Source organism: Megascapheus bottae, chromosome 12 (genome assembly GCF_031878675.1).
Source record: "Megascapheus bottae isolate mThoBot1 chromosome 12, mThoBot2.hap1, whole genome shotgun sequence".
NCBI classification, from domain to species: Eukaryota; Metazoa; Chordata; class Mammalia; order Rodentia; family Geomyidae; genus Megascapheus; species Megascapheus bottae.
Genome location: NC_143520.1, coordinates 18,863,577 through 18,972,922, shown reverse-complemented (window position 1 = coordinate 18,972,922; position 109,346 = coordinate 18,863,577). Strand labels below are relative to the sequence as shown.

Genomic DNA, 109,346 nt, shown 5'->3' with positions numbered 1-109,346 from the left:
ATGTGTTATGCTACTATTTTTCGCATATTGTTGCTATAAAAAAACAAACCATATGTCATTACATTTATCCAACCTCTTGCTCATCTGGAAAGACTTTTTTTATTCAAGCTTCTAAGAGTCCTTAATGTGAGCCAATTAAAATGTTGCAATTTTCAAAGTTTTCTCTGAAAGGAAATAACTAGCTATTAGGAAATTTAAACTTTGGAATCTGGATATCAAAAGATGCAAAAATTTTTCTTTGCATTTTGCCTCTAGGCAGAGGCCTGTGCCTGAAACTTGTTTTCTGTTTCCAAATCTTATTTAATCAGATGTATTGTGAAGATTCACTCATTCTTTTGGTGACATGGAAATGTTATAGCCATTGAGGATAATTCATCTAGCACAGCTTTATTTAATCTCATATGCTGTTGATTTTTTATTCTTCAAACATAGAAATTAAGTTTTCATATTTGAAATTTTTAATAATTTACCAAATTAATTTCTGAAGTCAACACCATTTTAGAGGTATTATTTTGTTCTAGTCCTGACTTTTCAGCACTAAATGTTAAATCACTTCCTGGATGCTATGTGGTCAGAGGACATAAAGATTAAAATAACTTCTTATTCCAATTTTATTGAAAATCCTTTTCTTTTCATAAAGGATAGATGGTAAAGTGGTTTCTATAATCTCCTTTTTTTCCCCCCAATCCTGGGGCTTGAACTCAGGGCCTGGGCACTGTCCTTGAATACTTTTTGCTCAAGGCTAGCACTCTTGCCACTTGAGCCACAGCTCCACTTTCAGCTTTTTCTGTGTATGTGGTTTGGGGGAATCTAACCTAGGGCTTTATGCATACTAGGTGAACATGCTATCTCTAGGCCACACTCTCAGCCCTGTAATCTTTTGTTAAGTCTGAAAAAATAGTCTCTCTCACCTGCCTCTCTCTGTCTTTCACTATGTACTATCTCTTTACAAGTATAAATCTATATACTCTGTTTATATCTTCACTCTTTTGCATAGTTAATATGAATAGAACTTCTCAATATGTTACCTTTTGTGTCTCAATGTTTTCAAGACTCATCCACAGGAGCCAGTAGTTCATTGCTTTTTTTCTTTTTAATAATTGCATAATATTCCAGGGCAGGTACATACCATACTTACTTCAACTGTTTATCAGCTGATGAACTTTTGAGTTACTCCCACACTTTGGCTACCATAATTATGCCACTATGCACATATTTGGACAATATTTTGTCTAGATCCCATTTCAATAGGTTTGTGTATAATACCTAGGAGCAGAATTTCTGGGTCATAAATTTAACTTGCTGAGAAACTACCAACTCCTTTCAAAAATGACAGTGGAAATATCTTCCTTTTTTTTTTTTTTAAGAGTCAGAGCCATGAGTTTTGGACAAATCACAACTGACTTTTCACTCTTCTGACAGATGCAGATTTTGCACAGGGCATTCCAAGAATATAGGCTTCAGAGCCCAGTGGCAGGAAGGTCTTGGCAAGGAGAAGTCCATTCTAATTGTTTTTTTTTCCTGTTTTTTTTTTTTTTTTTTTTTTTTTTTTTTTTTTTTAGAAGACAGAGTGACAACAAGAAGGCGGGTGAGGCTGGGCTTTTGAACAGGTCTCACTGGAAGAGCTTTTCTGTCAAGTTCAGTAGAGCAGGAAGCAGGAAATGGCAGTGAAATGGTGAGAGAAGGAAGTTTTCTATATTTGAGAGACTAAAGCATTTCAGTTAAGACATGGATTTGGGGTTGCTGAGAAACTTTGGGTCACCTCTGATTAGAATGGAAGTACGATGATCTGAAAGGCAACTAGTTAAATAAGTACATTTTAAATTGTTTTCTTAATTGAGAATGAAAGCACTTCTTTTATTGGCATGAATGGAAATAGATATTTCTAAAACACTAAAAACAATATCCCAGATATACTATTCTTTTATATTTGCAACTCAACTGTATTGATTCTATAGTAATTTTTTTTTTTTGCCAGTCCTGGGCTTGAGCTCAGGGCCTGAGCGCTGTCCTTGGACTTTCTCAAGGCTGGAGCTCTACCACTTGAGCCTCAGCACCATTTCCGGCTTTTCTGTATATATGTGGTACCAAGGAATTGAACCCGGGTCTTTGTACATGCTAGGCAAGCACTTTAACCACTAGGCCAAACTCCCGGCCCTCTATAGTAATTCTTATGGATTAGTTATACCGAAGATTATTACAAATGTAAAATTTACACAATAAACTGTGTTAATAATAACAGCTCAGTGGCATTTATTACATTCATAATATTATGGAACCCTTCCGTCTGTAAGGTAGTAAGACTATTTATATTACTTCAAAATAAAAAGCCCTATTTATGTATTAAGTGACTTTTCATCTCTTTGTTGCTTGCCTTTTCTTTTGCCCTCTTTTGTCTTTTGGCAACCACTAATCTGAATTTTCTCTCCATGAATTTGCCTTTTTTTATATTTCAACAAAGAAAAATATACAACAGCTGATGTGTCTGGCTTCTTTCACTTTCCTTAGCAATATTTCACTTTAATCTACTCTGTATTATGTATTACTACATTAATACAAATATTTATGAATATACCTTTATTCAAGAGACATACAAAATATATGTACAATAAACATTAAGAGCATTACCAGCCAGGAGTCAGTGGTTCACATCTGTAATGTTAACTACACAGGAGGCTGATATTCAGAGGATCAGGGTTCAAAGCCATTCAGTGCATGAATTCCATAAGACTCTTATTTTTCATATTACTTTTTTCATATATTTTTATTGTAATTAATAGAAGGGTTACATGATATTTACCAGATAGAAGGTGCATTAATTCACATACATTGATACCCTTTCACATGTCTTAGTCCCCATTTCCCTCCCCCCACCCTCACCCCTCATCTTGTTCCCCCCCCATCCCTATCCAATTTCAAATAACCAAATACAAATATATCCGATATATCAGATAAAACTCTTATTTTTAAGAATAATCTTGACTCAGGTGTGGCACAGATGGTGCCACCCTTGAGCACACAAGCCTAGCTAGAGGATGAAGCTTTGAGTTCAGTCTTAGATGCTGGCACAAACGAAATAAAAATCTACGTAGGTGATGGTGGCTCACTGTCTATAATCCTAGCCACTCAGTAGTCTGAGATCTCAGGTTTGTGGTTTGAAGCTAGCCCAGGCAGAAAAGTCCCCATGAGACCCTTACCTCCTATTAATCACTCAAAAACCAGAAGTGACCCTGTGGCTCAAGTGGCAGAGCACTAGCCAATAGCATAGAGAGGCTCAGGGTCAGCATTCAAGCCCTGAGTTTAAGCCCAACAAATGCCCAAAATAAATAAGTAAATAAAAATATTTTCCAAAAATGAATAAAAATTCATAAACAAAATTACACATTTTAATTAATTACGCATTTTAACAATTACATTTATAGTTTCCTGGCATTATTTTTTCTGGCAAACATGACAAAAGGTTGATGTAAGTATTGAGCTGCTATTTATAAGATGTTATTATAAATCTTAACATTTGAATAAATTCCTGATTTTGCTAAGAGGAAACACCACATAAAAAACTCTAAATATATCCCAAATTTAATAGGAATTCCTGCAATAGGTTTCATTGACATGTCTTTCTCATTGAAGAAGATTATATAAAGGATTCTTTATATAATGCCATAGATTGAAAAAGTAAATAGTGCATGTATTCTGATCTATTTAAGTTGCTTTGGCAGCTTGGGGGCACATAGTGACTTCTTAAACACATAAGTCGATGGCCACAAACTGAAAATGGGAGAGACACAAAAGAATTATTTTACATGGAATCTTCTGCATTTTACTTTTGTTCTGAATATCTAATCTGGAGGAGAGTAAAAAAGAACTACTTGTTTACACATTCATTGTTCTTTTCTATCTGGAGCCTCTTCTTTGGCAGTGTGAGTGTTGCTAGCATGATGCACGGATGCCAATTTGGGGACCATTCTTGTGTGATATCTTGAGAATTTCCCCCCACCCTTCCCTTCCCCCATATTTCTTTGAGTGTGGCTGGGAGTTGGCAGGAGAGCACGTGTGGGAAGTCTCAGTGCAGGGGTAACAAAAGAGTGAAGACATCAAGAAGAAACTGACAAGTAGAAGAGAAGTGATGGGAAGATTGGAAGCCAGGATCATTTTTAGGCCAGGCATGAGCAATATTAACATACTGGGTGGCTTGCTTTTACATACATAACATTTTGCTGCTGCCAGGACCAAGGTGTAGACCCTGTTGTAGCCACTAATTTGTAGAGGCACAAAACTCCATTTTCAAGTCAACTTATAAATGCTTACTAAGAATCATTTAAAGATATGTTGACATCTTTACTTAATTTTAATGATGAATGGTAATGGGCTACTGCTGGAACTGTTTTTATTTATACTTTATTTTTTCCAGGGTGATGTATAGAACAGTTACAGTTACATTCATCAGGTAATGGGTACATTACTTCTTAAACACTGGTACACTTTCCTATGCTTTTCTCCCACTTTTTCTTCCTCCATCTTCTCTATTATTTATACTTTATATTCATCCTTTGATTCATGATAATAATATATAACAAAACCATCTGTGAAGCAATGCACATTTTTCCCAAAATACTTGACCAGAAACACTATCAATACTATAGAGATCATGTTTCAGTAGATCTGAATGGCTGGAATCTTAAACAAGACTCATAGTACACACACACACACACACACACACACACACACACACACACATAATATGCATATATGTACACATACATATATGTATGTACTTTTTTCTAATTCACCAAATTAATAATCACATACATGGAATACCTGGTATATAATTCACATTCAAAAAAGCAAAAATATTATTAGTATAAATAGAAATCTATACCAAAGGCTAAATCAAGCACATATGAGAATTTCTTGTTATTTCTTCATATAAAATTGAGACTAGAAACCTAATTTTGACAAAAATAAGAAGGTCTGGCAACACAGGCCTTTACATATAGCATTTTAAGCCACTAGTTCTTGGTCCTCTGGATCAACCCTCAGTTTACAGGAGACCTTGCTGAAACTATCATTAGATTGCTTTATTCATTTCAATTGTCTGCTGGGTTGGTTCTGGGCATGTTATTTTAGATTGCAAACTCCACACCAAGATGTGGGTTATACCATCCAACAAAAGATTTTTCAATTATCTTATTTAAGTAATATAAAAGAAGTCTGATGGAGGAGAGTGGAAGATGATGATGGTGACAGAAAGCCCTTAAGAATATTTCCACCTCAGTGCCATGAGAGATGCTGATGTTCACACTTTACTTCATAACTGAGAGGAGCCGTTGCTCTCTGTGTCTCCAGAATCTCAATGGTTTCTAGTTGTTAAGTGTTTCCTATCCCCTCCTATAAAGAGAACTTCAGAAATACTCAGTAGAATTCTGAATTCAGAGGGAAAAGTGCAATCTCTGTGATCTCAGAAGATGCTCAGATCCAGGAGGAAGAGAAGAGTACATTCGGTGAGCTTGATTCATGTGTACACAGTCCCTCAGAATTTGAAACATGATTTAGGGTGAAGAATTGCAATTAACTGATGAGCACCAGTGCCTCACACCTGTAATCCTAGCTACTCAGCAGGTTGAGATCTGAGGATAACTGTTCAAAGCCAGGCTGGGCAGCCTGAGACTCTTATCTCCAAATAACCACCAGAAAACCAGAAATGGAATTGTGGCTCAACTGGTAGAGCCTTGAGCTGGATGCTCAGGGACAACTCCCAGATCCAGAGTTCAAGCTTGCAAAGTGAACTTTCTCGTACTGTCCCAGCGGTACACATAGATGACAACCAAGCCTCAGAAGGAGAAGGAATTTGTCCATATAACAAAAACTAGAGCTCACTTGTCTTGATTTTGTCAGGAATTTTTATAGAAATGTAAGCTTGCATTTAACTATCAGTAAGATTCTGTACAGTTCATTTGTTCCCAAATCATTAGCTACCGAAGCATGGAAAACGTACAACATGGGTCCAGGAGGACTTAGTGGTAGAGTGCTTGCCTAGCATGCACGAACCCCTTGGTACCACATACACATACAAAAAGCTGGAATTGGTGCTGTGGCTCAAGTGGTATAGTGCTAGACTTGAGAATACTCAAGGACAGTGCCCAGGTCCTTAGTTCAAGCCACATCCAGGACTGGCAAAAAAAAAAATCACAACATTTAGAAGGTACATTTCACTGTTTGGAAGGTATATTGCCTTTCATGTCTTCAACTGATCATCTGAATTTAAAAGCACCACCAATCAAACTTCATGGTTTGAATTTATGACCTGATCAGAAGCAAGAGACATATAAGCATTAGGATTCTTATTTTGCAATGCAAAATAAACAAGATGCTTTAAATATGTTTATTATATCAGTCCATTTCAAAATACTATTTTTAAAAGGTTAGATATTTATATGATCTGAAGCGAAACAAGAGTAAAGATGTGCTTTTAAAAGATTAAAATCCCTTAGAGTACCCAATAGCATTTCAGATATTTATTTGACTTCTTCCAGACTGGAGATTTTGTGCCAAACTTCCATGGTTTGCTGTATCCCTTTGGTGATTCATCAAGAGGCAGCAAGTAGCTAAGTTGGGACAGTGCAGTAGGCTGTGTTTCCATTTCCTAATCCAAATTATTTTTGTTTCAAAGACAAATCTATTTTACATCTGTCATAGGATTCATGTCTTCCTTAACCCTGTTTTCTTGACAGGGCCAGCTGCTTCTATCTGATTTTATTTCCCCTTTTTTCTTTCCTTTGCAGAGGATAATAACCCATTCCCCTTAGGTTTCTAAGTGCCAGGAAGGGGAAAGATGTGTTTCTGCTGGGAGATTGTATATAAGAATTCTAGGTGCAGGAGCCTTCCTACCCACGGAGCTCAAGGACACATTTAGTGAGTAGAGTAGGTATTGAACAGTGCTTGCCCCACATTGGATACTGTCTCAGTCCTAAAGGCATAGAGGTAGAGGATAGATGGAGTCTCTGCTGATAGGGGCCTATCACTGATGGGAGGAATAGAGGACAGCTTTATGCATGGTAATAACTTGTGATGATTCTACATACTATCAAGCAAACAAAATTTGAGCCGGTATGGTAGTTATTGTGATATATTGTCTTAGAAAATCCAAACCAACAAATAAAACTTAGGTGATGTGATAGGAAGTGTCTGGCTGTGAGGAGAAGCAACATTTAAAACCATGGCCAGGAGGCAACAACTGAGCTGAGACATAGATAATAAGGATGCAACCAACAGCCAAAGCAAGATGACCTAGGTCTTCAAAAAGCAGAAAGAAGTTCAACCTGCAAACAAACCACAAAGAAGACTAGAGTTGCTGAGGTTTGATAAGTCCTATGCGACAGCCATAGAGGCTGGACCCTAGTGGAAGATCTCTGACTATATTACAGCTAACACATCACGATCGACATATGTAGCAACTATATCCCTCCCCCACACATTGGTCTGGAGATTTGTTCTTCCTAAAGGTGATTCAGTCACTGGTCTCCACCAGTAAGATTCTTAGGTAAATGTTGAGAAACAAAGATGAATGACTTATTCTCAATAAGCATCAGGGAAGATGAGCTGTCATGAAACTTATCATTTCAATAGTAATTATTTCTCAAAAGCCACATTGTTTTTGAGGTAAATTGTCCTTTACAAGTGATTGAAGATTCTGGCACTTGTATTCAATTCAGTGATATGAGAAAGAAACTTTCAGAATTAGATTCAGGCTGTTAATTTCTTTGGAATTACTTTTGCTGGAAATGACAACTAGAAAGTGGGTTATTTTAAAGCTGGGTGCCTATAAGCCTAGCAACTTGGAAACCTGATATCTGAGGATTGTGGTTCAAAATCAGCCCAGGCAGAAATCACGCATGAGGTTCTTATATCAAATTAGCTACTGAAAAGCCAGAAGTGGCTCTGGTTCAAATAGTAGACTGCTAGCCTTAAGCTGAAATGCTAACACAGCAGCCAGAATGTAAGTTCAAGCCTCAGGACCAGCACCAAAACATCTAACTAAATAAGAATGGCCCATCTTATGTATTGAACAAACATCTATGAAATACCACGTGTCAGATATTGTGAACCCTATAAATAATGACTCTTAAGCATCCAGTCAAATTCATGGGATAGGAACAAAGTTGCAACCTTGAAAAGTATTGCTTTAATCTTCTGATGGATAAAGATAATATCATTGCTTGTCATAGGTACATGAAGTATTGGTGTATATTAAGACATCACTATGTAATCACTTTTTTTTTTGCCACACCTGAGGCTTGAACTCAGGGCCTGGATGCTGTTTGTGGGCTTTTTCAAGGCCAGTAGTGCTCTACTGCTTGAGCCACAGCAACACTTCTGGCTTTTTTCCATGTATGTGGTACTGAAGAATCAAACCGAGGGCTTTGTGTATGCTAGGCGAGCACTCTATCACAAGGCTACACTTCCCGGCCCCTGTTATCAATCCATAATCATCTTTTCTTGAAGTTGGAAGTCCAGCTTGCTATCTATGTCATGTAGCAAATGTTATAAAATATTTAAATTTTTCTGTTGTGTCCTTGAATATCTGAAAGGATGGTTCAATAATAACCTAAAGCACATGCAAATGTTTCATTAAGATATATTTATATATTTGTAAATTTCCATCTAAAGCAGTGAGAAAAATTCCTAACAATGGTTAGCATAGACAATCCTATCTGTGCAGGCCATTGCACAGATAGTAGAAGATTGTCAGGCCATGGCCTTGACTTCATCTCTCTTTCATTCACAGAACACAAAGTCAAAGGTATCTACAACCTCCAGGCGAAATATGGCATGCTCTACCAAAAGATATCTGTTAAAATGTACACTGTCAAAACACTTTTCAAAGTAAGTATAGTTAATAATGTAATATTAATTAGAAACCAATAAACTAAAATCATATTGCTCTTGCTTGCCAAACACATTACCTGTATGTCAAAAGAAGTGTTCAGGACCAGCATGTTAGTATTTCATGCCAACAACCTGAGCAGGTGGTCATTAGAGCCATGTGCTAGAAAACAAATTATGTTCTTCCTGAATAGCCTGATAAGGTTCAGGCACTTACTTCTCCCTGTATTAGAAATTATTCCACTTCAAATTGCCAAATTACCTGTCCATAGTGCCAAGGAAATATTTTAACACTTCTTTCACAGACTGTGAATGATTTACCACATTCAGAATTTTTCAATATGTTTTATTGGATAAACTCAGTATATCTATTTTATTGAATACATTCAAAATCTCTATTAGATGGCCTTCTTTCTTCTTTATAACTAGCATAATTGAAAGCATTGTTTTGGTAGAATCTTCTCAGAAACCACATAATCACCATTTAAATTAGCCCTAATTCATTTTACATTTGCTTATTTTACTGTTAACTTTCCCAGAACTATTTCTTTTTACAATTAGAACATCTGAATTTTAATTACATTACAATCAAGAAGCTCATTAAAGTCACTTAATTGGCAACATTTCCAAAAAAACCTTAGCTGGGTTTAATATATTTTAAAGAGTTACTGTCAAAGTATAATTTCACCATTACAAACAGCTTGGCAACAAAATTTGCATAAAGATCTGTCAGTTTCTGAAAAATGCTCAAATGTTGGGAAAATCAGATTCGTTAAGTCGTTTCTACTGGAACAGCATAGAAATGAAGAAATTGTCCTGTACATTCATTCCTGTATCCCCCACAATACTTTAGGCCATGCCAGCATAGAGATTAAATAAATGTTTCCTGAAAAACATCAATAGCATATCTTACATTTTCTTGTCGATGTCTTTAAAAGAGTAAAACGAAATCCTCAATAGAAGTTCTTTCATTTATAGTAAATTTAACCAGATACTCAGGTACTTGCTGTTTTCATTTCACACTGTGTAAGAAATATTGCATTTCATTTAAAATTTGGAAAACTTTATAAATACTGTAGAGGCAGTATTATGAGTCTAAAATTGAAATAATTTTTATTATGGATATATAATTTTTTGTTGTTATTAAGGTATTTTACAAGAGGATTGCCATTTCATAATGTAATGAATGCTTTCTTTTTGGACAATGTTAGCCCTCCTTTGCTTTCCCTCAGTTTCCATCTCCCTTCCATCTCTGCCCACAAGTTACATATGTAATTTTCCAAATAGTATATGCTGAACAGCTTGACTGCATTTATTCACTCTTAGAAACTGATTCATGTCTTCTCTCTTACACATACTAGGATTTTTTTGTTACCTATAGTATGTAAAATAGTGACTTAAAAATGAATGAATTAATGAAAACTTCTAATATGTGATAGATGAAGTTTTATTATATTTGACGGCATTGATAACAGTATTGATCACCCTCCTCAAAATATAATCCGCAAGAATGAAATGTGGTTAAAATATAATTATTATTATATGTTAGATTTTTAAAACAGAAAAAAATGTTTTTGAAATATCCCTCTTACTTTGGTGTTTTCTTCTTAAGATGTGTCCACTTCATACTTTGCCTACATTTTTTCCAAGCATAAAGAAAACTCAAGTAAAGCTGTTTAAAATGTAAGCATTAAGGGCCAGGAGTTTAGCCTAGTGGTAGAGTGCTTGCCTAGCATGCACAAAGACCCGAGTTCGATTCCTCAGTACCACATACATAGAAAAAAGCCAGAAGTGGTGCTGTGGCTCAAGTAGTAGAGTACAAGGACAGTGCTCAGGCCCTGAGCCCAAGCACAGGACTGGCTAAATAAATAAATGAATAAATAAAATGTAAGCATTAAAACAATTGCCACACAAAATTTTGTTTTGCTCTCTCCCCAGAAAATTATTGCAGTTTGGAATATAAAATCACACTCAGCAGGCCTCAGGTAAATAAATAGAAAGGATAAATTGCCTTGAGAAAGGACCAGATGACTCTTTTTAGCAAGATAGTGAAGACTTTATGATGAGTTACATAGAAAACTTGGAATTCCTATGAAAATAGACACACCATTTATTCAACCTTTAGTGAGTCTCACTGATCTGCTCTGATCTATGGTGTGGGCCAAAAAGGTTTCTTCAAGAGAATGCAGTTTTCACTGTCTGCATGTTTCCTAGTTATATTGTTTCATATGGTAGCTACTAGGTACACATAGCTAGTGTGGCCAGTTTATCACATTTAAACTGATTTAGATTTAAGTCACTACATGTTGACTATTAAGGAAAGTATCCCCTCTTCCCATTAGAATTTCCCATTATGTAACCACATGGAAGAATGTGTCCTATTTAAGAAAAGCTAATGTCCCGTGAAGGATTCAAATCTATATGAGCACATTTGCCAAAGACTCTATAGCTGACTTGAAATATTTACGGCATTGGAGAATCCTTGGGCTGGATTCGATTTGACTTTTAGAAGTTGTGGGAACAACCTTTATGGGAGAGCAAAAAGAACAGAGGCTTGTGGTGGAGATCACATGCTATATAGTTGATACTAGTGGCTGACTTGGTAAATCCCACAAAGAATATCAAATGTAAAATCCAATTTTTGTCTTTAACCTTATTTGTGCTCCCTAGCCATGTAGCTGCACAGAAAAATATGGAAAAATCTGAAGACTCTTTGGCAGCTCCAAAGGTTGCTGGGTAAAGGAGAGAAAGAGAAGGTAGAAGCTGCATCAGGGCATAAGACACTGTAGGGAAGAAAAGAAGAAGGGCTGCAGTGAGCCCCAAATCTGTAACGATTCTGTTTTGACTCCTCAACCTCTACAAAACACCCTTTCTGCTGTGTAAGGTGGTCTGGCAGAAAGGCCTGTTTTAGAAGGCAGTAATAGAAAGAATGAAGAACAAATATCTGAAAATTCTGGAAGAGATTAGACTATGAGCTTTACAGATCCCTCACCCTATCTGTTCCATGTAAAGTTCCATATCTGATGAGTTCTTGTGGCTATAGAAATGAGAAGGCTCAAGGGTATTATGCTTGCAAGTGGTGAGAAAGAAAGGAGTGAGGGAAGACTAGTGCACGGAAGCACAATAATACAACATCCCCTAGATGGTAGTTTGGTGGATATATGAACTCTAGGTGACCTGGTGTGGTTTTTTCTAGTTCTGTGGCAATCACAGGGATGGCAGGCCCTGCATAGTTTCTGGTGGATGATGGTGACAGTTACTGGAAGAACATTACTTTGAAGATTAAATGCCTTACACCTTTTATTTTTTAATTTGAAATGAACATAATGTAGAAGTAAAACCTCAGAAAAATTTCACAGATATAAAAATTGCTCCTTAGCTATTAGTATAGTCCATTTTACTTGTTCATTCAGATTACTTTAGCTATGGTATAGTAATTTGAAAGCAATTTTCATTACTAATTTTATCAAAAGAAATAAAAAGTAGGAATATTTCCAAATTTGAAACATTTTTAACAGGATCCTTGATTCAAAAGTATGATTTTATCCTTATCCAATGCTTTTGGCAATGTTGAAGAAATCTTCTGGGAGAAATTTAATAAACATTTCTTGGAGGACAGCATAGAGTGCAAACATCTCAGATTTGATTCATTGCATTTTCTGAACCTGGCTTTTCTCTACATTGAGCTATTTGTTTTAGCATTTGAAGTTCTTAAAATAAAAATTACAAAATACATTTAAATTCTTGTCTTTTTATCACTACCATAATACTATTCAGGTACTCGCTCCGCAAAAATACTTATTTCTATGATAGAACCCAGGACATGAAAACAATGAACACAGGTAACCCAGTAACATTTGAACATTTCATTTTATTTTTTCCTCCATATGACAGGAGATAAAATATTACTTGTGTCCAAAGCAAAATGTATGGATTTCTCTTCTCTTATTTCACAGAGAACCAGAAAATGTAAACAGTATTAAACTTGAATTGCTAAGCCCTTCTAAAGTTTCAGCAGTTCTTAGAACAATATTTATTTGTTTGCTTATACCAGTACTTCTCAACATGCAAGCAAAACAAGAAAATGGTCCGAGGCATCCATAGAAAGTTTTTGAATTGTGATACAAGTTTGCATCTGCATCAATTTCAGTCTGATGAAGAAAAACATTGCTTTAGAAAGTGGGTCATATGGGTGTACAAGTGGTTTGTGGACAGGCCAGACAGGCCATGGTTCTGGTCAGAGTACCACTGAAATACAAAAAAAACAGTAAATACGCCTGATTTAATCCTGAAGCCACAAGATGCATCAAATTTTGGTTTTCTTTGTGTTAAGACCTGATCATTTTTTCTCATATTATGCATAGATTTGCCCTAAGAACACTGGGATAAGTAAAATTGTTTACATGTAAACATTTAGAGCTGTAAGACAGGAACAACTTTTGTTAAACTCCATTAGTGTTTTAGCTCTAATAAGGTGACTTATCCCAGGGGCTCCATTCTTGAGGAATAAGGGCAAGGGGCATGGATGTTCTAGACTGGAGCATTAGGTTTGGCACTTTGCATCCCTGAACTTGATTTCTTTATTTGAAAAACAAAAATGTTGGATTCCCACTTTTCCCAACACTATCTGTAGCTCAAAAATGCCATGAGGCTTGTAGCTTGTGAATTGTGGAGGTAGAAAAATCTACAGTGTAATGTGTCACATATAATTATGAACTCTTTATGTGAATTAAAACAGCATTGTAAAAAATTGAGGGAAAAATGACAACATAACTTTAAATTTCATTGTTGGAGGGATGCCAGTAAGATTATGTTTTCACTGTAGTGTCATGCTGTAATCTTATCTTGAGCTGAATTTCCTTTAGGGGTCACAGTTAAAAACAACCCAAACAAACAAACAACAAACAGGTCAGAAAATTCTCATGTCACTTTTTGCAAGTGTTTTTTTTTTTTTTAATTAAACTTTCAAAAGATGAAGGAACTCACTTCCCTGATTCTTGTTTAATATAAGCAACCAAAGGAGAATTTATGCTCATTGAAGTAGGGACAAACAATTTCTTTCTGATTCTGTTTCCTATTCTTTATGCAACCTGGATTTTGCCTTTAGCCCATTCATTCATGAGCCCAGGAGAAATCTGTGTGTATGCCATGGGACCAGGGCTAGGTAACTTTCAGGTGCTAAGCATGCATAGTGAAAAGACTCACTGAATCAAATTGCATGACTTTGAGGAGACTTTGAGGTCTGCATAACATTTTGCAGTTGCTTCTTACTAAACAAACAGTGTCTTCTAGCTTCTTTAGGACTTATGTTTTGAAGGAATTCTAAGCATGCAGCTCCACTTACACACATAGGATTGCAAAACTATTAAATAGTTGAACTTGAAGATCCTTTCATCTGAGAAAGTCCCTGGTTTAATAAGACTTAAATAGGGAATCTCAGAGGTGAGCTGGCTTGCCTAGAGCCCTGCAGGGAGTTCATGAAAGATCCAAGATTCATTTGCTCATGTTCTGCTTATCCTAATCATCAGCCTCTTTGTCCTGTTTGAGTCTAATTGAAAACAAATACCTTCTTCTTTTAGGCTAAGGGTGTAAGGGCATGAACACAAGTAAAACAAAATTATGTACCATTGCCTGGAAATCCACTTGTGCATTAACGAGAGCTTTAGCAATCTGTGCTGAGTTTTGAAAGTGCACATTATCTGCAACAAAGAGAGAAAGAAAGGGGAAAAAAGAGAGACAAGGAATTAAAGTGCTGCTAAATCCCAGAAAGCATAGAGTGACAAAGTACTGCCTGGAAATGAACACCAACAATTATCTAGTCATACATTTGACATTGTCAGCAGTGAGTAATCACACTGAGATATGGAAATGTCCCTGACTCTTAGGTACTGACCCTGAGCATAGGCATAGGAGGATGCTTAAGGTTTCTTAAACAAAGTGATGCTGGCTCAGTATTTTTATGTGTAAGAGTCTTGCTTAAACCTCACCATCTGCTGTTCCGTGGATGAGAAGATAGTCTACATTTCTGAAATATTCTGCTCTTGCCATCACAGTTGAATTCTGGAAAAGAGGAAAAATTAACATTTTAGTTGCTGCAAGTTCTAATAGAAAACTAGCTAAATCATTGTGCAATGGACTTAGCACCAATACTGAAATTATGTATTGCTTTGCTTGATAAATATTTAAGAGTCAGAGCAACACATTTTCATCATCATTTGCATTACTTCCATCTGATTCTTAGTTTGAAAAACCCGAAAGTTTATGTGTCATATGTTACATATGAGTGAGACCTTAGGCATAAATGATGCCCGCTCAAGCTGTGTCGTGTTGGGGGTGGGGAGGGGATTGGGAAAAGGGAGGTTAGGGAAAGGAGGATGGGAAGAAAAAAGAATAGAATTGAAAAGGAGTCAAATCCTCAGTAAGGATGGGTTCTACAATGAACAAAAGATCATTTTGCCTGGTGACCCACAATCAAAATTATTAACTCTGAATAATTGCTTTAAAGTTATTTAACATATTTGAAATAAGTTAATGATGTATATAACATTAAAAATACTCACTTTATAGTGTTCCAGATTATCCTCCTTTGTTGGGAGACCCATGAATCTCTCAGTATAGATGGACGCTGTAAAAGATATAAGAATATGTTTTTTGCAGATCATGCAAGCCATTTTATCACTATTTTGGAGGTGGGATGGGGGTTTGAATGCTGGGACTGGATGCTGTACCTGAGCTCTTCAGTTCAAGGCTACTACCCTACCCCTGAGCCTGAGCATTGTCCCTGAGCTCTTCAGCTCAAGGCTACCACCCTACCCCTTAAGGCACAGCCCCACTTCCCATTTTCTAGTGGTTATTTGGAGATAAGTGGTTAACTGGAGATAGTGCCCAGGCTGGCTTTGAACTGTGAGCCTCAGATCTCAGCCTCCTGAGTAGCTAGGATTACAGGTGTGAACCACCACACCAGATCACCTTATCACTTCTAAAGGCTGTGTTGTTTAGTAAAAAGTTCCTCAGTTCTCTCATGTGGAGATCTTGAGGCTGAATTCTTGTTTGGACTTTTATAATAGTTAGCCTCAATGAAGGTGTGTCACCTGCAATTTACATCAATAAGACTGGACAATAAGGGAGGAAAATAGTATGAAAAGAAAAGGACTCTATGCATTGCTTTTATACAGTGGCTTTTAGGCTTTTTCATTTATCCTACAGGAAGATGTTGAGGTGGGAAAGATCTGTAAGAATGACCTTATCCTATTTTAGAAAAAAAAAGTGGCCAGATTTTGGTATCATGTTTCCTTACTTTACCTTGAATAATAATAATAATAATAATAATAATAATAATAATAATAGATAGATAGATAGATAGATAGATAGATCTCCCAGGCCCAGTATTGTTAACCCTAGAAACACATGTATAAACATCCATATAAGCATATAAAGATTTTCATTTTAGAATACAGGGACAATTATTAGAGTTACTCTCAACTAATCATTCTGCATGAATTTATTCAATAAATTATCACATACAGGAAAAGGTATACTCAAAACACATTTTTATTCATTTCTCTGATTTCTGGAGCAAAGACATTGCACATTGCAAACTATGTGTGAAGGTAGACTGGTTGGCCCTTGGCCTGACTTTGTGCAAAATGTGTCAAAGTCAGCTGTGTTGAGGCAGTATGACTGTTTTCTAAAACCACAATATTAGCTCTGATTTTTAAGATTTGTTTCAGGAGGGTTTCAAGGCTTCAGAGAGAAAACAAATTATTTCTGAGATTTCTGAAATTATTTCAAGGATTTCTGAAGACTCTTTCTTATTCCTAACATTTCTTTGATTAGAATGAATTCTATAAATTGCTTCATTTATAGATTATCGGTTTCTCAGGGGTGAATTTTACTGCATGCCTTGTTTTCTTAGCAAAATCAAACATGTTAAATATTTTCATGATAACATTTATGAAGCATTTTCATACCATAATATTCCCAACTGGAGACAGGAGCTACTGCGATTCCACATTTGAAAAGACCAGTTCCTGATGCCAGAGCCAAGGATGAAATGTAACCTCCATAGGACTGTGGAAAGAGACACTGGTATGAGTCAGGCCAGATGGATCTTCCGAAGCACCTTCCTGTTTTATCCTATAATAGCATATTTACAGCTATTCAAATATAGGCCTGGGGGGAGGTGGACATGTAAGAGAATATCAAAAGGCAGAGACAAGATATATTCTCTTTGGAAAAATTCTGATATGGTACCTTTAGCAAGGTTACATTTTTATTCACACAGATTTAGTAGAAAAGCAAAGAACAATGGAAGGAGATATAGCATCACAAGGAAAGTTGGCTCACATAGCATTCTTTCCCAGAGTAATCAGTGGGTGATTCAGAAATGTGACTCTAATAACAGATTTTCTGCATCACATTTTTCTAAATATGAATAAATGAACAGGAAAGCCCAAATGCCTTTCTGGAAAGTATCTTTAGTCTCCCCAGATGTGCTGGGGAGAGATGCTGCTGCTAGAAATATGGATTGAGTCTTTTGGAACTTGGAGACCAGGACCAACCAACATGTGTAGTGGCAGAGAAGGCAATACTCAGTGTTTATGTTTACTCTCCTTCCTCTCCTCCTCCTCCTCCTCCTCCTCCTCCTCTTCCTCCTCCTCCTCCTCCTCCTCCTCCTCCTCCTCCTCCTCCTCCTCCTCCTCCTTTCTTCTTCTTCTTCACCAGTCCTGGGCTTGAGCTCAGGGCCTGTGCACTGTCCATTACCACTTGAGTCACAGCACCACTTCTGGCTTTTCGTCTATGTATGTGGTACTAAGGAATAGAACTTGGGTCTTCCTTTGTGTCCTAGGCAAGCACTCTGCCGTGAGGCCAAACCAGCCGCAGTGTTTAATACAGAGGCATATGTGGATGTCTTCAGTGAATAGCATGACTCTTACAGCCATTAGGTCCTAACACACATTTTTCAGGTCATAACAGATCTTGTCACTCAACACAGAAGATAGACAGACGAGAGAGAGAGAGAGAGAGAGAGAGAGAGAGAGAGAGAGAGAGAGAGAGAGAGAGAGAGAGAGAGAGAGAGAGAGAGACCCAGATAGTGAAAGTGATAAGTGATGGCATCAGGACAGTGTCAGGGATCTATTCTTCTATTCCTAATATACCAAAAAAAAAAAAACAGAAAATGGGAGATGAACCAAGAAATCTTGTTGAATTCAACAGTTAAATGGAGAATCCTTTAAGTAGTTTATAATTTTATGTTTGCAGCTCTGAGGAATTTTATTGAGGGCCGTTGGCTGTGAAACACAGAATAAAAGAGGCCGCTCCAATTATACCATGGCCTCTTTTTATTATACTTGGAGAAGAACTAAGCTGTGTTTTAATAGGGGAAAATATATTTAAAAAACAGAAGGAACATTTGGGTTTGAAAATCATTTTAGTAAGTAAAAATTCTCTGATTCAAAGTTTCATATAAAAATAATTTGCTTTGATTAGTAGGATGGGAATAAGCCTTCCTAAAATGGATGGGTTTTCCTTATCTTAAAATGTTATGCTTGATGAGAACAGCGTAATTCTGTGACTTTTAGAAAGGATTACTTATGGATATATTAGAAAAGAGTACTTAGCAAAATAAGAACACTGGATCCTGCTTCTCCTTCACTCTGCCCCAAAGGAGGAAATAGCATGAATTGAGATTTGAGCAGTGGCTCAAGTGGCAGAGTATTAGCCTTGAACAAAAAAGCCAAGCAACAGAGCACAGACCTTGAGTGCAAGCCCCATTACTGGCACCTGATATATTATATGTTTATTTCTTTATTTGAAATAGGGAAGGAAAGGGGGAAAAAAAGTTGATTGGGAGGGGGCTGAAGGGGGGAAGGAGGCCAAAAACATGAGAAGGGATATCAAAGTTCAAAAAATAATGCACCCATTAACTGACGAATGTCATTGTAACCCCTATACATATTACCCAGGCAATAAAATACAATTTAAAAAAGCAAGCAAGAAAGAAAAAATGGAAGGAAGGAATGAAGAGAAGAGAGAGAAAGACAGGAAGGAAGGAAGGAAGGAAGGAAGGAAGATAGAGAAGAGAAAGAGAGGGCAAGATAGACAGAAAGAAGGGAGGAAAGAGGCAGACAATAGGAAAGGGAAGGGGGAAAACAAGATGATTGGGAAGGGATAGGGGAGGAAAATGGGGACAAATATATGAGAATGAGTATCAAAGTGTGAGAAGTAATGTACCTACTATTTGGCAAATGTAACTGTAACCCCTCTATACAATATCCTGCCAATAAAAAATAAAAAAAATAAAAAGAAAGGCAGACAAACAAAAAGGAAAAGATGGAAAGAAGGAAGGGAGGAAGGGAGGAAGGAAGGAAGGAAGGAAGGAAGGAAGGAAGGAAGGAAGGAAGGAAATGAAGGGAAGGAAGAAAGAGAGAAAGGGAAATAAAGGAAGGAAGAAAGGAATGAAAGAATGAAAGGAGGGAGTAGGGGAAGGCAATCTTAGTGAAAAGCTTCTTGAAATTTTCTGTTCAAAATATTAGGAATTATTTATATGTATGAGCTGAGAGATTAGGTGATAGTGGTCTATTTCAATACGTGTTTCCTACTTTCAGAATAAATACAATTTTTTAGGATTTTTTCAGAGAAAAGCAACTGGAATTCATGGCACAACAAAAGAAGGTTATGCTTTAAATTCCCAGGCAGCTTGGGAAATCTATTCCTATTGTAGCAATGAAGAGGGGGAGAAAAACCTGCATTGACTTTTTTCTGCTCCTTTATGAGTAGTGCTCCAGGAGGAGTGGGTGGCTGCTGTAAGAAAAGAACCCACAGAGCAGATTGGCCACAAAAATTCTAGAATTATGTCCTTTGCACTTAGATGACTTGCCATTTTGTTTAAATGAAAGATGTCTTTTACAACACTCTTTAAAAAATTTCTTAGAAGGGCACAGAATTTTTGAAGAGGGCTCTTGGGACACTCCTCCTTGAACCACAATGTACAGTGGGATATTTTACCTACAAGCATTGTGGTAACTAGCCAAAATGTGTCTGATCAGGCTCACCTCAGTAGTCTTTGCTTCCCTACCAGTCCTGTCTCCTTCTTCTACTTCATATCCTCATCTTTTTTTTTCTCCCTTGCTCCTAGACTCCAATCATGGCCTAGTTTCAGGATGCTTGCAATTGCCATGGCCTTCTGACTATAATGTTCTTTCTTCAGAAATTATTTTGCTGCCCTTCCTGTCTTTCAAATCTTAGGCAAATGTCACCTCAAAAGAGACTTCCCTGACCTTTTACTTGAGCATTCGACCAACCAATAGAATGCCATCCTCTCCTCTCACATTGTTTTGCATTTCTCCCTCGAGCTCATCATCATTCTGGAGGCTATTTTGTCTTCCTGATTGTTGCTATCCACAACCACTGTGAAATCTATAACAGAGATCTCTTCCTAACTTAACAACGAGCAGCTCACCAGCACTGATGCAGAGTAAGGATACAGTAATATTTGTCAAATAGATGACTTATTAATTTTTGCCATCCTGGGACTTGAACTCAGAGCCTAGACACTGTCCTTGGACAATTTTTGCTCAAGACTAGCAATCTGCCACTTGAGCCACAGCACCACTTCCCACTTTTTTGTGTATGTGGTTCCAGAGAATAGAACCCAGGGCTTTGTCATGCTCCCAGCCCTATGGATTCACTCCTCAGGTAATCCTCACAGGAACTTGGTGAAGAAATTATAGAAGCATGTCACAGTCAGAAAGCAGGCTCAAAATGAGCTTTCCATAGCTATGGAGTTAGTGAACAGCAGAACTGTGACTCAAATTTAGGACATCAGACTGCATAACCCATGTCACTTCTTCTGCACTTTACACTAAAACATTTTTACTTTTCTTTTAAACAGGAGAAATAGTTTAATATAGTCTCATTAGAAGTGCATTTGTCCTACTTTTACATAGTGTATCACACGTAGCAATTCAAATCGTTTATAATTACTCACTGAAAAAGAAAGGAACTAAGATTAAATAATGAACTAATGCTTATTCAACACCACCTGGCTAGGTGTATCTTAACAAAGAAAAACCCATAAATGAGGCTGTTATTTTAAAGGCTCTGGAAAAACCTTTACTGTTTTTTTTTTCAATTTTCAGAATAATTACATCAATTTTAAATTCCATCCAAGATTTTAATACTATTAACGTTTTAAGTTGCGTAATTTTTTTGTTCCAGAGGACTTAGGCATTGTGTGTATATTTAATAATATCTCTGGCCACTAACTTCTACATGTCAATAGTCGCCTCACAGTTAGACAAACAAAATGTCTGGAGACATTGCCAAATATCCAGAGGGCAAAATCATCTTGGTGTAGAAAGCACTGTAATAAACAGATACATCTTAGGAACCATGTTGAGCACATGGTAGATTTTAGCCATCAGCTTAGAAGAGCAAGAAAAAACTTAAAAGGAGAGTTAAAGTTATTTCTTCTCCTTTATTTGGATATGAAAGGGAAATGTAAAACATGCCACCTATGAACCAACAGACTAAAATGATTTGTTTGATGAAGAATCAAGTATTACACAGACTATAAAAAAATTAACACTGTGGAACAAAATTCTCTTCTCTTATATGGAATAACTGCACAGCTAAGTAGCCCTCACGGCCATGTTCAGTGTCTCCCTTCGTACCATTTGGAACCATTCCAGGTTCCAAAACTTTGGCTTCTAGCTCTAAATACTCAAAAACAATAACCAGAGATATGGTCTCTATCCAATCCCTATTTCACTGACTAACCCCAGGACTTTAGTATTTGTCCCCAGTATTAATGTACTTTAATCTCCTTGGTGCAATCTGCATCTCTTTCTTGGGACCCCTCAACTCTGCTGGTAGGACACAAAAGGCAATCCTTACTGGATTCAGCAACACATCTCATGGAGAGGTCAATGGAAATACTGTTGCCACTAAGTGTTTGGGGATGGAGAAAAAAATAAAGAAATGTGGAATCACATATTTGTTGGCAACATTGTGTTAAACAAGGTTTAACAAGTTCTTTCACTAGATCTTCTAGACAGATAAGTAGATAGGTGATAGATAGATAGATAGATAGATAGATAGATAGATAGATAGATAAGCCTATATATGCCATATAAGCCTATATATACTCCTTTATATAGGAACTTATATACTACTACTACAAATAATGATTTCCAAAATTATTACTCCCCATAATATCTTTTCCTGAAAAATTTCCTACTAGCAGTGAAATGCAGTTTGGAATAGTATCAACCTGCAAGAAAAATTCTGTTTTAACATAGAAGCTTAACATCATAGATGCTTAACCTGGCCAAACATTGTGCTAAATATTTGACAAACAAAGCTAAAATGGGATACTGTTCATTACTTTGATAAGCCTACATTCTTGTGAAAGAAGGTAACAGACAGTTACGGTATAATAATTATTATGAGAAAAGGATAAAGAGCTGATGAAAAATAATAAAAGTTGTATAAAAATCCAGGGTTCTCATCCCCAGAGCATCAGAATTACCTGGAATCTTGTCCAAATTGCAAACACCAGAATGCCTCCCTAGAATACTACACAGCTGAATGTCTTGGGTCTAGAAGTTGTACATGAACAAGTGTTCATGGTGTTGGGTGTTGCACATGCATCTAAAGTTGAAGAAATACTCATCTGAACATTGTATAGAGGAACTCAAACTAAACAATACTAATGGGGGATGGTGAGAACTTATTTAGAAGTCTTATGGCAGAAAAAAATTTATTAACAAACATAATTTGTAGTTAAGGGAGAAATGGGGGTAGAAAATAAGTTTTGAATTGTCTTATTTAGATGACTGTGTTTGTACGCATGTGTGTTTGTGTGTGTGTGTGTGTGTGTGTGTGTGTGTGTGTGTGCGCTGAGGTATCTGATAAAGATGAAGACTTGTTTTAAATTAGAATATGGAGCAAATTAGACTTGAGGCCATTGAAAACATTAAGAGAGATAATAAGTAAGCATTTGAAATATAGAGGTCAGAAGACTACACGGTTTTGCCCAAGAGAACAGAGAGATCCATGTGCACTCTAATATTTAAATGTATGATGGAATTCAATGACTTGAGAGATGCTATGAAAAGAGAATGGTGCCATAGAGCTGTTCAAGGCTCATTTTGTCTTATGTGGCCTCCAAGGCCTGTTTCCTCTGATCATCTACTTCCTACTCTACATCTTCTTCATGATTCTTTAGGTGGAAGTTTTCTATGTTCTTGAGTAACTTGCTCATGCTATGTGTTCTTTGCTGCCTCAGGAACTGGGTCTGGAATGCTTGAAACTACCTTGCTTCTGTCAAGTGCTGATTCATGCTTTAAATCCTCCTTTAGCTCTCATAGACACATTATATCCCCCTCTAACAGTTGGAATATTGATAGGCCAACAATTTTCTATTTTTCCCCACAAGCAGGTGAAGCTTATTGTCTATTCAACCAAAGACCTAGCTGAGATTCAATAAGAAATTTATAAGAATGAAAAATAATAAATAAATCACAGACCATACAGATGGCCATAAATGTGGACTGGTACAGAAACCCCAAACTCATAGTGACAGAACTCATTTATTTCTTTTCATTCCTTACTGTTTCATCTTAGTGATTTGGGGTCTGCTAAGGTTTTGTATTCATTGCCAGTCCACTGATTGCTTTCCTCTCTCAAATATGTTGTGAAGCCTGTTTTGTGAATTTTGCCACATTGAAAAGCAATTTAAGAAGCCATTATACTGTTTCCTTTGGTGGCATTTACACAATTAGATGTAGTAGGAACCTCTTATTGAAGAATTGCAGGTTGATAGAAGATACTTCCAGGTGGCCAGTTGGACCTTTAAGTAATGTCTGTCTATGGCACTAATGCCTAGGGTGTTCTATAAATGCAATTAAAAGTTCTACTTTATGTTTATTTCAAACCCTTAAGTAAAAGCAAAGCACAGTTCTAAGAGAAATGTTAAGTGTTCAGCGTGAAATAAAAATCCTTTCAAAGAGTGACTTTCAAAAATTTCATGAAAGCGGATGGTAGAAAAGGTCTTATCTGAAATATTCTACTATAAAATATTTCATTTATTTCTACCCATTTAAATTCCATTCTGTTTAGATAGCTAACATTTGATGGGTTTAAGACCAAATGGCTTGAAATAACAACTTTCTCCAAATTCCTAACAGCCCTTCATCTGGTCACCACTGAGCTGAGAGTTGAGCTGAATCCTGCAGATTCCCTTCAATATTGGGTTTGGTTCCCTCCATCTTGTGCAGGCCGCTCTCAGAGAAAACAGCCAAGAAAAACAACCCAAGCACAACAGGCTGCAAATTGACTTGCAAATGTACAAATTCAGACCAAAAAGTGAAGCAGGAAATCATCTTTGAAGAGTAATCATAATTTATAATGGGCAAGCCTAAACTGTTTCCAGTATTTCCCTAAACTATCCAGTGATTTTATTGCCCATGATTGATAAGTTTTGTCACTTCCTTTTATACTCAAGCAGTTCCTCAAACATGGGAAACTTCCTGCACCATCCATATCTTGTAAATCAAATAACATTTATTTCCAGTGACTATGAATAACATTAGGTCAAGTAAGAGAATTTGACTGCTGAAAGGGAGAAAGAAGTTAAATAGCCTAGGTATGACAGTATTAGGCTAGGTACTAAGGAATTCATATTCTAAACTTTCTTATTATTTCAAATTTCTACTAAGCTTTTTAGAACAATGAAATACAAAATAGAAGCTATATTTGTAAATAACAAAATAAATTGAATCTCTGATGAGTATAGTTCAGTTCAATGTACTATAATTTTTAAAATAATTTTTTATTGTGATTAATAAAGCATTACATTATACTCACCAGATAGAAGGTGCATAACTTCACAAACATTGATACCCTTTCTCATGACATGGTCCCCATGTCCCTCCTCCCCTCCGCCCGCTTATCTTGATTTCCCCCTTTCCCTATCCAATTTCAAATAACCAATTAAGCAATGTACTATAATTTTATACCCATAATTAAATAAGAAATGTATCCATTATGATTTAATTTGCTATAGGAAGAGTTAACTAAATAATGAGGCAAAAAAGAAACAAATACTTAAACCAAACATTTATGAAGCTCATATTATCCAAATTGACTGTTTCCATTGACAGATTAAATTATGTTACAACATTAACATTTCATGAGAAACCTTATAAGCGAACACTTTAGAAAATGATGATTGCTGAACTAAATAACAGGCACAAAACAGATAAAACAACTTACCCAGCCCCATATGGCTATTCTTTTTTCATCAATGAAACCCATTTCTATGAATTTTCTAAAGTAAAAGAAACAAATTTTTAGAATTTTAAATGTGTACACATGACATTTCCTTCATTACACAACCATATTTAATCCAAAGATTTAATAGAAACGCTGCAGTTTCTTTGTTTAAACACATGTATAATAAGGTTGCATTTACAAATAATTAAAATGATATTATTATGTCTTCTGTAAAGAATCCTCTTAGATATAATACATTTATAAAGTTGTGATCTCAACACTGTAACACTGAGTATGTTAATCACGTGGCTGAGTTGTCCAACAGTTGCTAGGTGAAGAGATAGACTCAAAGAAGCACAAATGATAGCTGTATTGTGTTCTACCAAATTGGAAAGAAAAGTTTTCCTGTTGCTGTCTTACCTTTTATTGATTTCTTATCATCTTTTTTGTTTAGTTGCCAAAACCTAGGTTTTCATTTTAGGCCATACTTAGGGAAAATATCCATTCTTTAAACATTTGTTGCTTAGACATATGACTTACCATGGTATGGATATTAATGCTTCATAAAATCTGGAAACGATTAGTTTTAGCTCTTTCACAGAAAAACCTAGATTTGAAAATCATTTTGTAACTAAATTGCTTTCGTAGGATGAAGGGATCACAAGTAAAACAACCTTTATAAATAAAGTCTTGGGTATAGGTGGCTGAAAGTCTTGGGTGTAGATGGCTAATGTCTGTAATTCTAACTACTCAGGAAGCTGAGATCTGAGGATAAGGTTTGAAATCAACCTTGGCAGGAAAATATGAGACCCTTGTTTCCAATAAGAGCTGTGGTTCAAGGGGTACAGTGTTGGTTTCGAGTGCAAAAATGCTTAGGAGTTCAAGCTTCAACGTATGTGTGTGTGTACACGCACACGCGCGCGCGCACACACACACACACACACACACACAGAGTCAGTCTTGGGAAATCTTCATAATTGATACAAACACATGTTTCAGGTTAATTTGTACCATGATCCTCTTATGACTGATTTTCTAGACCCAATATGATTCACTTGGAAAATGGAGTAATACAACTCAAGAAAAAAAGCTCAGGGAATCAGAGTAGTGATTCCCTGCAGCAAGTGGCAAAAGAAGTGGGTGGGTTGCTACCAAAACACTGTGTGCCATAGGAGAAAGGGACAAAGCCTCCAGAAAAAAGCACTGTTTTGTTATGTCTCTGCTCTTTGTCATTAGTTTCTTCCTACAGATAGATTTGAGTGATTTTTCATTATGTAAACAATGGAGTTTCCTTTGTTGTTGCCTTCTTGCAGCTCTGGCTGATGCTTGAACCCAGGGCCTTTTACATGGTGGAAGTAGAGAGCCGTACTTTATCCCTATGGAGTTTCTTAAATGGATTTTATAGCAATCATTATACTCACTGCATGAATTCAACTGCACGTTTCAGATGCAGAGAGAAGTTGGGCAAATGCCCGGGACAAACAGATGGGAAGAGGCCCCGTTAGTCACAGCTTACCCGACACTGATTCTGAAGGACATTGAGGAGTGTACAGGAAGAAATGCAGTAGCAAATGGAAAGATGCTACCTGTGCGATGCCGCTCATGTGATCGCAAAGTCAATAAATACACAGCAAATTGTGGCCCTTCGGCCAGGTTTCCTTAAACTTCAGAAATCTAATAAAGAAGAGAAGACTCAATTTCTGGCTTAAAAAATAGTCTTCTTTCTAGTGCTGGAAGACAGTTCTGAACCATAAAAATCAATCGTGATTTTATGATCTCCCAGAAGCTAGCAATCAAACTGCTTTGCATCTGGGTTAAAAAGCAAATAACAGGTGATTGCTGGGAACAGGAAATTCTTAACAGCTCTCTTCCTAGGTTTATTCTGAAAGGATGACATTTACAGGAAATGATAGTGCAATAGTTAACATGGAAATGAAACATTAACACTTAATGTGGCAGGCCTAGGTTAAAGGTTAGCTAGATAATCTGAGCACTTGGAGATCAACAAGGCTCTATAAAATTTACCTTCAAATTTAGAAAAGCTTTCAGGAAGGTTACCACAAATGCTATTGATAATATGGTTAAATCAACACAATATCAGTAACCAATGAATAGGATGCTCCCCTAATCTTAAAGGGTACATCGTATATTTTCCCCCATTGGTTATCCAAGACCAATGTGGAATCTCAGTGATCAACTATTACAAGTTTTGAATGTTATTTCATTGATATCATCCATTACAGAAATCTCTTTCTGTCTCATATAATTCTTCACCATTAACTCACAAGTTGTTTGAAAATTTAAAACTATGAGAATGTCAAAAATATCAAATATATGCCACTTGAATAAGTTTGACCATAGGACCATTATTTTTTTTTATTCTCCTCTATATGCCATTTTTAGAGAAGTACGAGGGAAGCAGGGAAGCCTACTTCCCCTAATTCTGGTGACCTTGCCAGAATCTCCATATGTACAATCTCTTACACAACTGGGAGGTTATATTGCTTTTCTGTTTTCTCCCCTGATTTGCTGTGTTTCTATGGGTTTCATTTGACAAATGTGTGCTGGTGTTTTCAAATGCATACATATGAGTTTCATTTGGTATGTAGAAAATTTAGCTAGATATTGTTTTATGAGACCCCAAGGGGTCAATGATTTTCTTGGGAGATGTTTAAGGGTTACAAAGGAAATACTACAATCCCAGTTGCCCAGATAAGTATTCAGAGATAAATGATGGAATCATTCCCGGATTACCATTGCAACTTTATGCTTTTAGCATTTGTTTTCCCAAAGCATAGCATAATAGTGACTTCAAGCAAAGGCAAGCTAGCCCTGGAATTATTTTCTCTGTTTCATGTGTACCATGAATGGGCCAGCAGCCTCTTATGTTCACCAAGTGTTAGCTAAAAGTTCTCTTGAACAGCAATGCCATCCCTTGAGAATGCAGATGGTCTAGCACTTTTATAAGATTGTAAGTACATTGGAACAGATATTGCAAATTGCATAATGCCATATAGAAACTACTACAATGGCATGTATTAACGTGGGTTGGCTGTTGAATGTTTGAGAAAATGAGCTAATATATGTTTTGTCTACTATAAAAACACTTTCTTTCGATTCTATCCTAAAAATGACACAAGGAAGGCCATGATATTTAATTTCAATGTCTGGTGTACCTTCAATTCAAATGCCAAAGACAAACTGGTATTATTGTAATGAATCCATTGAAAGTAGAATTTGTGGTTCTGTGTCTTATGTATTGAGCCACAGAAATGTCAATCATTAAGGTCACTACGTAGTTCTCACGTTTAAAATTTTACCGAAGGAAGGAATTAGGAAGTTAATTCTTAAGTGGAGTACTGCACTTGTGGTTGTAAATCAATACACAAAAAATATGACATATTTTGTTGTTACTGGTGGAATCTGTGGTGATGGTAAGATGCTGATAATAAAGCAGTGAGGCCAAACAAACCATGTTCTAGCTCTATTAATTCTGGAAATGACATAATTTAATTAGAAATAAAGCATCATTTATATCTCTATATTTTCATGTACTTTCATTTCCTTGTCTGATGGTTTAAATGAATGTGACCCAAAACATACCCACACCAAACAAATTGTCTAAGGAATTAGGGTAAAATGCTGAAAATAATGTATTCTTCTTAGAAGGCACTACAGTCTTTATGTAAGAATGTGGGCTGGTGACATAGCTTGGTGGTAGATTGCTTGCCTAGTGCATTCAAAATGCTTGATTCAATCACCAGCACAACGACAAAAATAATTTCTTCTTTTTTTTCTTTTTTTCTTTGCCAGTCCTGGGGTTTGAACTCAAGGCATGAGCATTGTCCATTAGCTTCTTTGGTTCAAGGCTAGCACTCTACACTTGAGCACAGTGCCACTTCTGGCTTTTTCTGTTTATGTGGTGCTGAGGAGTCAAACCCAGGACTTCATGCATGCTAAGTAAGCACTTTCCCATGAAGCCAAATTCCCAGGCCTCAAGAAAAGGAATAATAAAAAAAAAACAACAGAGAAACATCTGTGTTGATGGGGTCTTTTGCTGTCTCATAGGAAAATTTCTGGAAACCAAAACAATAAATGCAACAGTAACAGATAAAGCAGGGAAAACTACAAAACTCTTGAGCAATAAGAATTATAATGTTAAGAATGTCTGTAGATTTCATATTGTATTAAAAAAGATTATAAATAAACATTTTATATATGTAGGTAAGTATTCACAATATTGAAGAAACATTAAGTACATGACTTATGATACATTTCTATTTTAAATAATTATTGTGAACCTAAACTCTTCTGCTTTCATCAGAGACAAAAAAGACAGAAAAATGTTATCTGCACCTGTATCCTAGCTGTTAAATAATATCATTGTTTTTTGTGGTACATTGAAATAAAAAATAATAATGGCATTGATATGTTAAAAGAAATGCATTATGAGTTTTTGAAATGCTCTTTATGCTGGATCAACATACAATCATCAATTGTTACCACATAATGTAATCAAGGACTGAAACAAAGCCTGTAGCTTTTAGATTTGTAAACTTGTATTCTCTAACTTTACCTCTCATACTGTATTCATAGAAATCCAATAACTCAAAATAAATAGCTAGAAGAATCCCACTCTATATTTCCAGTGTAGCAACAATTTTGATGACAATACTCTGTCTCAGGAAAGGTCATTGGACTATGAACGGCAGTTGAAAATAAAGCTTAGAAGGAAAAAACCATATATGTCATGCTTTTAAGTTTGTTCATAATATGGTATCAATTATGTAAAATAAATCTGTTTCTGTCCATTGAAAACAGGAAGACTCTTGTGTTCTAGCATAGTTGAACTTGACACAAAATTAACCACATGTGAATGTACAACACCTGAAATATGTAGTGTTGATGAAAGTTTAGTCTACTTCTAAACCTAAAGAGAGAGAATCCAGAATGTTTGAACAAATTCTGATGTGTGGTTTATTATTATTGCCCATCACAGGAATTCTTCTACCAATTGTGTGCTTTAAACAAAAGGATGTTGGAAGGTCTAGCATGGCTTTAAAAAAAAGGTATTATCATTTAGCATTTTTCCTATATATTTACTAGCTTTCTTGAGTATTTTCTCATACTGTGCAAACATTTTTTGTAAGATTAATGAACATTTTATACAAAATTAGAGAAATAGACACACAAGTATTAAATTATTAAGAATAGAGAGATAGGCCTGGAAGTGTAGCTTAGTGTTGAAGCACACGTTAATGTCTGAGGCTTTAGGTTTTGTCTCCAGAACTATGGAAAACAAAACAAAAGCAATACAACACAACTAAAGAACAAGAAAAAGATAAGCGAAACAGGAGTGATTACATGTTGTTCCCTGCATGTGGACAGTAGAATGCAGAGATACTCACCTGACAGCTGTTATCTGGTCTTCAACTTCATATACCCCCAGCTTTCGATACACTGCATACAGGAGTTTATCACCTTGGAAACCTGTGCCTCGGCCATCCACCAAAGCAATGACCATGCCTTCCTTACTTGCAAGGTAAGATATCCAACTAATAGCAAATACAGATCTTACACTCTGACTGCAGGGACCACCGTACCTAGAAAATAAATATAAACAATTATAAAAAAGAACCTCTGATTCCTTTATAAAACTTGGCTTCCCCTATTGGCATCACCTTGACTTCAGTAATTCCCAGTACAATTTTGTAATCAAATTTCAATAACAATAGCATTAGAACTGGCTCAAAATCAAAAGGAGACCAGGCTTTTTCCAGAGGTTTGTTACAAGGAAGTTGTTTTGGGACACAGTCGATCCTCTTCCCCAAAACGGATACATCTAGGGTTGGCATTTCAAGGAATATGTGTGGGTTTTTCGTCATTTCTGCCACCTGCCACTTGCTAAAAGCAGACATAAGATATACTAAAAAAAATTCATGGTGTTTAAAGCAAATTGTGTGTAGGTCAGCACTGATTTTGGGTGTGATTCCACTAAATGTATTCCATTCCTTTATTTCATTTCGAACTCAATTACATAAGATGTTAAGAAGATTTACAACATTTTTTGGCTGCAATTTCTCTATCTCAAAGGTATTCTGACACATTAGGCAATTTGCCACACAAAGGAAATTCAACATAGCAAATGTAAGTCCATCTAAAAAATCTCAAAACTTCCTTCATCTATTTTAAATAGCCATATTTTATTTACTCTGATTAGTTGAGGAATATATAAAAACAGTATCAATAGGAACTGTTACCAAGGAGAATGGTTCATTCTATTTCATAAATGTGTATTTCATCCAACATATTTTCAGTAAATAGTTTTTACACCAAAGAAAATATTACATACACTTGAATTAGCAAAGGATACTTCTTTGCTCTGTCAAATTGAGGGGGAAGAATCATCTTGTACCATAAAGCTTCAGAAAAAGAAAGAAACACAAAAAAGAATCTTTACTCCACAACACTCATAATATCTCTTATTTTCTTTTATAACACTCTACACCATAAAAACAATCCATGCCTAGTAATTTAAACATTGACTATATTTTAAATTGGTTTTAATATAAATTTTATATTTAATTTTCAAGTGGCTGGAAATCTTGAATTACTGTTTGTTCTACAGGCACATATTCTGAAATTAAAATTAGACAAGATCTTTTTTAAAATGTCAGTGTTAAAAGAAAGCTATGAAAAAGTTTAAGCTCAACCATATTCACAATCATATTAAAATGTTTAGCTAAATTAAATATTGTTGCAGTAAGAATATTTTAAATAAGAGTCTGTAATATATCACAAGGTTTGAACTATAACATTTACTCTTTCATTTTTTAAAGCAAAAGAAGTGCTCAGCTTCACACTTATAACTGAGAAGGTTTTAAAAAGATCTTACTAATTTCATCCACTTCAAGTTTCTTAATTTCTTCTGTAGGCAGCTGGACATTTTTCAAAGCATTTTCCAATTCCTTGTTGTTTTCCAGGATCTTAATTTCTTAAACAAAAATAAAAGATTCATTTTAATTAATAATATTCCTATAAAGAATTTCTCTCTAAAAGTCTTGGCATTAATATGGAGGGCTCTGAGACTGCCTAAGGCCTCCCTGAAGTATTTCATATTAACCAACAGTTTCAACCCAGCCCTTAGCACCAATAAACATTCGTTATGGACATCACATTTCAATCAGTCTCCTAAACAGATACTTTAGGTGTTAAACATTTCTGATGTTTTGAGCAGAATCCCAGAAGCAAGACTGCTAATATGATCACACTTTCTGGTCTCCAACAATTTTTATTCTTTCTTTGGTTTTCTTTGTTGTTGTTTTGTTTTCAATTTAAAGCCATGATCTAAAGAGTAACATTTTTTATTACATATCAAAAAACAAGTAGCAGATAGGAAATCTAGATTACTGAGCACTCAATTTTATGTTAATCATTGTTTAGTTATAACACTTTTACAACTTCCATCTGTGAAGTGAAGTATTATTTCTGGGATATTATATCCAATTCTTAACCTTTGATTGTTGTAGCTGATTAATATAGGCAATTGTAGTTTCTTCAGTTCAATAACTGGGCACATAACTCTTACAAATCATTTATCACAAAATTGTTATGTATGCCAGTAAGACAATGACAAATGCATGTGTGTATGCAAGTGTGTGTGTGTGTGTGTGTGTGTGTGTGTGTATGTGCATTTACCTACTTGTATATACCATATTATTTTTCTGTATTATGCCTTACTAAATCTTCTAAAAACTGATGTTTATACTTGAACTCAGTTTCTCATTTTTCATATTTGAAGTAAAACAATCCATTGACTTCCTGAATTCTCTAGATTGTTAATATTTGCAAATAGGTTTTTAACAACAGAAGAGTTTCTTTTGATAAGCTTTATTTTGAACTGATACTTTTATTAGGATCTTTAAGTGAAAAGTTAGTCTTCCATATAACATAAAATAATAAAGAGTCAAGGCTTTGTTTTGTTAAAGATTGCTTGTGAGATATGGTGATTGCCACAAAAAATTCTGAGATCTTCATGTTTATTCATCTTTCTGAAAGAGAGTGGTCCTTGGATGCAGTGAACTGGAGACTTGCAACTACACTAAGTTTGCCAAGCCACATCTCTTATGACTCTCAGTTTTCATCTATCCATGTATTTTGCTCCAGCGTGTTATATTTAATGTGAGCACAATATGGATGTTTGGAGTATGATTTATATATGATACATAATAAATTTAATGTTAGGTTTGGGTGATCTATCAAGAAAGAAGTATCTGCAACACCTTAGGAATTTAAAAACTTCAAGTCAAACATATATAAAATGAATCGACAATTCTAAGTAGAGCCAATTGTTTGCTTTCCTCGTATAAATTCTATGTGGAGTTGCCATAAGGGAAATTATGTGTGAAGTCATCACTTAGAATCTTTAATTAATTGCCATTGTTTTTATCTGAATTCAGAAACTGGAAATAGAAGGTATCATCACATTGGCATGAATTTGATTCTTTCTCCTTTGTGTTTCTAACTATTGAGATTTATAAAAATTCATGACCTAACAAAATACTCAATTTAACTAAAACTAACTAATTGAAGTTTCCATTTTATGGACCATGAATGGGAAATTTATTTTCCTGTTCAAGCCTCAGTGGGATTTTGTGTGTATAGAGAGAGAGTGAGAGGTCACAATTGTCCTTCCCTATTAAATGCCTATGACCTGTGAAGTATAATATAACCGAGACTAGATTCTTCACTTTTTCTAACTCATTGTTCACTAGGACCCAGCCCTTCTATCTAGTATGCAGTACATGACACAAATGTATTTGTAGACTCTATTAAAATGAAGTTAAGTTGTATGTATGAAAGATCTTATATTTGATCTTAGTTTAATTCTATTTTGCTCATTAGCTACACTATGTAAAGAATTTTTGGGAAAGCTCACAAATGAGGTCATTCATTCAGTAAATTAATTTTAATGAGAACCTGCAGTTGCCAAAGCAACTCAACCTCAACTGAACTCTCCATGTCAATTGAAGACTCTTCTGGATTTCCACAGAATCTAGTTGAAGAACAGCTCTGATTTCCAAATGCCCCCATGTTTGCAAGAAAGTAAAAATCATAGTACTGCCTGTCATTTTCATGTGAATATCTGTATACTTTTTCAATCTGTCCCATCATACTTAGTCTCTTTGCATCTCCATCCTCTCCCAATGTTTCAGGCATCTCCTTCCTTGACTTTTATCTACTAAGTTTTTTCAATTTAACTGTATCTAAATATTTACCATTTTTCAAAGAGAAAAGAAACCCCCATTAATCAATCACAGCCATCATCATCTTATCTCTCCCTCTTTTTCTGTCATAGTCTCACTGAAAAACCATGTAGTGATAAGTAAAAATACTTTTCCCTTATTGTATGTGAGTGCCTAACCTCGCTTCAATTTATCTTGGGCCTCTTCTCCTCCACTGAAACTTCTACCAAAGAAGGTTAATCTAGTTCTTGTTAAAGCCACTGTTTTCAAGCAGGTCTTTCTTCACTTCCTATAGCATTGAATGGAGCTGTATAATCCTGGTTCTTGAGGTCCCTTCCTCTCTGCTTTTCACTTTACCATATTGTTCCTTCTTGTTTTTTTCTAATAGACTCAGTGTGTGTGTGTGTGTGTGTGTGTGTGTGTGTATGTGTGTGTGTGTGTGTATTTCTTTAATGTTAATGGTTCACAGCATTTTGCTATAATCTTCCTTCCCACTAACTCATTTACCTTCATTATTCCCATTGCTCTTTTCACTATTTCAAAACCTTAGACATCATCTATCCCATAAACCAAAGACCTTTTGATGATTATCTTCAGTACAAAGTGCTGCTTTGACATCTTACCTGAAGCTCATATCATTGCAAGAAATCTCAACATTAAAAAAACAAAAACATCAGTTTCTCCTTGAAGGCTTTCTGTTCACAGTAAGTCATCCTCTCTTTTGGTAAAACCACTGCCTATTTCAATTTACTTGAACCATTCAAACAATAGCAATCTCTTTTTTTTTAATATTTAAGAATCTTGGATTTGATATAGCTAACATTTCCTAACTCAAAATAAAAAACACATGAGGTTATCTGCTTATGTGCTCTCAAGTTTTCTGTATTTCCTCATCTTAGAAATTTATCAACTCTTGCTCATTATTTCATAGCTGAGCCATAATCTCAAGGAAGATTAACTCATTATCTATTATTTTATATATCTAAAACATATCATAGTATTTGGCTTGACTTGGTAAGCACCCAATGAATATTTGTTGAATGAAAATTGCTGGTTTCAAATGCAATGTGAAGTAGATAGATAAACCATAAATAAATAGAAGACACAGCATTTGCTATAAACAGCAGTTGGACACTTATATAAAGTACAGATGGTTCAGACCTAATGGCTTGGAATACCTGGCCTGAGAATCTTTATTTGTGATCATTGTATCTGAAGAATTTCACCATTAGGCAAGTTTGCAAAACTCTGCTCTAGAAGAATTTGAATTATGTTTCTTGAATTAGAAAATATAAAAATACATCTGATGTACATGAAAGTGGCATAATAAAGCTTCAGAAGCTGTACAGAGATTAGAAACTGCCAGGAATAGAACAAGGACATTAAGGAAACTGCTATGACTTAGAAACATTTCCTAATTTTGTTAGGGGTAAAAAGGAAGCTGACTTCTTTATCAGTCATGATAAAATGGAAATTATATTTATAGTGATGTCTGCTAAAACAAGCTTGAAAGTAGTATAGCTTTAAGACTCTTCTCAGTGAAGGTTGGGATGAGACAAGTGAAGATATTATAACCTGTTATGCTTTGAATTATTAGACACAAAATGAAGCTACTTTAAAATAAATGCTAAATTCAAAGCCCTATACTAAGAGCTGCACAGAGCTCCCCGATAAATTTTTTTCCCTCAACTTTCTTTTCATCTATTTTTGAGCCATTGAGCTGACACCAAAATTAATCCCATAGCAGAATCCCAATTTGTCACCAAAGCTGCCCACAATTGCAGGCAAGAGTGCTGAAGGAAGTGGCATCTGCTTGTTCTACAGTATCTTTGTTCTTCAACAACTCAAGTCTTCTAGTTCTGCTTAGGAATAAATCAGGAGATACTGGAGAACCATCAGAAAGAACAGGAGAGCAATTATGCTCTGTTGAGACCAGAAAGGGTTATCTTTAACTTGTGAATTATTTTCAACCTATATCACAAATTCAGGGTAGAGGAGGATATCCATCATAGCAGTTGAAAATGGAAAGAGCCTCCATATTTCAGAACTTCCACAGGTGACAATAATGTGACATAGTGTTGAAACAAAGAAGCTGGCATGATAGTCAACTGCTTCTCTGATCTGAACTGTAAAGTTATACTTTGAATTTGTCCTCAGTTTATGATGTTATAACACAATCGCCAAAATAAATTAACAGAAGATTTCTTCCAAAATAGAATTTGGGGAGGGGGAGAGTGGGGATGTATCAAATATGCCATTTCTTATATTCTATGAATTTTCTTAAGGCAAGTTGGAAAAATTAGAATTAATACCCCTATAATTTAATCATCTGTGTTAGATAGGATTTTTGACTGCAAATAATCCTTAGATTTTTATATGATCAGGTTTGATATCCAAATCTGTGTCATCATCATCATCCTAGATGATAACAGGACTGGATCACAGTTCTTGTTTTCATTGTAGGACAATTGTCCTATCATTTCTGGTGGAGCATTACAGAACATGTAAGGTGTTTTAAGACAATAGAACCGTGCAATAGAGAATACCTTGATCCGTACAGCCATCATGGAGTGTGGAAATGGGGAGACCTGGGCCTGTGCACAAGATGAAAGCAAAGACATAGCTTGGGGTTAAAAAGTTTCAACAAGGATTGTCACTAGTCTTGACAGTATCAAATTCAAGTACATCTTTAATTCTGTATTATTATTTTCCCATACAGAAGTAACCACCATTATTTAATTTACACTTAAAAAACACAGGAGATCTGATTACAATCAAAGCACAGACATGAGAGGTTCCCTTTACACTTTGCTATGAGGACAATGAATGGTCTATTTACACCAAAAATTCTCAGAAGCTGCTCTGGCAAATGGCCTTCTAACAGGATGTCACACTATACTGGGACTAATGTAGGTGTGTTTTTATGATCAAATAACCTACACAGATTGTCTTTTCATTCTGGCTTCTTGGTTTAATATTTTTGGTTTAATATTTTGCTGAGTAAAATCTAGCATCTTTCTTTTTTTCTATGTATTGTGCACAGCAATAAATTGATATGGAATTATCTTGAAATGTTCTGGTTAGGGTCATGTTCCTTAAAAAACAGACAGGAGGTTTGTGGAACAGGAGTTTGTAGGAGGAAGGGTTGGTACTGAGGCTCATATTTGTTGGGTTAGGGGATGAAGAATGGGCAAAAAAGAAGGTGGGTTTTCAGTGCTGTCACACCATGCAGTCAACCACTCAGGGGGGCTCTGAAGCTAAACAGGCTACAAGATTGTGCCAATGGTGCAACAGAAAAGCTTTCACTTCCCAACATGTGACATAGACACTGGATGTGGATGAGGTTTTGAATAATCTCCAGAAGGGGACACAATTCTCAGCAGCCAGGTGCCTGAACCATCAATCTTTGAAATAATGAATCAGTCCTAGAGATAGCAGTCTGGCTCTCACATCTATGTCCCCTGTGTATTCCATCACGGAATTCAGCTTCTCTGTGCATAGATTTACAATAAGTAACACACATTACTACTTTTTTGAACATATTAAACAATAGCCTTGATAAGGCAATCAACAGGTTGACAAGCAGTGCATATGGGGGATTTGTTTGCTTTTAGCACCACAATATTTCCTTCTTTGTGGAGGGAGAGCCTAGCATAGAGCTTTTGGCCCAAAGCAAATCAGAGGAGGGATGCTTTTTCTGATACATTTTCAGAAGAAATAGTTCCTTCTGGCTTGCTCCTGGCAGCTTCCTGCTTGCAGAGAACATACTTTGGATTTATTCCTCAGAGCTGGAAGCACAGTGGTGCCAAGCCCCGTGGGGGAGCCCTGTAGCCCCAGAATTGTACCCAAATTTGTAATTTCAGGGGACATTGTGAGGGATTCAGACACCTCAATCAAATTTTTCAGCTGGCCTTTTAAATAATAAAGCTAATGCTTTGATTTCTCACCCAAATCTCCATCTAACTTGGAAATGAAAAAAGAGGATATTATTGGGTTCTTACAAAAATTAACAGTTCTAAACCAGGCGCAGTGACTCTAGCCTGTAATCCTACATACTCAGGAGGCTGAGATCTGAGGATCAAGGTTCAAAGCCAGCCCTGGCACAAAAGAACCTCAGACTTATCTCCATTTAAGTGAGAAGTGGGGCTTGGCTCAAGGGTAGGGTGGTAGCCTTGAGCTGAAGAGCTCAGGGATAGCGCCCAGGGTGAGTTCAAGCCCCATGACCCACCTCCAAAGGGGAAAAAAAACAAAACAGCTCTTTGGAGTCTAAGAATGCTAGGGGATGGAATTTTAGAAATTTTCATTTGAGTCAATATTTTTTCAATATTATTAAAAGGTACAGAATAGAAGGAATGAGGTATGGATCAAAATCTCCAGACTTCACTCCATCAGCATTTCTCCTGTGGAATGTTTATGGCTATCTGGATTTTTAAAATAAAGACATGCATGTCTATTGTTGCTTAAGCTTGAACACACAAATGACTAAAGACATTGACATAGTCTTGACATGGTCACTGGAAGATATGTTTCTTGACAATCCCCCTTAAGCCTAGAATCCCTACTTTGCCTTCAACCATCAGTTTGATTACCTTCCTGACTCCTGTCACCAAAGATTTAGTATCTCTTTGGAGAGTTTGAAGTTACGTAATATGATTTTACTCTTTCTTCATCCTGAAGGGAAAGATTTCAAGGTTTTTCCTATGATGGTGCAGTGACTCATTTTACTGGAGCTTCAAAAACACCAGACGATGTGATGCTTCCCACACAGTATATTTTTTGCTAAATGGGAAATTACCATACTGCCAAGAAAGAGTGAGTGGTGGAAAAGTCAGGCGATTCAAATTCTAGAAAGGACTCTTCCACCAACTTTTGATGAGAACTTAGTCTTTGATTCCTTACATCTTCGGTGGGCTAGTAGTCTCATGTAGATTTTAGGACAATGTGATAAGAAATGTGGCAATGTTTTCTCAAATGGTTAAAGTGTTGTTCAAATGCAGCTTGCATTTCACTATAGAGGCATATATGTTAGCTTGGTGACACTGATGTCTTTATCAGTAGAAATATCAACAGAGTACACATTTCTTAGAAGATTTTGCCAAAGTTCAGCACTGCTTTGATATCATTTAACAACTACATTTATTCTGTAGACAGTAAAAAGCTATAATATATTAGATATTTCACTTGGTTTATGAATATAAACAGCAGGAGAAATCAGCCCATACCTTCTAGGAGAGAAAAATTAACAGATGACATGGTTTGATAATTTCAATGATGCAATGTGCCTGGTATGTCAGCTTTCAATACATGTTGCATAAATACAGAGTTTGGGTTGGAAATGTGGCGTGCAACTTGAGAGGGACATTTAATGTATATCTTAAATGCCATAATCACAATTAGCACATATGGCCATGTACAACAATCTCTTGACATTTCAAAGATGCCACTGACCAAACATTTTTATGGAAATGTTATTTCAAACTGATGTCTTGTGCCATCTTGAAGGAAGTATTTGGGTTACAATGCTTATTCATGTCCATATAGTGAAACAGCATGAATCTCAGGCCAGGTGGCTGGATTGAAGGAGGTGGCATGCAAGGTTGCTTTACATGCTGAGGCCTCTGCAATGAAGTGGGGATATATCAAAGATTTTATTTGTTCTGGAAGTCATCTACCTGGTGAATGCAACTGAAATTAGAAACATGAGGGTGACTTGCATTTTGTCATATACCCTGCAAGTGCTCCACCCTAAACCCTAAATTGGCTATGGGGAAGAGGCAAAAATCATGGAATTAGAGATTTTATTTTACTTTTCTTTGATCAGTTATGGGGCTTGAACTCAGCAGCCTGGGCATTGTACTTAGCTCTTTAACTCAAGGCTAGTGCTCTGCTACTTTGAGTCACAGCACCACTTCAGTTTTCTTATGGTAACTGGAGATGAGTCACACATTTTCCTGCTACATCTGGCTTCAAACCACAGTCATCAGATTTCAGACTTCTTAGTAGCTAGCATTACAGTATGAGCAACCCATACCCATCTAGAAGTTATTTTAATTTGACTTTTCAAATCCCTGTGATGAACTAAGTACCTAAGATATTTCTTTAATCTATAGTTTGCTATTAGCCTGTTGATTCCTTGGCAAGTATTAAAGATAACATGTTATACATTCAATAACATTATTTGTATAGCAAATATTCATAAACTGTGCACATGCCTAAGCTACTTGAAAAAGAAATGTCTTACATATTTTACTACTTACCTGGTTTTGAAAACGAATTAGTTAAGATATCTTCCAAATTCACAAGGACACATGGAATGGCAAAGGCTTATTTTCTATCCCCATTTACACTAGCTTTGGAGCAAAGATTTGGCTTCAAAGGAGATACTTCAGGTTTCTAAGCTATTGTTCTTTCCACTGGCTTTAGGAAAGTGACATTTCTCTATCAAACAAAGCCAAAGTCCAACTGTTTTAACAGGGAAAGTGATTGTGTTTATGATATTACCTTACTCTACACAGCTGGTCGACTGCATCTGTACACCCTGCCATGGGGCTATGGAACATGGTAGTTCAGAACATGAATTTAAAGGCAACAGACTTGGGCTTAAGGCAGAGATAATTATCTGCTCTACACACCTTTGGTAAGTCATTCTCTCTTTCCTACAAGGCAAAGAAATGGGGTAATTCCTTCCTTTTCCTGTCATTAGTTTCCTCTTAAATGTGAGATAAAGATCCTCACAGTAGAGAATGTTCAATCACATACACCTAAGAACCGGTGAGATGATAGCGATGCAAATAATGACAATGTAAGTGGGGAAGGCAATGTGTACATTAGGTCCATCACCTACCATAGCAGATGAGTGCATAGTATTTGGCGAAGTCACTGAAACTTGCTGTGTAATATTGGCACCTTTCTTTCCTTAGATGGCAAGTAACACACTTCTTGCTCGGAGGAGAGCTTCCAATGCTAATTCTAGAGGGAAATGAAAATAAAACTAAGCTGAAATTTTGAGATTGTATTTATCAAAATGTACTACTCCATGTAAAGTGACTAATTTACATATTGACATCAAACCCACTCTATTTTTCTGTTGCCAATATCATTTAAAGTAAAGAGGAATCACTGTATTTTGATGTAGCTTGATTTTTTGATCCTTTTTTCCCTTTTTGCCTGAGGAGGCATAAGCTTCTAGGGAGAAGCCCTCTGTGGTTTTCCTGAAATGGGAGATGTATCTAAGGCTTCCAACAGCAATGAGGTAGTTACTTTTCATAATCATTAATTGCTTACATTTTATAAAAGCATTCCAATCCATAGATCGTCATCTCCTGGTCTTTCTTTCTCTATGTCATAGCAAAACAAATAAGGAAAAATCTGGCTATATTGCCAAGAAAGAAGTCCCTGGTCTTATTCATATCTAGAGGGGGTTCAGCACTGAGCAAAATGGAAATAAGAAGCCACATTCTATCTGCTTCCTATACTTTCCATTCTTTTCCTGTGGGCTCAAGGGACCTGAGTCTTGAAATGCTGTTTCCTCACTTACCTGTACAGGCCAACCTGCACATTTCTCTGTTTCCAAACTCACTCCAGCAACATCCTTTGCATCATGCCTTTTGCTGAGGCTGTTAGAATCAGAATCCCAACTCCTGAAGCCTATATGGTGTTGTGTAAGGGTGGTACAGGCAGGGTCAGAACTCCTGGTGGCTGTCAGGTTGCCTGTTCCACCTTTGAGTTCCTTTTGCTAAGTGTCCCAGATAAATAAAGAGCATGATCCTAGGGGAACAAGGAATATGGCAGAGGGAAAATTTCTTCTTTCTTCTGTGATGATTGACTTTAATGTGGTCTTGGAAGATATTAGAAAAGGAGTTGACAGTAAGGACTCAGGTCAGCAAGTTCACATATTGATTATGACTGCAACTATATTACCTGATTCATGGAGTTGTGGAGACTAAACGAAATTATAGATTGCATTCTAAGTCCTTGGCATATAGTATACTATTAGCTCCTGGTATCAGATAGTATCAGTCCATGTTTCTATTTTCACATCCAGCAAGGAGTGTGGAGGGCACCACCCTAACCATCAAGAGGTTGGCCAGAATGAATTTACACATTAACAAAAGTAGAGCTGGCTTATGCCAAAGTAATCCATAGCCAAAGAAATCACACTATATGGGAATGAAAACAGTTATGGGAGTAAGAACAATGCTTTGTTTAAGTAAGTATTCAATTACCCTAAACTTTTGTTGGAGCGGTTAGTAGCATACAAATAATATTTTGTATTTAAATCAACATAAAATGTTTTAATTTGCCTTTGAAAAAAACTACTTTGGATAAGTTAAAGATGGAATAGTATTTTTCTTGTTGTTGTTTGTTTTTTGGCCAGTCATGGAGCTTGAATGCACGACCTTGGCACTGTCCTCAAGGCTAGTACTCTACCACTTCAGCGATAGCACCACTTCTGGCTTTTTCTATGATGTAGTACCAAAGAATAAATGCTTCATGCATTCTAGGCAAGAACTCTACTAGGAAGTCACATTCCTGGCATATTATGTTGTTGGTCTTGTTTTTTTTTTTTTTGCTTTGTTATTTTTGGTCAGACATGGGGCTTGAACTCTGGGCGTGGGCAATATCCCTGAGTTCTTCAGTTAAAGGCTATCACTCTACCACTTGAGTTACAACACCACTTCCCATATTATGGTTTTAATACTGTTTTGTATACAATCCACAATAGCCCCTGGATGTTTTCTCTTAATTTATAAATTTATAAATTATAAATTTGTAATTTATAAATTTATTTTGCACCTTTAAAATCATTCCACATATACCATTGTCTGTTGTAATTTTGCTCAAATTATCTTCCAGCTCTCAATACTAAAATGCATTGATATCATTACCTATAGATATTTCTTCTTCCAGGATAACCTTCAAATTCATTGCTTGAATAGAACCTGAAAATACATTCAGACATTATTCAGTATTGATGATTCAGTTGATAGTATTATTGAAAGTATCAATATTGTAAGTAGTACAGTAATTATGTGATGAAACAATTAACTGGCACTTGTATACACATGTCATTGTCAATAACTTCATCGTGGGTATTTACTTTGGCTTTCAAGTCATCAGTGAAGGGGCAAATTATTCTGAGTACCATCAAAATTTGATTCATTAAATATGACTCACCTCATATAAACTATGATTTTAATTAATATCATGCCTTTCCTTCTCCATGATTAATCAGTGAGAAATTGGTTTCTCTGTGTTATATTATAATTATGTCTAAGATTGCAAACATATTCTGAATTTATTTTGTAAGCCCAGGTAGTAGCTAAGCTTGCTGTAAGTCAGAGAAACTCTTCCAGTCTGGGACACCATACACCTTGGGTCATGTTAATTCACCCAGATAGAAACAATTCACAGGAGGACATACTTGCTATTTTAGGAGCCAGGTGCACAGGTGCAGTTCTGTCCTGACTTAATAAAGCTATGAAGTGGAAATCTGGTTTAGTGACATTATTTTTATTCCTCTGTGAGTTCTTCTGACTGTCACAAAGTAACTGTCACTTTCTCCTCCCTCCCCCCTAGAAAGAGCAAACAGAGTGTGAAAAGTTTGGAATAAACAAGGTTTGGTTTACTTCTCAGGAGGATTTAGCAGTCCTGATTAGTTTATCTCCTAGGCGCCATAAAATAAAACATCCTTAGTCCCAAGGAAAAAGGAAAGGCAACAGAATACAGCTCCTTCATAGTATGAAATTTATATTCTGAGCTTGTGTGTGTGTCTGGTTTATTTATGTCTTCACTAATGTCACAAGACTCCCGTCATTACTCTCACGTGCCTTTTCCACATCATCTCAAACAACCTGTGAATAAACTGCTCAGTCTCTTTCCCAAATGGCTCCCTGAAACTTCACTGGCCTGTCAGAGTTGTCTATTGTCTTTCAGGGACAAGAGACATGGGCAACACCTACTTTCCTCCCCCTACTTCCTCACAGCTAGAATTACTGATGATCCTAATCCATCACCATCTCTTTTAACCATCTACCCTATCTCCTCATTCACTTAACAAATATTTACTGTGGTCCTACTCTGCTACAGGCAGAGTCTTAGGTGCTAATGGCACACAGAGTATTCATGGTTCTGTTCTTCAAGCCCACATTGTATTCCCATTATGCCCTTCTGGTGTCTGTCACCATGGGCCAATATTATAGCTATTATAACAATAGCTAGATGTTTTGCCTTCTCTTTCTCTACCTATTATGCCAGCAACCCATCTCCCATCTGATATTCTCTTGTTTCTCTTCTGGGTCAAACTCCTTTGATCAGTGTTGGAATAATTTCATCATTGGGAAGAAGTTTCTGATGGTTATCAGTTCAGTGAGCTTGGCCTAGTGATCTTGTTCTCTTGCTCTTCACAATTAATCTAATGACAAGAAGATTATAAGCATGAAGGAATACCACTGGATTTAGAATGCATTAGAAGTGATTGATAGGAAATATATACTGCTGATTAGAAAAGATTTACCATAAATGATCATTTCAAGATGGCTTATTCACACATTATATATTATGAATTGAGAAGGCTAGAACTTAAAGAAATTACTCACATGTTGAGGTTAACAAAAAGAACCTTAGAATGAATATATTTTAAGCTTGAATACTCACCACCACAAACAAAAGTGGCCTTTAACCAAGTCAATTAAATGATCTGAGTTTTCTCATTTCTAAACTTGAAAATCAATTCCACTTTATGTTTTCTGCTACTCAATAAAGACCTCTAACAGAGAGCTATTATAGTTATAATATTAAACCTAGAAAATGTTGATCTCCTATAGAAGATTCTCTATATCTATGGGATATCATCCATGAAAATTTGAAGTTTTCTGGTTGCTTCAAGTGTTGAGGATTAACATTTGCCTTTTGAACCAGTTGCTATTTTAATTTTTTTAATACTATTTTTGGTAAATTATTTAAGAATCTACTGAAGGTTTGTCCCAAAAGTAAATCACATGGCTAGTTAGTAAAGAATGGGCAATGCAACTCTGGTTGTCTGAACTACAGAGTAACAAGAATGTTTGGTTATGAGGCCAAAAGAGATACTACAGTGTCTTTTGCATGTCCATCCGTTGGTGCCAATTAAAACCTGAATGGTGCCTTGTGGATCACGTAATACTTACAGTGAGTCCTGTGTTACTCTGAATATATTTATGGCCTCCCACTTGCCACTTGTAATTTGAATAGCATTTTCCTAAAAAAAGACAAACATTATGTTGTGTGAAGCTGAGCGTTATTTGAGCAACCTCAAGTGGATGATCTCTGAGGAGATAAATCTTGGAAGGAACGTACCACAGAGTCTTTGATATAGTGAATATGTTTGTAGCCATCCTTGTCACTAAATATTTTGTAGTATGAAGTGGCATCATGGCTGAAAACTGGTGTTGAAAGAAAGAACTGAAAGAAATGAACACAGGTTATGTTCAAAAGCAAACCAAAGAAAAACCTCAGCTTCTGTTTAAAGCCATGTGTGGCCACATCCACAGGAACCATGGTGCCTTGTCTCTCTGCCTTCTATCACTCACATTTAAAATTCTAGTTTTTCACATGATGGCACTTGCACAATCCAACTACTATGTGGTTGCCAATGCATACCCATACCTTCACAAAATTTCATCTGATTTCATTTCCAGATATTTGAGGTTGAGTGGTTTGAAACAGAATTTCAGGAATAACAAACAGGTATTGGGGGTGAGATTGTCTGACCAAAGTTTGACTTTAAATAGCTAACTTTTTTTTTTTTGCCAGTCCTGGGCTTTGGCTCAGGGCCTGAGCACTGTCCTTGGACTTTCTCAAGGCTAGAGCTCTACCACTTGAGCCTCAGCACCACTTCCGGCTTTTTTCTATGTATGTGGTACCGAGGAATCGATCCCTGGTATTCGTGCATGCTAGGCAAGCACTTTAACCACTAGGCCAAACTCCCGGCCCCGTAAATAGCTAACTTTTTTAATTCATCTAATATCAAGCACCCAAAGCCAATGATTCAAGAAAGCATTGAAGATATTTTAAGGATGAAAGAATCAGAGCCTGCTAGACATAGGTTTTAATGATAGGCTGAGGCTTTGTATTTGAGGTAAAAATGTTACCATGATGTACATAGAATAGCCATCTGGTACTAACAAGGTCGGACTTGCGAGGGCCAGCAAACTAGGGCAAATGTCAACCACTCACAAGCCTGTCATCATGGAGATCCCCCTAGACTCATATCTGGCCTAAAACCATCCTCCTAAAATGACAGCCAGCTAAACTGACCAATGATTACCCACGACCCATTTCCTGCTTTGTGTTGCACCAATCATTTAATAAAATTATAGTATTAAAAAAATGAAAAAGCCAGAAGTAGTGCTGTGGATCAAATGGTAGAGTGCCAGCCTTAAAAAAGCTCAAGGAGGACCAGGACTTAGGCCAAGTGGTAGAGTGCTTGCCTTGAGAAAACCCAAGGACAGTGGTCAGGTCCTGAGTTCAAGGTCCAAGACTGGCCAAAAAAAATCTCAAGGACAGTGCCAAGGTCCTGAGTTTAAGCCCCAATACTGGCAAAAAAAAAAGTTAAAAATGTTATCATGATGACAAATGTTTATTATTGGAGCTCAAGAAACAATGAACTCATTGCTCTAGTTTGTTATCTTTCAGAGAACGCTGATTGGCTACCTGCTGAGATCCATAGAATGACATAGGAGGGCTAGGGATTCTGGTATATCTTGGAACTTAACAAGCCACACTTTGACACGCTGAATGCTGCAATTCTGTATCTGATACTAAAATTTAACTAATAGTGTCATGTTTCTCACATTTAACCATGAATGGATTTCCTTTTACATTTGAAAATTTTGTTTTTCATGCCATCCTTTCATGAAATGAGGACACCATTGTAAAATAATTGTGTGAGGCAGAGGAGATAATTCCATAATAGTTTAAAAGCCAACTCTTTCTAGTTGGTTCTCCTCTATGTGATATTAGATGATTAGTAACATCAAAATGAAAAACATAGCAGTGTTTTTTAGTATAAACATCTATTCTACCAAGACCTACTTTGATAAATTTCTGAACAAAATAAAGGAGAAAGTATTGTAGGCATATTGAATGGTAGATCCACATGTATTTGATACCTTTTGATAAAGTTGGATCATTATTTCCCTTATGCTGGTTTTGAACAACTGCCATTAAAATTCAGAGAGCTGAATAATACCCTGCCCCTTGCCTACTTCATGGGGTATTTTCTTCTTTGGAACTAAGGTCTTTGCAAATGTAATCAGGATAAGAGTTGACAGTATGATTATAATAGATAAGGTTCAGCTCTAACTGTAATCAACCTAGAAAGAAGAAGCTACATCCAGGACCCTTGCTTAGGGACCCACTATTGAGACTGGGATGATCAGATCCAAGCAACCTGGACAAGATGTGCAAGAGACTCCATTTCAAACAGAAGTTGGGCATGGTGCTGCCCATCTTAAGATCAATAGGGTCGCTGTGATTGGACAGCCAAGACAAAAATAAATAAATAAAAAGATTGTAAGATGCCAGCTCAACAGATAAAAGCTGGGGAGTGACTCTGTCCTGTTGTCCTAGCTACATCATTGCTATTTAGCAATTTTTGCTGTACTTGAAAAAAGTGAGATCCGCATCAAAAATAAACAAAATGACCAGAGCAATACGATACAGCACCTGCCCTGATTGATTCTACAGTTATGTCAATACTGGAAACAAAAATGAAGATAAACAAAAACTCATGAGAGACGATATAAGCAGCCACTGAAGAGAAGACTATATGAAAATGGAGGCAGATAATACAGTGCTACAATCATGATCAAGGAGCATTAAAGATTTTTAGGAGCCATCAGAACTTGGAAGAGTTAAGGAGAGATTCTTCCTTAGTGCCTTCAGAGGCAGTGTGACTCTGCCAATCAATACCTCAATTTCAGACATCCATCTTCCAGAAATGTCTGCTCTCTTGTACAATGTATTAAAGAGCCAGAAAACCAATACAGTGTGTTACAGTCTTAACACATGAGCTCTTCAGTTTAAACAAAGCAGGAAGCTTTGAAGCTTCCCTGAAGCTTGAAGTTGTCTTTGGGCTGAGCCCTGTACAATGATCGCACAGCCTAAACACAAAACTAGTTTAGGAATATGACGTAGCTAAGTCTCAGTCAATCAGACCACTGGACTCTTCTTCATACCGTGTCCAAGTAGGGCAGCATCCTAGCTGCAGTTAATAATTTATCATCATTTCAGAATGATGATAAAGTTCTTACGAATCCTCTCTTGTGTGAGAGACATGCTTTTTTATATGGTTTTAGTCACTAAAATGGAAGTTCAGTAGCAAAATATTTAAGTTAACAGAAAAATACAACATTCATATATTTTTAGTTCTGGGTTTTAAAAAGCTTTTGTTCTGGGTGAAAACTTAAAATTTCATTTTTATTGAAGATAAAATATTAACAGAAGAGAGTGTTATGTTCTGAGATATAAGAAATAGGCAAACAGGAAGAATCTTTCTGCTAAGCTGGTATTATCTTCTCTCTTTTCATTGCCCACATCAAAGACAGCTGCTTTAGATAACCAGGTAACTCAGGTGAGGTAAAGAGAGTGTAAAATATTTCCGATCAGCTTGGCCAAAGCTAGGCCCATAATGCATGCTTAGTTAAGTTCTTCGTAGTAGTCACACCTGGAACTAGATAAGCACACAACACAAAGCTGGCCTTTGCTTTAACAAGGTCCCTTGGCTAGTGCCTTCATCATACTTAGATTTTTCTGATAATTTACTCATCTATGTGATGTGTAGAGACATTTAAAATATTTTACTTGGAAAGTAAGATGATTTTCCACTGTATCATATCTTGTCAATGTTGTTAAAGGACAGGAAACTGATGTTGCAACTGATTTCATTATTTGGTTAAAAAAAAGCACAAGTTCTCAAACATCAAATAGAAAATTATTATAATTGCTGTTGTTATTGCTATTAGCATTTTAACTAAGGAAATTAGTGTTTCACCTAATTCGTTTAACAATAATTTAAGTGTGACTTTGTAGTCTAAGCATTCTGCTTCCAGTGCTTATTCTCTAAAGTTAAAGGAGTAAATATCTGCTTCTTAAATTCTCTTATTTACTTTTTTGCAAGGGGTGAGGGATGAAACAGGGCCTGGGCAAAAAGAAATTTACCATATTAAAAACAATTTTGGCTCGGAGTTTGGCCTAGTGGTAGAGTGCTTGCCTAGCATGTACCATGTGAGGACTGAACTTCCTCCTGAGAATATTGACTATCACTGAAAATACTTTGACCATTCCTCTTTTGGACATTAGAAGATTCACAAAGTACATGATAAATTTTGAGAGATTAATATTTGTTCCTTAGGAAAATAATTTGCTTCAAATATAATCCTAAACGTACAAATATTAAATAATCTGGAACAAAATCACACAGCCCAGATTTAAAAAAAAAACACCTTACATATTCACTAAATGCATTTGAAGGGACCAAATTTACTCTCAAAAGATACCACATGACCCCACTGGAGTATTTTGAAAAAAGTGTTCTACCGAAATCCATTCACTTATTCATTCAACTCTTGTTTGCAAGCTCTTGTTTACAGATTTTTTTTAATGCATATGCCTATGATGGGTCTTGATCTCAGGGCCTTGAGCTTTCACTCAGCATTTTTGCTTTTGACGGAGACATTACCACTTTATCAATAACCTAAGTTCAGGTTCTTTGCTGGTTAAGTGAAGATGAATAGGGAAGATTTGTCTTCCCAGGCTGATTTTGAACTCTGGTCCTTAGATCTGAGACTCTGGAGTAGAAACAATTACAGATGTGAACCCCTGGCTTACAGTCATGTTGTTCTCAAGATTCTTAAACATACTTGATGCCAAAGGATACATTCTAAAATATTTCAGAGTACTTTGAAGATGGTGAAATTTTCAGAATCATTTAGTCTTGCTGTCCCAGGTGACACACTTAAGTGAGTTGCTTGTAGCAGTGGTGTTGATATGTGTATAATCATATCATTCATAATATTTGTATAAATTCCATTTGTAAGTTACATGACCAGCATAAGCACACAATGAACTGGCATTTGTAAGCATATTGCAGCTATTCATTCTTTACTAAAAAGCCTCACAATGGAGAGTGAATTAGTACAGAAACTTGCTTTTTCCTTATGTTTTCAATAATAGAGACTTTTTGAGAAGGTTAGTTTCTGATTGGTCAGGAATGAACAAAATTTAGAGAACTTTTTTTTATAGCAAATACTGCTGCTTTTTCCTACAATAATTTAGTAATATGCCAAAAAGTAGATTCAAAGATGATTTTCCATATTCTCTAAATTATACACCTATAAATTATTACTTGTTACACATATACACTTAAGTGTATATGACTAAGAAAAAAACTGTGAACAATTAAAGCTAATGTATCTTTTACTTAAAGAAGAGTTGAATGTAACAGAATAAAAATCAATTTATCTGGTAACGTATGTAGCAGTGATTACTACAGAAAGATTTTTACCTCCCATATGTACCTTCTTTCTAGCCCTTCTAAGTTTCATAGCACTTCTTACATTGGAATTGATTTCTGAATGTTTTACTGCTTTTGTATCAGGTTAGTTAATATATTAAGCTAGGCCTTGTGGGCTTCCAATTTACAGAGTGTCCAAATGTCAAACAGGCAACCCAGCTTAAACACCAGCTCAATCCTGTCACCTGGCTCATGACTGTCATCTTAGCTACTCAAGGGACAATAATCTGAGGATTATGATTCAAAGCCATCCTGTGCAGTAAAGTCCCTGAGAGTCTTACCTCCAATTAACCAATGAAAAGCTGGAAGTGGAACTGTGACTCAAGTAGTAGAATGTTAGCTTTGAGCAAGAAAACTGAGGTATTGTCCAGACCCTGAGTTCACACACGCGTACACACACACACGCACACACACACATCATACATTTGTGGCAAGCGGCAGTATTCATGTAACACCCCGTTATTTTTGTCTCATTTCATATTATTTATGTAGGATAAGACATACAATTAATATGATTTCACACTAAAAATTCTAATATATCACTACATAATCCAGAAGTTCCAGATATAGGTAACAAAACGCACATTTTCCTATTTGACAGCAAATAATTTCTTACAAACTGGAATGATTATGCATACATAAAATGCAGTAAAATTTACTAAGAAGTAGAGTTCTTTTACCCTACAATAATCCTAATGTTTCCCCCCTTTCAATCCTGGGTTCAAATCACATGAATATCAACATGGTTTTGTCTGTTATTTTTTGAGAAATGATCTCCATTGTATTTATTCTAGAAGTAATTACTAGTAATACCTATTAGGGAATCAGTTGACATACTAAAGGTTAGACTAGAAAGAATATGTTCTCAATACAATCCTGTAAATAGAAAAATTGATATTAGATGGCCTAGCTGTGCATAAAGACCCATGTGGTCTGCAATCCCAGCTAAGTAATATATGAAGGTAGAGAGAAGTGTGGTTCAAGGCCAGTTCAGGTACAAGCTTATTATTGAGACACTGTCTCAACAAATAAGTTTGTCTTGGTGGTGCATGTTTGAAATCACAGTTGCATGATAGATGCCAATAGAGTGATCATTTGCCCCAGGTCAAAAGGTAAGACAGCCCTTATCTGAAACTTTGACTAAAGCAAAAAAGCATTGGGAGGTACGGCTCAAGTGACACAGCACTTGTCTACAATGTTCAATACCTTGAGTTCAAAACCAATAATTGCCAAAACATAAAAGAAAGATAGAGGGAGAGGGGAGATGAAGAGGGGGGTGGGAAGGGAGAATCACTTTACAAATCACTGCATTACCTTGATGTTGTTTTTTCTATGAAAACAAGTAGTGCCCTTATAACTAAGAATCTGTCAAGTGTTATTAAACATAACAAGGAAAAGATAGCAAAATCATACTCCACCAGCCCATCCAGTTCTGCTTTCTTCTATATGCTCCTGGGTCTAAAGAGAAAAAGTCATATCACAGAATTAGGACAACACTTTTGCATGGATATAACTTGGACATGTGGAATATTTAAGCTGTTAACCCTCTAAGCATTAATTTGTTCAGAGTTTCCTATTGTTAGTCTACTAATTTCAATTTTGAGTTTAAGAGGACTGTATTACAAAGTTCACACAACAGAATTGCTGAACAAATGTGGAAAATTTAAGGGCAAGGTCAAATTTCACCTTTAATTCTTGTTAACTCTCTTGTGAGACAGTGCCTTATAATGAGGAACCATGTATGGATGCCCTGAATAACCCAGACTCTTGGTATGAGGTAATAAAACATAATAATTTTGTAGTAGAGTTAGGTTAATTTTTTCTTTCCTCAGTCTTTGCAAGTCACAAAATTAAAAAAAAAACAAGTTAATCATAATTTCTCTTACTTTGTTTTATATTTTAGTATGGGATAACATCACTCATTAAAGATATATTTAGCTATCTTAAAGGTCAATTTTCTAGAAAAAATATAGAAAGAAGACCTGAGTAGAATTACTCACATTGCAATTAGAAAACTTTAGTATCGTAAATGCTTTGCTATGGGCGAGTCAAATGCTATACACAAGAGTTAGTTAAGTGAAGACACAGCTAGATTTTATAATGCTATTCTAAGAATTTCTGAGATAAATCCTTTGAGTGACTTCAAATTTAAAAATTGGACATGAGAGAAAAAAATCAATTAGAGGTGAGTAAGACGGAAGGAAGCAAAGGGACCAAATGGAAGGTTATTACAATCTCTGGAAAAAGAATGGTGAAGGTTCAAGTGAAGGTCTCATTAGGGAGGATGAAATAGAAAAGTTCAACTCATCTGAAATAAATTTCAGAGTTGTTAAGTGGTAATGGAAGTCTTTAGTATGGATTAAAAAATCACCTATACACAATAAATAGAGAGTGGTTCTAGACGGAAAGGTAATCAGCAAACCCACTTAGCTATTTCTCAGCCTTCCTTTCACTTGGGTGTGGTCATGTGATAAGTTCTTGTCAATGATATGTGGGTAGAAATGACTCAGTCTACTTCCATGCATAATCCTCCATTCTTTTTTCCACCCTAGTGTTGGATGTTCGTGTCAGATATGAATGATTTGGATTAGTGCTGAAAATCATGGATGCCTTCCCCTCAATTTCTCAATGACTGTATAAAGCAGCGACTCCTTGCCCATGTCTTGCCACACGAGGCTTACTTCCATCAACTAATAGGTGGATCTGTGGATATTCAATTAGTTCCAACTATATTAATACACTGAATTAATGGAGTAGTACTTAAAGCTGTTAGCCTACCTTGTAAAAACGCTAACATGGCTAATAAGATTTTTTTTATATGTTAAAAAGGAGCATGGCAAACATAACTTGGGGGCCCCAGATTTTTGCCTACTGATATAGTGCTTGCCTCGCATACATGAAAACCTGGTTCAATTCCTTGGTACCACATACACAAAAAAGCCAGAAGTGGTGATGTGGCTCAAGAGGTAAGGTTCTAGCCTTGGAAAAACCCCAGGACAGTGCTCAGGCCCAGAGCTCAAGCCCAGGACTGGTAAAATAATAAGTGTAATAATTTCAAGAACACACTGAATATCTCTTTGAATGAATACTTTAAATGTTCAGTTCATTTTAAGTTATCTCAAATTTGATACATTAGAATTTCATGTTACAAAATCATATTTACAAAATCAACTTTTATTAGTTAAACTTCATATCTAATGGATAAACTTAATAATTTTCAAAATAATAAAGTTAAATAAGTGCTTCTTAATATTTATATTTATTAAAACTCGTAAAAATCTGCTTGTCCAAAGCTGAGTAATTAGATCAATTATTTCTAATAACTAAATAAATCTATCTTTATTTGACTACATTACATTAGAGCCAAATATAAATAAGATAAAAATAAACTTGTATCATATTCCATCAAAATAAGTCAACTTTTGTCATGCAAATATATGACTTAAATTATTTAAGGCTAAATAATATTATTATGTGGTTCTGATGTATCTTCAAATAAAACCGTATGAGTTTTTCCTTGTAAAATACAATGTCCCAAATTTTAGATGGAATTTCATAATTTACTTGGGTGCTCTGTTTCTTTTCTTATTTAAAATAGATTTATTCTGTATTTAGATTGATGAAGTATTCTTCATAATTAGATGTGTTATAAAATTAACCCATAGAATTTCTATATAAAGAAAACATTTGCATCTCTTAATCTATTATGAGTATGGAAGAAAATCCATATTATGAAGCTTTTAGATTGGTGAAGTAGTTTCCTGATCATGTATTTTTTTTCTGCTTATGCTTAGGTTTGAACAATAGTAATTTTAAAGAAATAGAAATCTGCCAATTTTTTTAAAGGTTGTTCCCTCTCCAAGTATTAGTTCAAGATGTAGCTTTCTATGAGAAGTGGATGCTTGAATACTTTGATTTGACATTTCATGTCATGCCACCCACTTTTGTTTTAAAATGAGAACATTTATCTTACTTTAAAAAATATCCATTTACTTTGTATTTTTTTGTCCTTCAAGTTTGACCTTGAATGGAAGATGTCCTATTTGCATATTTGCATTCCTCTCTGATTCTCTATGTGGAACTTATTTTTTTCCTATTCCTGGGGCTTGAACTCGACCTGGGCACTGTCCTTGGGTTTTCCCAATTCTAGCATTCTACCACTTGGGCCACAGCACCACTCTGCCTTTTCTGTGACTGTGGTACCAAGAATTGAACTCAGGACCTCAGGCATGCTAGTTAAGCACTCTACCACTAAGTCAAAGTCCTGGCCTCAGAACACATCTATTTTTGCAGGATGCCCATTTCTTTTTTTTTTTTGCCAGTCTTGGGCTTGAGCTCAGGTCCTGAACACTGTCCTTGGACTTTCTCAAGGCTAGAGCAATATCATGGAGCCTCAGCACCATTTCCGGCTTTTCTCTATATATGTAGTACCGAGGAATTGAACCCATGTCTTCGTGCATGCTAGGCAAGCACTCTACCACGAGGCCAAACTCCCGGCCTCCCATTTTTGTTTTTATCTTCAGGTTTTGCTTTTGTTGGTAGGTAATCTACAATCTCAAAAGGATGGATGACCTTCCTAATTGATACACAGATATCTGTTTTCCCAATTTTTGCATTGTTTCATCTATTCTTTCTCTCCAAATAGTAATCCTAATACTTATTCAAGAAGGCAGGTACCTATTGATTCAATAAAAGTAATCAACATGGAATATAGAATGCATTTTTGCAAAGAAATCACTGTTGAATGGAGCAATTTTGAATTTTATAGTATAACATTATCTATTTATCAGTATCTACTATTGTCCTTTCATGTTCAGAAATGCACATTAGTGGCTTACCTTTGGACAATCCCATGAGTGCCAGTCTTCCCTAAAATCACATATAGACAAAACAGAGACATTCTGGACTCTTTTCAGCCACTGCAAACAGACTCGTTCATCCGTTACCCATGTGAGCCAGCTGAAATAATAATCACTGCAGATAAATTAGAGAAAATGCAGATAAAGATTATGAACCATAAGCTTATAGAATATAAAAATTCCTCGATTTATGTCTTCTAAAAATATATTTTATGGAACAGTTACTCTGTAAATAAAGGAAGATAAAACTTTCTCTAGAATTTTCCTAGATCTGCAAACTAAAGTACAGGAACATTTTTCATGTAATGGAGTCATTTCATACTTGAGTTTTTCCTCAGACACAGAGTCAAAGGTAAATGTACAATTAGACAACTGAAAGATCATTTTCAATTTTTAAAGTGCTAGTATTTGGAGTTTGGCTTATCAGTTTTTACTTATTGGGCACATATTATGCTCATAGCTCTGTAAAACTGGATTGAAGGAATATGGGCAGAACTGAACATTACAATCTGAGGACAAACTTCAATGTATAAGCTACCAGATTTCCTTCTGTACAGACAAGGAAAGCTCTACTTAGTTTGGCCATGGTGATCACCTTTATAGATGTAAAATGACTACTTTTAAAAAATCAATTTAAGAAACTTCTTTGTGTTTTCCCCCAATTTGTATATGCTCTATATGATCATTTCAGTTTTTGCTATAGGATGCATATCATAAACTCAGCAAAAAAGAAGTTTAAGCTATGATTAGGACATTTGAAAGTGCTAAAATTCAGTTCAGAAATGTGCGAGCAATCTGAGATTAGTTACCTTGAGGCTATCATTTCTGGAATTGGCACTTCTATGGGACCCACATGCTGAGGATAAGTAGTGTCAATAATAAAGATCCGAACGGTAGGATTTTTCGCTCCAGCCTTAGAAGAAAATGGATATAAGCTCAGAAAATTTCACTTATCATCAATAGGTTAAAGGCATTTTAATAATTTAGGTGTGTTTTTATAAGGTAATAATGAAGCTTACTGTCAAAAATACACTATTAAATATGACCATTTCAACTTTACTTGCAGATTGTTATAGCCAGAGTAAAAAAATAAACCACATATTTTAAGGGAATTTTTTTTAAAGTGAGAGAGGTGTCATATATTTGGGGGAAAAATACTTGGGTAAAAATACAGTTCTTCAGTCCATGTCCTTTTTTATTTTATTTTGTAAGTCAGACATTTCAATAAGGTTTTGGAATAACAGTAAATATAATCCTATCATTTTCATGTTAAGGGAACCAGAGAGAAAATTGGTTGGAAGAACAGAAGGCAGAACCAAAGAAAATATTCTTTTTGCTCTTGCCATATAATTTGGATTAAGACAACAACCAAATCTCCTCTTCCTATTCCCAAAGATTGGAACAATTACACTTTCAAATCAAGTTTGCATGGGAATTATTCTTTTTCTGTGTTTTTGGGTTCCCCCCCCAACCAATCCTGGGGCATGAACTCAGGGCCTGAGCACTATCCTTGGGCTTTTCTCAAAGCTAGCACTCTACCATTTGAGCTACAGCACCACTTTTTGCTTTTTTCTATGTGTGTGGTACTGAGGAATGGAACCCCAGTCTTTGTGCACGCTAGGCAAGCACTCCACCCCTAAGCCAACTCCTCGCCCCAATACTTGTTCTGTGTTTTTAATGAGATTAGATGCCTAAAATACACATAACAATGATTTGACTAGACAGTGTCTTATAATCCTGTTATTTCCATAAAGTGAGAAATTCACAGTTAAATTGTGAATTCACAAAATTTAGATAAACAATGTGAAATGACTCAATGTTATTTGAATTCATTTAAATAAAGGTCTAGTCTCTCCTATGACCTCCTAGGTTTACTTAAGTCTTTGTGTCTTAGGAATTTCCCCCACTCTCTAATCCCAAATATTTCAGCAACTCTAGTTTTCAAAGAAATATGAAAATTTAGGTCCCAGATGGTCAATGACCATCACTCTTCAGTTCTGGGTTTCCTGCTTCTTTTCACTCTTACAAATTCTCAAAGTTTTGAGGTCTTTCATGCTCTGGTTGTTCAAATACATTGTTTTCCATATTTCTACTGTTGAGGGTTCTCCATTGCCTTTCCTTGAATAACAATGATCTCTCTCTCTCTCTCTCTCTCTCTCTCTCTCTCTCTCTCTCTCTCTCTCTCTCTCTCTCTCTCTCTCCCTCTTCCTCTCTCTCTCTCTCTCTCTCCCCCTCCCTCCCTCCCTCTCTCTCGCTCTCTCTCTCTCTCTCTCTCTCTCTCTCTCTCTCTCTCTCTCTCTCTCTCTCTCTCTCCCTCTCTCTCTCTTTTGCTTAAATATAACTTCATACAAATGCCACATCCAAGTTAAATGCAAGGATATAAGGGTGACTGGAACCATTCATGACAAGGTTTTTCTTGACATGTAAAAACAATACAGAAAAAAGGAGACAAAGACATATTTCAAAATCACACCAAATATCCTGTCAAAGTGGTGAATTTTCTGTGCAGATATTCATCTTTCCAATTTCTTGTACAAGTTGAGGTTAGGATATATCATTTCATTGCTGTGATCTGGCTATTATAGGGCTGAATAAAACTTTATATAATTTCAATTTCCTTTAATTCCCTGAGGGAAGAAACTGAGGCTCATAAATTTTACTTGCCTTGTCTGTCCACAAAGGTATCTATCTGACAATTCCTGACAAGAATAGCAATTCAACATTTCCAGTTCCCAATATGTACTAGAAGAGATTTCCATTATCATTCCCTATTATACATGAGAATCCAAGAGGGAATTGCAAAATAGAACTTTACCCTGAATTTAGAGCATGAAATATTTAAAATTAAGGGTTTTTTTTCTTCCATGATCTAGACCATATGTTCTTCAACGATTCTGCAGGGGAATTTTGCAAAGACTACTTCATCCAGCACAACCAGATGTCCAAAGAACAGATGTCCACATAAACAATAGACCAATTATAATGTTTGCCTCATAATGCACAAGGACAAGAAGCTCACCAAACTTGTTGATCCCACTTCTACTCATGGCAAAGGCTGCTCATTTTATACCAGGAAAATGAAGGCCTCTGCTAAAAGTATGCAATATACCTTTGGATAGGGAATATTTATTGTTCTAGGATACTGTTCATCTCCATAATAGGAGTAGGCAATAACTGGTACATCTGAATCATTAAATTCTGCATATGCCAAAAATTTTCCATTAGGAGACCACCAGAGAGCATATTTTGTAGCAAGCATCTCCTCTGAAAAATAGGTAATAGCATATTAGTTACAGTTACATCTGAGTCTTCAAATCATTGCTAGTTACTCTAAATATACACGCAGTGATAAAAATGATTAATGTAATATGGATATGATATATGCAATATGTGGGTCATTAAAAATAATCTAATTTAAGTGGAACAGTTTAACCTGATGTCTACGTCAACCATTAATCAGTCTTGTTAGATTAGTCAGATATGGAACTTTCAAAATAAATAATAAACACATCAACAATAATTAATTCTCCTCTCTAGGACAGTTTTGGGATCTATGTGAACCTAAATTAGCACAAATAGGCCATAGCACAAGACAGGACACTTGATTGATAAATCCTAACAGAGAAAACAGGCCATATAGTACTGCTGTTATATAACAATTGAAAGTCAAGTTGTTTTTCTGGAGATACGTAATTAAGAGAGTTAGATGACTGAAAGTCCAAGTGAGTAAAAGAAAAATGGATCCTATATCACCTAGACTGAAGACAAAATTCAAGCAGCTATCAAAAACTAAGAACATTTTCCTAAAAAATAGTATGGATAAGCTAGTCACCAGTGACTCACATCTATAATCTTAGCTATTCAGGAGGCTATGATCTGAAAATTGAGGCTCAAACCAGCCACGACAGGGAAATACGTAAGACTCTTTTCTCCAATTGTGCACCAAATGAGCCAAAAGTGGAGCTGTGGCTCAAGTAGTAGAATGCTAACAAAATTACCTCAGGGACAGTGTCAAGGCCCTAAGTTTCAAGGCCTAGAACAAGGACATCTACACATTCATGGCCAGATCTGTGTAACATGGACAGTGCTGAATTTTGGAAAACAAAAGATATATCAAATATGAAGGCAGGTGCAGTTGTCTCACACCTATCGTGCTAGTTACTTGAAGGGACAAGATTGGGAGTGACTGATGTAAGGCCAGCCAGGGTTGTAAAGTTCTTGAGACCCCTTCTCAAACAATACATGGGCCCAGGAGGTGCATATCAGTCATTCTAGCTACTTGAGAGGCTAAGATGCAGAAGATCACAGTTCTTTGCCTAGGTTCACAAAGATGCTTCCTCAACCCAAGAAGCCAAATGCAGTAGCAATCACCTGGCATCTCAGCTGAAATTGGAAGCATGAAATAGGTCTGTCAGTTTGTGTGAGCAGGAAGAAAAATAACACACAAATGGCTGAAGGTATGTCAGGATCAGCAAGCATGAAACCCTGATATCCAGCCCCAGTGCTGCCAAAGAAAAGAGTATCGAAGGGGAAAATAAAAGCATACAAATGCATAAGCATGGGACTTAAGGGCTCTAAACTTGTTTCAGTAAAAATCATTGTATTATATCATTACTATTACTTGGAAGAAGAATAGAATAGAAATTCTCGCAGCCTCTCTCAATAACAAGACATTGTTCCTTTTTCCTTTTGAGTATTTCTTATCCTGCTTATAACTTTATGACCTCTTTCAGAAGTACAACGAGTTCCCCAAAGGAATGGCCCTCATATAAATTTTACTGAATATGTGAAATTGTTTTCATTTGAAAATCTAATACAGTAAAAGTAGAAAAGAATGCAGCTTACCTTCATAAACCCAATCTGGAATTCCATTAAATATTCTGTTTTCTCGTCCATTAAATGTTATTTGAAAAGGTGGATCTGCTGGTCTTTGCTTCAAGTAGATATTGTTTTGATAAACATATACCTTGAAGCAGTAGTGAGTTAGTTAATAAGAGAAAATATTTTAACAGTACAAGAAAGTCTTTGTAGATGTTTTAATTATTCACCTAGTATCTTTAAAATGAGCACTAATTCCGAGGCAAAAATGTTTTTCAACTAAAATATTTTAATTCGTTTAAAAGCAAAAACAACTTATTAACATCAATTATGGTTATTATGTATATATACACATGTCAAATAAAACAAAAGGTGTTCTATCCTAGATGTCTTATTGCTCAAATAAATAATCATGCATATTGACAAACAGTTAAATAAATCTCTGAATATTAATAGCTAGCCAGATCTAATCTTTATTTAGAGTCCTTAAATAGGAGCTTGGACAAAATTTCATGTTGTCTGAAGCTAGTCTGGGAAACTTGTGAAAACCATATTTTTCCTGAGTTTTCTGGCACAACGCATTCTGGCTGAGTATAAGGATAAAGTTTTTGACTGAGATATTTAAAGAAGTCTACCCATGAGCTTGAGATTTTGCGGAATTCTCAGATGGGTTTCAATTTATCCAAACTCTTCCCGTTTTTAGCCACTGAAATAGTCATGAATGTATTTTTTTTCTTTCATGGAAGGAAATTTAACAAAGGCCAAAATCAAATGGTTTCTCCTTTATTTAAATGATTAGACACTTCTATAAATTAAACACTCACTAGTTTACTTCCAACAGGAGACCAGCATAAATACTGGATTGGACGAGGAAGCTCATACCCTCTTACAAATTCCCTAGAAGGAGGGAAAGGAAAAAGAAAGAAAGAAAGAAATATGACAAATCTCACTACCCAGTGAAAAATATTGGCATAAACCAAAAAATAAATAAATTATAAAATTGAAGGGAATGCTAAGAAATTCTGCTTTCATAAATCTAAAAGAATGGAATAGAGAAATGTGGCACTGGAAACAGGCAATGGACTGTATTCTTATATTCCTTATTTAAAAGCTACTTAACTTTTCTAAGTTTTAGTTTTCAGACCTTTATAAGTGAAGTAAATGCACAACAGACATATAGGCTGATGAAACATCTCTAGAGACTGGTTAGTAGAATCCTTCATCTCAAAGAAGATTACTAACCATGCACCTTAGAGATTCTAGATGTAGTGCTAGTTCTTGGTAGATCCCACATTAAATATATATCTTTTAACCTCTGAGGTTGTAAGATTTGTACACGCCAGAGTAAAAAGATGGTCACACAAGTACTTTCCAGCTCTGCAGATTGGACAGGAGTTTAATATGTGCTCTTCCACGTTTTCATTCACAACCCCCATCCCTATCTCTGTGAATGCATATGCATTTCAAATTTTTGAAAATAAGATGCCATTTGACAATCTCCCCAGGGATCTGACTTGAAATCAGAAAAGGAACATCTGATCTCAAGCTAAACTGCAAAACAGATCATATACTGGGCAGTATGCCTTTAGCTCGCAAAGTTCTCAACCCATGGGAAAATTTAAAACATTCTATTGGCCAAAAATCCTGGTATGATGTTTAGAGTCATTCTGTGAGTATTCAGTTGCAAAACTTGTATTGTGAAGATTTTTCAGTAAGATTATAGCTTTTTTTTTTTTTTTTGCCAGTCCTGGGGTTGGGCTCCGGGCCTGGGCACTCTCTTTGTATTTTTTTTCTCAAGGCTACAGCTCTATCACTTCAGCTACAGCACCATTCCTGGCTTTTTTTCTTGTGTATGTGGTACCGAGGAATTGAACCCGGGTCTTTGTGCATGCTAGGCAAGCACTCTACCCGTAGGCCAAAATCTCAGCCCCACATCTTCGCTTTTTTATGTGTTTAATAGTCATAGTATGCTATGCTTAAGCTACAGTTCTAGAAGATTGTATTAATGGCTTCATAAGACTTCTGTTTTGGGGTCAACAATGCTTACCTCCAGACTGTAATTTGAGATCCTTTAAGAATGACCCCCCTGCTGCTTCCAAATCAACCTGTTCCACCGGGACCTACATTTCTACCTTTCCTAGTCTTTGAACACTAGAGACACCTGTGAAAACCTGCAACACTCATCACTACTTTGATATAAAGTATGAGGTTATGTGACACAATATCTATCAGGCAGTAAGTCAACATGGCACAAGTTTGATAGGTGGGAAGGTGAGCATGGATGCTGCAGTGGGAATCACCACCACCAGAGGGCAGTGCAGAGACCAAGGGACGCAGTGTCTTAGCATCTGGCCTGGATAAGGTCAGACCCTTGAGAAGTGATGCAAGAATACAATTAAAAGTAAAGAAGCAGAGGATTTCACCCTTTTTGTAATTCTCTCAAGTCAGTGTTATGTTACTTTTGTCACTGTAACCCTGTCTTAGTTTTCTATACAAGTTAACGATAATCTATACAATTACAAAGCTGCTCAGAAAGCTGATATCTGGAGGATCAATATTCAAAAACAATCAGGAAATGAAAAGTTCACAATAGTTCACCTCCAACTTAACAAGCAAAAAACAGGCTGAAAGCCTGGCTAAATTAGTGGAGCACTGGCTGAGCAAGCAGAGTGAGAGGTCCCATGTTTGAGCTGTTACTACCCAAAAGATTATACTGTATTTACCTGCCCAAAAGAATTTGTATAATTTGACAGTTGTGCAGTCAAGCTAAATTATTAACATTATTCTAAGTACTAAAGTTTGCACATACTATAATGAAACTATTAACATTCTCTTTTTCTTTGGGAATGTTTTACATTTTGGTGAGCCTAGCATCAATTTCAAAATGATCAAAAGAAAAACATATGATTGACTTCTTAACTGAGTTATTTAAAGATTATCACCCCATAAGACTAGACGTATCTAGAGGTTAGCACCTCAAGCTCATCTGGAACTCTCTTAAATGTGCTTTTCACACGAACAGTGCTTAGTAAATACTTCTGGAAATTGGTGATGATCCAGACACAAAGAAGAGAAAGATTCATTAGCTGGATTTATTTTCTACTCCAAATGGTGGCTCCTGTTTCTTAACTTGACACTTTAAGGCAAACAATTATTCATTGCCAAACATTTAAAAGAAGTAGACAACGTTTTAAAATTTTTGATTTCTTGCTTCACAATAGGAGAAATAGACCAGAAGATATTTTTCAATATCCCTCAAAGCATGTAATTATTTTTACCTTTTATATAACAGCAAAGAAGGTATCACATTCAGATGAGTAACTAAGCCAATTCATTGTCCTCCATTTGCCAGGATGATATTTCTAAAGTACAAATCTGAGCATGTCATTTTCAACTTAAAATCCTTCAATGACTTCCTATTGTCACCAGAAATAGATCTTAAGTCTTTCAGTAGTTGCAATACTATTATCTGGGCCATGTTTTCCTCCTAATCTTACAAATGCATCCAATGGTCAGCAAAGCCCACACCCAACTTCAGCTAGATTGATACACACTGAGTTTCCTGAACCCTCCATGCTTGATACCCTCTTTGAAATTTTATGTACTCTTCATTCTGCTGAAAATTCTTTTACTTCTTGCCTAGTTATACAATAGTTCATATTTTTCTTTTAAATGTTCACTGTTTCAAACAGTTAAAATAGTCAAATAGTTAAATCTTATAGTGAACTTAAATTTGCATATGAGCTCAAGTTAAGGAATCATGTAACATCTTAAGTGTTAACCTTTCTCATGCTTTAAAACTTAATTTTAAATCAGTGGCTGAGGTATGTGGTCAGAGACACAACTGCACTACCTCTCCCACCTTGTGAATCCTTCCAATAGAGAAATTGCCCTCTTGGGGCCAGGAGTTTGGCCTAGTGGTAGAGTGCTTGCCTAGCATGCACGAAGACCCAGGTTCGATTCGTTGGTACCACATACATAGAAAAAAAGAAGCCAGAAGTGATGCTGCAGCTCAAGTGGTACAGCCCCAGCCTTGAGAAAGCCCAAGGCCAGTGCTTAGGCCTGGCAAAAAAAAAAAAAAAAGAAAGAAAGAAAAGAAAAAAAGCCGCCCTCTTGGAAATAGTGTCATTCCCATACACGATTTTATTTTCTTCCTACATATGTTTATCTCCATAAATACCACATGTGTAATTTTCCTCTTTGAAGATAAGAAAATTACATGGCTTAAAAATATAAAATAGTTTGTCCAACAAAAGGCAATACTCAATGGAGGAATTCCTAAAATTTCATGTGGGCTCTCATATATTGTACAAGTGTAACAAATTAAGATTAGCAACAGAAGAGTATAAGATTAATCTCAAATTTGAGTTGGAATGGAAAGTTGTAGCTAGTAGAGTTAAATGATATTAATAAAGAGGGGTGGTGTTTTACCCATTCCACAGGTCGAAGATGTGGTAGGTAGCTGTGAAAGAATATCTCCAAAGCTGTCAGGAAGAAGAGAGGTGAAGTCAGAGTAGAGGTTTTTAAAAGCTCATATCAATAATATATAACCACAAAGTACTTATGCAAGGCTCAGAATCCTTAGAGGATTATTTTCACAAAGCACTAGATTTCAGTTGGAATCTAGTTTATATTTTAAAAGTTTTGCTGTGGTCTTTTGTGCTATTTGTCCAAATTTCAGAACCAATTTCAGCAATGAAAAATTGTATCCTGAAATTTTTCCTTCTTGTCTTATCTGAATGGAAGTGAAGTCACTGCAATTTCCATAGCCCATAGGAACTGACCCACACTTAGGTAAAGGCAGTGATGGCTTTACATCCAGCATAGTGTTATATTAAAAACTGCTATCCTTTCTGTAATCAATTTTTTTTATTAATTCAAGTTGAAAGAATAGGACAGACTTTATTTAGAACTCCTGAGTAAAGTTGTCCTTTTTCTTGTTATATGCTGGGGTTAGAGACTGATGTTAATTAAGTATTATTTTAGATTCTTCTTTTTTTCTTTTACCAGTCTTGGGGCTTGAACTCAGGGCCTAGGCACTGTCCCCAAACTTCTTTTCCTCAAGGCTATCACTCTACCATTTGTGCCACAGTGCTACTGTTGGCTTTTTCTGTTCACTAAGGAATCAAACCCAGGGCTTCCTGAGCAAGTACTTTGCCACTTAGCTACATTCCTAGGCTCTAGATTCTCTCTCTCTCTCTCTCTCTCTCTCTCTCTCTCTCTCTCTATATATATATATATATATATATATATATATTTAAAGACTTTCAAAATTCCTTGAAGATTTTGTGACTAGGGACCTGGGTCATTAGAAAACAATTAGCTGGCATGCAGAATCTTAGCTATGTTCTGAAACAAATGCTTCTTAATCTGAAAGTAACTATTAGAAGTTTAATTTCATTCTATAAGTTACTCTGTACTTAAGAAAAATTATTTTATAATTTTGTCTGTATAAATAGAAAAAAAACCCTCGTACACCTGCATCAACAAAGGGGAATTCAACAGCAGTGCTAGTAAATAGTCTGTTTTGGTGAGAACACCCCTAAATTAGGCTTTCAAACACAGATATACATCTTGCTCTATATACTGACTCTATACCGTCGGCTGTGGCTTTCATATAGTTTTCCTTAATTGTTCCACTTTCAAGAACAAAAAAGCCTCTCTAAGATTAAACTGCACCGCGACAATTAACTACACAATCATGATATCCAGTAGCTTCAGCTTACAGAGATATTTTTCTCTTTTTGAACGTATCAGTTCCCCAAAGTGAAAGAAAATTCCATAAGAAAAAAATACTTTTTATTACCTGAACACCAGGCAGGAATGCTAACTTCAAAATGATTTGTGTACATTTCACTTCTGCTTCTTGACTCATTTAATTTTTAAGTATTAGATATAGAGAAACATTCTTCAGTCTTATTTTCTCTTTCATGAATTAAGTGTAGGTTTATAGGAAATATAGTTAGATACTCCGATTAAATATTTGATACCTTTGAGTAATCACTTTCTAGATATGCAAACTGCCGATCAGGAGATAAGCCATAATTTGAAGCATTCACACTTTTCTGAAATGATGAAAAGGGTGGTTAGGACACAGAGAAAACTAACAGAGAGCCACAGAAATGGATATTTCTGAAAGAATCCTGCTATGTATGTAATACAGCTGAAGAAAATATCCCTATTGTACCTAGTGTGTGCAGAGAAATCAAACTCTGCAGATGAATGCAATAAATGAGGCTGACTTTTTTTCAAGAATCCTGTAAATAAGTGGAAATGCAAATTAGAAAGTTCTACAAAAAAAGATCTCATATAATGTTGCAAAAGTGTTGAGGAAGAAGAGATTGAACAGAAGGAAGAGACAATTGGTTACCCAGGAAAGGCTATCTGAGCTTAGGCTGAAAGATGAGTACCACGTCACAGGTAAAGGAAAGAGGAAGACTGGAAGTCCAGGAAGGCAAAACAACTTGAACCCCCAAATCATAGCTACTATTTGCCAACCATATATTCTAGGCTAGGCAAAGACTAGAGCACTTCCAAATGTTATCTTGTTTAATTCTTTTTTTAGGGGGAGATATGTGTGGCACTGAGGTTTGCACTGAAGGCCTCATTCTTGCTTCGCAAATGTTCTACACCTGACTCATGCCACTAATCCTCATTTATTAGTATTCCTACTTTGCAGATGAAGAAGCCAAGGGCATAGCAAAGCTAGTGCAGTGTAGAACTATTCCTAATTTCCATTACTAACAAATGTGCCATGATCTGAACTTTACTTAACTAGACTGAGGATTAAGTTTCTTAACTCTTACTTTATGTGGTATTATTTCCACAGAGGAGAAAAGATGCTAGGAGATTTAGAAGAAAGTGAAGACTAGCAGTCTAACTACAAAACACACAGACTCTAATGAAGATAATGAAGAGATGGAGCTGGGAAAGCTGGTTGGATCCAGATCAGATGCTAAGAATCAGAGCTGGTCTTTTGGTCAGTGAAGAGCTGGCAAATGTTTCTTAGGAGAAAAATGATGTTAATACATACCATGGTGCTATTACTCAAAAGGACATATGATTCTCCTGTTTCAATATTATAAAGTACTATATTATTATCTGTAGATTGATGAAGATATTCTTGTCCTTTAAATAAGAAAGAAAGCAACACTTGAAATAAGCTCTCTTAAATAGACAAAAACCAAAAGAGATCTCTCTTGCTTCATAGAATTGCTTTGCTATTCCAATGACTAATCGGAAATGGGAAGGAAGAAATGATTCTTTTTTATGATTCCCACCAAGATGCTTTATTTGGTAAGAACACCTCATTATAATGCACTCAGGAAACTTTGATTAAAATTTAGTATTTTCACGCTTCTAAAGAGGACAAGCTAGTTAAAACTGGCATAATTCTTTTGTACTAATAAAAAGAAATTATATTTCAGATTTTAATTTAGTTTAAGAACTCCATATGGATTTCATTTTCTAAAAGGGAAAATAAAAAAATAATTCTATTGTTTAGTGACACTCTGCATATTCAACTACAATGTCATAAACTGATTTCACCATTTATTTGATTGGACTTAATTGATCTTCTAACTGGAAAATCTATATTAAAAGTTGAAAGGATCTTAATGTCTAATACCCAAGCAGATACTCAACTTTCTTTTTGAAAGCTGTTAGTCATTGGGATCCTTTCAACTTTTACAATTGTGTTAAAACTGGAACTGGTCTCATTACTATGTAGTAAACCCAGTTTGAACAGTCTTGCCTAAAGTGTTGTGATAAGTACTTGAACTTAACAAATATTTCCTTTTTCTTGCTCATTTTGCTGACATGGCTTCCATTATCATTGAGATACATTGGGAATAATAACCAAACAAAACCCAATCAAGATAAAATAATGACTGGAAGTGGGATTAATGTTCAAGTAATGTACCCACTACCAGACGAATGTAATTGTAACCCATCAATATATCATCATGACAATAAAATAGTATAAAAAATGTAAGATTCTCTCCCCTGAAGGAGATTAGAAGTAAAATTTACTTACCTGAAATCCAGCTTGGAAAAAATGTTTTGTAAGAGAATGTCCCATTTAAAATATCCTTCAGTGCGAGTGCTCTCCTAGTACTTTGTTCAGAATGAGGTACTGGGGAAAGGACACATATTATTTTAAAAAAATGATTAACAACTGAAGTGATTTCTAAACCTAGCCTTCATCTGTTTTCTCTGGTGTGCTGGTGTGTGTGTGTGTGTGTGTGTGTGTGTGTGTGTGTGTGTTTGTACTGGGACTGGGACTAGATCTCAAAGCCTAGTAGCATTCTCTTAGTTTTTGTGCTCAGGCTATCACTCTACTTCTTACTTTTTGGTGTTTAATTAGAGATAAGAGTCTCACTGGAATTTCCTGTCCTGCTGGGCTTCAAACCATGATTATCATCACATCTGAGCCTCCTGAAAAGCTAGTATTAAAGCATAACCCTCTGGTGCTTGACTTTTAGTTCTCATCTTAATAAAAGTTTTGCAGACAAGATAAGCAAGATGTAGAGAGACTGTTTGACCATCTTGAAGGGATAATGGATGGTAATATTTAAAGGAAGAGGCCCATTGTAGAAGTGGATTGCAAAGAGCACAGAGACCTAATTCTTCAGGCAGTGAGAAGCTGATTTCAGAAGAGGAAGAAGAAAGAGGCCTCAACAGCTTTGGGCCCTGCAGAATTAGAATTCCAGACCATGGAGCTATGACTGAAAACCTAGTCTCTTACACAATTCAGGGTCTTGGAGTTTGGCCTACTAGTAGATTGCTTGCCTAGCATGTACAAAAACCCTGGTTTGATTCCTCGGTACCACATGTATAGAAAAAAGCTGGAAATGATGTGTCTCAAGTGGTAGAGCTCTAGCCTTGAGAAAGCCCAAGGACAGTGCCCAAGACCTGAGTTCAAGTCCCAGGACTGGCAAAAAACAAAACAAAACAGATTTTATACAGATTTTTAATCACATATATTTTAGCAACCTGTTTTATTTAATGAGATCAAAGCCTTAGCAAAGAGGTGATTTTGTTTTCTTGATTTTGTAGTTGTAGAAAAAGTAGTTGTACCAGACAAAGAGAACCACATAAGCTCTACAAAAGATTTTACAAATTCTGAGTGTAAAGGATTTTCCATGGAAAATCAAACCTATCATAGAACAGATGTGAATTTCATCAATAGTTGAAGCTTTGTGAATGACTATATTTTTTTCAAAATGACTATATTCTCAGAAGAGTCATTAAAGAGCCCTAAGACAATCAAATATTCCAAACAGACAATGAGGCCAAAGCCTGTAGATTCTTTAATATATGGTTACTGCCATTCTCAATGCTGCCTCATTGTGCCATCCAGGTTTTCAGTTTTAACTCCAAACTTGCAAAACTGTCCAGTGCCTTGAATTTAGGAACCTGGCATTCATCCAAATGAGAATAAAATTGTCAAAGATAGGAGCCATAATATTATTATCTCCCACTCAAATTCTTACAAAAGTTCTCATGAATATTCTTATAACCAAATATAAAGATTTTTTTAGACTACATACCGAGGATGATCTGAACACCCTGTACAAGCAGCACTTCCTGGATTTTTTCTGATCACTTTTGTCTCCAAACATGCTTTTTTTCATTGTAATTAATAGAAGGGTTATATTATATTAGCCAGATAGAAGGTGTATTAGTTCACATACATTGATACCCTTTCTCATGTCTTGGTGCCCATTTCCTTCCCCCCACCCCCATCCCTCATCTTGTTTTCCCCCCCACCTATCCGATTTCAAATAACCAAACACAAATATATCCAATATATCAAATAACAAAGTGCGATACTATAACAATATGAGATAACGAAGGGACAGCAAAAGAGATGAGAGATAATATAGTACATTAAGACAACAATCACTCATTATATGGCTTTTGTTTCTATATCCTAGAGGTCCTTTCATTTAGCATCATACCATATGGCCTTATGTATCTAGGTTTTCCTCTATTGCAAATCTCTGCTAGGAGAGCCAAAGGTTTTACTGATTATGACAAATGAGGGAAACCATTGATCCTAAGTTCCTTTGAGTCTGGCTTACTTCACTTAATATGATTTTTTCTAAGACTTTCCATTTCCTAACAAATGGGGCCATGTCACTCTTTCAGACAGCAGCATAGAATTTCATTGTGTACAAATACCACATCTTGTTGATCCACCTATCAAAAGAGGGACATCTGGATTGGTTCCATATCTTTGCTATGGTAAATAGTGCTGCAATGAACATCATTGTGCCAGTGCATTTAGTATGTCCTTGTTTCTGAATAATTGGGTAAATGCCTAATAGTGGAATTCCTGGGTCATTGGGGAGCTCTATTTTTAGTCTTTTGAGGAACTGCCATACTGCTTTCCACAGTGGTTGAACGAGTTTGCACTCCCACCAACAGTGTAGAAGTGATCCCTCTTGGCCACATCCCCTCCAGCATCTGTTGTTATTAGTATTCTTGATCCTGGCCATTCTAACTGGAGTGAGGTGGAATCTTAGAGTTGTTTTGATTTGCATTGCTTTTATGACCAGAGATGTTGAGCATTTCTTCATGTGTCTATAGGCCATTTTTGTTTCTTCTTCAGAGAAGACTCTAAGTCTTTGGCCCATCTTTTAATGGGATGGTTGTTACTTTGGAGATTAGTTTTGGAGTGATTCGATTTTTTGACCTGTTGATATATTTTAGATATGAAGCCTTTGTCAGTTGTATGGTTGGTGAAGATCTTCTCCCACTCTGTAGGCTTCCTAATTAATTTACTAGCTATGTTCTTTGCCATACAAAAGCTCTGCAGTTTAATGCAGTCCCATTTATCCAGCCTTCTCTGATTTGTTGTGATTCTTGGTCCTTATTAAGAAAGTTTTTGACCTGTGCCAAGGAGGCCTAGTGTATCTCCTATTCCTTCTTGTGAAGTTTTCAGTGTGTCAGCTTTTACCTCCAGGTCTTTGATCCATTTGGAGTTAATTCTAGTGCAGGGTGACAAAGAAGGATCCAACTTTAGTTTTCTGCAGGTGCTTAACCAGTTCTGCCAGCACAACTTGTTGAAGAGGCTGTCTTTCTTCCATTCTATTTTTTTGGCTCCCTTGTCAAAGATTAGGTGGCCATCGGTCTGTGGTTTAATATCTGGGTCCTCAGTTCTATTCCATTGGTCTTCAGGCCCGTTCTTGTGCCAGTACCAAGCTGTTTTGATAATTATAGCTCTGTAATAGAGTCTTAGATTTGGTATTGAAATTCCTCCTGTGCTGTTCTTTCTGGTAAGAAGTGTTTTTGCTATATGGGGTCTTTTATTATTCCATGCTTTTTTCCCTCTCTGACCTACTCTTTCTCTCTGCATGGCGTCTGTTGCTCTTGCCATTGCCTCTCGTTGCCTCATAATTTCTACTCTCATTCTGACCCAGCACTTAGCTCAAAATCCCACATTCAATTTTAGCAATCCCTTTCCTTTCACAGAGCTTGGCCTGTTTTATAATCACATGCACATTCAAGTGATTATTTTATTGTTTCTCTAACTTTTGCTACAAAATCCAAATAGAATAATAAGGCCTGAGATTGTGTATTTTTTGCTCTTTATCATGTCTCCACAGTCTAACATTTATATGAATGCATTCAATACATATTTGCTGAATGAATGTGTGATTGGATTGAAGAGGTTATGTGTATTCTTCTTTGAATTGCCTGCATGGTGTTGATCAGTCCTTGACATCCTACCTTGCTCACCTATGATACAAATCATTGAGCTAGAAGATGCTGCAATCATTTCCACAATTCAGTACAAGGTTTGGCAATGTAGTGAGGTGTGGTGGCTCAAGCCTGTAATCCTAGCTACTCATTAAGCTGAGATCTGAGGGTCAAGCTTCAAAGCCACCCGGGAACAAAAATGTTAGACTCTTATCTCCAATTAACCACTAGAAAACAAGAAGTGAGGCTGTGGCTCAAGGGCTAGGGCAATAGCCACGAGATTAAAAGCCTAGGGACAAAGCCCAAGCCCATGTATAAGGTGGCAGACTTGAGTTGAAGAGCTCAGTGACTGAGCCTAGGCCCCGAGTTCAAGCCCCATGACCCCTCCCCCCAAAAAGATCTGGAAATATGAAGCTCAATTAAGTCTATTAACCTTAACGATCAAAAATGTACTTCATATAAAATAAAATAAAATATAAATATATTTTCTTCTGGAAGATTGAGTCTCCTGCTTATTTTAATGTTTCCTCAGAGATACACATAATTTATGCATTTGATAGGATCATGAATTTGTTATTTAATTTATCAAAACTTATTTTGAGATGATTCCCTGAAGTATATTTCCAATACCATTGACCTCTTTCTCCAGGACATAGAAACAAAAGCCATGTAATGAGTGATTGTTGTCCTTAATGTACTATGTTATCTCTCATCTCTTTTGCTTTCCATTGGCTATCTCATATTGTTACAGTATTTCACCTTGTTATCTGATATATTGGATCTATGCATATTTGGTTATTTGAAGTCAGATAGGGAAGGGGGGAAAACAAGATGAGGGGAGGGAAGTGGGGACAAAAACATGAGAGAGGGTATAATGTATGTGAAGTAATGCACCTTCTATCTGGTGAATATAATGTAACCCTTCTATTAATTACAATAAAAATATATGAAAAAAACTTATTTTGATTATGTTATAGGAACACAAATAGCTGGTAAGCTCCTTTGTAACAAGATACTGGATACTTCATAACAGCAAGCTGTTCCATCTTTTTATATTTTCTTTTCATTTTTACTAAAATTACATGCCCTGAACAGTCATTTACAACAAAACTTAGGCTCAACTGAAGTGTCTTGTGCAGAATTCATATGACATTTGTTGTAATTCTCACTTAATAACTTTGAATGTTTACAATAGTACTAGAAAGATTGTCAAGTATTTAATTCAGTTTCATTTAGCTTTCCTAACAGCCCATTGCAATCTGTTTATAATGTCAAAAGAAAATTATAACACTATTCATAGTGGAGATTAGAGAAATATTTGATTATTTCTACAACTCTAATATTCAAATGAAAAAAAAGCAGTGAATTCTTTAGTTTTAGATACCAAGATAGCTAGATAATTGCATGTTAAAATGTTATAATATAAATTCAATAAATGACTGTCATTCTGGTGATGTCTTACTTTGTAATTCTCACATAAGTAATAATTTAGTTATGGATAATTTCTGATGTCATAATTTTTCTTATGTAAAAAGGATTATTTTGGTTGTGTCTAGTTTCTAAACATATTTTTTTCTTGTTTATGTGTTTTGTCTATAATCTCCCTCATTTGTAATTATATTTAACCGAAATATGCATGCCTAGAATTTTTTTTAAATAGAACGGTAAATTAAGTGAGATAATTCAACTAAAACATTTAATTTTATATATTTGCCACATGGTAATTAGTCCATTCATACGTTCCTTTGGTATTACCAAAGCTCATCAGATTTGGAAATTAGAAGAGAAAATCTAAGTAACCATAATTCTAAGCATAATATAATCAATGTGATGATCAGTGTAATATGGATAGGTACTTCAATTGAATTATTACAATTATAATTGTAAATACAATTAGTACTAACATTGTATATGTTAAAAATTTCAGATTATTTTTAAAATACTTATTTTCATTTCATTAATCTTTCTTTATATCAGACATCTCCAAACCACAATGATAATTAATACTTTTAAAAATCTTTAAGCTAAGTTATCCAGGAAGGTTGCATTTGTTGGTATATTCTATGTATAGCTTTCCAGTTAGTCATTTATTTATATGATTTCATAATAGTTATAAATACCAATAATCTAGATACAGAATTTAGCGCATGTCTTGTTATGACTCAAAATATCAATAAAATATTATAAGTGTATATTAGTGGTGCTATTAATTGCCACAATGAGAATGCTCATCATCAGAATCTAAGAGGCATTGAGTAGATGCAGAAATACATATGCAGATGATGAGCCAGCTACATCATGAGGTTCATGGCACAGGCTGATTATTCCTCTTATCTTTGAGCACTATCTACCAAACATGCTAAGGATTGCAAAGTATAATTGTTTTCGTGGTGTGCTGTGATGCGCACAGTTAAATTCATCCTCAGTAAAATATAGAGACCTTCCTGCTAAAAGTGACCACACTTAATATACATGCAACAGTAACTCTGCTCCAGATCATAGGCTAGAGTGGAAAAATAATAACACTCAGAGTTTCTAATCCAATTATTTGTACACATTAGTAGAAACTACACTCCATTAATACTGAATCATCAGTGTTGTCATACCAGTTACAAGTGGAATAACTTTCTACATAGTTCTATGAGGCTTTTGTCATTTCAACTTATCTTCATTTGTTGAACATGGATATTTTCGATGTCCACATATCAACGACCATGAATTCTATAAAGCACATGCTTTAGACTTGAAAACTGATGTTATATTTGGGTTTTCTTATTATATTTACTTAGTAGTTAGGATAATACCTGCATACAGTGGACACTCAAGAAAATTATTTTTCTAAGAAAAAATAGGTCAATTTGGCAAATGTAGTCTCTGCTTCAGATCACTCTCCTACAGATTTACATCTTTGTTTTATTTTCCACCTCCTGGCCCATGTTAAAAATATTCATATATATGTATTCCTCTAGTTATATATGCTTTTATTCAAATGCTTACTCAAATCTAGTCTTTGGAGCCATGAGAAGGGCTTGTTTAAAGATTTCAAGTCTCTATTTCAAACCTACCAGAGTCCTGTGAGTAAATTTCAACAAGCCCAGTGATTCTTTTGCAGAGGATCAGAATTCCAACTTAATGAGTTCATTGATGTTTTTTCTCTGTTCAATGTACTCTTGTGTCTATTAATGAAATTACTCTGTGACTGTAAATTCCTGAAGTTGTCTGAGCTGCATAGTAAGTAACCCACACTTAATGAATTTTTCACAAGAGTAAGTTTTGGTTGTGGCTCTCTTTAATGTTTAATGTTTATGCTTCTGTTCAGAAATCTTGCATGGCTCATTTTTGTGGCTAGTCCCTTTGATGATTGTGTAGAAATAAGGAAAAGGCAAGAAGTCTGTGTGGAGAAAGCACTGGGGTCATTGCATTCTAGCACGGTGTGTGTGTGTGTGTGTGTGTGTGTGTGTGTGTGTGTGTGTGTGTGTGTGTGTGCGTGTGAATATAAAACATGTCTCAAAGAACTGCCTCAGATACCTAGAAAATATGCCATTTGTAGTTGTTGAATGAATTAATGAAATTTTGTGACTTTCTAAAACTATCAAAATATAATCCTTTACTGGTTTTGGAAAAATAGCTTTGGCAATTGTATTTCAAAAGTCGAGTAGGTTTTTTTTTTAAAAGTAGAAAGCATATCTCTCTTTACAAGTAACTGATATTTATTTGATTAGCAAGCATTTAATTCCTACAGTGCTATTTAATTCACTAGGCTCATCTTATCATAGTTACTCATTCATTAGTTGAAGATTCTAATGAACTATGTTTTACTTATTAGCATTTTAAACTTATTAAGTAAAGCGGAATGTTATTTCAAATATGTACCCAAGACATTGCAATTTACAAAGTAATTTACAAGCAAGCAGTGATCCACCATCCTCCTAATTCTTTATTAAAATGTTGTGCTTCATTTTTATTAGGGATGCGACTGCCATTTAATCATTGGTTCTAAAAGATTGACAGTAATTTTCAGAGTAGAAATATCTTGTATTAGCATTAATGTTCATCCTAAAATAAATGAGAAAATATGCTCTGTTAAGTGGGAACATGTTGGTTATCAGGTCATTTTGTTCTTGCTGTCACACTTGGTTTTAAATTAATGTTTAGAAGGCCACACCAAGGAAATAGGCCTGGGGTCCAGGAAAATTGCATGAATCCTTTTACTGACTCTGCAGAGAGGCTGGTTTAGAGAGGCATCATTTGGAGGCATCATTCCCCCATCCTAACAGGTTATATTTGTTGACTATATAAGGATGTGAAATGCACTGTTTACAAGTTATTAAAATAAAATGGTGATCCAAACCCAGCAACTTTTCAAACAGCAGGTCAAAAATCGTTTTATGTCATCAATAGAAAGTATTTAAGTCTACTAAGTTTTTGTAAGTAGCAAGTGTTCTATATTCATTGTGTCCTGTTAAATCTTCACAATTCAGTGAGATAAATACTGTGATGAATACCCTTCATAGAGTAGAAAACAGTAGTAATCTAAACCTTCCCAATGCATTGTACATCATGCAGTAAAGTCCCAGCTCCCAATGATTTTTGAGATTAAATACTTGAACATTGTACTCTAATTTCTAGTCTGTTAAATGTTTTAGCATAAAAGTGTATTGTATTTTGGTGAATCCTTTTTCTGTAACTCTTTTAAGAATCATGTGGGTTTTGTACTTTTAAAGTGTAAGATGTTTTAAAATGTTAAACTGAAATATTTGCATGTTTTAGTTCAAACAGATGAGCGTAGATAAAGAAGACTAACAGGGATTAAGACTGAGACTTATTGCTTTGCAGAATTAAGGAGAACATTTTTAAAATTGAAATACATCAAACAGAAGGACCTACTAATCATCTTTAATCATACAGATATACCTATATTAGAATAAAATTCTAAGTATATTTGTTAAGCATTTACTATCTGTAAAATTTTTTAGAAGATAGTAACAGCTAATGGTTATCAAATGTTTCCTTCTCACTACGTGCTGACACCTACTCTCAATAAAATCCAAGGAAATGGCAGGGAGCTTCTGCAATTCTGTGCATTAAGGTTGAAATGTTCCAAAAACCCAAAAAACGTACAAAGCAAGAAAAGATATGTACAATATGTTTGCAAAATTCTAGGAACCTCTGTAACTTTATACTTCTTTGTTGCTGTTTTCACCTCTCTAATTCTTTTGACATGGAAATGCCAGTGTGTTCTTCCTGAGGTCAACACAGATAAAGGAATACTAGGGAGTTTAGCTTTGGCTCTCAGTATGACTACATCTTCACAAAGCAAGAGGGGAATGAATGCCTAGGAGGAAAAATCTCGAGAAGCAGTGAATGAAATTCAAACAAAAGCAAATCAGGTAAAAGGAACTACAGCTGGCCTAAGCCAAGGCTAATCCAGAAATCTGTACTATCAAAGACATGTGACCTTTATTCAATACATACATTTTATAACCTATATGTGCTACTTATATTGAAACTTGATAAGGAAGTAAAGATTGAGATCATATGTAATTAAGCAAATGCCTATATGTATAAGTAAACATGGGTTGACACATGGAAATATAGTGTAGTTCTTATTAGAAACTCTAGTTAAAAGTCCCTGTAGTTTTTGTAGATATGGAGGAAGGACTCCAAGGAAATCCACATATTTTTGTTTTATGAATTTTTACTTACTAGAGAGCAAACTATCAATCCTAAATATTTCTGAGTTTCTTTAAAAACCAGGTGCTAATTTCAATAGACTGATTCAAAGGATCAGATACTTGTCTACCTGGAAGAAAATGTGGCTACAAAGTGACTCAGGAAAGTCTCTGATGTTAAAATAAACTTTATTTATTTATTTATTTATTTTTGTGGGTCATATGGCTTGACCTTGGCCTGAGCACTGTCCCTGAGCTCTTCAGCTCAAGGCTACCACCCTACTCTTGAGCCAAGCTCCTAGAGATTATTTGGAGATAAGAATCTCAGGTCCTAACAATCACACCAAATAAGAGAAAGGCTGGATAAGTGGGACTGCATTAAACTGCAGAGCTTTTGTATGGCAAAGGACATAGCTAGTAAATTAATTAGGAAGCCTACAGAGTGGGAGAAGATCTTCACCAACCAAACAACAGACAAAGGCCTCATATCTAAAATATATCAACAGCTCAAAAAATTGAATCACTCCAAAACTAACCTCCAAAGTAACAACCATCCCATTAAAAAATGGGCCAAAGATTTAAAGAGAGTCTTCTCTGAAGAAGAAACAAAAATGGCCTATAGACACATGAAGAAATGGTCAACATCTCTGGTCATAAAAGCAATGCAAATCAAAACAACTCTAAGATTCCACCTCACTCCAGTTAGAATGGCCAGGATCAGGAAAACTAATAACAACAGATGCTGGAGGGGATGTGGCCAGGAGGGATCACTACTACACTATTGGTGGGAGTGCAAACTCTTTCAACCACTATGGAAAGCAGTGTGGCAGAGCCTGAAAAGGCTAAACATAGAGCTCCCCTATGACCCAGGAATTCCACTACCTGGCATTTACCCAACCATCCAGAAACTAGGGCATACTAAATCCACTACAACAACAATGTTCATTGCAGCATTATTCACCATAGCAAAGATATGGAACCAACCTAGATGTCCCTCAGTTGATGAGTGGATCAACAAGTTGTGGTATTTGTACACAATGAAATTCTATGCTGCTGTCTGAAAGAGTGACATGGCCCCATTTGTTAGGAAATGGAAAGTCTTAGAAAAAATCATATTAAGTGAAGTAAGCCAGACTCAAAGGAACTTAGGCTCAGTGGTTTCCCTCATTTGTCATAATCAGTAGAAACCTTGGGCTCTACTAGCAGAGATCTGCAGTAGAGCAAAACCTTGATACATAAGGCCATATAGTATGAAGCTAATTGAAAAGACCTCCAGGATATTGAAACAAAAGCCGTATAATGAATGATTGTTGTCCTTAATGTACTATGTTATCTCTCATCTCTTTTGCTGTCTCTTGGTTATCTCATATTGTTACAGTATCTCACTTTGTTATCTGATATATTGGATTTATTTGTATTTGGTTATTTGAAATTTGATAGGGAAGGGGGGAAAACCAAGATGGGGAGTGGAGGGGAGGGTAATGGGTACCAGGACATGTGAAAGGGTATCGATATATGTGAATTAATGCACCTTCTATCTGGAAAATATCATGTTACCCTTTTATTAATCACAATAAAAAATATAAAAATACAACAACAAAAGAATCTCAGGTCCTTTTGGGCCCTGGTTAGCTTTGAACCTTGATCCTTAGATCTCAGACTCCTGAGCAGTTAGGATTTCAGGTATGAGCCACTACACCTGGCTGAACTTTAATTTTTTTATTTCATTTTTACTATCAAGGTAATGTATAGAGGGATTACAGTTACATTTGCCTGATAGTAAGTGCATTACTTCTCACACATTGATGCCACATATAATGTTTTTGTCCCCATTTCGTTCCCCACACCACCTCCCAATCATCTTGTTTTTCTCCCTTCCCTTTCCTATTTCAAATAAACAAATAAAAATCTATACAACATACCAGGTAACAAAGTCAGATACAGTAGCAATATGAGATTAACCAAAGGGCAATAAAGCATTACAATAGTCCGAGGTATGTACTAATTATTACAAATGAGGGAAACCATTCAGCCTATGTTCCTTTGGTTCTGGCTTACTTCATTTAATATGATTTTTTCCAAATATTTCCATTTCCTTACAAATGAGGCAATGTCATTCTCTCTGATGACAGCATAGAATTCCATTGTGTATAAGTACCACATCTTCTTGACCCAGTCACCTACTGAGGGGCATCTGGGTTGTGAACTTTAAATTTTAAACAAAACTATAGACAGGTAACATACATTTCAACAGCACAAAATGAATCTGTGTTTGCCAAATGCAGGAAGAACAGATGTAAGAATATTGTCTTCATCCTTCTACTCTACATTTCTTTCTCCTTCTGTAAAAACCCAATGAGAATTTTGGATTTTTCACCTTCCTGTGAATACACCTCATATATTCTTACGCTGAATGTATACAATTGATCTTTCTTTGCTGTTGGTTAGCTATTAACCAAAGTTATTTTATATCTTAGCTGTTAGAAACATTTAGTATCTGTTAGCAAAAAACTTTCTCTTTTTAAATAGAAGAAGAATTCCAAAATTTCATATGCCCCATATAGCAAAAACAATTCTTAGCAGAAAGAACAGCACAGGAGGAATTTCAATACCAAACTTTAGACTTGATTACAGAGCTATAGTGACCAAAACAGCTTGGTACTGGCACAAGAACAGGCCTGAAGACCAATGGAAGAGAACTGAGGACCCAGATATTAAACCACAAACCTATGGCCACTTAATCTTTGATAAGGGAGCCAAAAAAATAGAATGGAAGAAAGACAGCCTCTTCAACAAGTGGTGCTGAGAGAACTGGTTAAGCACCTGCAGAAAACTAAAGTTGGATCCTTCTTTGTCACCCTGCACTAGAATTAACTCCAAATGGATCAAAGATCTGGAGGTAAAAGCTGACACACTGAAAACTTTACAAGAAGGAATAGGAGATACACTAGGCCTCCTTGGCATATTGTTACAGTATATCACTTTGTTATCTGATATATCAGATATATTTGTATTTGGTTATTTGAAATTGGATAGGGAAGGGGGGAAAACAAATGGGGGGTGGAGGGAGGGAAATGGGGACCAAGACATGTGAAAGGGTATCAATGTATGTGAATTAATGCATCTTCTATCTGGCAAATATCATGTAACCCTTTTATTACTTACAATAAAAAATATCAAAAAAAGAATTAAGAATAACCTATGGATACATGAAGAAATGCTGGACATATGTGGCCATAAACGAAATGCAAATCAAAACCACTCTAAGATTCCTCCTCACTCCAGTGAGGATGGCCATGATCAAGAAATCTAATAACAACAGATGCTGGAGGGGATGTGGCCAGGAGGGATCACTACTACACTGTTGGTGGGAGTGCAAACTCATCCAACCACTATGGAAAGCAGTGTGGCAGTTCCTCAAAAGACTAAACATAGAACTCCCCTGTGACCCAGCAATTCCACTACTTGGCATTTACCCAATTGTCCAGAAACAAGGACATACTAAATCCACCTGCATAACGATGTTCATTGCAACACTATTTACCATAACACAGATATGGAACCAACCCAGATGTCCCTCAGTTGATGAGTGGATTAATAAAGTGTGGTATTTATACACAATGGAATTCTGTGCTGCTGTCAGAAAGAATGACATCACCCCAGTTGTAAGGAAATGGAACAACTTAGAAAAAAATCATATTAAGTGAAGTAAGCCAGACTCAAAGGAACATAGGCTCCGTGGTTTCCCTCATTTGTCATAATCAGTAGAAACCTTGGGCTCTCCCAGCAGAGATTTACAATAGAACCAAACCTAGATACATAAGGCCATATAGTATGACCCTAAATGAAAGGTCCTCCAGTATATAGAAACAAAAGCTATATAATGAGTGATTGTTGTCCTTCATGTACTTTGTTATCTCTCATCTCTTTTGCTGTCTCTTGGTTATCTCATATTTTACCTTGTTATCTGATATCTTGGATATATGCTTAATCGGTTATTTGAAATTGGATAGGGAAGGGGGAAAACAAGATAAGGGGTGGGGGTAGAGGAGGGAAATGGGGACCAAGACATGAGAAAGGGTATCAATGTTTGTGAAGTAATGCACCTTCTATCTGGTGAATATAGTGTAACTTTTCTATTAAGTACAATAAAATATATGCGAAACAAAACTTTCCTTTTTTTTCTAAGTCCTACGGCTTATGGTTTGCTATTGCTGAATTCTCTCTTTATAAATTTTTCATAGAAATCCTAATTCTTTAATATTAATATATTATTATTAGACAAAGGCAACTTAAAAATAGTCTCAGTCTCAGATCAGATATTTTGTAATTTTCAGTGAATTCAATTTAATACTTTGTGTTAAAGGATTTAGCTTATCAATAATAATGTTTGCCTAATTGTGTCTTATCTTCTAATTTAATAGCTCATTGCTACTGCTTCTATCGTAACAACTTTCACATTTTCATTCAGATTTTCCTGAGATCTCTTTTCACAACTTCTTTAAGATTTTTTAAGGACTATTTAGTGGTAAAATATCCTCCACAGATTGTTTTAACTTTTCCATTCTTACTTGTTTTTACTTTCTATCAGGAAAACTAATTAATGAAGAACAATGCTAATTAAAAATACTGACTTCCAAGCTAAGTAAAGATTCTACTTCACATGTATTTTGGGGATGTTGGGAGTGATATTCAACAGTTTTCACATTTTTCTATTGCAATAAAAGCTCTGCAAATCTCTTCCTACCTATTCTTTATAGTCTATATCTGGTTTTGCAAAACATTCTATCTGTGAGCTTGTATGTCTTCTTAAAAATAACAGCCATATTTTGGGGAAAAAAGCATTTAGGAAAAATTCAACAACTTGTGATCACACGTTAGCACATTTCCTGACTATTCTGGGCAAATTGAGTAAATCACGGGAACTCTCTTACCTCTTGAAGGACGTAAGACAATGCACATGACCAATAAAGCAAGCCCAGCCGAGGTAGCAACTCCAAACACAATCTTTACCCATGTCTACAAAAAATAGAGTAAGTTAGGCATCTACATAGTTCCTATTAAGTAAACAGCCCTAATAGCAAGATTTTGTTTACACTTAAATCCAATTTCTCCTTCCCTGTAAAGCCTTTGATTGTCGTCCACTGATCTGGTGATAATTACTGGATTTTTTTCCAGCTCAGTAAGGACAAATATTTCTGTAGTACTTTTAGAACAATTTCCCAACCCTGATCTACTCCAGGAAGCAAATGTATACAAATCCTCACTTTCTAAATAACAGAAAACTTTGCTTCAACGCAATCCAGCTAACTTTTATTTTAAAAAAAAATCACTACCCGAGGCTGCAAATACTAACCTTCATTTTTCCAGATGTTTTTTAAAGTTAACTAATTTCGGCTGCAGATGATGGGTCACTGGAGTTGTGAAAACGTTGAAAAGAAGCAAGTCTGTCCTCGGAGTTGGAGGCTGAAGTCAGGACAAGAGTTTTTCTTTCCACGGACTTTTGAATACCATGCCAAATTTCAAGATTTCTGTAAAATTAGAAACAGATTTTGGGGGCGTTCTTGGCCTTGAAATGAACTATGAGTGGCTCAAGGGAAGGTTTAAAGCTTTCTCATCTCTGTAAATTCAACACCAACTTCTGCTTATGTTGACAGTTTTTTTTTTCTTATTTTTGCGTTCAAGTTTGTTTCACTTTCTTCTAGAAATCACTCATGGATTGTTTTTGTAACACAAAAATGATTGTTTTATATAATCATTTTATTTGAAACAGATATGATTTTATAACAAAAAATTTCTGATCTGCACATTATACATATATCTTTTAACATAGGAATGATTTTCTGAAAACTACAACATATAACTGCACATTTTTCTCCACTGGGAGATTATGAGGCACTGTCGACAGAAATGTTTTTCTTTCAGCACAATTTCTTTGTCCATATAGCACCATATGCACTTTCAGTAAATACAGAAGTTTAAAAATTCAACTGTCTAAACCCACGGCTGCCTTACTTTAAAGAAATAAAATGCCATCTGGTGAAATTTAGTATGGGTTAGGTGTGTTTGCACAGGCTAGAAAGATGGAAAGATCAGTAAGAATAATTTACCAGCAGACCTTTGGAAGAATAGAAAAGGCTTTGCAGGAGCTGTATTTTTGCTTCCTTCCCAGAATATCTTCTGAGAAAGGAGAACATTTAGTTATAAAGACCTCAAAATAAATTTAAACTTAAAAAATCTGAAAATGACTAGTTTAAATATACTTTCATTTTTTCCCAAGTCTATATAATCCTAAAATGATTGATTGGTCAACCTGACAGATCAATAAAATGGTTGACTGAGTTCACACACACACCACAGTACAGAGTTTCTTGTAATATTTTGGATGGTTCAATGCATTTCTCTTGGACAGCTTCTCTGATTCCCCATAAACACAGTGTCTAGTCTATCTTGCCTTTAGCTGTTCCACTAAAAGATGTTCTTTGAAAGTTTATTATTTTCAACTTAAGATAAACTTCACGATAACCTTTCATGGATTATTGTGAGAGGGAATTGAGGATATGTTACTAAAATCTGTTGTTACTTGCTTAGTCAATTGGTCTAGCTGATACAGGAAGCTCTCTCCAGCAAAAACGAGGACAGTGGCTTGAAAACTTCCTTTCACGTATTTTCCAGACATCTTTCCCTGAATTCCAGCCTTGTGAAACTTCTGTTGAGGAAAATGAGTCATTACGCACTTACTGGCAGAGAAATGTATCCGAAGCAGCTTCTGGATGAATCGCCCTCCTGGGCGGTGAGTAGGTCCCGTCCTTCCAAGCTGTAGCAATCATTAAGAATAATTTACAAGGTATGTCATCTCTATTTGTAGGTTATCTCCATGTGACTATGATAGCCTCAATCCAAGATACACACCATCAACTTGCTCCCCAAAGGAACCTCACCCCTCAGATTGATTGCCTTCTTTGGAACCTTTACCCAATGTGTTCTCAGAAGTTCTGTCTCTGCCTGCCAAAGTCCCAAAGTTCACAAGTACTTCTTAGTGAGTGTTTTTCAAGACCTTACATTCTGGAGAGAAACTGACTGTAATAAATGATTAGGGTATAATTAAAATGCATACTGTTAGCTTTAGCAATTAAAAATGCACTGACATGTGACTGGTGTGAGTGCCACTTTGGAGTCCACAGCTGAGTGTGGGAGTCCTCAAGAGATTTCTTTGACATGCTTAATGGAGAAATCAGGGTGCATGAGGGAGAACATATTTAAGCTGAAACTCTTAGTAAGAAGGAATTTATGATCATGGAATATGCTTATTTTTGTTTGTTTTTTTCCTTGGGTACATGGTGGAGTCAAACTGTGGCTTCTGGAAAATTCTTGCTGGTGTGAACTGTATTAAGAAAATGAGCCAGATTACATAAATAAAAGTGTGGAGAGATTCTTTCTATACTTTTATGGATTGAGGTATATAGCTTATACTAAGAGTCTAGATTTCTTTACCTTTCCTTACTTTTGTGGTGTCAAATTGAAATGCTTTTGCAAGGATTTATTGTTTCTATTTTGGACATGAGAGACACTGGTTTCTATTCTTGTTTAAGAGCTCGTTAATATCCAGTCAACATTTTGTTGAGAAGAAAAAAATGAATAAGAAAGTTTTTATGGGGCCGGGAGTTTGTCCTAGTGGTAGAGTGCTTGCCTAGCATGCACGAAGACCCAGGTTCGATTCCTTGGTACCACATACGTAGCAAAAATCCAGAAGTGGTGCTGTTGCTCAAGTGGTAGAGCCCTAGCCTTGAGAAAATCCAGGGACAGTGCTCAGGCCCTAAGCCCAAGCCCAGGACTGGCAAAAAAAAAGAAAAAGAAAAAGAAAGAAAGTTTGTATGATTGAGGAGCAGACATTTTTGTACAAATCTGGCATGGATTCTTGCAGATCTGCTCCTTTGTGTTTGGTGAAGTTCTTGCTGAGAATGTGTTTAGGCTGGTTTGTGATTAATACAAATGCCTTGATTGATTAGCAGTTTCTTCATGGACCTGAAATTAGGGGCAATAAGGACACAAAATACATGCAATCCCGAATTCAAATCTAGTCTTTATAGGCTTGACTATACTTAACTGTTATAAAAACATAAAGGATCACCTTGATCCTTAAGAATTTAAGGATAAGGATGAAAATAATAGGCTCTTATCAACGGATATTTACCCTAAAGAGCTAGCTACCTAACAAGGCATAGGTTTAGAATAATGATGTCATTCAGCTAAGTACATGAGGTAAGCAAGTTATAACATAATCCTGAGGTTACAAACAGCTGAAAAACCTGCCCATTAACAGTTACTATATATTTTGAAAACATCATTTTAGAAATGAGGCTGAAATACCCCTCAAAGGCTGTTTACCCAGCTGGTGGAAATACTGGGAAGTGGTAGAAATTGGAAAAGAATGCCTGATACCAGGAAGACAGTGTATCACTAGGGACATGCTTTTATATATTGGGACCCTGACGGCTTCTCTCCTTTTGCTTTCACGTCAAAGCTTGTTGAGCAGCTTTGCTGCAACACACACCACTGCTATAATGCTGTCTTACCGCAGCCCGGAATCAATACAGCCATCCAACCCAGGACTGAATCTTCAAACACATTGCTGCAGCGGTGGAATGAGAAGACAAGTATATATGTTTTTGTGGAAAAAATATTCCTATAGTATAAGAGACTCATATTATGAACAGAAATGTGAGGGTGCCATATCTTTAATTAGGGGCTGGAGAGATAAACAAATTTGCTTTATTAAATGACAGATTTTTTTGGGGGGAGGGTCAGTCATGGGGCTTGCATTCTGGGTCTGGGAGCTGTCCCTGAGCTCTTCAGCCCAAGGCTACTACCCTACTCTTGAGCCAAGCTCCACTTTCCCTTTTCTAGAGGTTAATTGGAAATAACAGTCTCGGGTCCTTTTGTGCCCAGTCTCGTTTTGAACCTTAATCCTCAGATCTCAACTTTCTGAGTACCTAGGATTACAGGCGTGAGCCATCGCCCCCAGTTAAAATGACAGATTTTTGAGAACAGCTATAAATAATGAGTATGAGAATAAAACAAATCTCTGAGTTGAGAATTTACTCCTTAAAAAAAAAGCAAAAACAACTGGAAAACACTTGCCAAACACACACAGGACAATCCTAACAAAAATATAAAAATCATGTAATGGCTGACTATATATAAAAATGATATAATTATTTAAAACTTGTACTCAAGTTCCTAAATATGTAGATAACGACCTCAAGATTCTAATAGCAGCCATTTTTTAAACATTATATTCTTTCTCTGTGGTATTCTTATATTTTACTCTAAAGTATTGTTTTGTTTAGCTTTTAATTAATTAAATCACATTGATTTTCTCCTGATATACATGTTTGGGTGTGGTGGCAGAATGATAGTTAAAACATAGATCCTTTTTTATTGTAAGTAATAGAGGGGTTACATTATATTTGCCAGATAGTAGGTGCATTACTTCACAAACATTGATACCCTTTTCATTTTTTTGTCCCCATTTCCTTCCCCCCTCCCCTCATCTTGTTTTCTCCCTTTCCTATCCTATTTCAAATAACCAAATAAACATATATACAATATTCCAGATAACAAAGTAAGATACTGTAACAATATGAGATAACCAAGGGACAACAAAAGAGAAGAGAAATTGCATAGTACTGGTGGTAGTCTTGAGCTAAAGAGCTCAGGGAAAACACCAAGGCCCACAAAAAAAACCCAAAAAAGAAAAACAGAACATACATCTTAAGTGGGCATTTTTACTCATGTTTCAAAGGAACATAGTCTCAATCTACAGGAGATTTCAGAAGTCAATCTAGAAAGAATACTAAGGTCTTAAAGGTTATGATAATAATGATATAGATATAGATCTGAAAACAAAGTGGCATGAGATATCACGAGAAATGATAACATTTAAACTAGTTTTAGTATATGCTCTAAAACCAAAATTGTTATGTAAGGAAAAATAAGAAGCAACATGTCTCCCAATTTATAATTGGTACTCAGTAATTTCATAAATGCCATAATTATATGTCTGTGGTTCATTATGCTATCATAATTAGACCAAGTTTTCCTTGAGGCAAAGAGTTAATTGCCAAAATACCAAAACTGGATCAAAGACTCAGAAGATAATTCAGTATCTCAATGAAGTTTAAAAGTACAACTATTACATCTCCTTCATCCTTAAAGATCACCATCCTGGTTCTAAGATGTTTCCATTCTTACTACATCAGCTGCTCCAGTGATACTCCAATGATAAGATTTAATGAATATGATATATTTTAAAAAGAAAAAAACATGAACCATGAAATTTGATAAAAGGTAAATAAATAAGACCTAATATTCAAGGGAAGCAGAAAAAAGTGACTGTGGGATAATCCTGATTTGAAGTAGAATATTCTAAAAATTGGATTTTTTTTCAAAAGCTTGTTGAGGGATCTAGCTAGCATTTAGGTAACAGGTTATAAAAATAATATTCAAAGATCCTTTTGTAATATACAAAGGTGCTTCAGAATGAAATTAACCTCTGAATAAGATTGAACAAAGATGGTCCTTACTAAATTGAGACTCTAGAGAGTCTGACTAGTACAACAAGGCAAAGGAAGGGAAAACTGTATTTTTTTTCTTCAGCTGAGGAATCTGTCTGTCTATCTATCTATCTATCTATCTATCTATCTATCTATCTATCTGTCTATCTATGTGTGTGTATATATTTACACACACACACATGTATTTTTCCAGCCCTGTGGCTTAAACTCAGGGCCTGAGTTCTTGGGCTTTCCTCAAGGTTAGGGCTCTACCACTTGAGCCACAGCACCATTTCTGACTTTTCTATGTATGTGGTACTGAGGAATTGAAGTCAGGTCTTCATGCATGCTAGGCAAGTACTCTACCTCTAGGCCAAACTCCTGGTCCAGATTCTATAATTTTTTGACCTATCATCTCAATTCTTAAACCTCTGGACTCTGTGACTTCATATCCGGACTACTTCATGCTCATAGCGTTTCCTAATTACGTCTATCAATTCTCATAACTCGTTTCCTTTTTCCCTTCCCTACTTTTTCTTGTCCTCCCTCCCATTCCTTTACCTCTTCACTTCATGCATGTTTCCTCTCACACATGTAACCTTGACCTGTAAAAACAAGCAAATAAGCAAAAATACTTGCCCCTGGATCTCGGACCATTTGGAGGAAAGACTAGTGGGAGATTGGGAGGTAGATAAGAGAGGGTGAGATGAGTGAAGAGAATCAAATTACATTGTAGACTTTTGTGGAAATGTCATAATGAGACCTAACTTTTGATAGCCAGGAGAAAACTGAGGGGAAACAGTCATCTAAAAAGTATTACTCAAAACTTGAGTAGAAAATAAACTTTCTGGGTCCAGAAATGATTCAACAAAATATGAGGGTCAAACAAAATACAAGAAAAAATACACCTACAAATGTACTTTTGAAATTCCAGAATTTTGAGAGAAAAGCAAGCTCTCCACAAAAGAAGCAGGGGATTAGAATTAGAAAAACCCACCCAATCCTGATTAAATGCAATAAAACAAAAATGCTTTAAGAGTTCTGGAAGAAAATGCTAATCAAATTTGCATGTCCTCAGCCAAGATACTGTCAAATATGGGGACAGAATAAAAGTATTTTTAGATCTGTGATAATTCAGAAAATCTATTCCCCAAGCATCCTATTTTATCAGGAAACTACCAAAAGTGTATTTCAACAAATACAGTAATGAGATGTTGGCACCATCACTCGAGAGGACAAGTACTGTTAGCTGTGTTGGGTGATCACCTCCCCCCAGCCACTTCTTAAGTCAGATGCATCCTTTGAATAATGTTTTCCTGCCATCAGTACACAAATATTCTCCACAGAGTTATAGTATGAAAATTTGAGCAGAGATGAAAAAAATTGCAATCTGAACAAACTTAATGACCTCACAAGTAATGTTATCAGTAATTATAACCACTTGAACTGCAAAAGGTTTAAACTTTTTTTATTCACAAGGGAAAATTACAAAGCACTCTGTAGGCAGGAAGGTAATGTATCAATAAATATGAATACAATGTTCATCTATCAAAGCCAGAATGTGAAAGGAAATGAAGAAAGAAGGCAGAGGGCAGGAAAGAACAGATTCCGGCTTTCAAAGCAACAAGTCAAGTGTATCATCTGTCATTCCATCCTCAGCTAGTACTGAGGACACAGTTGTAAAGGGGGTGGGTTATTTACACAGACTGAATTACAAAAGCCACATCAAATTTACCTATCTTCAGAAATCAATTGGTCTACAGAGTCATGCAATAAATACTAGTTCTGCTCTTCAGTATTAGTTCTTCTCTTACAGTCTTGTACTACTCCTATTTGGCTTCTTACCCTCTTGGAACATTTACTGTACAGCAAATAGCAAGATGAGTAAGAATAAGAGTAGCAGTTCATACAGGCAAATCAATATATTCATATAAATTAAAACTGCAAAAGTAAAATACTAAAACTTACCAGAATTAAAAGAAAAGCTAAAAAGTGTAACAAGGGGGGAGAGAAAGTGGGAGAAAAACATGGGAAGTGGTTTCATAGATCAAGAACTAATGTATCCACTACCTGACGAATGTAACTGTACCCCTCTACATGTTACCCCGACAATAAAATACATTAAAAATGTACCAAGATGGGACATGTTTCATGTATTTTATAAGCTGTAATCAAAGATGGGAAAGATCCCCTGTCAACAACAGAGAAATGGCACTTTTCTGATCAGCCTGAATAGAAGAAATACTGAGCACAATATCAAATCACTAGATCTAACTCTGTGGACTTGCTTTGAATATAAAATTAAATTATATAAAGGGACATTAAAAACAAGATAATTATTGAAACCTTGATTATAGTGCTCAGAAACTAAAGACATTTAAAAGTACCTTTAGAGTCATGCACTAATGGCTCACAGTTAGAATCCTAGGTGCTTAAGAAGCTGAGACCTGAAGGACTGTGGTTCAAAACCGGCCTTGGCAGAATAGATACAAGACTTCATCTTCAATTAGCAGCAAAATGCCAGACAGTAGGTAGTTCAAATAGTAAAGTGACAAGAGTACACAGCCCTGAGTTTAGCCCTGTACGAGCACTAACTAAATAAATAAAAAGTAAAAAATACTAACAAGTAATTATGACCTAAATATGTGATTTCAATCTTCATGTTAATAATCTTTCTGGGTGCTTTATCAAAGCTTCAGGACAGACTGATCTCATGGTTTTCATGGTAGTGCTTGCCTAGAAAACTTAAAATCCTGAGTGCAAACCCAGGGAGGTACATATATGCGTACACACACACACACACACACACACACACACTGAAGATACAACCATAAAAGCCCCTCTTCTTTGCTCAAATAGCACTTCCCCAATGAGGTCTAAATACATATTTTAAACTGTATTATACCCTGGATTTAACCCATAACACTGTAAGAAATAGAAAATAAAATAAAATTGATTGGTGTTAGTGTCCATTTATTCTTATTTTTTTTTAGTTTTTAAATTGGTTGTGGGGCTTGAACTCTGGGCTGGGCACTGTCCCTGAGCTCTTCAGTTCAAGTTGACACTCTACCCCTTGAGCCACAATGTCACTTCCCAGTTTCTAGTGGTTAATTGAAGATAAGAGTTTCACGGACTTTAGTGTCCGAGCTGGCTTTGAACTGTGATCCTCAGATCTCAGCCTCCTGGGTAGCTAGGATTACAGGAATGAGCCACCACGCCCAGCTTCTTTTTCTTTATGCCCATCAGACTTTCCCACTGCTCCATACCATTTCTTATGTAATAGGTTATGGCCTCTTACCTCTTAACCCCTTTTGTGACTCTGAGGAAAGGCATTGCACTGGCTCAACAAGCAAAGAAAGGAAGATGTACAGGGCAATCTTCTTCTGCTTCCTTTTTGGGTCCAGCCAAGATAACACTAACAGGGAACGTGTCCAGTCATAGCCATTAAAGGGTCAAGTTTATTCCTGTGAAGCAACAAGATATCAGCCATTGTAATCTAACAATGGTCATTTAATCTCTGTGCTACTGCATCAGGGTGCCTTTCAACATGGATTGCAAAGTTGTTTTTTGTTTTGTTTTGTTTTTTTAGAATGTGCAGGATTAGTAATAGGATATTTTACTGCAGCTCTTCAGTTATTTTCCCCTGAGAACTAAGGAAAGATTACCAGCTATTTATGAGAAGCATCTCTTTTATGGATTAGTAAAGTGAGAATTATTTGAACTCCATATGTCATTCCTATGTCATTTTAATTAGGAACATTTCAATCAATACAGAGTCAAGTACTATGTTCCATTGGCATTCTATTGACTTTGACTAGCTTAGACTAGAGATAGATTATTCAATTCAAAAAAAAGCATTTGAGAAATTGAGAAAAGTTTTGTAGTAATAAAAATTCCAAAAAAATTATGTGCTCAAATCATGTGGCTTTTTTTTTTGCCAATCCTGAGCTTGAGTGCATGGCCTGAGCACTGTCCTTGGACTTTCTCAAGGCTAGAGCTCTACCACTTGAGCCTCAGCACCACTTCCAGCCTTTTTCTATGTATGTGACACTGAGGAATTGAACCTGGGTCTTCATGCATGCTAAGTAAACACTTTAACCACTAGACCAAACTGCTGACCCTCATGTGGCTTTTCTTGATGAGTGATGATTTGGTATATTGTCAATGTTTGTATCAAGCTAAAGTGCTGTGGACAAGGTGCTCTGAGCTCTGAAGAGCCTGTGGGCCATCAGGATCACCATGCTCCCGGGGCTTTCTCTTAGGTTAGCATAAATTCTGGTGCCACAAGTTTTACCTGTTAGGTTGTCTCTGCCCTTAGTCTGACACTGAAGAATATGACTTATCATAGGAAGGAGAGCTGTGAAGAGGCATGAGAGGCAGGAAGCAGTAGAAAGGAATAACAAAGGGTAATGCACTCGGTAGACCACTCCGTCTGCTCAAGCATTAATATGGTGCCCTACTGGGTGACTGCCTCTGTTGTTGGCAGGTCTTTGCATAGCAAATAAACTTAAATGTGAAGGCAAAAGGGGTCTAGATCTCTGAATTTTTCATTCCCTATGCCCATTCCCCCCTTATTTTTAAATGGCTGACAATCCAACATAGCAGTAGTAAATGCCTCAGGATAGGCATTCCCCAGAGGAATATATCCATTGTACCCAGGGCAATACTCATCTGGAAGCAGCTATAGGATGACAGCAGTTAATATATGGGCCCTGAAGAGAGATTTGGAAAGACAACCTGAGTGTCTCTATGCTGCTGTAATGAAGTAGTTGAAAGTGGTACTTTTTGTACAATAGGAATTAATTCTTCAATAGAAAATAAATGCTGGAGATTGGAAGTGCAGGAAAACCTTTGCATATGGTGTGAAAGTTTTCTTACTTGTGCTCTTATGGCCAAAAGCAGAGGGCCAAAAGTGCTGCATTCACCTGCTCACACCCCTCCTTGAGGTGTTCACTAGGGGTATTCACTCGTCTGTGAGCACAGAGCCAAAATTACAGGAATTGATGCGTGACTTGCAAAATTACTTTCTTGATGAATTGCTTGCAAGGCTGTTAGTGGACAAGGTGATGATCTAACACCAGTGTTTGTGGCAAGCTAAGTTCCTGTAGATAAGATGCTATCAAGTGATTCCACTTGATAATAAGAGGGACCCACCTCTTATTATTATCACAATGGATATTAGATTCCAGGCCACATAGCTTTTAGGGAGACACATATGTTCAAGCCATCACAAATCCACAGCATCTATTACATCCTTACATTGTTTTCTTAGCTATAGGAATGTACACAACCAGGAAGGTAAGATTTCAAAGAATAATTAAAAGTTACGTGAGAACCCTAAAGAAGAAAATTAGAATTATATATTTAAATAAACAAATATGCACATGCATACATGATGTGGATATTTTTAGAACTTTATTACCTACTTTTATGGCCACTAGACACTTTGCATAGTGAGCAATTGAAATGTGGTGTGTGCAGAACTAGATGTGGTGGCACATGCCTGTACCCCAGTTACCCAGGAGGCAGAGATGGAGCAAACATCAGTTGGAGGTCTATCTGTACAAAAAGTTAGCAAGATCCCATCTGAAAAAACAAGCTAGCTGTGGTGGTGCATTGTTTCAATCCTAGATATACAAGAAGTACAAATAGGATTGGACTCTGAGGCTATAGAGGCAAAATTATTAGACTCTATAAAAAATAACTAAAGCTAAAAACATTGGAAGTAGCACTCAGTAAAGAGCATTTTAAGTGTGATGCCATCTAGCAAGCTTGGAACTCTGAATTCAAACCATAGCAAATGGCCCAAATTGACATGTGCTAAGAATACGCATCAATTTTTCAAACCATCAGATAAAAATAAAGTATAAAATCTTTTCAATAATCACTACAATGATGCCACATTTGTTTAAAATGTTTTACTACAGTATGGAGTTAAATAAGTTATTAAATTTAATCTGTCTTTCATAAAGTTTACAATGTTCAATTGATCATGTATAATTGACTATAGAATTGGTCTAGCAGAATCTCTTTAAAACTTCCAATGATATGATCAAACTCAGAGTTTCATGAATACTAGGAAATGATCTAGAACTTAGCTAAGTCCTCAGCCACAGAATAATATGAAAGGTTTCTAACCATATGATTATGTTAGGCCACAGCATCAGGAAGTGTATAGAAGAAGCCACAAAAAGAGAATTGTAGAATCCATCTCTTTTTTATTCTCAGAAACTTTTTAGCCTTTCTGCAATGGTAGCCAAAAATCTTTTCCCATAGTCCTTGTGAGATTGTATTACAAAACTCACAAAATACTGCAGACCAGCTAGCCTAACCACTATGAATTTATTTTCTTCTCACCATTTGTAAAGCTAGAAATCAAACAGAGAGACTGGAAATCCAATATGGTTGACTTCTGGTAAGGGTGCTCTACCTAACTTTCAGATGACTCCTTTCTGCTATGTTTCCATATGGTAGAGGCCTATTAGCAGAACCTTGACCTAGTTATATGGGACCCAAACCTACAGCCTCATGTAAATCTAATTTCCTCCCTAAGGCTTCACCTCCAAGTACCTATCTATCTATCTATCTATCTATCTATCTATCTATCTATTTATCATCACTTATTTATCATTTACATGATAAATCTATAGCTATCTCTCCCTCTATATAGAGAATATATATATATATAGAGAGAGAGAGACAGAGAGACAGAGAAAGAGAGAGACAGAGATAGAGACAGAGACAGAGACAGAGAGACAGAGAGGGAGAGAGAGGGAGAGAGACACACAGAGAGAAAGGGAAAGAGAGAGAAGAAAAAGAGGAAGGAATTCCTTTGCAGAGAAATGGATCATACAGACATATTCAAAATTCTCTGTACTGTTCTTCTAGTGTGTCCTTGAAGGAAATGGGTTTGCTATATTCAAATCAAAAACCAGTTTGACCTATTTTAAAGCTTTTACTCAGGACTATATTTATCACAATTCAGCAGTCAGCTTGGATAGACTAGAAAACATCTGGAGCCCAGTGAGTAAGTTCGTGGTTTTCATGAAACTGCAATTCCACATGCCTAGGAATTTGGCTACATGTGACCCTGGATGATGATCAAGCAGAACTATGAGCCACATTTAGGGAAAAAATAAGGTAATGCAAATAAATTATTTCTATTTGTTTCTATCACCAACTGTGCTGTACTTTTGTATTTATTTTATATATTGCCTTTGATTTTGTGCCAGCAATGTTTTTTCCCAGCTCATGATTTTATATCAGCTTCATCCAGAACCACTCATCCCTTCCATTCTGTCTGCCAGTGGCCAAGTCCAGAATCTCATTACCTCAGCCAGAATGATTGCATCCAGCTCCTTCCTTAATCTTTTGCCTTTCAATTTTTTTTCTCTCTTCCATCTATGATATAGCCTGTTAACTCCTTGTAGGTCATCTTTTCCAAAACATGTCATTTCCCCTCTCACAAAACTAGAATAACAAGAAACATGTCATTTTCTTTTCCTAAAACATGTCATTCCTTTGCTCAAAGAAACTAGAATGACATCATATTGTCCAGACAGTATGGCAAACCCAGACACAGTATGGCATGCCATCAAATCCAGACACAGTATGGCATTCCAATAGACGTGTAAAATATGTTAGTCTTTCTTCTTCTGTCTTCCTTATTTAAAACATACTCCCTAGTCCTTACCCTTTTCCACTCTTTAAGTTATTTTAAGTAAATACGTTTCAAGAACCTAATATATATATATATATTTAAACTATATATATATAATTCAAATTTCTTTGTTCATTCCAATTCAGAAGTTTTTCTGCAAGAATCCAGAGCTTTTCCTCATTTATCCCTAGCTATTCTGAATTTTGGAATACCTGTAATTTGTACAAGTAGTCTTTGAGTTTCTTTTGAACATGCTGTTGTACACTCAGATATTTTTTGTATATATAGGCTTATTTATAGTGACTGAACTCGACCAATTTTCTAACATCCCAATGTCATAGATTGCATCTTGTACCCCAGATCAGAAAAGGAAATTAATATTTATTGACTATTTCCTCTGTGCCAGTTTCGGTAAAATGTGTTCAGCATTTGTTATCCAGGGATCTCTGTAGCACTTTTTCTATGTGAGCTTTCTCTTCCTCGTGTCCATACTGTCCTGCCTGACAGCCCTGACTACTAATGCCAAACAACAACTCAAGAAAATAAGTAGGAGACTTGCTGGTGTTTTGAGACAATGATGGTAGGATTTCCACTAGTTATCCCTTTTACTTGGGCAGCAGCCTCCTGTATTGCTTCTGGGACTCTCCTTTTCTTCATCAACATTTTAATCTCTATTCTAGCTTTTTCTACTGTTCCTGTTTCATGCAAAATAGTTTAACTCTGTCTTTGATTGATTCCCAGTGGAGCCAGTGGTGTTTCTAAAAGAGAAAGGCAATTCCTTTCTCTTTGAGAAGTTTCCTGCAAAATTCTCTTTTTTTCTGTCAAAAATATCTTCTTATTTAATCCTCCAATAATTCATTTCACAACAGCTAGCAATAGACAATGAGGATCTACTTTTCACCCAATACTCATCTAAATGCATTATTTATGCCTGTACTGTAAGCATAGAAAGAGTTCTCTTATTCCTCTTCCTCTTTCTCCTCCTTTTCCTACTCCTTTTTCTCCTCCTCTTTCTCTCTTTTCTTCACATTTTACAGATTCAGAGCAATTAGCCACATTATAAACTTAAGTAATAACAATAAAAAATCTCTTGCTTACATTTTTTTGAATTCACTTTGAATTGCCTTTTATTTTGTATATACGCTTATTTGTTTATTTGAAATAAGAAAGAAAAGGGGAAAAACAAGATGATTGGGAGGGAGGGAAACAGGGATAAAACATGAGAAGGGGTATCAATGTGTGAGAAGTAATGCACTTACCACCTGATGAATGTAACTGTAACCCTTCTATACATTATCCTGACAAAAAATATTTTATATGACCATGTGCACATAGCCATTTAGCTTTTGTAATCTACTCTATTCATATGCTCCTTTGATCTCACTGTTTGAATTTATAGAGAATTTGTCATATTTCTATATAATATATGATATAATATGTATTATATTATGTATAATACTACTTTCAGTGTTTTTACTTGTAGATTTCTAGGCATATTCTAGTTATCACAAATGAGGGAAACCACGCAACCTGTGTTTCTTTGCAACAAGTGAATTTCATTTTATACACTTTTTTCTATTAGTTTGTTTTGGGGAGGGTAAAGAAAAGGTGGGACAAAGAGTGAACAGATGCAGTAGTGACAGCTCACTGCACGCTACCTGAGAAATGCACTATACAATGTGTGGGTGGTGATGAGAGGGAAAAACTGGGAAAAGGGAGTGAAATGGTGATGTGGTTCAAAAAGAAATGCACTTATTACCTGATTTATATAACTTCAAAATCCCACTCTACATCACTTCTACAGTTCTACAGTAACAGTAAAATGTCTTTAAAACTATCTCATTACACATACTGTAAAATTAACAAAAGTAAGAGAATAGCTGTGTTGAATGTTTGAAGAGGTGACACAGATCATGATGCCTTGATAAACTGTTTTGTCAAACCCCTCTATACATCAAAATAGTAAAATAAAAAGCAACTGTTACAATATAATATAAATGTAAAATATATGTGTACTTTGTACAAGTATTTAAGGATAATTAAAAATAAGTGAATTTAAAAAAAAATATCCTATGAAGTTTGACTTCAAGGTGCAACCCATTGACATTGTTGTGCAAGATAAACTGAAGGGTGAAGTGATGCAGAAAAGTCCAAGAGACTCTTATTTCCAATTAACACCTTTAAAAAGCCAGCAGTGGAGCTATGGCCCAAGTAATAGAACACCAGCCTTGAGCTAAGGAACAGCCCTTAGGCTCTGAGTTCAAACCCTACTAATGGCACAAAAAAGAAAAAGAAAAGTAGACAAAAGAGACTCAGGTCAAAAAAAAAGAGGAAAATTCAGTCTTTAAAGAGCTGTGGTTGAAGTGGGAGGAGCAAGTGAATGACTTCCAGTGAAGTTGGAATAGATGGAATGGGGTTTGGGAACAGTAGAATTTACTCCTGTACCCTATGCTAGAATATTTACTCTTGAATTGTCATTTTCTAAATGTAAATTAAATGCTATTAATCTGTCATTAATGCCTAGGATCCAAGATAACATGTCTAATAATCAATGTCCATAACCATATAGCTTTTCCATCTGTCTGTCAGTGTGTATACCTGAATATATGTATGTATATATGTGAGTATGTACGTATGTATATATGTGTGTAACCATGTATTTATGCATGTGTGTATGTATATATAATCTCTATGTATAATCTATCTACTTATTTATATTTTGAGCTATCATTTAATTGCTTCTATCAATTTTGTAAAAGAAAAATATCTTTAAAAATAGAATCAGCTCATATTGTATATATGTTTATTTGTTTATTTGAAATAGGATAGGGAAGGGGGGAAACAAGATGATTAGGAGGGGTGGGGGAAGGCAATGGGGACACAAACATGAGAAAGGGCAGGAATGTTTGTGAAGTAATGCACTTTCTCTCTGGTGAATATAATGTAACCCTTCTATTTATTACAATAAAAAGAATATTTAAAAATAGAATCAGATCTTCTATTCCAGCACTCTTTGGAGGATGTCTGTGCTCAAAACCAGAGAATTAAATAGTATATTGTGATTCTGTCTGTCTGTCTGTCTGTCTGTCTGTCTTTTGTGGGTCTTGGGGCTTGAGGTTGGCCTGGGTGCTATCCCCAAGCTCTTCAGCTCAAGGCTACCGCCATACCCGTGAGACAAGCCCCACTTTCCATTTTCTGAAGGTTAAATGGAGATAAGAGTCTCAGGTCCTTGGGGGCGGGGAGTTTGGCCTAGTGGTAGAGTGCTTGCCTAACATGCATGAAGACCCAGGTTCGATTCCTCGGTACCACAGATATAGCAAAAAGCCAGAAGTGGTGCTGTGGCTCAAGTGGTAGAGCCCTATCCTTGAGAAAATCCAGGGACAGTGCTCAGGCCCTGAGCTCATGCCCAGGACTGGCAAAAAAAAGTCTCAGGTCCTTTTGTGCCCTGGCTAGCTTTGACCCTTGGTCCTCAGATGTCAGCCTCCTGAATAGCTAGGATTACAGACTTGATCCACTGTGCCCAGCTTTGTTGTGATTCTTTATAAAAGAATAGATTCTTATATTTCTCTCAGATCTTAAGGGGAATATTAATGTGTCTTGTTGCAAAAATAAGACATCCTTCACTGAATAACTTGTATACAATTCAAAAATATTATCTAACATTTAAAGTATATTCATTTAGTAAATATCAATTTTCTTGCTATTGTCCATATTTTGCTAGAGTTTAATTTTCCCTGTATTGATGCTAGTCTAAATGTTTTGAACATCCAGGAGCTATGGAAGTGATAGATCTTTGTACACCAATTCAGAAATATAGTCTTTCATACAGAGCATTATTTTTGTTCACTTAGTGGTATTAAGAACTGTTTAGATGTAGGAAATAAAATACATTCTGCCCTTTCTCCAAATCATTTAGTTAGATAATTAGTCAGATGTGCTTGAGTCATTTCCTATGCGCAACATAATACTTGTACATGAGAGTAATTGGACATTTGGAAATTATAACTTCTTCCAAACTACTTCTACTACATTTTAGTTACTATAGCAGTATGAATCTAATCTGGTCAGGGAAAATACATAGTAATTTGAACAGATAAAATTTTTAAAAAATGGTTTAGAATAATAGCTAATTAACTGTAAGTAAAAGTTACTCTTAAAACTATAGAATTGGAGACACGAAACCACAACCATTTTTTGTGTGTGTGCACTGGTCCTGGGGCTTGAAGTCAGGGCCTGGATGCTGCCCCTGTCTCTTAGCGTTTGCTCACAGCTAGTACTCTACCACTGAGCCACAGCTCCACTTCCACATTTTTGATAAGATGGCTTCAAATCACTCTATCCTTGGATCTTAGCTTCTTCACTTGCTGTGATTACAGGTGTGAGCCACTACTGCCCAACTACTCATGATTCTTTAAAGCTGAGATAGAGTGACCAACGCTGAGCTGCAGGTCTTTCTGGAGAATGTAACGATGAGTTCATGAGTAATGAGGTTCTGTGGTGTTCCTGGAACTTGTCAGAACTTCAAGAATACATATCACTTGATGACCACTCACAAAATGGCCAGAATAGGTGCCAGGAGAGCTTTGGTTACTGAGGACTGCAGTACAGCATGAGTGCCAGATGCTGGAGGATGCTACAGTCCTAGTCAACTGGATGTTGCAAGTCAGCCACCTGCTAAAGCTGAAAACACAAGCACCCAAACAAAAAGAAACAAGCCCTTTCTTTCTGCAATCTCTCTTGACATCTGCCACTGGCAAAGCTTAGCATCATGCCAGCTAGCATATAAAAAATTTTTTAAGGGTTTGGATGCACTTTCAGAGAACCACAGAAAGGTGAGTTTGGAAGTAGGAAATAAATTGATTATTGGTATTGTTTTCTAATGAACTAACAATATTAAATGATTTTTTTGCCAATCCTGGGCTAGAGCTCAGTGCCTGGGCACTGTCCTTGGACTTTCTCAAGGCTAGAACTCTACCACTTGAGCCTCAGCACCATTTCTGGCTTTGTTATCTATGTACCTGGTACCGAGGAATCGAACCCCGGTCTTTCTACCACTAGGCCAAACTCCCGGCCCAACATTATTAAATGAACATTAGATATTCAAAGAAATTCTTCTCCTCTCACAATCTTCACATTTATGGTATACCAAAATCACTTGTGGTCAAGCGTTTATGAAGCCAGAGTTAATAAACAAGAGAGCAAATAATTGGCATAGCAAAGTCATGAAGATTTTCCGTTTGTTGTTTTTGTTGTTACTGTTTTCAGTACAGATGATTGAATCTAGGGCCTTGTGCATATTAGGAAAGCCCTCTCTCTACCACATGAGCTACACATATAGTCATTTAGTTTAGTTGTTTATCATATTTTAGCTTAAGACATATGGTTTATCTTCCTGTGGTCTTTTATGGGGCAGTCTCACATTCTTGGTCCTCATGCTTGAACCTTCCAAACAGCTGGGATTACAAGATTGTGTTCATGCCTGGCTAATGATGTACCTTATAAAGGAAAGACCGGGAAAGGAAGTCAGGGAAATAAAAATAATACAAGATAATTTTGTAAAGCTAATTTTGAAACATTTTCAGAAAAAATAGGTGTTGTTTCTATGTTATACTAAATGGTTCTTTTGGAAGCAGTAATGGATGGATTTTAAAATATGTGCATAATATGTAATTGTCCTTTGCATGTTTTTCTTGCTAGAAAACAATGTTTAAATTATCTATCTATCTATCTATCTATCTATCTATCTATCTATCTATCATCTTTATTTTTTTGAGTCATGGGTCTTGAACTCACCTTGGTATCTGTCACTGAATTCTTCAGCTCAAGGCTAACCACTCCACCCTTGAGCCAAGCCCCACTTCCCATTTTCTAAAGGTTAATTGGAGATAAGAATTTCAGGTCCTTTTGCTCCTAGGCTGGCTTTGAACCTTGACCTCAGATTTCAGCCTCCAGAGTAGCTAGGATTACAGGCATGGGCCACCATGCCCAGCTCCAAATTATATTTTTCATTAAGTTACATCTTAATGTTTAATTTGTTCTTCAAACCATGCTGGGAATGGTTCAGTTTTATTGGGATAAACTGAGCATAACATTGTAAAACTTTCTTTAGAGTTTATGAATAAAACAGAACTTAACCCAGTATCCTGTGTATCAGTGTTTAATTCATTCCTTCTGTGTTCACTATTTCTAATTCATGTAGACCTACTAACACTGCATATCAGTCTTCTAAGTGTCTGATTTAGCATTCATTAAAGCAATTTTCAAAATCATTACTGCTTGGGGCCAGAGTTTGACCACTGGTAGAGTGCTTGCCTAGCATGCACAAAAACCTGGATTAGCATTCTTGGTACCACATACATAGAAAAAGCTGAACTTTAGGATATGGAAACAAGAGGTTGATCTTGTGTGATTGTTGTTCTTAATGTACTATGATTTTTCTCTTCTTGTTTTATTTTGCTCTTATGGTTAATCTCATGTTGTTACTGTATCTGACTTTATTTCCTGGTATATTGTATATATGTTTATTTGAAATAGGGAAGGGAAGGAGAGAAAGAAGATGATTGGGAGGGGGGAGGAAAACAGGAACCAAAACATGAAAAGGGGTATCAATGTGTGAGAAGTAATGCACCTACCCTCTATACAGTATCCTGAAAAGAAAAAGAAAAGAAAAAAAAAGAAAAAGCTAGAAGTGGTGCTGTGGCTCAACTGGTAGAACTAAAGTCTTGAGAAAGCCCAAAGGTAGTGCTCAGGTCCTGAGTTCAAGCTCCAGGATTGGCAGAAAATTTATTAAAATCATTACTTTTTATCTTAGGTTTCCATGTTCAGTCTCAAACAAATCTAAGGTCCTGTTTTAGCAGACCTGAAATCAGATATCCAAGAAACAGAATCTACTTTTACATTTGTGCCTTTGGTGTAAGCTGAAAGTTTAAGTTATTTCTGTGTATTTCCTGCTTGAGTTGTAGTGGTAGCCTCCTTTCTATCCAATTAAATCTTGCTCTTATCCTTTTCTATCTCCCTACTTCTTTTAAGCAGTCAAACCTTCCATTTCCTTCTGCACCTCAAATCCTTCCTTGATTACTTGAGTCTTACATGTAGGTCTGTAAGTAACATTAAAATTCAAAGCATCTATAATATTCTTCCCCATCCTTCTCCTTTCCTTATGTGAAGTGCTTTTTGATGATCATCTATACTTATTAGTACATTTCTTTAATTCTCAATTCATGTTCTGTTAAAAACATGTACTAGCCCAGCATAATATAGGTCACTTTCCCTTAGTCTAATCATACAGTTCAGCCAACTGTATATTATAAATTAGCACATGAAAAATTTTAGATTATCATTAGATATTTTAGATTATCATTAGATATTTTAGATTATCATTAGATATTAGATATTTTAGATTATCATTATATATTAACCATAGTCTATATTGAACAAAGCTGGGCAGAATACCAATCATGAATTGCTCCATCTATCTGCCTTGCTAGGTTCAGAGCAAACTATGATTGCACATATTTCTGCCTAGACTGTCTTTGTGGTAATGACTTATGCCAGACAGATCTACTGGCTCTTTGGCTGAGGACATTGTCTAGGAGAACTTTGAGTGTATCTAATATGTGAATGAAAATTATGAATTTATATATAATATAGTATATATACACAATACATAACACATACATACACACAGTGGAGTTTTACTCATCCATTAGAAAAGAATGAGAGTTTACTGTTTGTGAACAGTAAATTTTGTGAAGAAATGGAAAAATTACATTGTGAGGCAAGTCAGGCTCAGAGAAACAAGGATTTCCTTATTATATTAGAATCTAGATTTAGCTTACAAACTCTGAAGTACATATGTTGGGTGGTATGCAAATGTATGCAAATGTATTAACTGAAATATGATGGAGTCAAGGGAGATCTAAAATACTGCAATTCCTTAGAAAATCAAAATTCAAAATTGTTGGGGTATATAGAGGGGTTACAATTACATTGGTCAGGTACTGGGTATATTACCTCTTGAACATTGATACCACTCCCCATGATTTGTTCCCATTTTTCTCCACTCACCCCCTCCCAATCATCTTGTTTTTCCCCCTTCCCTTCCCTATTTCAAATAATCAAATAAATGTATATACAATACACCAGGTACCAAAGTCAGATACAGCAACAACATGAGATAAACCATAAGGTGAGGAAGAGAGAGAGAGAGAGACAAGAGAGAGAGAGAGAGAGAGAGAGAGAGAGAGAGAGAGAGAGAGAGAGAGAGAGAAGAAGAAATAACTTCATTCAGTAGGTTAATAACAATAATCTCAAAGATAAACCTCTTGTTTTCATATCCTGCAGTTCATTTTGCTTATCCTCAACCTATAGAGCCATACACCAGACACAAAGAAACATGGACATCTAACTTTGTGCTGAGTTAGTAAAATAATGCCTTATACTAAATAATACAGGCAAAACTTAAAATTAAAAACCTATTAACATTGTAGACTTAGTTATATCTTCTAACCATTTAATGGATATGATGCTATTTGTATTTATGTTGATACATATCTCTGTTGTTATCATAGAAGATAGGGGCTTTAATCCTTCCTTAACCTACACTGAATAGAATACTCAAAAGGACCACATTTTATTACAGTACTACTAACTTTGTAGAGTGGGGTCTGTGTGCTGTTGATATAGGGGATGATAATCTTGAATGTGTCCATCTTAAACATTCAAAACAGACCTAAAATTACTAGAGTGTTGCTATATATGGACCTTATATAATTGTTGCTGCTTTTACAGCATCTTCTACCACCATACTCTGTAAGTATTTCTTGCTAAGTACCAACTGCTAGATATAATCTCTTTAGGACCCAAATTTCTACTGTAGTTCCTTAAAACCAGCATTAGTTCCCTTGGAATTAATTAATCTCAGAGGTACAAGATACTTCAAATCCAAGTTTATCTTATTCTACTCGCCAAGTATAAAAACAAAGATATAAAGTCCCATGTCTAGAAAGACTAATTATAGAGAAATCTACAAACTGAAGGAGACAGAGGACATAATTATTTCAAATTAACTTTATGACTATGAGAAGAATATGAAATACTTCATTTATTTTGTTTTTATTGCCATGACTCACAAAACTGTTTACCGGATCTTGGATATATTTTATTATGGTTTTGTGAGTGAACAGTATGTTCCTTACATGTTCTCACAATTTTGGTTCTTGAAATGTAAACGAGCTAGATTCTGGGAAGTGACATCTGGGTTCTGTCTCTTAAGATTGGAAAGGTTGAGGAGGAGACAAAAACTGACTTCTAATCACATGCAAAAGCACAAGCTTGAGCAAGGATCTGAGTGGCCAGAAAAGATTACAAGGGCTCAGGGCTGTAATCCTAGCTACATGTAAAGATGAAATCTGAGGATCTGGGTTTGAATCCAGCTTTGGTCAGGAAAGTCTGCGAGACTCTTATCTCCAGTAAATCACCAGAAAACCAGAAGTAGTGCTGTGGCTCAAAGTGGTAGAGTACTAGCCTAGAATGAAAAAAGCTTAGAGATAGGGTTAGCTCTGAATTCAAACCCCATAACCCACAAAAAATAGGACAGAAAGCAAAACAAAACAAAAACCACCCCCCAAATGAAAATCACAGAGATTATAACAATAGCATTTGGAAGAAAGTATCAGTTTATCAGTAGTTCCTGATAAGCAATTAACTCTGTGGTTGGCACAAGTATACATTTTTCATATTCTTTATTCCTTTTTTCCCAACATTACCTCAGTGTACATTTGTCTCTTCTTAAAATTAACAATGACAAACAAACTAAATTCTCTCTGGCTCCACAACCAACTGACTTGAAAAATAGCACCTGAAACTACCTTTGTAAAGCATAACATTCTACTGTGGGGACTATTAAATTGGAGAGAAGAAAAAACTTTCCCACTTTTCTAACATATTTCACTTTCAACAATTATTTGTGACATATACTAAAAGTACATAGTTTACTTTAAAAGTTAACTATTTTCTATTTGTATTTCCATCACTTCAATGGTATACATTCGCTATACTTACACAACCTTTAAATTATTCTTTTTTAATTAAATAATTTAACATTGATTTTTACATCATATTTCAAATGATGTGTTTAACAAACAAGTATTCAAGAAAGGAATCTGTATGCAATCACTGGCACTTAGATTTTAGAACATAATTAAAATTAGGCTGAGGGTTTGTATGTCATAGATACATATTAATCTATGTAATAAAACATTATGTCTATAGAGTCATAGATTTTTATGTCTGTGTATTTGTGTTTATATTTTCAATACCATGTCCATAGCATTGAGTGCGCAAATATTGAGTCCTTGCTCTTGTACTGTTTGGAGCTAAGATTTTATTCGGTCTGAAAGATCTGACTCTTTGAGTATATGCTTCACATGACTTATCAACAAGGTCTGTGACAGGTCTCATTTAAAAATATTTCTTCTAAAGTTTTCAGACACTTTTAGGCCTCTTAACCTAGGTATGCTTCAGGCGCATGACTCTAAGCAGTTCATCTGCTCTGTGGGATCCTGAAAATTCCTTTCAGTGTCATCAACTAATCTTTAAAAAAAAGTAGATAGGAAGCCAGAACTATGAAAATGGGAAGGTTTTAAGGGAACCTGACTACCATTTGTTCCAGACTTTCATATTTCAAAATAAAAAGCATTTTATCTGTGAGATAATCTTCTCAAAGACTCCCAGTTAATAAGTGAAATTCTCACAGTACATAATACTTGCATTATAATGCCCAAGCTAGTGTCTATGTGCCACGAGCATACTGATTAAGAGACACTAATATATTATGAGAAACTGTTTGGTAACAGTCAACCAAAATATAATCAGAATTATCATTGCTTTTAAATGAAACACCTACACCATAGTTCAAGTTTTCAGATATTACCACATGTTAATCTTAATATGATCTAGGATATGTGTTTTAAAACTAAAAAATAATAACTATTTTTAGTGGTAAAAGTTACTTGAAAAGATAAATGGAAAAAATCCCTGATATTTGTCAATACCAGAAGAATAGTCTACCTATGCTGCAATAGTACATTTAGCTATTTTATGCATTTGGTTTTGTGCAGTTTCCAAAACATTCTAAAATATAGCAATAGTTTAATTTGAGTCATGTGGACTTTTAAAAAGTATATTAAGAAAATCAAATCTTATTTTGTCCTATTAAATTCCAAAGAGCTTCAATTGATTAATATTTATCTTTGCTTAGGTCTTAATCATAACAATAACAAATCTAAATCTCTAATATATCAAGTTCAATTAATCTATCAAAACAACAGAGAACTTTTTTTTTTATATCTTCCAACATCTTCTTTCTTCTTTCCACAGGAGTTAACTGTTTCAGTGGGACAAGTAATCTTTGAGGCTTAGAACCAGTTACAATAGTCAGTTATGGCTGCTATTTCCTTTCTGTGGCTCTTCCATGAAAGATGCTACTACTAAGAGAAAGTCCTATAATAGACTGTTGGTTCAGGGTATATCTCTCAATGGAAATATTTTATTCAGAAACATTGGAATTGTCTCTGTTCAGGGAGGTCACCCTTATGCTACGAGATATGGAGGCCAAGGGAAGTCACTTTCTGTTTATTTCCTAGTATTATCCAGCACCTGGCTCTCAGTTAAATCTTGTAGAAACCCAGGATGGAAAGGCAGCTGTTCTCTTCAAGGACATAGGGTCAAGTCACAGACATGAGAAACAGTCTGAGCTTAACTACCACCATTTTTAAGGTATTTTCATAATGTAGTGTTATATGTGTCTGTTTTTGTTGAAAGCCAAGCTACTTGGTGCTTCTTCTTGTATCCATCATAGTGTTCCAGCTTTTTCAGAGTACTTCCAAATGTATATGTGTGTCATAAGTGACAAAAATTTGGCAAGTGGTGTAGGAAGGAAAAGTCTAAGCTGGCTCTAAGATTCTTCTCTCGATCATAACTGTTTCAGTTTTGAAGCTTTGAACACTCTCCTTTGCTGCGCACAATGTGAGTATTGCCTGTGGAGATGACAGAGCCATTATTCCTGCTATTACAATGGTTATCTTATATTTCTTAGCTTTCTTGGGAGATTTTTCTGCTAGCTCTGAAGATGTAAGTGTCTTGATAGGGAAGGGTTACTAAGGGGGCAACCAGGGTAAGAGCAGTCCTAGGAGCTAAAAGCAATGTCTAGTGGTCATTCATTAAGAACATAGAAATCCTGGTCACACATCTTCCCATAAACAAGTTGTGACCACAATTCGAATGAGCTTCAATGTGAATTCTTCCCTCCCCTCAGTGTCTCCAAATGATGACACAGGCCACCTGACACCTTGATTTCAGGTTTGTTAGGCCTGAGCAAAGAATTTTACCTCAACTTCTGTCCTAAAGTTGTGCTATGATGGGCTGGGAACATGGCCTGGTGGTAGAGTGCTTACCTAACATGCAAAAAGGGCTGGGTTTGATTTGTCAGTACCACACACACAGTAAAAGCTGGAAGAGGTGTGGCAGCTCAAGTAGCAGAGCACTAGCTTTGAGAAAACCCAAGTGTAGTGCTCAGGCCCTGAGTTCAAGCCCAAGGACTGGTAAAAAAAATTTGTGCTTTACGCTGAGTGCCTACAATAACAAGTTGGAAAAATCGCAAACCAACAAGTTAATGTCTCACCTTAAGCTCTTGGAAAAAGAGCAACAAACCAACCCTAATCCCAGTAGAAGAAAGCAAATTATTAAAATCAAAGCAGAATTAAATGATTTGGAGTCCAAAAAAACTATAGACAGAATCAACAAAACAAGGAGTTGATCTTTGAAAGAATTAACAAAATTGACAAACCCTTAGCAAATCTTACCAAAAAAAGAAGAGAGCATACTGAAATAAACAAAATCGCAGACAAAAATGGTAATATCATGACCGAAATTACCAAGATCCAGAATATCATGAGGGAATACTTCTCAAACCTTTATGCTAACAAATATGAGAATCTAGAAGAAATGGATGAATTCCTAGCCAATATTAACATACCCACACTGAACCAAGAAGAACTAACCCAACTCAACAGGCCTATTTCAAGCTCTTAAATAGAAATGGCAATAAGAGAAC

At 35.9% G+C, this 109,346-nt stretch overlaps 1 protein-coding gene across 1 annotated transcript; it reads right to left on the bottom strand.

Moving 5' to 3' along the window:
- Nucleotides 1-12,804: 12,804 nt before the first annotated feature.
- Nucleotides 12,805-83,517, bottom strand: Fap (fibroblast activation protein alpha). Its single transcript, XM_090343099.1, has 26 exons — nt 83,373-83,517; nt 82,951-83,035; nt 68,674-68,772; nt 67,672-67,766; nt 66,629-66,703; nt 65,070-65,122; nt 61,463-61,535; nt 60,666-60,786; nt 58,930-59,084; nt 56,630-56,733; nt 55,800-55,935; nt 52,375-52,419; nt 45,744-45,848; nt 45,575-45,645; nt 43,295-43,348; nt 41,251-41,375; nt 36,953-37,000; nt 32,057-32,155; nt 31,514-31,583; nt 30,570-30,764; nt 25,162-25,216; nt 16,854-16,953; nt 15,444-15,508; nt 14,871-14,943; nt 14,509-14,582; nt 12,805-13,131 (listed from the first exon to the last, which is right to left on the bottom strand). Exons 1-26 carry the CDS (start codon nt 83,376-83,378, stop codon nt 13,030-13,032), a joined length of 2,283 nt encoding a protein of 760 aa, XP_090199225.1. The 5' UTR covers nt 83,379-83,517; the 3' UTR covers nt 12,805-13,029.
- Between the last annotated feature and the right edge of the window lie 25,829 nt (nt 83,518-109,346).

Bases quoted from the DNA above. Each gene is read 5' to 3' on its own strand.
- Fap (XM_090343099.1), bottom strand. The intron at 65,123-66,628 runs GTATCAAATATT...TCTTCCTGACAG, and splicing joins TAGAAAGTGATTACTCAAAG to CTTTGGAGATATTCTTTCAC. The intron at 14,944-15,443 runs GTGAGTATTTTT...CCTCTTTTCCAG, and splicing joins ATAATCTGGAACACTATAAA to AATTCAACTGTGATGGCAAG.